Genomic DNA, 123,343 nt, shown 5'->3' on the forward strand with positions numbered 1-123,343 from the left:
ACACACTTGATTTAAATGTGAATTTTAACACCTGAACCCCACTACTTTAGTGCAATATCACTATTATCCGTTGTTTTTTTTAACTTTAAGGAAAACATAAATTCTTCAAACCAAGCATCTGATGGCATCCCTAAAAAAAAATTGTCATGTGTAAGATGTCAATTTGAGAAAAGGTTGGCAACATTGGGTAAGCAGAAACTTTAGTTTGTTGACTCGCACAATATCCTTTAGATTTCAGACTGGGATCCAAATTTTTAACAGTCACAACAGGAAAAAAAAACGTTGGAATGTTATAAGTTATTTCTTTTCAAGATTTTTCCTAGAAGCATAAAATTATTAAATCAATTCCTAAAGAAACAATGCACACAGATAAAAGGATAACATCCGAACATGTCAAGTTTGGTTGACTGTTGTACCCAATAGTTACATGTGCAGTACAAATGGACTACATGCTCATTTTGTAAAAAAACATGAAGAAAAATTGAATGAAGAAATATACATATGATTAGGAAAAATAATGTATGAATGGTTTTAATTGGGCTGGTAAAAGATTTTTATCTTTGGACGATGCTTTTAAACCCCTTTTCCTCCTTGGGATGTCCCACATTTATAAAGGTCACCAAATTCTGATAATTATTTCTGACAATTCTGATGTTTGGGTTTTTTCAGTAACATCTAATAAATGTTTATGCGACTAGAGCAGGCAACCAAAAGATGTTTTGTTTTTGATAAAATTGCATGCACTTCGAAAATATAACTTTTTGGTTTTTTTTCCATTGTGTCAAACTCTAAAGGTATGTATTCGTTTTAATTATTCCGTTTTCATTATTAGTTATCATTCTGCAGCTGAAAACCTCATAAACTATTCATAACACGATTTAATAATACATTTATTTTTTTGTGATTCACGCAGTTTTAAATAAAACGAAAAAAAACACCGGAAACGATGGTCCCATGACAGGAAGTTGAAAAAAAATAAGGAAGTGCTTTGTTTTTGTTTCACCGCAGCTGTGCTGTCAGCTGTACCTCTAGTCTGCAAACGTTTAAAATCTGTTTGTTGAACATCCAGAGGTCGAGGCAAACAAACACCGTGGGACCTGAGGTAGCTTTTATGAGTTTTGTTGCTGCGCTTGTCAGTTAAGCTTGCGAGCTAACGGTTAAACTAATGCTTGGCGGTCTGCTGACAGAGACCTCAGCTTGAAGTGATAATAAACTTGTATACATGAGGGTTTTTTTAATGCAATAGAGAAACTTCACTGTTGGAGTTGACTGCCCTCGTTGAAGATGATAAATATATTAACATGTAGAATCAAACTAGCAGTTAAAACACTGAATAAATGCCTGTTTTCAATAGTTTCATGGTTGAGCTTTCTTCATAGGCTCGTAGTTTCATGCTGATGTTGAGAATTTATCACGCCTGACAAATTTCTAAATGAATGTTTGTATTTTACAGCTTTCGCATCTTCATCTTTATCATGGTGGACCCCACAGCATCTGGCGTGTTCTGTAACAGGATGCTGAGCATGGTCAACTCTGAGGATGTTAACGCCATCATCCAGGCTCAGAGACACATGTGAGTGTCACGTTGTGATAGGTCTTTTTAGATTTATGCGGTATTATTATCTGAAATGGTTTTGTTTTTTGCTATAGTCTTTATCACTGCATGTTTGTGAGTCCTTTTTTTTGTAAACTGCGACAAAAAATAACCTTTGCTCTGCTAAATTAAAACAGGCTTGACCGCTTTGAGAAAACAAATGAAATGCTGATCAACTTCAATGGGCTGTCTAACGTGCGGCTGCAGCAGATGAACGAGCGCTTCCTGCTCCACACACGCACCCTTGTGGAAATGAAGAAAGATCTAGACAGTGTCTTCAGAAGGATACGGTTAGTCACCATTCCCCATGTGCTAACACGCACGCACGGACACACACATTGTCTAATTAGTGGTCTCCTCTGTCTACAGGACACTAAAAGGGAAGATTGCTAAGCAGTACCCAGAAGCTTTCAGCAGTGAGTTAGCATTTTTTTTCTACTCATCATTTAACAACAGCAGCCAACTTCCCTAAAATTACCTTGTCTTTTCTGGCAGTTATCCACGAGTCACCCAGCCTGGAGGACGATGACAACGAGTTTGACCCTGTTCTCCCCAGTGTTGCCACAACAGTTACAACAGTAAACTCCGAGCAGAGCACAGAGTCCTGTGACACGAGTCCAGATGTGATCTCACCCACTGTGAGCAGGTGCTCTGAAGATCTCTCTCAAGAGCCGCCGGACACGCCTACCTCTGATGTCCTAGAGACAGCCGTCCTCCAGGACGAGGGTCCTGACTCTGTACCTGCAGAATAGAGAGCAGGTTGTTTAGCAGGAGGCCATGTTGTACACATGTGTTTGCATTGGTGTCTACTATATTTACAGAAGCTTCCTGTCATTAATCTGTCTGTTGGGAAGAGCATCACAAACTGGATGTCAGCTATGAACTGTCTAAGAGGGACGCTTGACTTTTGTTTGCTTGCTTTTTTGTCCAATTCATGCACAGCACTAAAATAATACTTGAAGTTGTAAAGTGTCACACAATAGATGTACAGTTTATGTATGGTACTGACAGTGACTCTTTATGTGATTATACACATATTTATATGTTTGTTTGTTTGTTTGAGGAGCTGCTCACCAGACCTAAACTCATGATCTATGTTACCTAAGAGTTTGGGTTCTCCACCTGAATGATGGTATTTAGGGTTTGTGAGTAGTTAACACTGTCAGCATTGTTTTCTATAGAGCCTGTGTGTAGATGCATTAAGAATGTTATTAGCAGTATTTAATCTGATGCTTCATTGGTCACAGCAAAGAAACTATCTCTTTGTTTGCCTCACAGGGAAACCAGGGATTAGGATAATTGTCAGTAATCAGTGTTCCTGGAGCTGTCAGGGATTTATCAGACTATTCAAGGACACATTAGCAGGTCAGAGGCTCTTTGATACAAGAGCTGGAAAGAAGGCTTTGACTGAAGGATTCAAGCACTCCTTGATGCCCATTAAAGACGTTTTGTTGTAAAAGGGAAAGTCCAGCCTTAAATACACTTCATTTGTCATATTTACATCTCACTTTTATTTTTGGGTTTTATGTGGATTAGAAAAACTATCTAATTAAAAAGCTGAGAGACAGATTATTGGGATCAAATGTTGAAGCTGATCCATAGTAGGAGATTCATGATGCTATTGTCCGAAGTCATTGGAATAATATACATTCATTGTACAGTGGTCTCCCCTTTAAGTTAAAGTAAATGTGAGAACTGGGGTTTTGTCCTGAAATATGTTTTTTATCTAAAGTATATGAACAATATCTCAACATACTGTGTCCTTTGATTAAAACTAAAGTGGGAGTTACTGCTACGTTAATTCAACATGTGATAAACTGAATATGTTTCCTAGGTCCTTTTATTCAGTAGAAAACAAATTGAGATGAGCAGAGAAATTAATTCAACGTTTAAGTCTGAAGACCAGGTGTAGGCCTTCTCGAACATGTAGATATGAAGCAAACAAGGTTTTACCAGCATGTTAAATTATTAATATAAAACAGTAGATTCAGGGTTCAAATACCAAAAACACTTTTCTTTTAGCCCACGCCCGAAAAGCCCAAGGGTCACTGTGTGACAAGTGTTTTTAGATAAATTTAATCAATTGTAGCTTTGTTTAAGGATATGTGCTATTAAAGCAACATGCCAACTGTGTTGAAAAAGCATAAAGTCCTTTCTGAAAAAATATAGGAATAGATATGAGGTTGTCACAAGATAAAAATCACAGCATGACACCATCAAAGGAGGCAATTATCTGCTTTGGTTTTATGATGCATTTTAAGGTCATCTGGATATGATAAAAGGTTCTACTCTGCTTTATTACTATGCCAAGAGGACCATCATCCTATAATCCTTCCTTAGGGCCATGTGATATTCCCGAATATTTTACACAGTGAACAGACAGGGGGAGAAACTGGTAGTCAATAAGAACCACACAGCTCACTTTTGCCCCAGGGTCCCCTAGCAGGGTAATCTGACCAAGGCAGATTCTTCTTTAACAACTAATGTATTCACAAATATGTATTCTATATGAGCATAATATCATCTGAAATATTTAAGGATGTTAAACTACATTTTGACACAAGGACCCCCTCTACTAGAGAGCGTCTGGAAGGTAGGGGCTGCATCTCTGTGGTTATGATGGTTAATGACCAAACAAATTAGCACGAAGTGATTGCCCAATAATATGTATAATAAATGCCACTCAGACAAACCTACTGAGGGTCTTGGGCCAAGTGGCAGGTACATGCTCTAACCAGTTGGTAATCCAGTCTTGGTTGGATCAGAAGCAGTAGAAAAAAATGCTAACACCTAACTCTTTTTATATATTTAACAGTTTTAACTCATATTTAATATAATTCCTGTATATATTCCTATATCATTTTAAACTATGAAAGGAACATCTATCGAAGTAACTTGCCGGCATTTGGCCTTAGCTCCCACCAGAGGGCGCTACGTCCAAATAGAGGCCGTTTTTTAAGACAATGGGGTCAAATGACACGGTAGCTATTTAGTTCACAGCACACTTACCACAGATAGCATGTTTCTTGATGTTTGGCTGTGAAAACAGTAATTTCTTACGGTCGACTGAGCAGATGGTACAGTAATATTTCAGTCATTTAGTCCAGTCGCCCGTAATCATGTTTAAGCCGGCTAAGATAGCTCTTTAGCTGTCATTTACGTTAGCTCAGTTGCTAACAGCTGTCATGTTCGACGTCAGCACAGAGCAGAACTCCACGCGACTGAACGTTACACACTGCTCAACGGTCGTCACCCGAAACAACCGACGTTTACTAACCAGCCGCTAGAAAACATTAACTGTATGAGGAAGTCACCTGAAGCTAAGTCTCCGCTGCTCCTAAAATGAGGAGACTGACCAAAAAGAAGGCTCTAACTCTGGTGAAGGAGCTGGACGCTTTCCCCAAAGTGCCCGAGAGCTATGTGGAATCTTCAGCCAGCGGAGGGACAGGTATACAGACACCTCAAAGCCTCAAATTATAGCTCGCCATCAATTCCTACTCACGCCCTCCCCCTACGCAAAGGGAGTATATGTTATGTCACTGTGACTTATTTTGATACTCTCTCTACTAGTGTCTCTGCTAGCATTCACTCTCATGGCTATCCTTGCCTTCCTGGAATTCTTTGTGTACAGAGACACATGGATGAAGTATGAGTATGAGGTGGACAAAGACTTCAGCAGGTAAGAGCTACACAAAGAGGGGTGTTTGTTGTGCCTCAAACCTGTGCCCGTGTTTCCTAACTGCATCTGCTCTTCTCTCACAGTAAAATGAAGATAAATATTGACATCACAGTGGCCATGAGATGCAATCGTAAGTTCAAAAATGAACAATTCTCAGCTCTAGCATAAGCACGTATTCATGTGTTTGAGAAAGGTGTTTTAACTCTTATGTATGGTGTAATGCAGACATAGGTGCTGATGTCCTGGATCTTGCAGAGACTATGGTATTTACTGACAGCTTAACATATGAACCAGTGAGTATGAGCGACTTCATTCATTAATCTGTATTATGAAGAGAGAATTATGTAAATTGTTCATTTATGCTCAGCTGATCTGTGTTGTCTTATTTTCAGGTCAACTTTGATCTCACTCCACAACAAAGATTATGGCACATGTAAGAGTATAACTTGCATTACACCTCCTAACATGTAACACCTCTTAAAGGAGAATAGTGGCATTATGTGTCGACCAGTGCAGTGTCTAGCTTCGATATAGTTTATACAGGACAATCAGCAGATTATTGGTAGCATTGCAAGTAACTCTAAAGGACACCTAATGCTGTTTGCTTACTAAACCTTAACAGTAAATAAACTTGGGAATACTGGTTTTACCTGACTAGTTGTGCACCAACAAGCAGGTTGGTGTTCTTTACATGTTGTGAATGTAGATTAAATACCTAAAATTAAAATGTTGTTTTAGCTTATTGTGTGTTTTGTCTTATTGTTTGCTTAACATTTCTGTCCTTCCCTGTCAGGACACTTCTGCACATTCAGGACCGTCTGAGGGTGGAGCACGCTCTCCAGGATGTGCTCTTCAAGGCTGCAATCAATAGACCTCCTCCTGATCCGCCTCAAAGGTACCAGTGCCCTAAAATTAGGCCCTTTTATGCTTGGTTAAAAATGTTTGTAATCACAAAGGAGTGTTCCATCTAGCATATATTGTGATAAGATATTTCGCTTAACGTCTCATTGCTCCTTTTCCCCCTCGCAGTGAGGAGGAGAAAAGTTCACTTGGTGCCTGCAGGATATATGGACATATGTATGTCAACAAGGTGGCAGGAAATTTCCACATTACTGTTGGAAAGTATGTATCTACACGTTTTTTTGTTTTTTTTAAACCCATGTTCTAATAAGACAGATTTAATAGTTTTTCATCAATCAGAACACAACACAAGAATTACACCTGTGCATGTGATAACATTGTTATAAAACTAAATCATTGTAATGGTTGAGACACAGAACAGAAACTTTTCATCCCTGCACAGGTCCATCCCACATCCAAGAGGCCACGCACATCTGTCTGCTCTCATTAGCCATGACTGTAAGTGCATTATCTTGTACTTTAATTATACTTGATATAAAAATGTAGTAGCTTTGAAACATGAGATAATGCATTCTCATGGTGATGATTATTAATATGTGTTTGGTTGTGTCGCTGTGTTTCAGCATATAACTTTTCTCACCGGATCGACCACCTTTCCTTTGGAGAAGCGATTCCCGGGATCATCAGCCCTCTGGACGGCACGGAGAAAGTCACTCCTGTTTGTACGTCTGCGTACTTTAATCTTTTTTTTAATCTTAATTTTCATTGAAGTGCAGGTCTTTGTTTTTTTATATACCATTTAAATCTTGTACAGAAAATAGACAGATGACAAACATTTGTTGTTATCTTTAGCTGACCACATGTTTCAGTACTTCATCACCATCGTGCCCACCAAACTGAACACCCACAAGATCTCTGCAGACACACATCAGTACTCTGTCACTGAGCGGGTGAGTTTAGTCTTTGAAGAAGTTTGTGTTAGTGTAGTGTGCCATGTGTCAGTATGCTGAGCATGTTTGTATTCCTCTTGTCGTCCTGCAGGAACGAGTGATAAACCACGCTATAGGCAGCCACGGAATCTCAGGGATCTTCATGAAATACGACATCAGCTCACTGATGGTCAGAGTCACCGAGCAGCACATGCCGTTCTGGCAGTTTCTTGTCAGACTCTGTGGCATCATCGGAGGCATTTTCTCTACCACAGGTACAAAAACTCTGTCTGAGAAGCACTTTGAGCTGCTAATATGCTTCATTTAGTGTCGGGTACGTGTGTAAATGACTGCACACTGCAGCTTTATCATGTCTCAGCTCTGACTTTCAGTTCTGCAGTCATAATATAGCAGCAATTTTAGATGCTTTTCTGATCACTGGGCAGCTTTTGGGGTTGTTTTAATTTATTCTTTCAGTTACAGTTGTTATATGCAGTTCAGATCAGGCATTTATCACAGTATACATTTATTTATACATTTATTGAGCATTATTTTCTTTTAGACACATTTTATTTTTGCACAGTAATGCAGCTGTGAGCCAGGATTGTTTTGAAAACTCTGTCAGTGAAAGTGTTTGACAGCTGATGCCATAATGGTAGAAAAAAATGCCTTTGGAGGACGCTATCCGCTTTTCCAGTGGGCCCTGGAAAACCTCCGCCAGACTACGTAAAACGCGTCATCAGGCGGAGGACGCACGCCTCCGATGTCATGTGTCGTTCAAAGTCGTCAGGTTTGAAATGTAGGCTGCAGACCTGAAGAGTTTTTAGACAATCCACCGGTATATTCTCGTCGTATTTCAGATTCTGTTCCTTTCAGAGGGAGGGGCGCAATGCACCCTGGGTGTTGTAGGAATGAAGAATGGGCGAAACTACAAGCTGTTTGTACAACTTTCTCCACAGCTATGGCGCCAATTTCAAATATTATTGCTTCTATGGATTACAGAGAACACCAGCTTTGACTGACAGTGGCTTTTTCCAGGGGCGAATTGCTCCTGTAACACCTGCTTAAAATGCTGGAGGTAAAGGGTCAATACATGAGCTGGATGAGTTACACTGAGTGACAGAGGTGCAGGGCTGTTAGACATCTTCTGAGTGTCTTCAGTCATGTGAACAGAGGCTTGTGTGGGCTGACCTTCACTCTTATCTAAACATTCTTGTTTGGTTGTTGCGTCCCGCGGGCCTGATGGAGGTTTGCACCAAGTTTTCAGGATCCACTGATGTTTAGAGGAAGCACGCTTTAAACTGGATTTAAACATCTTAAAAAGGGAAAAAACTTCAATAATGTGTAAAAGATATTAGTGGCAGTATTTTAGCAGTGAAACAAAAAATAGAGAATATCAAATAACCTTAATCTACGAGCACCGATAGTCTTGATTTAACGACTGCATTAAAAAATGTTTAGTAAGAAAAACCCGTATGCAGACGGCAGGTTGACCTTTAATTTCTACCTGTCACAGGGGACTTTTATTTTCCATATGTTTCTTGTATTATGTGCTGAACATCGTCTCTGACATGAAAGCAACAGCTATTTAAATGAACAACTTTAACCAATTTGTTTTCACTTCACCTAAACCCTCCTGAGCTTCAGCTTCTACAGTCAGTTGGATTTTCTTTCTCACTTGTAGGCATGCTTCACGGCGCAGTGGGCTTCTTGGTTGATTGTATTTGCTGTCGTTTCCAAATGGGAATCTACAAACGTCTGAAGGTAAGCCGCCAACAACCCTGCAGGTGCCTTTCAGTCTGAATCGAAATTTATCTCCATCATTGTGTTGCTTTTTCTCAGGGGGATCCTCAGGAGGCTCCTCAAGAGGCTCCTGTGATCGAGCAGGTGAACAGCAACACCTCGGCTCCAACAGAAAACTTCAACCAATGATGAACTCTTGACTCACCATCTCGGCCCAACTCACCACGCAGCAAGGAGATGCTGGGAAAATGTTTACAAGTTGTTTTATTACGGAAATGTGTAAATATTTGTATACTTTTTTATAGGGTATGTGTGTGAGCTTCAGACACAACTGAAGGACTTTAATCAATGCATCCATCAACGATCGGTCACTTTACCTGGAGACATGAACCAGGACGACTGAACATCATTGTTGTAGATCAGACTTCATTAAACAGATCAGAGTGTCAGAGCTCTCACGGTTCACCCCACAGACTTATCCCGGGTTATTAGAGCTTTTCTCAGGCTTATGCATTTGATTGACATCCCCCTGACTCATCTGTTTCATTTTTTTATGATTCAGTCATGATGTCTGACGTCAGAAAACGTTCAGGTTTCCTCTGCTTAACTGTGAAGACATCTTACCAGCAACAATGAATAAACCTGTGTGGGTGAGCACGGCTTTTAAATTGTTCCTCAAGTGTTCTTATTTGTAAATAACTCTCACAAAAGGCTGATCTGTTAAATAATATCTAGGGATAGACCGATTATCGGCCGGGCCGATATATTGACGCATATCGGCATCTGCCTTTTTTTTTATCCGAAGGCTGATAAGAGATCAATTTAAAACAGGGTTAATTTTGGCTCTGATGCATATGCTTAAAGGCATTTAAACAAAGTTAAGTGTTGGAGTTTGTATTATTCAAAATTTTGACGCCAATATTTTCACTTTTACTGCAAATGAATATCAGCTTCAAATATCGGTTATCGACCTCCTTGACTACTAATAATCGGTATCGGCCCTGAAAAAAACATATCGGTCTATCTCTAATAATATCCACTTTCAACTTGTTTTAGATTCATCATTTATCAGCGTGGTCTGTGGTATAGCCTCACCAGGGCTTTAACTAACAATTGTTTTCAGAATTGATTAATATGTGTTATTTTTCTTTATTAATTAATCATTTGGTCCATAGCAATTGAAAAATGCCTGAATCAGATATTTCAGTAGGTTAGGTCTTCAAATATCTTGTGTTGCCCAACCAAGAATAATTTTAAACACTGAAACACAGCAAAGCTTCACTCTGAGAGTCTCTGTACCATCTCTGCCCGGGTTAACTGTAACAATACGCTGATGCAGAATAATTGTTTTCAAGTAAAACAGTCTCTACAAAAGAATATTTTACACCATGTCAAGAGTTTATTTGACAGTATTTCAGAATATCTTTCAGTAAACAAGTTTTTTGTTTTTTAGCAAAATGTTATATATCAGTACTGTCGCATTTCATAAAAATAGTTGTTCACGTCTTTGAAACTACAGTATCAATGATACAGTAAACCATATTTGTAGGAATACAGCTGTACAAGGTGAATAGTACACAATTAACACTACACAGTTATACTTGATCTCAATGGGGATTCATGAACGTGCCATCCTTCACAGGTTCAATAAAGCAGTTTTTTGTTTTTGAATACAAAATCACTCACAGCAGGCAGGGGGGCGGCCTGGACGGAGACAGAGGGCTGGATGATAAACTCGTTCAACCTGTTCTGAACTTTGACATTTGTACAAACAGTTTCTACAGCCTACGGCATGTTCCCGAGCTCCTCGCTAAAACGTTCATCACATGAACCACAGCTGAGAAACATCCAGACCATGTTCTACTGAGAACACACCAGGGGTCAAGATCCGTCTTGAAGCTGATTGATGCTCAGTGTCTCACTTTAGTACCAGTCTACCAGCAGGCCTGTCTTTTCATGCTGCAGTCAGTCGCACTGTGTTGTGATTATTTTTTAAAAGTCGCCTGATCCTCCAAAACTCAAAAGCACTGGTGATTAATTTCTATTGAGAGCTGTCGTCTTGTTGAGAGAAATAGATATCAACATGGAGAAATGCAAGAGTGACCGGTACCTCTCGGTTCAGCAGCAGCACGCCTCGACTCTGAAGAGGATCAAAACTGTGATCAAAGTCTGGGGTTAAGATTTAGCGAGCACTGGTTCTGCCTTCGATGCTGAGAACTCGACCTGTTTTCTTTACATTAAAGACAAATAAAGCTGAAATGAGACTCATCTGAAACAAGGGTTCTCCGCTCTCCCAGGAGAGGATGTAATGCTACAGGCTACATCTGATCCCCTTTCGGCACGAGGGGACGAGGGCAATCATTGACACTGATAAGCTGAGAGTGCATCGAGATAACTGTAAATACTGCTCGGTGTTAAGTCAGAAGGAAACAGTTTGCTGATATGTGTGCGTGGTCGCTAACATCTACTTTGCATTTAGTTCCCGAAACAAGCTCTGCATTAGTTTGAGTAAGGCACTCCGCCCCACCTCATAACCATCGGCCTCCTCTTGCTCACACCGATGCCCCTCTCCCACAGTGATGTGGTACACGTAGCACAGTAAAAGGCATAGAAATGGGAAATATAGACTGGACAAAAGTCTTCAGTTGAGCATTAAATGAAAACAACACATCTTATAATTCTGCACAATGTCTGCATGTTGTGATCAAGTGGTGTACGTAACTCAGAACAGTGTTATGAGTTCTTACTAAGCCGACTGTTTTCAGTCACTCGAAAGTTCAATTTGATGGAGAAAAAACCCTTTTTGTCTCGCATGAGTACCAACCTGTCAGCTCCGCAGAGGAAGTCCTCTCTATGTTCTACCTCTGAAAGACATGTGAGTCCCTGTGTAACAACATGGTGGTTTGTATCCATGCACACGACCACTGCCTCCCGTAGCGGTCTGCGTTTGGTGACTTGCACAGTCTTTGATATGTAGTTATACACGAGGCCATGGAAATATTCATCCTAAAATACTGTCCTGGTTTTTCTCTTTTCTTTACAATGTTTCTAACTACAACACGGCCTCAAAAACACCAACAGGTCTGCTTTTGAGATAACCAAATGTACATATTTGTCACATCTTTACATTTACAGTATATGATATATTGGTAGGCATGTGAGCTCTAACATATGTTGGGTTAACCAGGCTGTCACTAGGGTCAGTGCCATGTCCTCCAGGAGTTTCAGTGTCTGCCTCCCTCTGACAGATTTGTCGTCTCACTCTTCCTGCTGCACAGAGAAAATGGAGCAAAAGTAAATCTCTTAGATGAACATATGTCTCTGTCCTGCGAGGAACCTTGTTCCATCTGAGGTTACGCTGCGCTAACTAATCTGAGCAGACACGGTCGAGCAGTTAAAGGTACATGATGAAAGCACAGCTCCACTCTGAGGCAGGCGTCACCGCTCCATCTGTGATCGCGGCACTATCTGTCGCATCAAAGGGTCCAACATGCCGACATATTGAGTTTATGTTACAAGAGCTGTGAAAGTTCCTCTGTTTTTAAGGTGGTGGGTGTAGTAATTATCTCATCAGAACAAATGGAACATAAAGAATGATCTTAGGAGTACACAGAGGAGAAAACTGGAAAGAATGAGAGGGTGAAGGAGGTTTTAGGAGCCTGACAGTGTGATCCGGCCCAGACCAGCAAGATCCAATCTACCTGCTTACTGTGGAGGTCCAGGACCTCAGGGTGCCAGGCAGTTTGTCAGACCCGGGGACGTTCCAGGGTCCAGGGGAGGCTGCTGCGCTCCTCGTATGAGGGTCCTCCAGGGTTTTAGAGGGGCAGCAAAGCCCACTGTGACCGATGGCTCGCTCATCTTCTCTGGGGAACAGACCTCTGGACACCAGCCTCTCCTGGAGGCTGACATGTCCGTCTCCACCACCTGGAGCGGCTCCATTCAAACTCACATACTGGTCCCAGGGCCAGACAGTGCTCACCGCCTGAGAGTGCAGACCCTTTCTCTCACAGCAGGGGGAGCAAGTGTCCCTCTGCCTCTCTCTTCTTTCAACAGATCTCCCCAGGACGGCTTTAGGAGGCAAAGCCCGGGCCAGTCTGTCTCCTGGTCCACAGTCAACCTCTCCAGACCCCTGAGGGGTTCCCTGCCCCCTGATGATGCACTTCTGCTGGGTGGACCAGCCACCTGTAGCCCCTCTGATGGAGCTGTGGTCTGTCAGCTGTGGAGCTTTGTCTGCCATGCACACTGTGGCCTCTAGAGGGAGCTGATGAGGGGACTCTGGGGCTGAGGCTGGATGGGATGAGAGCGATGGATTTGGGCGGGGTTCTGGGGTCACTTCCTGCAGGGCAGAGTGGGCTGTAGAAAGGGAATCCCAGGGGCCGGCACAGTCTGTCAGGGAAGAAGAAAACAGGCTCAGGTGGACTGAACTGAAAGTGGCACAAAGCGGCATGCCCATGCATAGAGAGAAACAAAGGCGCACACAGTAACAATTAAACGCTGCATCCTTCTATAAAATAAGGCAAACCTGCATGCGACCATGTCGGCCTCTATGACACGTGACTAGTCAAGATTCGTTAATGAACATACTTCTGATTGTGTGACAGACTGATCCTGAGCAGATTGATTTCACACAGTCTACTTCACAGCCATCTTCAGGGTGATAATAGATCATCCGGAGGGTCACTTCTAACCATATTGCTCTCTAACTACGACACACACAAGCACACGCACACATGGCTGCTCTTTTCCCATGCGTAAACTCACGATCGTGCACACACGCATGCTTACCAAGAGCACAGCTACACTGCACAGATATTAATCACCAGTATGAAGAGAGACATGCAGTTTTTTTCACAAACCGTGTCTTTAGAGTGGCCCATTAGGAAGAAATAGGGGGAGCTTAGTGTGTCACCTTTCATGCACATGGAGAGGTTGGAAGGTACCATTCCTGAGGGAAGGCAAGTAAAAAGCCTATACCGATCATTAGAATTAGAGCAGAAGGGGGAAAGCACTGAAAAAGCAGGTTGTTATTCTTCACATATAGACAAGTTGTATTTCAGACAGAACAGAAGATGTAGAGTGAGGAGTAAAAATGCAGACGGATATTAATGCATGTTAAAATGCTAAAAGATAAAAGGCTTAGCAGGGAACAAAGGTTACAGTTACAGTAACAATGAATCTCAGGTTTGAAAGTGATAAAGAGATCATGTCAGAGACAAAAGAAGCGAGCACATTTAGAGACTTTACTTTGAGCCTTCCTGGAAAAACCCACCATATTCTGGCACCTGTCCCGTGCCTCGCTTTAGCAGCAGCCTGACCCGCCGGCCTCCCGCCTTGATGAGTTCGATGGCGCGGGCATGAGTCATGTCCCGAGTGCTGTCTCCGTTAATCTCTATGATCTGATCCCCTACCTGCAGGAGACACACACAGGACAGGGTCGATTTCTGTCAGCCTCTGTTTATCCACGCAAAGTTGACTTCTCTACACATCCAGTGAGAAGCTGGAGCAACGAGGGAATAAGTGCCATTAAGTGCCTTGTTCAAGTGCACCTTAACAGGAGTCGATGCTGAAAAGGGGGTTACCCAGTCAATGTTTCACACGCACTTATAAATACTCACTCTCTGCTTTCCTAAACTAGAAGCTAAATCTGCCCCATGATCTCTCAACAACCTCTCTCTGACAGTCGCTCCAGTCGTCTCCTTCAAAGCCTTTTAACTGTGTTATAGTTTTCATGATCTCATTCATGTCATCTCACCCTCATCCTTCCGTTACGTATGGCAGGACCGTCCTCGGCGAGCCGCAACACAAACAGGTCCATCTTGTACTCTCTGCCGCCGCGGATACTGAAGCCGAAACCCTTCGCACTTTTCTCCAGCTCCACCGTGAAGTAATCATAGTCCTGTGGGGGAAATGTAGACAACTTTTAAATGCACCATATCCACCAACGATTTAGAACAAAAAGGCCAAAACACCATCTACACAATCTGAACCGGCCGTTCTTGGTCGAGCTGTACCTGTGGTCTGAAGTCAGCAGGGATCCCCAGAGGGAACTGTGCAGCTGCAGGATGCTGCCTGAAGTCCAGCAGACCAGGAGGGTGTCTGTAGTCCAGCGTCGGGGGCTGCCGGTAATCAGTGACCGGTGGGTGACGATAGTCTACTGGAGGTTGCCTGTAATCAGTGAACGGAGGATGGCGGAAGTCAGGTTTGACGTCCTGTCTGGCTTTGACCTCTGACCTGTGAGGAATCATTGGAGAGGCTTATTCCATGATGGAGAGAGCATTGTAAAAAGCATTAAAGGAGGAGGGGTCCTACTGCATCACGTTTCCACATGTCTTCTCTTGTGACAGTGGACAGTGTCCCTGAAGTACGATTTGAGCTGAGTTAGTCGTTAGAATAAAGAGTGTAAAAATGAGTGTGTAGCACAGAAAGGATGGAGACTTTTCTGTAGTACAATGGGCATAAATCCTACGACAGTCTGAGACTCACTTGCACACACTCACTCATTCGTAGTTTTGACAAGGAAAGGGGCTGATCGCTCTGTTCCTGCATTATAGAGGAGATACCTTTAGGTAAATTATTCACTGACACTGTAGGAGCTAAGTGGTGTTACGCAAGAAAGCAGGAACCAGTCTGGGAGGAGGGTCTGACTGGGACGAAAGCTGTCAATGTACTGGCCTGCAGGGAGAGAATGGCACACCCTTATCCTCACACAAAGTTCTATATCTGTCACCTTTGATAAACGCTGCTCCATCTTCTTCCCGTCTCTCTCCGCGCAGCCACAAAGTCACACAACACTCCAGGAATGTTACAAAACGCTGCTGCTGAATCCAAACAAGAAACCGTGCCGCCTTACCTGCCATCATGGAGGTAGAGCTGCGGAGGGAGGCCGGAGGGCTGGGTGACCGGGCTATGCTGGCTTCCAGCTGCTGCAGACTGGGAGGCTGCTGGTGCAGGAGGGCCAGTCGCTGTTTGGCTCATCTGGGCTGGTATCTGGCCGGGCTGAGCAGGCGTTTGACCTGTCTGAGTGACCGTTTGGCCGGGCTGGGGGCCTCCTTGGCCAGGCTGCGCTACAGGGCTGGGCTGGGTCTGGGGGCTGTGTTTCTGGGTCATGGGGCTCTGCTTCTCTGAGCTGGGGCCAGAATGAGACCCTGCGACGGACAGAAAGAGAGAGAACATATTACCTGTCTGGAAAATGTTCATCTCCAGAGAGAGAAAAAAAACAAGACTGCAGCTCTGTTCTGTTCCCGACATGTATTTGACAACACGTCTGGATTATCTGCTATAAAACTTGAAGCGATGTTATAATGGTTATAATTAGAAGACTCTAAAAGATCTGTCTGAAAGCATAATGCCTTTTGTGTGCGACGCTTTCCTCTGTCTACAAAACTCGCATAAAAACAGGCAGCACTTACCCTCCTCTGGGATGATGTGCAGGGTGACCGTTAGCCCAGCATCTTTAATGAGCTTGACAATATCTGCGTGCGGCATGCTGATGATGGACTGTCCGTTCACAGCCAGGATCCTGTCGCCCACCTTCAGCTTCCCACAGCGGTCCGCGGGGCTGCCCTCGATGATTCGTCCTATTTTATGAGGCACAGCTGGAAACAGGCAATAACAAGGTGGCTGTCAAAGGCAATTCTGAAGAAGGATGTCAAAACAGAACTAACAAAACCAAGTAAAGACAGAATAACATTTAGAATTGTTGTACAACATGAGCCCGCCTTGGGAGGAAACAGTGCAGCCCCCTTTTAAAATCGCTGCACAGAAATTCATGCAACTTTCAATTCTTTACGATAGCACCCAAACAAAATGGTTCGTTTTGAGCTGACATGAAGTTTGACAAACACTTCTTAAAATGTATGTGAATGTTTTTTCAATTAAAGAAGATGTTCCCAAAAGCAGCATTGGGCCTTTGTGGAGATAAAAGTCGTATAAACATTTTCAGGCTGCGATCACACCACACTGAGTCAAGAATCAAACTTCTCTGCAAAGGAAACAACTTCCATTCAGGTTTTAAAGACTCCTTAAATTCTCCTTCTGTATGAAAGTAAGACCAAAATAAATAAAAACCTAAAAAACAAGTCAATTTCAGTATGACCCGAGCTGATGAAAGTTCTCAAACTACTGGATCAAACAAGAAAGAACAATCAGTATATTAATTGTTTGGGGACTTGAAGCCCACTGGTTATCAGGAAAGCAGATTTAATAGACATTTAACCTCTGACTGTGGACATGGAGCACCAGCACGACTGGCAGAATGTGGTGAAAAATGTGATTTCTTATAGATACATCTAAAATTATTATTAAAATTGTACTTAAACTAAAAACAGAAGCAACAACTCATAAACAATCACCACAGGACAGAGCCTTGCTCATCAGGATTCACAAATTACAGACAACCTTCAGGGCTCGAGACAGAAGCAACTCACTGATGACGGCGGCGTTTTCTGGTCTGTTCAGGGAGCTGATGATGACGAAGCCGAAGCCTTCGTTCTCCTTGCGGTGAATTACCACATCACTGGTTTGCAGGGCGGCTCCCTCTGGAGGAGAGGTGGCAGTGGGGATGGCGAGCGCCGCAGGGCCTGAAGCAGAGGCTGCGTCGCTACGTGGAGAGCTGTGTTGTGTCGACACAGAGCCAGGGCTGCGGCCGTTCACAGGACACAGTTCACCTGGAGGAGGGGGAACATGGGAGGAGATGTGGTGAATGAAAACAGGGTGACCGATTGACTGTCAGAGGCTTTTCTTTCTATAAAAGCTTGTCAATGTAAAGAGGCTTAAAACAGTCAAACGTGTCGCTCGCTGTGAAACTGCATGCTTTTAATCGCCTTGTCTGACCCGGTGTCAGCGGATACATGCATTAAAAATAACAACATAACAGTCAATCTTCTCGCTGATGGTCTCCTCGGCTTTTGTAGCATCAGTATTAATTTTAGTCTTTTCATAACCAGTTAAAAACTCCTCACAGGAGCTTTAAGAACATTTGCAGCCTGTATTATATGCAACAGTGCCTCTCTGGCTCCGGCAGGGATTCTCTGTCAAAGACAAATTTAGCTCGTCTGTTTGCACTCTTGTGTATGTATATGCCTTTTAAATTGCACTGCATTTCATCACAGACCACAGAGCCTGCTGCAGTGCTTTTAATGAGCAAAGCATGAATCAACAAAAAACAGAAATTTGTTCCTCTCACTATTTGTAACGGAGAGTCTCTTAATGCAAACAGGCAATCTTTTTAAGTGTTTAAGTGACTCCGAAGCGTACTGGACGGTCACTGAACTCCTCCTGCATGTCAACCATGTTTTTGTTTATTCTAATGTGTGTGTTTGTTATTTAAGGTTCTCCTGCAAACCCAGTCGGCCTCTCAGGAAGTCCTACTGAGGTAGCTGTCTCTTGGGATGGATGTATGCGTGATCTCCTATCACAGAAAAGATGCGTGGGTGAGAAGAAGCTGGTCTTGCACACAGATTGTGTCTTTAGTTTGATGCCAGTGAAGTGTGCAGCATGTTCCCCAGTGTTTAGTAAAGTGTGAAACAAACAAACAAACAAACAATACAAAAAAAGAACTAGTTAATAAGCCACGTCCTCACCAGGCATTTGCACTCTCCTTCTCACTGTCAAGCTGACTTGACCGTTGCGAGCAGCAGCGTGCATCAAGTCTATTACGTATTTGTGCGGTTTCCCAGCAACCACATTTTTATCCACAGAAATGAGCTCGTCTCCGGGTCGAAGCCGCCCATCGCGCTCAGCGGGAGTGTTCTCTATTATGGCGCCGATAACAATCTGTTCAAAGACAATCAATATTAGCAGCATAGATGAGGGTGGAGAGGATGGAAGGGCTTTACCCAGACTGTAAGCTGGTTTTGGGTCTTGGTAACTTTTTTTTCACCTTCTAAATATTCTGCTGCCAAATTCTCTCAGTATCACAGTTTGCATGCTGTTTGACACATGGACAGGTTAGCAAGGCGTTACTTCAGTATGGGAGGTACTGAGCAGTTAGAGCGTCAGGGCAGTGTGAGAAAGCCAAGGTGTGCTTGTATACAAGTGTGTGTTTGTGTGTGTGTGGAGGGGTATGTTTGTTGAATGTGTGCGACTGGATGAAGTGTGAGCTGAGGTTAAGTGCAGGTCAGACAAGCTTGCTGTGTATGAGGTTAAATATGTGTGTGGTCCAGCCCGTCCCATACGAGCCTTGTCACGGGCGTCCGGACTCACAGCCTGCACGGCCTCGTCTCCCCCCAGGATGCGGAAGCCAAACCCGGTCTTCTCCCTCAGCAGATGCACCTCCACCTCTTCATACTCTGGACCTGAGACACAGATGTAGACATCATAGGACGACTCTTTTCTTGATTTCAGATCACCCTGAAATGAGAAATTTAAAGCAACGTAATCCTCCATCTCTGATGATCTCACTCACGTCGGCTCTCGTAGATGGCCCTCGACTTCTCATAAAGGTCGTAGGGGTCGGGTTTGTTGAGATCGAAGCCTTCGGTGGAGTCCGGCACAGAAGTGCGGTGCTGGGGCTGGTTTGGGAAAGGTGTGCCAGGTGGCAAAACCGGGCCAGACAGGTTTGCCTGAGGGCTGCCGTGTGGGTCCCACTGGTCAGGCAACTAACAAGTAAAACACCAAACAGATTTTAAGCTTCTATTTGGCTATTTCCTGACCTGTGATTTCACTTTGCCTGTATATGTCTGTTATTTTGGTGTCCAAGGTGTACAGGTAGGAGGAGAGACACAACAAGTGGGCAGTTCATTCAATTGAGGCACTGCAAAGTGAGTTGTTGGTATTTTGGTTTGAGACTCTGCTTAGGCTTTCATGTTTCAGAACCACGTCGACTTCTGGCGTCAACCTGCAGCCAATGTGAACAAACAAACGCTGAAGCAAATGTGCAGCAATGAAGGAAAAAGCTCAGATAAATAAGATAAAAATGAAAGATTGATTTTAACCCAACCAGTAGTTTAACCTGCATTAAAACATGAGGTTCTTCATGCAGACATCTGAACGCAGCAGCACTGACATCTTGATTAATCTGCATCCTGCAGTTAAACGCAGCTGTACAGCGTGTTAAACTTTAAATCACCAGCAAACGTCACCAGGCAGCTACAAAATAACCACATACGTCTGCACGCGCATCAGAGGGCCGGCTATAACTCAGTATGCTGCCTGTTTGTGAGAGAAACATCAGATTAACAGAGATCATTAATCCTCTGCGTCAAAGCGACTTTCCAAATGAAAAACATTCAAAATGATTTCCTTAGAAATGTCTCTCCAATTTTCAAGCTGTCGTCTTCACGTGTCACTCGGATTGGCTCTTCTGTTTCTGGGCTTTAGGAACAGTGATGTGACTGGATGATGATGATGTAGCATTAATCACCACACCTTCTGATATAATTCAAGTGCTTTGAAGATGCAAACACTGTCCATGTGCCCACAATCCACTGGTTTGCACTCGTTACTCTGACGCCTTAAAAAAGAGGTCACACAGTGTTGTTTAGAGTTCAGTCTGATTTAATATATATTCTGAAACTGCACGCTGCCTGTGAATGTTTTTCTTTTTAAATATTTGGTTGACTCTAAAAGAAGAAACACATGAAAAACAATCTGTGTGTCTGATATGTTATTCCACAATAACCTAAATCTTCCTCCTCTCTTTAAAAAACAATAATCTATAAATATAACATAATTACAATATAATATGTAATATAATATAAATCATTTTCATTTCAAATGTTTAACTACCGGACAGTTTTTTCCTTGTTCACTGAAGTCCACTCTTACACATGTACGCCGCAGGCTTCAAGTTTCCTCATCACTGTTTTGTAAACTAAATTATTGGACTAAAAATGACTTCTAAGTATTTTAAGGGTTTAAAGTCGAGCTGAAACAGCATTTCGAGAGTATCTTGCTTCCGTATCGTGACATATTTCCGAGTGAAACAGGACGTGCAGGCGGGACATATCATAAGAGGGATTTGATTTGATCGTTGAGAAGTGGGCGTAGACAGACGTTCTCCACAGCGCAGAGCTAGCTAACTGACCGAGCGTTCTTGGTGCTCTGCGGCTTTAAATTTTTTTTTACAGGAAGAAAAAATGATCGAATTTTGATAGAAGAAAAATGGATTTTCTGTTTTTTTTTGTCCTATATTGTCAAATAGATGCACAATATTACCGGGGATGTGATCTAAAAAGATTAAAATGACATTTTTCATTTCACCTCGACTTTAAGGGATGAACACATGAAACACAGTCACAACATAAAGTCACTCTGCACAGTGGAGCTAAAACATCCAAGTGAAGTTTGGGACTTATGTTTAATACAGGCGTGTCAGACCTCTGTGACTGCTTAAGTTTCAACATGTAATTATTGGATGAATACTTGGAGCAGACTTCCTGTTGATGACTGATTGCTTTTATTATCTAAGGAAAGGGATTGTGTGTGAAAACAAAAAAAGTAACACTGAAAGAAACATATGCAATAAAAACAAGTCACAGACGTAGTTCACAAATGACAGACCCACAATGCTGGCAACAGCTTATGTGTTACTACACCACGCAGGCTGGAGTAAACAACACGGCAACAAACAGCAGATATACTGTACGGCCCTGACCTGCAGCACTCATCCAAATGTAAGATATAAGAACTTATATTACTGTGAGGAAGAAAACAGCACACAATAATGATATGAAGCAGCTGCTGTTGTGTCTATAAGACTACTTACCATTCAATGTGCAAACTAGAATTGGCAGAAAAGCCTGGACAAGGCAGTAAACAAATTATCGCCTAGCAGAAACTCTGCAGATAAAGGCTTCATGTTTACAGCCATTAAGCATCTCTATGGACGCTGTTTTCAAATGTCACTGAAATGAAGGCCGTGAAGTGAAATCGACATGTGCAGAAACACCAGAGAATAATGTTGAGAAACATGTTAATTATAATTACAAGCTTAGTTTACAATAAAGACAAACAGTGATTTGACCAAGCGTCCATGTGATACTAAACAGACATCAATATTCACACTTTGAACTAGAAGGAGATGAGATTCATCCTGTCTGATTCTGAATAAATATCATGAGTGAGTGCTGATTGTACAAGCAGCAGCAGGTGCAGTTAAAGTATAAATCTAAAGAGCTCTTCCCCAGCTGGTGAGGGGTGACATCAGATGTGAACGAACCAATGAGCAGGTCAGGACACGCTGGCTCATTTCACAATAAAGCAAAGCCGAGCCACGGTGACAAACTCTGATCCTGCACACTTTTGTCTTACCTCTCCGCTTCAACAAACAAATCTGCACACTTTACCCCCCGCCTGTCTGTTTTTTTTACCCAGTCAAACACACAAGCAGAGACACAGTGGGATTCAATCAGCGTACCTGTTTGGAGGCTTTCCATGGAGAGATGTGACCTGAGAGGAAAGAAGAAAAAAACACAGTTAGCTGAGAATCTGTCACAAAATACAGACAATTACAACCACACAGGCAAAACAACTATAAGTGAAGCTCTGTGCAAAGGTTCCTGTAAATGAGTTACTGTAACAAGTATTAAATCATTTACTCTTAACATGTGAAAAACTCTCAGAGTGCTGATTTCATATTCCTCAGTTTTGACTTTGTTTGTGTAACTCTTCCTAAACGAGTTTGGTTGTTGCATTTGTTTTCAACATAATTACATCATTAGCTGCAGGCAAAAGCACAGACCCCCTCCCCCAATACTCTCTCTCTCTCACACACACACACACACACACACACACACACACAGTTTTCTCTGTAAGTCATATATTATCTTCATGTAGGAAGCAGGGAGCACTCTACATCACAACAACAGTCTCATCAACAGAGCTCCCCTGTGACTCCACTGAATCAAAGACACGCAACACATTTCTGCTGCTGAGACCCAAATACATACATTTAACATGGTGGGATAACGTGCAGGGGCTGAATGGCCTGAACATGCAGCTCTAATCTTTACACATGTGTATAGAAACATAAAAACACACTCATCAAGCACAGTCGACTCCAGCAGCATCGATGATGAATCCTTGAACAGACGGGGGCGCTTGTAAAATATTCTTTTGAGAATCCCGATACATTAAATATTTATTCAGTTTATAAGATTCCCTGAGAAATGTCAAAGAGCACTGGGTGGATGATATTTATGGAGCTTCTCTCATACCATGTGTTTTCAGGCCAGAGCACTTAAGCAGCGGAGCAGAAAAGCAAATCTCTCTTTCAAAATCAGCGAACGAGGGAGGCTGTTTCAGGAATAGGAAACACAATCAATCACTTCCAGTCCATGTGCATAACAAACAAAAATTCAAATTCTCTTCTGCCTTTCCTCACACTTTTATCTTTTATTTTCCCACATTGTTTACATCCAGCACTCTCCATCATTTGGTCAATTATAGCCTCATTTCTGCATGGAAATCTTTTCCATTTTGAAAATGAATGTTCTCCGTCCCTGCTGTGTCTGTGAGCGAGGAGGATGACACCAAAAGATGAAAAAAAAAGAGAAATAAAAACCCCTCCTTCCATGGATGCCATAAACATGAAGGGAGGTTTGAGGAGAGCTGTCTGTGGTGCTGAAATGATTCAGCACAGCGGCAGCAGAGGGAGGGCTCTGTGGGAGGTTGGGACTAATAACCAGGTTCTGCAGGGAATACGAGCCTTTAGGGAAGCCTTTGAGGAATATTAAAAACTCACTCTGAGGAAACTTTCTTTTATGATCACTGAAGGAAACGAGTCGGAACTACAAGGAAATTGTCCACTCATATTAAAGAGAAGCCTCATATTCACAGATGCACTTAAGCTTGATTTAAATGCTAATACAATTCATCTGCAAATGTGCCGGATGTGTGGCGGATGAATGCTGATGAATTACAAATGAGCGACTAGAGAGGCTCTCCAACGAGTCAGCGGTCAGCCAGTCTGGCAGACCGGCCTCTCAGACTAGCCCGCTGAGTTCTGGATGGCCTTCAGATCAGCCTGATTGGCTTGTGTGGCCTGACACGCTTTTCTCCACAGCCATGGTCTGCATGCTCATTGGTGGAGCAAAATGTCTCTAGTCTGTGGTTGGCTCCGCTTCAAACCGGGATGTCAGGGGACGGAGCTGTGAACACGACCAGAACTCAGTGGAGCTGGCAGAGAGCCCACACTACCGCAGTCAGACACACACACACACACACACACACACACACAGACACAATCACACATGCAGGGGAAGCCTAACACCATGTCTGCGATACACAAAGAACCGATGCTCTCAGTCGCACATCTGAAATCATGTGTGGAAGCTAAATTCCTGAACCAGATTCCTACTTTGGTGGACACAAACATGCTTTAACATTCCTGACATTTCACACAACTGAGTCACAGTAAAGGACCTTGTCCTCTCTTTCACCCTGCACAGAGGAGAGACACACACACACACACACACACACACACACACACACACACACACACACACACAGAGGGTCCGGGTGTGTCAGGCTGATATTCCCTGTGGGGCTGTTGTCTTGAGTTGTTTGATAGAAACTGGTGAGGGTGAAGGACCAGATGCATCATGGGGGGAAGGGAGGTCATTTGCATTTAGCTCTGCATTTAAAATGATCTCTATTTTAAGTTGTGTGTATGTGTGCTAATCCAAATACACGTCTGTGTATGTGTGATGATACAGAGATGTGTTAAGCAGTCTCATTTGTATATTGAGTTTCAGCATCATTTTAAATGGGGCCTCTGACAGTGAAACGTGAGTGTGTCTTTACAAAGGTTAACCACCAGGTGGCAGATGTCGGCTCTGCATGGTCATAAGACGCTCGTCTGCTCAGCACCACAGCATTTTATCTCAGCTGCTCACGTACACATCTATGCATGGTGACGTGCAGTCACATACACACTGTCCAGAATCCTGCTGAAAACACCTGAATCACTGCTGCACATCACAGATAACACTGAATTTATTGTCTAACGTAATCAAATGAGTGTAATTCACTGAACAACATACAGTTCATGATCAATTCATTAGGACCATGCAACAGCTCTTCAATATCTCTCCAATAGTCGTCAGTAATGGACTGTAAGACTGTAAGCAGGTCTGGTTAAAAATCTGCAGACCTCCCAGCAGCACTAACATTACACAGTCTGCAGTCTGTGATTGCTTTTCAGGTCTGCAATAATAATTCTTGTCACACCTCAATTAATTAAACCTGAAACGCAGAAGATACTGATTGTTTTCCCCTCTTATTAAAACAATCCAAGAAAAAAAGAGAGCGTATCTATAATTCTTCTTTATTGTTCAGTTATCGTCTCAGAAACAATGCAAATTAACTCTCCACTCCGGGCAATTTATCACCAGAGAGACTGCAGACCTAACGACTATATGAGCTTAAAAATGTGAACTGCAAAGCTGCTGTATGACAGTTCGTCTTCTATCCAGGCTTTTAAACAAAGCTGTACACTTAATACTGGAGCTGGGCGATAAATCAATTTTAACACTAATCGAATTTATGCTTTAAGAAGATTTTAAAAAATGAAAAATCGACTTTCACTTAACTCGGGTGCACACGGCAGAGCACTGCCACAGCTCTGCAGAGCCTCTGAGCTCACGTAGTTCATAGTAACGTGTCCCTCAAGAGCTTACTTCAGACACAGGCAAAATGTCAACATGGGGGCATGCGCTGATAAAAGGGACGAGTTCGTCGAGAACTACCTCCTCGGTTGTTTGGAAGTGGTTCTGGTTTGCAGCGTTCGACAGCGAGGAAAAAAATTCCCCGCTGTAAAGTGTCGAAAGTCAGCGCCGACTAAAAGCAGCAGCACAACTAACTTATTTCAACGTCTCAAACTGAAGCATGCAGCCAAGTATGAGAATTGTTTGGTGCTACGAGCACAAGACGGCTGCAGTCCTGAAACACCTGCTATGAAGCAGGTAACATTAGCGGCATCATTCTCCTATCGTTTCCCACAGGACAAGAAGGGGCCGGCACAGAGGGGGTGGGGGGGAATTGTAACATGTCTCAAACCAGACGCAGTAAACAGGCTGGTGTTCCTTACCAAAAACTTGTAAATGAAAAGAAACTTTTGAAGACATAACAAGCAGAACCTCATTTACGTTTTTGTTATTTAGCATGCAAATAACATTTTGTTTTTGGATATGATCATTTATTTCAAAAGGCACATTTCATATTTTAAAAGGAAGTGAAGTTTGGTGAAAGTCTGTGCTTATGATGATTTATATATATATATATATATATATATATATATATATATATATATATATATATATATATATATATAATGTAAATATGTTTAATTTTGTTTGCAAAAGTGTTTTTTCCTTCAGGGATACATACATTGTTTTTAAGTGTCTCCTTTTTATTCATCATTTGATTTTGAGGTCATATTGGTCAGCCCTGCTTAATACATGTGGGTGAGTGTGCATATCTGTCTGTTGCCCAGGGGCTCAAGGGTACAGAATCTGTGCAAAAGCAGATGTCAAACAAATACAATTTTCACTGTGCAATTTAATTTCCTCACGAGTGGCCAATCTTTGACGTGGCCCTGCTCCATGTCAGTCTTCCACACTCTGAGGTCATGTGATCAAATCCTTCTTTCACTTCAGGAGGAGTGAATGTGTGCAAAGACTTAAATGAATCCTGTCTCAACACACAGACAGCAAAAAAAATCTGTCAAAATAAAGGTACATTTATGGTTGGGGAGGAAACATTGTGCTACTGTGAAGAAAACATAGTTTTCCAGACGGACACTCAGTCATGATTGGAGTTTTAAATTCTTTCAGCTTCTGACTTGCTTTATCTTAAACATTGTCTTGTCTTATATCCCCCCTGGTGGTTCTTCAGTCTGTTACAGTGGAAACATGGATCACAGTTCGGTGATGAAGCCACATTTGTGAAACACTGACAACACATGGTGTGACACACTCAACACTTACTATGACATCTGCTCACACTGTTTGTGATCTTAAATATATCTGCGCTCTCTCTGTGTGTGAGTCAGCGCATATGAATCACATTAAAGTAAATATTGTTTCATTTATATATTTTGTAGTTTGTTTCTCTGGTGATTAAAGTTTCCTCTGTTTGCTCCTAAAATTTCCCCAGGGGCACATTAGAGTTTCCTTTTTTTCAACCAACCTGATGAAGGTACTGGTTTGTAAAATAATCCTGTATTGTTACACTTTGAGTAGTATGAGATGTACAGAGTTTTGCACCAGGCAAAATTATTCTTCTCGCCTTTTAAGTATTTAATATTCCAAAAATAAAATCACCTCTAGAGACTTGAATAAAATCCAAACAGGCTCACTGTGATTTGAAAGTGTTTCAAAAATAGAACAGGTCTCAAAATGATCATAATCAAATCTCTTTAGCTCTTCCAGCTCTCACTGTCAACTCTACTTGACTCCTCTCTTGCAAAGCTGCAGCTGGGACTGAAGATGCACAGTAACATGGTATTTGTGCGTCTGAATCAGAAGCAAACTCACACATAGCTGGGCAGTTGCTCTCGCACTGGACCCTCTCTGTATTCTTGTTTAACTTATTTTGGTCTCTAAAACAAAAGCAACTTTTGATTCTAAAATACTACAATGATTCTTGTCAATTCTGCTGGCATGAATGGAAACAAGGACAATAAGTTGGTATTAAAGAGCTGAACATTTCTGACCTCGACTAGAAAACGTTATTGTCATTAAAGTATAATACAAATATAAACTTTAATTTGATGTCAATCTCTACTATATCTAGTTTAAATATGTATAATAAACATAATACAGTCTGTCTCTCACCTGTCGCTCCTCTCTGTATGAGGAGTGTGGCCTCGGCTCCCACAGGACACTCTTTGAGCATCTCCACCACTCGCCCATGTCCGGCTGCAGCCACCGGCTGCTGGTTCACCTCCAGGATCAGGTCTCCTTCTATCAGCCCCGACGCTCCCTGTGAGCCCGGCTCCAGCACCTGCACCACCACACGCAAACATCACCACCGTCACATAATTTAGCTGTGATTTGATGATGTGGTGTTTTCTTATCTCATGTAGACAGAACTTTTCTATTCATCATAATTAACACACTTGAGATTTAAAACCTGCACGTCTTTATATTAAATCTTCTTCCTGTCATCTATTGTTCTGAAAGTGTCTAACAAAAATCAGCCAGCGGGGTGTAATCAGTTCAGCTGCTTCGAAAACCACTTCAGGAAGTTTCTCGTGTTTAAAGGTTAACAGGGAACAGCCAATTGAGTGCACCTTTTTTTTTTAAAAACAATGGATATAAAAATCCACTGGGGGCAGCTGCAGTCACTTTATTCTACAGGCTGATTTAAGAATCTGTGTAAAGAAAAATTAATGTTGAAAGCTGAACATGAAACAAGGACAGATGTTTAGTTTTCTGTCGTGCAGATGTTTTGCTGCACCAATACAACAGGGATGATACAATAACATCTGTCACATCAGAACTCATCTTCTGCAATTTATCCATTCATTACAGGCAGGCTCCCGAGTTAGCAGGGAGGCATTTCTTATTCTGCTGTTTCTTTAGGACTCTATATTCTTCTCTTATTTCTATACACTTAGTAGATAGAAAATGCATCACTGTTGTTATCAGTGTAATGTATTTCTATTAAAAAGGGTTGAGCAAATTACTGACTCTTCATGTGACTGAGATTAAACCTCCTGAAATAAATACAGAAAACTACAAGCTAACTTTAAACCATGCCTGAACCCTCTCATTCATCACTGCTGGACTATTTATGGTCAGCTCAGTGAATGATGAAATGCAAAGATTACCATCATCACCTGTTTTACTCGCTGACCAGTGGGACTGTCTGCGATGGTGAACCCGAACCCCTCCGATCCTTTCACCATAGTAACCGTCAGAAGCTCTGCCGCTTGTGCTGTTACCCCCGCAACCCCTGCGGTCCCTGAGGAGGCCATGGACACGTTGTCGTCGTGAGGCGTGAGTGCTGATGCAGAACCAGGTGTGGTGGGCGGCAGGGAGGAGCCGTCCAGATGCGTGTCCCCGGGGTGAGAGGTCTGGGCCAGAGCTTGAGGGGGCAGCTGGGAGCTTAACGACAAATACTCCAGGTAAGGGTCATAACTGCCTCGGCCGTTCACCACCAGGGGGCGGTGCTCCAGGCCAATAGGCGTCATGGAGCTGCTCGCTGCACCGCTTGGGTCCTCGGGATCAAAGGGCAGAGGGTAGCCTCGGCAGAGCACGAGGGTGACGCTCTGACCGATCGGTACGGACTGGAAAAGCTTGACGACGTCGGCGTGTGTGGTGCCGAGCACGCAGATGTCGTTAATGTAGACGATGACATCACCTGAGGAGGAAGGAGACGGCAGCTTCAGTCACATGCACACTACAGAAAGTTACATGTTACACAGACCACATGATCCGGTCTCAGTGGTTCATGTGTAAACATACTGTGCTGCAAAAGTACAGCCTGTCACCGTCTGTTGCTATAAATCTCAGTGGTATGACAACATGCTGTAGACAGTCCTGCACACTGTCACATAGGAATAAGACATCAGCTCACTTCAACTGATCTACATGTGTTTGTGTGAAACAGAGAGGTGAGAGAGAGACAGGGTCAGTGTCTCTGTGTGCCTCTGTGAAAAAGATAATCATCTGGTGCACAATAGCATCCGCAGAGGCTCTTATTGTGAAAGTCTCAAATATGAAAAAGGTTGCTCAGTCATAGCTAGTTACAGGTTTGAGTCTTGGCTCATGCATGATGCTTTGTGATGTTGCATTATCCCCTGACTCTGGTGACTTGTGGGTAATGAAATGCCAGCGTGTAAACACTGTTTATGATGTCGTGTGCCAGAGGGGTTGTCATCATCAGGCCTGGCTGGCGGTTCCTATGCTTTCTCATTTGATCACATCCACCACTTTTATGCATGTTCACCATTCCAGGTTTGTCCATGACACTTTTCCTGAAAACCGATTATTAGAACGAGGTGAAACTACTTACAAATGCGACACTTTATACTCTGTGATCTCTGCTGTAGTTTGAACGTGCGGAAAGTTATGGATTTAAGCTTTAAAGTCACAGCCCCATGACAAATGCAGCTGCCTCAAATCCTCTATTTCACACTTCTGGAGGCACTCGCTGTCACACATGCATATACGCGCACGCTCCCGTGAGCATGTGCACGTACACAAACACATGCCGCACGTGTCACGTGCACAATCATACACAATCCCTAAGAGCAATGCCGCACAGCTCAAATAGGCCAGCTAATCTCAGGCAGGGAGTGCCTGTGTGTCACTCTGTGACCGTGTGCATGTGTGTGCGCGTGCATGTGTGTGAGCAGCTCCGGCAATGTCACAGAGCGGAGAGGAGCAAGTCGGGAAAGAGAACAGAGAGAGAGGAAAAGGATGAAAGACCAGGATAGAGGGATGAAGGGAGAAGAAAAAAGAGAGGTATGAAAAAAGGGGATGAAAATATACTGAGGCTGAAAGCAGAGGAGAAGTGTCAGATGACATGGTTAGATAAGGAAGCATAATAAAGGGTAAGTCAGAGAGACAAAGAGAGAGAGATGGAGATAAAATAGAGAGAGATGGATTCCAGATAAAAGAGAAACTGATAGGCAGAAGGAGAGACATAAAAGCAGAGAGTAGGAAGGAGGATTCCCAGCTCTGAAATGAGCTCTAAATGAGCAGTTTAGGCACCGACCGTGCCAGGCATGGGGCCAGCTCCAAGGTTCAAAGCAGAGCGGACAGAAAGCATCATACAGCAGTTCCTCCTCGGAGCCTGTGAATAAAGACCTCAGTGCTGTTCACTAAAATCAGCTCTTGAAGCTTCGGCCTAAACTAAGGTTTGTTTCTGTAAAAGATTTATCTTTGTAACCTCAGGGACGACTCCTCTGGTAAGGTCTACATGCATGTTTGTTGACTCAGTAGCTGACCCTCTTTTGCTCTGTACCCCTACAGCTCACATGAAGAGCGCCCCTTTATCAGCACCATCTGTTATGATTTAATTTGATGTATTTTAAACAGTATGTTCTCTAATCCTTCTCTGTTTTAATAATGTTTTCTTCATACACCCACAGTTACCCTGCAGTCATTAATGGTTCAACTTATCTTTTCTTTCAGAAGCCTGTTGGTACCCTCGTGGCTTTGAGTGGCAGAAGCTCCATGTTTCAACTATTATACATTTTTCTCTTTTTAAGCTCCTTAAACTCTTCGTAGTTTTAAGCACTCTCAGCACACAGTTTGGACACAGGTTGTGACTTTTAGATAAGTGGTGTTGTGATTTAAAGCACAAACACAAGTATGGCACCGGTGTAGGACTTATTTTAGATAATACTGTGACCACAGCTGCTTGTTTAGTTATGTTGCACCAGCAGTGCTGCAGTAATGGGGAGAAATGAATCTCCTAATGAAGTAGGTGTTGTGTGGGCTGGTGTCAGTTACGGCCAATCAAATCAGTCCCTCTCAATGCCATTAACAGCAGAACATTATAGAGCACTGACAGAGGACAGAGATTGTGCTGAGAGGAGTCTAAAGTCCTTGTCTGGGACACACTGTGCTGCAGGCACAAATGTAGGACACCCCCAATATGCCACCAAGGGCCAATGATGTCCCCTTTTAAGATATATTGTCGTGGGGTAGTTTGTGGGGACACGGAAAACTCTACCACTAAGTTATAAGGTTTCTTTTAGGGATGCACGATATTAGATTTTTTGCCGATATCCGATATACCAATATATCATATCACTCATTTAGCCAATTACCGATACCGATATTTTTTTCCCGCACACCTAATTGCAAAGATCATCAACTCTCTTCTGTATTGGAATTAGCACACCGTATAATGGTGATACTCTTATCACATTTGTTACAACTGTCAGGGTGACCTTGAGATGGTTAATCAAGTTTGTAGTGTTGAAAGACTTTGCCTTGGCTTCTTGCATCACTGAAGCTGAGCAGTCATTGCAAATAGCAGTTTTGCTTTCTATTTCGGACACTTTCGGAAACTTCCACACCACGGACATTTTGGCTTCTAACTCTCTCATGCTGCAGGTAGACACACGTGAGGTCATCACACTGCGCCGCGCAGGTCTTCTTCGCGCCGGGGACATTGCGCCGAGGTCGGGCATTTAATTAAGTATACAGCAGCCCATTATTTTATCGGTTAATTATATCGGCATATATCGGCGTGTTGGCCGATATCCGATAACGTGCCGATAATATTGTGCATCCCTAGTTTCTTTATTATCACTCAAATTATGTTCACACCATTGAAAACATTTATTTATTTCATCAACTCTGCTTTAGCACTCAAATAGCTAAAGACAAAATGCGAAAATGGACCATACGTTGAAAGAAAGAGGCTTTGGTCCTCACAAGGCAGAACCGGTGTACAGAAGTTAATAAAAAGAGCAATTTTTGTTCTACAGAGCAAGTTTAGTGCCTCCTTTTGAATGTTGTATATTGTCCACCTTGGTAGGTGAAGATTTAAGGGAACATTAGCCTGTGTTCTTCTTAATTTGAATTAAAACAGACATCTCTTTTGGTTGCATATTGACGTCAGGACCACAAAACATCAGCCGATGGTTTATTGATGCTTTGTCTGTCGGTCCCTAGAACCACAAAATCCAGATGAGGTGAAGCTGAGGCTGCAAAAACAAATGTGGACTACAGCAGGCAACGGGCTGAGACATCCATCAATCAGGAGAAGACCCGTCGAAAGAAACTTAAGTTAAGCCTTGATATCTTCTTAATGGAACAAAGATGCTTCAAGTTACCACAAGGGGTGTTAGAGTCGATTCAATACATCACTTAATTATTTATTATTAGTTTGATCATTACACACCTACCATGTTGGCAGCTAAAGCCATAAAACTAAGCTTGAATACAATTGAAACTCAGTAAAAGGTCTTGGTCTGCTTTGGCATTATGCTCCATAATGTGTCAGAGTTATGAGGCTGTGCTTTAGTATTTCTTTAAATATGGTATTACAGCAGTGACACTTGACATTTTAACCAGCTGTCAATATTCAGTGCTGCTGCACATAGTTACCTGTGTCCATCTTTCCATCCTGAGCGGCAGGTCCTTCAGGTATTACACTCTTCACCTGCAGGAACTCATCTGGCTCGTCGCCCCCTATGATCGTGAAACCAAATCCCATGTTGCTCTTCTGCAGGGCTGTCGACAGGAAGTTGCCCTTCAGCTGAGTTGGGTCCCTCGTAAACAATGGTTTCTCTGCGGGGCGAGAAGGTGAAGACATTTCAAATTTGATACTAAACCTCGTACATTTGGTTTATCACATTGTTTTGCTTAAAATTAAAGTCTGATGTGTTTTTTTCTCTGCTGAATGACCCTAATTTTATTTTTTTCTGAATAGAAAAAGCACCAATAAAGACATATTTGCCTTAATATCTGAGACGATGACTCATTAGGAATATGCAGTTTTCACTCGGCTGAAGCAGTACATTATGTACTGGTCTAGTTCGTCCTCATATGTGAGCCTGGATTAGCCCAATAGTTGCCTCGGGGTGAGCATGTTCTCTGTCCCCCGCACTGACAGTTATCTCTATTCGACCCTGTGCATTATGACATTGTGCATCTGCCCCGTCAGATACTCTACGAAATGAGCTAAGAAAACTATGAAAACTACACAGTCTTAAATATAAAAAGTCTGTACAGAAGGGAACAGCCAGGATAGGCTCCAGCCCCCCGCGACCCTGAACAGGATAAGCAGTATAAATAATGGATGGATGTACAGAAGGGATAAATTACTTTTTATTCAAAAGTCTATTGCAAGGGTTTCAGGGGCCCTTGATTCCCTGCAGACCAAGGCTGCACTGCTGTTCTGTAGTCCTTGTATCTCTATGTTTGTGCACCCTGAGAGTGCGTCATTATGTCTTGTATGTACTGCACATACTGTAGTAATCAGTGGGTACCTCTGTATATAGTGGGCAGTGGTAGAGCAGAGAGTCCCTGGCTCTGCATCTGCCTCTGCTGCTCCAGGCGTCTCTTTGCTTCCAGGACTGGATTCTCAAACTGAGTTCTTCGATTGATGTGACTGAAAAAACAATCATCACAAACCGTGTAAAAGGAGTAACTCAGGAGTTAATTCACAAATAATAATGGATTGTAGCCGCTGAAAGCACCATGAGTTGCCATCGCTATCTGCCACCATCTTAAGGTACAATGCACAAAAGATGTTGCGTTGAAGATATTCCAGACTGCTTGTAACAGTTATTCAGATGACTTCCTGACCCGTTAGGAGAAATTGTTACTAGTCGTACTGATCACACTGAGAATCAGCAGTCCAGTTCTCCAGCTCTCTCTAAGTTTCAGCTGCTTTGTTTCGATTTAATGTTGAGTCCCTTTAGCTCTCGCCTTGTACACTGTAAACTTATACAAAGCTGTAAATACTTGTAAATTGATACAAAGCTGCTGTGGCTCACACAGGCCAGGTCGACGCGAACTGATCAACATGAACTTGCACCTTAGATAAAGTTCAGGTGAAGAGTTATGACGATCTAGCGAGCTACAGACAACGATTCGTGATGCAATATTAGGCAGGCATAACATATTGATAAGTTGAATAAATACAGCGAGAGTGTTGCCGGGACCTCAACTATATGCTGCAAATTTAAAAGAACGCTGTGTTATATTTTATATTTTATATTTTATACTGCCCGCTAGTTTAATTCCGCAATATCACACTTGAGGTTGTGATGTTGTACTGAATATCATCACGGCTGTGATTCGGTCGTAGGTACAAGTCCACAGGCCGAGTGATGAAGATTATCACAGCCATGCTGATTTTCAGTGCAGCATCACGACCTCGAGTGTGATATTGTTTTTATACAACAGTTATACAAGCGGCAAATAGTAGTCAACAGTAATAATCAATAACAGATTATTTTTTGCTCCACCGACTCAACTAGCTCGACAACTTAACTGAAACTGAACTGTTGTTGCCAAGCAACCCAAACATTCTCCTGCACTCTGTGCCTACAAGTTACCACAGATCAGCTGTTTTTATCATGTGCATGTTTCTGCATGTTTTTAATTTATCATCAACCAGTGAAGTAAGAGTCTGCTGTGTGATTCAGAGGTACCAGCTTGATCAGTGTAAACATACACGGTCTGCTGTAATGTTAAGAACACGTGGCTGAGGCGGAGCGATACACAGAGTGAAACGTCCCACTGATGTTGTTCTCTATTTCACAACTCATGGAATGCCTCTTGTCCAATCAGATTACTTGGTCGGAAATGAACTGTTGTATAAATTACAGCAATACATCATATTTTAGGATTTTCCAATGTGTTAAAATGTTTTTCTTCCAAAAATGTTTTAACCACAATCAAATGTTATACGATATAAATTAATGTACATTTCATTTACACCCCAGTTAAATGTTTTTAGTGTCTAAATATGGACAGAGATGAACAGTTTTAATCAGCAGCATTCTCTGTATAGTCCATACAGACGAGCAATTTCACTGCAAAAGTTCTGTCAAATGAGCAGTAACACATAAAAATGTTGTCATTTATAATTTAAAATGAGGCAATGTGACCACAGAATTGCATTTCTCTGCTTTACAACAGAGCAGCTGAGATAACCAAGTCAGCAGGGAGACTTACTCTACATAGTAGCTGCCGTAGATGGGGTCATCTATCTTCTCCCAGCCATAGGGCAGCTCTGAGAGGAAGAAAAACACAGACAGGGGAAATGAAGTCAGTTTATGCTGAGAGCAGAAGAGGGAATGTACACACTAAATTGAACCACTGAGGGGAGACAACATGAATCTCGGAGCTCACAGCGAGATGCTCCCAAAGTGCTCCTTTAATAGACAGACAGCGCTTCGATCTGCAGCGATGGCTTCTTCATGGAGACACGAATCACAACACAGACATCAAAACAAAGCAGGGCGGGAAAGAAAAGAACCTTTAAAACCATCAAACATCTGGCCCTCAAGCTTTCGTTTTTAGCGTGCGTTAATCTCTCAAGGCCTACCTCTACCTTCACCACACTACTTTGTGTTTGTTTGCCCACCCACTCGTTTTCGCCTTGGATGGCTTCCATGGTTGTTGTGTTAATTGTCTCCCCCCTTCCCTCCTCTAGTTTTCTGTTCCCTTCTCACTTCATCCATCTCTTTGCTGATTTAGCTCTCCCCTCTCTCCATTGTAAAAGAACTGGGTCAGGGTACAGCTAAGTTTCTTGCACTCTATGTCCAATTTCCTCTATTTTACTTCTCCTAACTTTCACTGACACACACACACACACACACACACACACACACACACACACACACACACACACACACGCACACACAATATAGGGTGCACAATAATGAGCTCCCTCTACGAGTGGATGCAAAATTCAGGATGTTTTGAGCTTTGACATACAGCTTTCACGAAGGCATAAAGAAACAACAAGGGAATTGACCTCACACTATAAGGCTCAGCTTACATACAAATATACACACACCCACAGAATCAGCCCATCTGCACAATCTGTTCCCCTCCCACTCAGACATACACTAGAAATACTTCTGATTAGCATTCATCAGCAGGCGTTCCAGAAAGGTTGATCATCTCTCCTCATAATAATTCATCCTCATGTCTTATATTAAAGACTCTAATTCATGAAATTCATGACTAGGTCCGTGGGCGGGTATTTTCCACAGGGAAATACAGCAAACCTGACAAAAGTAGGAGAGTGCCGGTGTCACACATATTAGAAAAGATGACCCTGGGGTTGACCCTAAGCAATATAACTGATACACAAACACACACACATGCACACGTAAACACAAAGACACTGAATTCACAACTGGTAGAGAAGGAGATCTACGAGAGGAGAACACAAACAGGTCAGACAAAGGGGAAACAGAGTGTGTAAGGACGCGTTGATGTTGGATTTATATGGAGAGGTGTTTGGTGATGGCAGAGGAGGTGAGAGTTTGGAGAAGTTTAGGGTTTGTGCTTCATTTTCAATCCGCAAAAACTAGGAAATGCTACAAGCAATGCCAACTCTACAGGGAGAGGGGGAACCAAATTTTAATACCCGACCCAATAAGTTTGTAGCACTGGGTATCAAAAATGATCCAGTGCATGCAGTGTCTGCAACAAATTCTTGGTCAGATATATGGTCTGAGGCTTGTAGTCCGAGGAATATTGACCAATCGCGTACCAGCAGGCTGTGGCAGGAAAAACAGTCCGTGAGGAGAACAACAGCAGGGGGAACATAATGCGCTGTAATGCCATCCCGGCTCCCATCAGCGTCATCTGACAACGATTTAGCTTCTTATTAATCTCTATAAACAGACATCTGCAGGAACTTCAGCTAACAATCTGCTCTAGATCGAAAATTCAACTTGAGATTAATTCCCTTGACACTGTGTCACGAAAGCCGTTCAGCGTTCAGATTTCCCGACTTCCTTGAATGCGTCAGAAATGATTGATCCGACCTCCGTTCAACAAACGAGCATTTTAAAAGTACTTTTATTCTCCTCTTGAGGACAGACCTGACAACGCTTGTGTTTTTACTTTTTACAAATCTGCATCATGATGTTGGAATTTCAGCAAAGGTAAGACAGATTTCACGAGCACCATTAATGAGATATATTTGGACCATTTATTATTATAATACAATGTGAAACAAGTTTAATATGAGGATAATAATGATAAATGAAGATGGCTGCGGTGTGGGGAAGGCTTCGTTGGGGATAAGCTGCAGCTCCCGGGCTGGTGGACCCCCAAAAGCTTCCATAAGGATGGACATAAGACTGAGCTTTGCAAAGATCTTGCAGGTTGAGGCGGATGTAAAGCTGGTAAGCTTGAGTTAGACCAACAACCCATGGTCTTAATCATGTGGTCTGGGACACCTCGGCTGGAGGCTGTTCGGGCTGCTCCAACTCGGAAGGAGTGGCCAGAGAATAAGTTAGGGGAGAAACCAGATGAAGTTAGAACCTGTTTGAAGTGAGCCGGAAAACAAGACAGAGAGAGAGTCAGTGATGGCGTTGCGAAACCTTGAATATGTTTGATGGGAGAATAAATTGGTGGCAACTGATAGCCATGTGAGGGGGCGCATGAAAGGAATGACTGCAGAGAGTTGCTTCAACCTTATTGAGGATGACGACGACAGCAAGATTGCCAGATCAAACAAATTTTACGAACAGATAACGGTTCCGAAGAGATGGATTTTCTTGTCCACTCATGTCCCCACAGGAGGGTGGCGATAAAGACTGGATATATTTCGGAAATCGCAGATGATGGTTGAAGGGTTTTTGAACAAACTGCAGAAGCTCCGGTGAATGCTGTGCGGGTTAGAAAGACAGTCATCATATAAAAATGTGATGACGTTCCAGTTTGCTAGGACCTGCTGCCAGAGGCGTCGTTCAGTTCTGGATGGGCCGTCAAGGATAACTGCTTCGAGAAGCGACGGTGCTGCAAATGCGATTGATAGCAGGTGAGCAATAAACGACTGACCCTGGTGAATCATGCGCATGGCAAAGTTCAGGCAGCCCAGGAGAGAGAGCAGGATAGCGGGGTCTCCGGAGCGATCACCGCACCGAATCCCTCAGCGTCGTTCCGTAAGCCGACGTGCAAGGAGTCTGAGGCCGGGCTGAAGAGCTCTTCGTTGGACGGGGTGAGGGACAGGAGGTCCGCGTGGGAATGATAAATGGTAAGTCGAAATTCAAAAGTTTGCGTGAGCGAGTTCGATGTTCTGTGGCGTGCACGAGAAACGAGAAGGCAGTGATATGGGCATGTGACAGGAAATGAGTGATTGAGGTGTGGTCTTGCTCTTGAACCTCAGCTAAATCTCCATTAATTGAAGTAAATCACAAGAAAAACTTTTTCTTTCTTCTTTTTCTGTAAACAATGCAGCACGCGGAAAAGGAAGTCTTGACTGGAGGGTCGTTTATTGCTTACCGCTGGCTACACGCCTGGCATGTTCCCTGTTGTCCCCAGACGCTATATCGTTATAGCCGATGGGATCCGAGATTGGTGTTTAAATAACACTTCATATTTGAGAAGTACAACTTTTTCTTCTAAAAGATGAGAGGAGGAAAAAGGAGGAATGTAGAGGAAAAACAAGAGCGCCTTTAATTACAAAGCACCATTAACACCTAAATACTTAATTAGTGTAAGAAAATAAACCCATGACTATTCATTAGGCATTTATGCATGTTCACCTGACCTGCTGTGAACTGACTAACAGACTCCCTGGTGGCACCAGCAAATAATTTCATTTCATTAATTAGAAGTTTAGTGTCAGAACTATTTTACCTAAAGAAGCAAATTCCAGTTATTTCAAAGAAACTACTTATTAAGAATCTAAATGGGAAATTAAAAAGCCACAAAATAATGCAACACCAACATGTTTTAAGTCCCCGAGAGAGCTCCTGAAAATAACAGCATTGCTATCTGTACTGAAAAGTGGAGAAAACTTTAAAACACGACGCAGTCTGAAAAAACTTTCCAGCCCTCTAAAGACTTTTGAGATTCTCACACACACACACACACACACACACACACCCTCAGCTCTATTATTTTTACAATTATTTGGTCTGCGTGACACCGACACTGTGGCATCATCCCCTCACGCTGTAATGTAATTATGGACAGATTTGTGATCTTGATATCAATAATCCGTGTGCGAATGTCTGTGAATGTGTGCGTGCGTTTGTGTGTGTGTGTGTAGGGTGTCCTGGCTGCTGAGGCTGCTGACTGTGCAGCCCAAGGTGAAAGGGGTGCACGCTGCAATTATCTCAGCTCTGCTTTACTGTTTGCTTGAACCGGCTGTACCGCCATTACCTCACACGACCCTGCACAGCCGGCGGCGGCGAAGTCAGATGGATTCACACTTCAAACCACCTTAAATTCCCTCCCACCCTGTCCATGAGCCACCTTAAATGTCGGACTAACTCATCTACTAGACGCTTTCCCTCCCCCTAAAGTGAGAGGGAGACAGTTTCCATGGAAACCACCAGTGGAAGTCTTTTTTCTCTCTCGCCTGAGCTGAGGGCTCAGTCTTGTCTGTATTTTCTGCCGCTGAAATACGGAGGGAGTGTATTTGTGTGTGTGTTTTTATGCAATTAAATGAGTCTATATTTGTGTGCGTGTGTGTGTGTGTACTAGATGGCAGAAGTGTGTTTACATGTGTGTATTGCATTTGTGCTAACAAACCAAACACCTCATCGTGTGTCTATGTATAGTATGAGAGGTGAGGCTTACTTGTGCGTCAGCATGCTTGTTAATGTGAGTCTGTATTGGTGTCATGCTTGACATGAGTCTAATTATGATTTCTCTGCATTAGGTGACTCATCTTCCCTCTCACACAAAGACTCCCGGACCAACAGGCGGCAGATCCAACAACCTCATCTGACCCACAGAAAGAAGAAAAGGAGAAACCATGAACTCAAGGAACCTCAAATAAAAAAACAACTTCAATTTTTGAGAGAAAACTACTGAAGTGTTTTTATGTAGGGATGCAGCTGGTTATTATTCCCCTTTATATTAGTCATATATACAGTTTATATATTCATTAATATGTAATTAACCATTTGGTTTATAAATTGTCAGAAAAAAAAAAGATTATTCCAAAGCCCAGCTCCGTAACTTAAACATATTGCAACACATGATTTGTTGGTAAAAGTCTTCAACCAGGCCAGTGACTCTGAGTAGCCACAATATGTGCTAATGTTTAGCAGGTATGGTGTTTACCATTTTCCCTCTCCTAATTTAATGTCAGAATGCTCACATTTGCTAACTAGCACTAAAACACAGAACACCTAAAGTTTAATTTTTCATTAAAGTTGTAATCTCGAAGATCTCAGTTTCGTTCTCTTTGGCGGCACCTTTGGCGTGAACCCGTAATTGCGGGAACACACTTCCCCGATATCCAGACAGTGTTGCATGTGTGACGTCCACAGTTGGCTCCGACTGTAACTCTTGATTGTCCTCGCTGACGGTCGCTTTCTTTTTTAGACTGTTTGCCTTCATCTGAGCGTCAAATTTGTTTCTTTTTCTTTGGATTTTCACTTATTTTTGAAGTTGCTGGGTGATGGAAAATGCGTCACTAACTGGGCGCCACTTGTTATATTTTCCGCAAAAGTCGCACCAGACATCCAGTCCATAATAATACTATATACTGCAAATGCAAAGGATATTATCAGTGGCCATAGGCTCAATCATCATCGTGTTACCTCATTCAGTGATAGTGACTTAACAGACATTTATTAACATGAAAATCTTCGAGATTATTACTTTAACCCAAATTAAGATTTGAGCTAATGATAACATGTTAAAGAGAGAATGACCAAACCATCTTCCAGCTTAAAATGACCACAAATATTAATCCATGATCAAAATAATTTAAATTAATTTTCTCTCAATTGTCCAATCAGTTAATAGACTAATCGTTAGTAATACGGCAGCAACTCAGGGCTGTGTTTTCCTGTTTGCACTGCTAAAACACAAACTGATCTGGAGAGCAGAGACAGAAAACAGACAGAAACAAAGAGTCTAATCGAGGCTCTGAGAGAGAAAAGGAACATGGGAGTCAAAGTGTGAGAAAAACAGAGGCAGAGAAAAGACTCAAGTCCGGACATGAACGAGTGTTTTGATAGTGATGTAACTCAGAGGTAACATTTTAGCGCCAGTCCATCATGTCTGACAGTCGAGGCTGACGATTCAACTCTCCTCATATGCAAACGTCTCTCCGTCTCCACTTGTCTCTTCTCAAAAAGAAACACTGGCAGGCCGTCCCTCTGCCCATCATCATCACTTCCTCTGACTCCTTCATATTTCTTTTCTTTTCTCCTCCCAGTCTCGTCTGCTAAGTATCTCTCAAACATTCTCCATGTTGATTACAGATGTGGTTTCTACAACGTGACATCAGCCTCTGTGAGAATTTCTGCCTCTAAATGAGCATGAGCAAAATTTACTTCAGCCGCACAGAGAATCATTTCAGACTGGCATTGGGATTGAGGGCGTATCAAAGGCAGAATTGAAACCAACACTTGCTATGATTTAAAGCTTGTCCCGCTCTGTTCTTTCTTCCTCAGAGTACGAGACGAGATATGAGCTTGGGTAACGTAACAAAACACTCTCCTGACAAAAAGACTGCAAGCGAACCAGATCTGTGGTGACGAGCCTTTGAACTCAGGGAGGCAGCCTCAGCATATAGATACAATACAATGTACACAAAAGTTCGCGCATCACATCAACACAAACAAGCTTCCCCTCACATTCACCCAAAACACAGCATGGGCGCGAGGGGGAAAGGGAATAGTGAATGAGGATATGAAATGCTGAAGGGAAGCGTAGCAGAAAGACCACAGATGATAAGATGGAAGCAACAGAAACAGGAAAAGAAGGACAATGCAAAAACAGCACTGATTAATGGATGTCTGAGTGTTTGTCTCCTTCCTGTCTGACGCTGAGAGACTGTTGCAAATCCATCGGATGGATCAGCATTTCAAATCAGCGCCGCCTCTCCCTGCAGGTCCCTCCCAACATTTATTGTTTAGTCACTCTTCAAGCAGAATCTTATATTGTTTTATGAGTAGAAGAGAAAGTTGTACAAACAGCTCGTGGTTTCGCCCATTCTACATTCCTACAACACCCAGGGTGCATTGCGCCCCTCCATCTAAAAGGAACGGCCCAGCGAGTGACACTGGAGTGAAATACAACAGTTTTCCAGTCAAGGACATTGATCGCTGCAGACCGAAATACGACGAGAATATACCGGTGGATTGTCTAAAAATGTTCTGGCTGCAGTCTGCATTTCAAACCTGGCGATTTTGAACGAGACATGACATCGGAGGCGGGCGTCCTAGATTGAGGAAGTGTAGTTTAGTGAGTTCCCTGGCCTCCGCCAGATGGCACATTTTCAGTAGCCTGCCGGAGGTTTCCCAGGACCCATTGGAGAAGCGGATAGCGTCCTCCAAAGGCACAGAGCCAAATTGCATTTTTTTTCCTACCATAATGGCATTAGCTCCCCATAATAGCATGATAGGACTGAGGTTGAAAATCGGCGAACTGGCCCTTTAAGAACAAAAAAAAAACCCTCTTACCTACACGTTGACAAATGACAAAATAACTATTACTTATAACAAGCTAGAGAGCGGACTCTGGAGCATCCCAAGCCAGAGTGTACTTAGCATCAGTGGGGGAAGCAATTTGTATTGCTATCATGGTGTAGCTCTGTTCACGGATGTAAAAGTGAAAGAGGAGCTGGCAGGGTTGGAGTACAGTGCAAAATGCTATTTGTAGCTAATCCACTGTAAAAGTGTTGTCTGGTTGCTCAGAGCCATTTTGTTTGTCCTCAACTTACAGACCCAGAGATGTGTATAAACACCAGACTATTTTTCAGCACATAGAAAGAAAGGAGATCTAGCTGGCTTTCAGGTGATTGATGCTGAATTTGACTAAAAAGGGTGCTGGATTAGAATCTCACACTCCACATTTAAGTAAAGCAAAGAAGAGCAAGCATGCAAAAAGTATAAACATCAGAAAACTGGCAGTTCAACACAAACAAAAGAGCGCCAGGTCACCAGGGTGATCGATGAAGAAAACAATAACAAGATGGGTATTATGAAAAGCTGAATGCTGGGTTATATCCTGTCATCCATGTGGCTGCTGAGCTGATTATACTGAAAAGAACATTTCTGGCAACTAAAGCTGTCTCTGGAAGGCATTAATTCAAAGGTGCAGCAGGAGTATGTGATGTGTCATCCAGGACCTTCACAAACGTTCTGCTAACAGCCTTTGATTTAAATCCACTGCCAGTGGTGATCACTTCAGCATTAACTTTCTTTTACCGCTGCTTCCCCAAAGACAGAAACAGGCAGACCAAGAGAGAAAAAACCCAAATCAACTTTACAGAGAAGATAAACGGAAGACGAGCGGACAAAATAAGGAAAGAAAGAAGATGGAGGGCAGTAAATTAGCATTTCTGCTTCTTTCAGAAACATGGAAACAAACATGGAAGATACTAAATGTTTTAATATCACCAATTTCACAATACAGGTGTTGTTATATATGTCACTTTTATCAGAGAGAAAGACTAAGACAAATTAAAAGGTGAATTAAAAAAAAAAGTTTATTTATTTAATATTTCTGTTTATATCAGCCTTTATTCAACCCCAGCAGCAACCTCGGGTGTTGAAAAATGAAGCCAATGCGGAAGTGCAAAAAAAACGCAGTTCCTCGAGTGGCCACTTGAGGCTGGCTCCAGAAAACAAGAAATAACACTATGGCAGATGGAAAAATGCCCCAGTCAAGTCTGAGCTCCAGCTTTTCTGTGAGTTCAACTCTAGTATTATTGTATTGATATATTTTTAGCACTAAGTAGCAGGTATACTGTGCTCACCATAGCTGGCTTGTTAGCCTGTTCACTATTTATCAAACACCTATTTGATCATGGGCCAGTGCATAGGAGTCAGAAGTTGTTGGCTTTTCCCCGTAGAGATTACAGCGGACCGTAGTGATGAGAAGAGCGGTTATTTTAAGTTTCCCGGTACGTGTCGTTCACCCGCCGCTATCTCACTCAGTAAGTGAGCAGCAAGTCTTCTACTTCTTTAGTCTGATAAATAAACACCTGCTGTCAGTCACCACCACACACAGAATCTCCTCTGTGGGAAACACGAAGTTAAACCAGCTCTGTTTAGCTTTGATAACTTGGCGTTTTTCAACCACTCACTTTTCTGCAGCTCATCCAGATTCGGTCACTTCAGGCTCCAGTAAACCAACATGGCGGCAGCCATATTTCGGCTTTATTTTCAGAATCAAGAAACAAATGGACGACATCATGGTGGCTACGACCATCATTTATGCAGTCTATGATTCAACCCTTATTTTCCACAAGACCTTTGTGGTGTGAATGTCTGTCACAGTTACAGGTTGTCATTATTGATTTGTCATGGGGCGAAGTCATGATTCTAGCTTTTAACTAGCTCTCTGTGACCGCCCTGCTGTGGTTTGAAAAGCTACAGAAACTCAGAGGTGAAAGAGCCACAAACAGAAACAAAGTTACACCATTAAAGCACAAAATAAGTCATCACAGGGCCTTGCAGTGGACAGAAACTTGGCGTCTGAACATCACTGGCGTAAGGGAATTTGATTTTTGCCAAGGCGAGGCTGAAGTACGTCGGCCATGTTTGGCGATGAAAAGGGTTTGTGAATTGACAACAGTGCTGTGTGTGTGTGTGTGTGTGTGTGTGTGTGTGTGTAAAGAGAGTGAGAATCAGTTTGTGCAGAGCTGAGCAATGTTATTAGAATTCCTGTCACAGTTCGGCCCTTTACAGGGCGGAGGAAGAGAGAGGGAGAGACGTGGTAGAGAGGTGGGAGAGAAAAGAGAGAGAGAGAGAGAGAAGTGGGAAATAGACGAGCGGGAGATTGAAAGGGGAGCGAGAGGCAGACGTGAAGTGAAGGAATGCAGGGCAGGAATGGAGAAGAGAACTGAGGAGAGGTAGAGAACGTATTGATTCAGATCCTGCTCGGGTGAATCACATCACAACCTGATTCAATGACCACAGCCTGCGACTGCAGCAGAGATGAAAGATCAACTCATTGTTCCATACGGATCACAGTGAATCACCACAGGAAGTCACTGAACTTCTGTATTAATTTGATGTTCTTAATTATGAGTCTCTGAAATTTTGTTTTTGGTCATTCATTATTTTTTTTATTCTATTTTTCTACCTTAAAGAGCAAGAAAGGTGAAACTGTCTTTTCTTGTCAACAGATCCTCAAGGAAAATCAAATTGAACTGGTGCTACTAACAAGTACTGTTTGTGTATCCTGAGCTGACTCCTCTGTATCATAGCCGCCCTCATTGTCCATAAACAACCTCAAACACATACATGAGCCACTTGGTCCCTCAGACACTATCCTGATGATGTCCTTATAAACAGTATAACAAACGGGACCCTGCTACAGGGCCACCCAATTACTCTTATGAGATGATGAAAAGAGCAGAAACTATTCCTGCTAAAGCTCAAGAGCCTTTTTTCAGAATACTGCTCTGTTTTATTTTAGGTTTACCTCGGCAGGCATCTTCAATTATTCAAGTTAAACAACCTTAGAGAGGAAAATCAATCTTTGGTTCATCAGTTCAATGCTCATGCAAAGGAAAAATGAGAGCTCAAAAGAAGACAGTTTCATTTCAAAGCAACACAAATTAAAAAGGTTGTGAACCATGCACTGCAGCACCAAATGTGTTCATTCACAGCTGAAAATAGTCCCCAACAAAATAACTATTTTCTCCTGTTTAAGTAATGTAAAAACTACATTGTCACATTGCGTTAGGAAGTTAGCCTTTTGAAATTAACAATATATATCTGTGATTAGTCTCAATAGGACAAATGGGCTTGTTGTTAGAAAGTATTGAGACATTAAATTACACTGAGGATGTTTGTGTTTTTATGGGGTTTACTGACAACAATCCAAATATCTAAGGTTTTGTTCTAAAGTGACAAATTCAGCAGTTTAAGCAGGAGCTTTTTTAAGGCACAAAAACCAATTTTTGAATGAAAAGCATGTCAGAGTAAAAAGAGGGCAGTGAACAGTTATTCCAACACATAGACTTGGGCATATAATAAATATTTGCCGACCCATTTTTATTGTAATTTTCTATTTGTCAGAGAGTGTAAAATCGTGTGTTTGTTCTGCTGTTGAAAGAAAGGCTCTACTGACATTCACACATGCTCTGTAGAGAAACAGAGAGAGAGAGAGACGCTCTGGTACTACCTATCTCTTGTAAGTACACTAATTGTGCTGTGACCTCTCTGTTGACTAAAGGCCTACTTATATTGTTGTTTCTAAAAGCTTGTAAGTGCACCTGGTTTGTGCTGATGCATTCATTACCATGCGTGTTTTGATCGTTTCAGTACGCACCATCATTAACAACAAGCTCATAAGCAGCTCACCTGCTGTTGTGAAATGGAAACGTGCCAAAAAAAAGTCCAAAGAGCAAGTTGTGTTTTTTTGGGCAACTTGCAAAACATACTGCTGATGAAGAAGTTTAACAGAGCACACTTTCAGGGACAGAGAAACAGAAAGCTGGTGTGAGTGTGCAGTAAGAGACCATAGGTGAAGGTTTGTGTATGTGTCTGTCAATGACTGTATATATAGATGGAGGACGCGTCTCCATTTGCTCTCAATGTATGATATCGATGCCAAAATACCCCCCTGTGACAGGCCCTGCCATCTTGCGATTGTGACATCATTTAGAGCCAGAGTTGTGCAGTAGAGATTGTCGGCTCCACCACCAAAGCGGCCACATCCATCCAATATTTTTTGGTGGCTTTTTTCCTTTATTTAGAGGACAGTTGAAGAGACAGGAAGTGTGGGGAGTAGAGAGTGGGGGATTACATCCACCAAATGATCGGCGGACCAGGAGTGGAACCTGCGATCAGTGCGTTAAGGACTGTAGCCTCTGTACACGGGGTTGCCTGCTCCACCACCAGAGCTCCAGTGTTTAGTAATTTCTGACTAAGATTCTAATAAATAACTCAATTTTCATTAATTACTAGAATAATATTTGATCAATTGATTGCAATCCTCTCTGCACTTCTATCTATCTATCTATCTGCAAGATGAATAAAAGTTCAATCCTTTCCATTTTCTTAATGGTTATACAGGATATGTGTTTGTGTTTGACGCACCCAAGTGAACAATAAATATAAGGTAAAACAGGGCCTGAAAGTTTTGATCTTTAAAAACTTGACAGGAAAATGTGCGTACAGCAGGTAAGCAATCTCTGATCCCCCATAACTACTGACATCATAACTAGAAGCAATAATATTTGAAATTGGCGCCATAGCTGTGGAAATAGCTTGTGGTTTTGCCCATTCTACATTCCTACAACACCCAGCATGCATTGTGCCCCTCCCTCTGAAAGGAACCGCCCAGCAAGAGAGAGGCTGGAGTGAAATACTACCGTTTACGCTGCAGGCAGTGGCTCAGAGCGGTACAGAATCCGAAATACGACAAGAGTATACCGGTGGATCGACTAAAAAAACGACGGGACTTCGGTCTACATTTGGCTCTGCTCGGTGGTTTGGCTTGGGATAGTTTGGCTATGCTCTGCTCATTGACATGCATGCGCATAAATCACGGACACACGCACAGAAATACAGGCAGATCATGTCTGGATTTATTCTGTGAGGAGACTGCATCTAAGTTTTTAATACCGGAATACCAGCAGTGAGTAGTTTATAATCATGCAGCGCAGTTATGACACTGATCTGTGTGTGTTTCTCAGGCTCTGCCCCTGACTTAATAGGGTTGTGATTGGCCCCGTATTTCTGAGAAAACCCTTTATAAAGCATAAAAATCGTCTTCACACTCTGTGATTGAGATGAGCTGGAGGTGATCCACGCTTAGTTTATCAGTAAGTGTTATCATGCCGCCCGGGGAGGAGACAGACGTTTGGAGAGGAGCAGATATGACGCAGACCTGTGTGTGTTTTGCTGCTCATACCTGAATCAATAATGTTGCAATCTGTCCGTATTTTTGCGCCCAGTTAAAGTATAAACCTCGTCTCCAAAGGCTGTCATATGCCCGTATGCTGGGTAGTTCATACATTTCACTGATAAACACAGAGCTTTAGAGGGGCATCAGGCTTCATGATCAAAGTTTGACGGGATGCGAAGCCAGGGTTGTCAGGTTTGAGCTTTTTCCAGCTGAATTGGGCGACTTTTGCAGTGTCTTTAGAGGCGCGAGGCCCCGTGCGGTTGCACACTTCACACAGCCCATTCGATGGTTCTGACTGAGCGTATGTTTGGAATGTCACAGACATCTGGTGGGTTTTGCGGCGCGGTTGGGAACCCATGCTATAGATCATTTGACAGTAAAGAATTTAAATGTCAAGTTTCAACTTTCTGAATTTAAAAACCCTCCGCTACATGTGAGTACCCCTCCCAAATCCTGCAGAGAACAGTGAGACCAGCAGACTGAAACAGCTTATTGTGCTCTGTTCTCGAGGAGGGAAATGTGCTTGAACAGTGAGTCAGGAACGACAACACAGGTACACAAACCACAACAAATGCAGAGATGACACTCTCTTACAGACAGTGAAAAACGAACACAAAGTAAGGTTGACAGGTCGACCGAGAAAACAGGTCAACAGGTGGTTCGGACTCACCGTCTTCCCGGCATTCTTCTGGTGGTTTGGCTTTCTTTGCGAGCCGAGGATCCAGCCATGACGTAGTTTTGGTGTTGTGACTGGAGAAGAAGAGAGAGGCGTGTGGACGAAGGCAATAAGGAGAGGAAAGAGAGGTCAGAGAGAGTGACTGACAGAGATGATAATAGAAAGAGAAGAGTGCAAAACAGCAATAATGACGTATACTTTAGAGAGAGTGTGTGAGTGTGTGTGTGTGTGTGTGTGTCTGTGTGTGTGTGTACGAGAGCAAAGAGAAACAAGGGGATATCTGAGGTAAACTAAATGGCCATTTATCCACTAATTAGCCCTCAGCCATTAATTAGTAAGGGTGAGAGGATAGAGCGATAGTGCATGAGCCTGCATGTCTGTGTGTGAATAGAAGCGATAAGTTACATCAATTATTCAAAACAAAGGTAAGTGCAATAAAGTTTTCACAGTCTGCGGTACATAAAGCATGTCATGTTTAAAGAAGGCACACTTTTATGCAAGATCTTTGTGTCTTACTCTATGAAGTAGACCTCCCCCTTCTCAGTGTAGGCCATCTCCCAGTTGTCAGGCAGAGGGCCGAGCTCTTCTTCATCTGCATCTGGAACTTTAGCGGGGGATTCAGAGGGAGATTTTGGGGCCTCCTCTCCTTCTGTAGGAAGATCGGCAGAGGCGGGGGCTTGAATGGAGGCTTCAACAGCAACCTCCCCAGAGGCATCTGTGCTCTTGTCCTCATGTTCACTGGACTCTGTGGAGCAAACACACACGTACACACACAGTTATTCCCACATACACTCTGTGCACACATGCAGACCTGGATGCACACTACACACGCCATGCATGATGAGTCAGAGCCAAGCCACTGCAGAGCTATGAACCCCCAGGAGAGAGAGAGGGACAGTGAGGGAGAGGATGAGAGATGGGGTTTGAGGACAATAAACATGAGGAGAGAACACGCGGATGTCAGAAAAGGAGAAACAGGGAAAGACAGAGACTTTAGGGGTCACAGACTGAGTCAGAAACACAAGGAAAAGTTATTAGAGTGAAGGAGAAAAGCTGGTGGCATCCGAGTGAGCACGGGATGCCAAACTATGTAATCCTTTAGTATTCCACTTGGGACTTGAATTTTTGTTGTAATTGACAAAACAAGCAAGGGAAAACACAAAAAGGTCAAATTAACATATTTGCCTGTGACATCACAAAGACACAACAAGATGAAAGAAAGTCCTTGTTCTTACACACTCCTTATTTGGGCTTAGGGTCCATATCTTTAGCCACAAACCTAACAAAAATGGTCCCACAATCTTGCTTAACTTTCAACGAGAGCCAGTTCTATGGTTACACTTTCTGCATTTGTAGTAAGGAAGTCATTTTGTGAAGATAATGTTTCAAATCAGGCAAATTTCTTTTTTCTTGTGACTATCAGCATAAAAGCAAGAAGAAAATGAGAATATAGAAATATAGAAAATAATTTAAGGAGAACTGGGTTTTTTTCTGTTACAGTCCTAAACAAAACAAACATGATTGTAAGAGAATTAAGCAGAAACAAATTGAACGCTATGACATCACAGAGAGAAATGGCAAAAGGAAAAGGGCCGTAGAGACAAAGAAAAAGACAGAGGGGTCAGAAGGAAGAGGATAGTAGAGAGGGGAAAGAGAGAGGGAAGAGTCGGGGTATAAATAGAAACAAGGACAAAGGCCAGTGGCAGGAGAGCAACGACAGCAGAAGAGATGGAGGAATGAGAGGACAGAGAGACGAGAGCTGAAGCCAAAATGAGAGTCTGGACATTGATAATACAGGAGACATAAAGGTGCCCTTGTGCATTACGTTATACAAGGTTATAGAGAACGTATGCAGTTCACACTCATGAAAGTAGGTCTGTTAATGTCCATAATGAGTGTTCAGGGTACATTTTGTTGTCAGATCGGTAACAATCTGGAGGGGCAGGTCTGCATTAACTGCAGACATGAAGCGCGGACTGAAGGAAACACAGATTTATCCCTGAGGGTAAATAAAGGGAAAGATATTAACTCCTCCGACAACTGACTTATTTCTCTGGTTTTACTCAATCATATCAGAGAGACAGCAATAAATAACCCAGGGGACAGTCCAGGCCTTCAAGTCAGATTTAATCTTCACCTAAACACGATGTTATAAAGTGTCATCACGGTCACACGCAGGAAAAAAGATCATTTTTGAATCAGATTTTAGTCACAATCTGATGAAAAATGCGGTGGAAAAGCATAAAAACAGCAAATTGATATTTTTCTCTCATCTTTCATTACCTGGCGTGATGGCCACTCCGTTGCCATTGACAACCGGGCTCTCCTCTTCCTCCTCCTCAGGAGGCTCCAGGCTGGCGCGCTGCTCCATGTTGCTGACTGACTGGTTCCTCTTCCTCTTGCCCTGGGCGCTGGGCCGGGCTCCAGGCAGCAGGGCCTCACTTACATTCAGAGGAGGTGCTGCGGGGGACGGCTCCGCTGGAGGTTTCGGTGTGCCGTAGAAGTTGTCTGGTGGCACAGAGGGACATTTTGGTTAGAGGCCACATGTTTGACAAAAGTGAGAGGTCAGGTGATGTAACAGAGTGTGCAGCAGACAGAATGGAGGTGTACAGCTCAACAGAACAGTCGTCCAAAATGAGGGTCTAAGCTTTCTAAAAAGAGCTGCAATGTTGCATATTGAATCTTTGCCAATTAATTGATCATGTATCGGTTTGATACATTTTTTGAATAAATAATGTGAATATTTTCTGTTTTATTGACTCCTCTATCACAGTGAAGTGAACATATCTTTGTGTTGTAGACAAAACAAGCACTTGAGGACGTCATCTTGGATTTCTGGGAACATTTGTGGCATTTTCCTTTTCTGACATTTTATGGACCAAACAACTAATAATTATTATGAGATAAAATAACTGACAGATGCATCTGAAATAAACATAGTTGTTAGTTGAAGACGTGTGTTGAAGAAGTAGTGTTAGCAGTGTTAACAGTATCATCTATTTTCTTATGACTTGAAATGTTTATTTGAAAATACAATAATGACAGCAATGTTATAAATTGTGACCCCACAAACACAGAGACAAGAGGATGCAACCAAAAACACATTCTCATACAGGAAGAGAAAAAGAGTAATACATGTTGCTACAGTGACGGGAGAGAAAGAGCTCCCACACGTCATTGTGGTGCTTCCACCTCATACTTTCCTTTATGGAGTCTCTTCTCAGGCCGTTTTGCACCCGATATGACTGCAACACCATTTTGTTTTCCAGGGAAGTTTTTGGGTCAAATGCAACTTTGCACTGCTGCCATGTTTAATAAGCAGAGTTCACTGGCTCTTAAAGGCCAAACCAGTTGTTCTTAATTAAGCTGACTCTTCCTAAACTTTACCTTTGGATGGATATGGGAGTGTGGTTGAAGTAAGAATATTAGGGTTAGTGGAGGAATAACATTAGTTTAATTGCATCCTCAACAGCAGACAGTGCCCTTAATGACTGGAGAGTTTTAAGCTTCATGAGGGAAAAAAAACCTTTTCGCAGAGTCTGAAACAAACCCTGTCACTGTGCTTTCTCTGCTTAATGATGCACATAAACCTTTCTTAGTACTTAATGATGGCTGTGCAGTCGGGCAACAACGACAGCATATGAGGACAATATAGGAGTGCATTATTATGTATGTGTTGTCTAAAGCGTTTAAAGGCTGCATTAGGTTAGTCATACTGGGAAACATTTATATGTGAACAATAGAGTCAAACTAAACTAAAAAATACAGTGAGAAAAGCGACAGTATTTGTTTTCTCTCCCTGTAAATATCCCACCTACATGACCAACAGTTTGATATTGTTTTGTATAAGAAATTACATTTGTATTTTCAGCTAAAGACAATGTCCCCAATCCTTTCATGGAACTCAGTGGGAACAGTATCTGTAGGAGGCAGACTTTATTAGGCTTTAGTACCTGCATGGATAAGCTTAGCAGGTAGCAACAGGTGCAATTTTATGATAAAGCAGATACCAAAACTGGACTGAACCACCTGATATGTCTAAACACAAAAATGAAGAAAAATAACTGCCTCATTTTATCAATGTTGTTCAGTCACTTCAACCCCAGTGTAATGTTTTGCTGGTGAAAAAATATTAGAGATCGTCTGAAGTCACATGAGTGAAGAAAAAGCATCATACATGATGGCCGTTTGGTATCTTTCTGTGGATAGAAACATATTTAATACGCAAAAGTATATTTCTCTTGTTTTGACACTAAAGCTCCAGCGACATCATGGTTTTCATTATTTCAGATTGTCAGTACTGTGCTATATTTATATGCATGTTGTTTTTGCACAATTCTTTCCACATGATGTGTGCTCTTAAAGCTCTACTTCTATTTCAAACTTATAGTCCTCACTGTCGGAGAAATACATTTTGCGATTAAAAATTGAATGTGAGTGAGAGGCAGAGATGTCTCATTTCATAATCCCTCAAAGTGGAGAGGAGTGGGGCTTTCAAAAAGAGGAGGATATGAGAGGACATGGGCAATGGGAGGAGGACAACAGCCGAGCAAAGAAGAGGGAAGGAGGCAGTAATAAAGGACAAAAGGAGGATCAGCAGTAAAGAGTCCACAGACATCAGTTTACTTTCATCCCAGCAGGAGGCTGCGAGATATTAGGAGGCTCTATTACAGCCAACGCTTCCTCAATAGGAGCACTTACCCCGCTGCTCGCCTAACAGAATTGTCACACCAGGATGAAAAACACAAATGTGCACACACAGGCACATGTAAATAAAGACATGGGTATTAAAATACATAGGCCGCTAGCACCAGCGATTGAAAGCCATAAAGAAAACCAGCAGAGATGCTTTGCAGAACATAAAGCATGCTGAAATAGGTTTAAGACAGAGATCCTCCTCATGCACCAAACTGCTTTTATAAAATGCCATGTTCCCCTCATCCTGCATGCTCCTGGTTTAGCCTGAAGGCATCTCGGCTTTATGCACAGTTCAACATCCACCTTCAGCTGTGACTCATCCCACATCATCATATAGGCTCTTACGTGCACCAAGCCTTGTACACACATCCTACAATTACCTTGAAGAGTTTCCTCATGTTCCCTTATGTCCAATTTCAGCCTCCCTCACTGCCTTGTAAATCGCACTCCCTCTTTCTGCCGTCTTACCTTCTGCCTCTCTCATTCGTTCTTCTCCTTTCTTCTATTTAATGTGCATTACAAAATGAGTTGCAACACTCCAGTGAAGCCACGCAGAAAGAGACAGCTTGCCCCAGTGGGCATAAGTCAGATGTGTAATAATGGAAACATACACTGTGCACGCAAAGACACACAAAGAGAGAACGCCTAAAAAATATATAAAAACTCATACACAAGCGTACATGTGCCCGTACACTCAACACACACATTCACACACATAATCTGTGTGAGAGTGTTCAGCCGCACATGCTCATGAAAACTGCTACTGGGCAAATGAACCAGCAAATCCCCCATCTGTAGATGTATCCCTGACAGTGTACCAAAGCAGATGCACAGACTTGACATGACTTGGAAATGGCATTAATCCAGCTAACACACTCACACGCACACACACACACACTGAGGAAGTCAACCAACTGTTCAACAACCACCAGAGGAAGCATTAATACATGACTCAGTGCGTAAGACTCATTTTGTTTACTTAAGCTTTGTGTAAGAGCATCACCTGACACACCTGATCCATCAAGTGAAGATATGTACACAGCAGCACTACACGGCACATTACGTTTAAAAATAGCAAAATAGCTCTTCTGAAACATATGTTCCCATTTTTGCTCCCCAAGCGCCTGTGCTCGTCTCGCAGATGGAGAATGTTTTTCTGCACAGCGCTCCCAACACTCACCTTCATAGGTTCCACTCTCTAGCAGGGCCCCACTTTGCTCCAGTTCCATAAAACGCTCCACACTCACAAAGTTGTAGTCCACCCCTGGCACCTCCCCCTCCTTAGGCTGCCTGGTGGTACCTGCAGGCGGAGAGAGAGAGAGAGAGAGAGAGGATGAGAGAGGAAGAGAAAGAGATGAGGGAGAGGTCAACAGAGCCAAATGGGGCACTTGAGAAGAAAAGGCAGGAAGGCAGAGAAGGAGCCAAGAAAAAGGGCCGGACAGAAAAAGACGGCAGATTAGGGGCTACAAAGTGTATCAGAGGAAGTGGGAGGGGAGAGGAAATGGAACAGAAGAGGCTGAGTGAGGAGTCATCACTTGTGATAGCCAAATCCATTCACACAATTGTGCGTGAGTGACAGTGAGAGACAGAGAGCGACGGAGAGAGACAGCAATAGAGGAGCAGGAAAAGCATGCTCAAACAGCACACTGCCATCATTCAGTCCCTACAAGCCGATCCGGTGCTGTTTTAGAAATGAGTGAATCAATACGGCACTTCTGCAAGGCATAACTCAAACCTCCTCACACAGCACACAACACTGTGCCGATTGGATTATTGTTGAAACAGCAGGAATGCAGAGGCACCACATTACCATGCAGCAATTAGAGCCTTCCTACATCAACGCTCTGGAGATCTCCATCAGTGCTGCAGCGTCGAGGCCCAGGCTGTGTGATGGCAGCCATGGGAGTTTCAAGTTTAATGAGGTGCCGTGTTTGTGTCTCTGCCAAGTGGACTTTAAGCTTAGGCTCAGTGAAGTCCTGAAGCTGGGGTTGATTCCTGCTCTCTATTGATCATGGCTGAAAACAGTCATTGGCCAGGCATGGAGAGGGAGTCCACTCACAGAGCGTTTTTTCCCAGGACTCGCATGGTGAACGCTAAGTCGTATGGATCTGGCTGTAGCTTCAACAAGATCTGACATTTCTGGACATGCCTTTCCCAGAATGTTAGATCCGAGTGTAGTGTAAGATTTGTGTTTGACAATCAAAGTGTACAGGCCTGAAAAGGCAATCAGCAGTTCCAACAAGGTAGAGCAAAGCCAAAAAAAAAGCCCTTCATGTGCTCAGATTTGAATAGTGGGTATGAACCACTTGCTTGTATCATAATTGAAGTTTGAGCTGATGGAGATTAAAACAGCAGGCGGTGAATGTGTTGGAGACAAAAACACACGAGTGCACACGCTCAAACACTGTGTGAATGAGGGGTTAGTCATCTTGAGGAGTGCAGGATCCCCCAGCTCTCCCGAGTGTGATATCTTAATCAGCAGATCTCTATTGATCGTCTGTCACCACTTTGCCTGTGTAGTGCATCTACTGAACGCTCTCCCTGTATTCACTTCACCACTGGGAGCAGAGATGGCAGCTCAGCGTCACCTAATGAGCGAGGAAGTGAAGCTCTAGCCAAAGTTCAGTCAGGAAGACTATATTTTTCACGTTAGCTCTATTGTTCATATCTCATAGCATGCAGGTCACACTCCTGTCACACGTGCTCACTCTTATTTTCCTGCACTGATCAGCTGTTCTCATCTGTCCAATTGGACAGCAACACATCCTCACTGTTAGCTTATCATGTTGCTGCTATCTTTTTTAATATGGCTTTTGTCTACCTCAAGTTCATTCATGCCATTATTATGTGCAACCCTCCACCTCTCCATCACAGCCCTGTCTTCATCATCAGCTGCATCATCTCATCAGCCACAGACGAGGTCATAATAAGTCATTACCACATCATCATTTATCCTTACTTCATTTGTCTCTCCTGATTGAAGTGATACAAGTCCACCAGACAAATATACCTCATCTATAGGGATGTACAAAACTACCAAAGTACAACAACAAGGGCTAAAGCGTTTTAACTAGCTAAAAGCAAAAAAGACGACGATAATGTGCTGTGCAAGATGTGTTGTGTCAAACTTGTATATCATAGAAATACTAGTTTGATGCTTAACCACATACACTTAAATCACAAGGAGACCCCAGCTAGCCCTGTTAGCACACGTCGTTGTAATGATACCATAGAGAAGAAGATGCTACTAACGAAAATGGTGACTGGCAATATGCTCCCATTAAGTTTTGTGGAAGGAGAAGGCTTCTGTGAGCTGATGCCGTTTGTTGAGCTGGAGAACAGCTAAGAGAGTGGAAAGAATGTATGAGGAAAGCGTTAGTTTGCTCAGTAAGCAGGTTTTTATTATTATCATCATCATTAAATTGAACGTATTATTCACGGCTCATAATTGCTCGATGTTATTTATTTTATTTTTCAAGGGAAACTGCTGCTAAAACTGCCGTAAATTAAGGTCATTTAATATTTATTTTGACTTGGATTGTATGACTAGGTGGAGTGTGGAGTTTGCATGTTCTCCTCGTGCATGCGTGGGTTCTCTCCGGGGTCTCCGGCTTCCTCCCACAGTCCAAAGACATGCTTGTAAGGTTAATTGGTGACTCTAAATTGCCCATAGGTGTGGGTGTGAGTGTGAAAGGTTGTCTGTCTATATGTGTTGGCCCTGTGATTGACTGGTGACCAGTCCAGGGTGTAACCCCGCCCTTCGCCCAATGACAGCTGGGATAGGCTCCAGCCCCCCGCGACCCTGAACAGGATAAGCGGTATAGATAATGGATGGATGGATGTATGACTAGGCTGTTGATTTAGAGCTCGGTGTTAAGCAACACAGAATGTGAGTCCATACAGTCCGCTCCCGCTGTGACGTTTGACAACAGAATGTTACAACAACGTAAATTGAAGGGCCTGTTCAGGTTGTTCACTAAATGCATTTGAAATTACACTTGCTTTCCATTGTTGGCTATTTATTTACATTTATGTAAAAGTGTTAAGACAGTAAAGGTCCGTGTCTGACGTATGTTTTTTTAACGTTAAAAAATTATATAATTCTAATTTACGAGTACTCGATTACTCATTCATAAGTTCATTAGATTACTGGAATATTGAGATTACTGGAAGTGCCCAATCCATCACTACTATGTTCACAGTTGTGTCTGTTTGTAATAACCTCTTTAAGTGTGTGTGTACTTGACCGTGTGTGTCTTTGTGACTCTAAATGGTGGTGAAGTACCCACTGTGCCAACAGTAATCCCATCTCAGTGATCACAGCCCAGTTGGACACCATAAATCCACAACACCACAGGTGTGAGAGAGAGTGTGTGAGTGTGTCTCGGAGTGTGTGAGAACATCATCATTGTTTGATGTGCTACAACCCTGATCAACGTCGAGACAGTTTCCTATTTTGGGAATGGCTACATGATTCATGAAGGGCTATATATACACCATACTACATGACCACACTGTTGATTTAATAGTTTCACAGTTCAAACTGCTGTCAGACAAGTGGGAGATGTGACTGTGTGATGTTCCATGTGATAACAGGATGGGTTATTATTTTAGTATTTCTAGTGGCCTATTCAGGAACAGCTGACGTTGGTTTTGTACATGTACACAAACAGTGAAAAATAATGCTACAATTATTCATGTTCATGTTTCGCAACTGTGACGGTTTGCTGCCTCCTCAGTACATAGTAGTTTCTTTAGTATAGCAGCAAACTTTACATGACTGTATTTATGAGTCTGGGTGGCACAAGCTCATCATTTGAAATAAAATACAAGCTTGTGTTCAGTCGTTCACGCTGTTGTTGGCGTGTTGATATATTGGATTGCATTATATCATAAGGAGAAATAAATATCTTCCTCACCCCCTGAGTTGACTCATCACTTCTGTGACTCAGCCCATACGAAAATTTTACATTATAAGCTCCACAAAGATGGTGTATATTGGGTATGATGGGCTCTCTTATCCACTTAAAGAAACACCACTGTGAAGAAGCTTCACAGACCAGCACAATGAGGCCCACTCCATGAGCTATACTGAATATTAAACTAAAAAATGTATCTTGAAGAGGACCATCCATCGAATGTGTAGTGCCTCTCTGAATACCGCAGCAGCTCAGCCAGTCAGGCGGGGCTGGTCGCCTTCCACTGAGTACAGCTATTGATCTGTAAGATCAGAATGAAATTATTCTGCTGCCCACACCGGAGTAGGCAGAGCCTGCTGGAATACTGATGACCTGCCAATGGCCTTCTCCCACAGCTTCCTCCACTGGACAACAGAGCAGAGAGGACGGGAGAGAGAGAGCATCTTGTTGGATCTGAGCTGGGAATATTGATCGACTATCTGGAGAGATAGGCAGATAGTCTGATTGTACCTCTTTTCCTTTTTCCTTCCTTTTCACATATTTCTGCTCAGAGCAGCGAAGCACATTACCTGTTTTTCTCCCCCGCTCTCTGCTCGTACTCCTCCCTACCCTTAGCAACACCCACTAAATAACTGTGAAGTAGACCTTTTTATTAAAACGAACACTGTCCCCAGAAAAATCCATACTCTGCTCCTGCTGCCCGCATTGCTACCTTTCTCTCTCCTTCATCTATCTTTAATTTCGCCAACTTCTTTCTTATCCTGAAAACCAGGTAGAGAGCAAAAATGATAAAAATACTATCTATAATTTATGGCTCCTTGTGGATGAGGGCTGAAATGTCTTCAGTTCAGTTCAGTTCAGCGCTATTCATTTTTATGTATTTTGTACATTGCCACAAAAACTCCAAAGCAGAGCTTTAATAAATGAGCAGAACAAAGCAGGACAAGTTGCACAGGTGCTCAAATTAAAAAGTGGCAGCAGACTGGAGTGAGACAAGGCAGCGACGCCTCCCCTGAGCCAACAGCACCACTGCTGTTGACTATTGATTGGATGTCGTGCTCCTGCTAATAAAGGATAAAGCCAACCGTGAGCCAAAAATGGTCTTTGCATTGCAATCAGCCAGTGTAGCCGAACCTCTCAGAGGTGAAGCTGCAAGTAGGAGTATGAGCACCACAGAGATTTATGGCTTAAATGACTTAAATCTATAATAGCACAGAAAAGCTGCATAGCTGCCACTTTAGGGGGTGAAGACATTCTCTGCCTCAAACCATGACGACTGAGCGCTACAGAAAAATTTCACATTGGTGGGAGTGTGAGTGTGAGAAAAAAAAGGAAAAGAGATTACGCAGAAACATAACAAGGAAATTCCATTTGGAGGCAAAGCTAAAATAGCTGATATACAGAAATAACTCAGCTGGGTGTCAGACGATAAGAGGACAAAGACCTTTGCTAAATAATAGAGTGGCAGAAGAGTGGCAAGCAGAGAAAAACATAGAGAAAGACAACCAGTCGTGCTTTTCCTCCCCTTGCTGTCTCCTTTCTTTTGCTAACCTCGCTGAGCATCCACAGCAGCAGCCTGCGAGTGAGTTTAAGAATGTGCACGTGTAGTCATACGCATGTTTGTATAATTAGACAGGAAGTCACCGAGTGGGAGAAGCAGAGCGGGGGATTCAGAGCTAAAAATAGACTATCGATGAACTGATTATCATAATAAAGGGTGGGGGGAGGTGGTCAAATGATACAGTCTCAGCGTGAGAATGCGTGGGAACGAGGAGGTGTGTGTTTCATATTAATAACTAATACTTTAAGCTGTAGACTCAGAGCTATAGGAAACATTTTCTCCCCAAGAGTGCTGTATAAAAATGATTCCCACAGTACGTGTAGTTGTAATACATGAACAACTGTACATTAATTTGAGCAACTGAGCAACTAACCCAGATGAGAGAAACTGGATACACATGGTCCCAGCTGAGCTCTCGGCTCTGTGCCTCTGTGTGCACATACGCTATATGTATGATGTTTGTCTCTTAAAGCCCTCCTGGTTTCAGTGGATCATCCATCAGAGCCATCAGGCTGCTGTGGGAGTTAGAGGGAATATGTTACAGATACAGAGATAACACCTTATCTTACAGTAACTTAAATATTTTCTAAAAGCTGAACAGGTGTGACACTTTTTTACCAATATCCCCAGGTAATCTGCATGAGGAGGAATGGAACATGCAGGTACAGATTTGATAGCCCACCTGCCCTCTGGTGTGTCCAATCTCACCTAAAAATGCTGCACATGGTTGAAAGAGACCTGTTTATTTTCATCATGCTTTTATTCTAAATAGAGACATTTTGCAGTTTGTTTGACCTCTTTAACCATGCTGGATGTTTTAGTAGGTCCATCACTACATGTGCATGATGCACAGCTGAGCACAACCCTTTCCTAGACTCCACTGAAAATCCCAAGGGTTTAACATATGTCCAATATGTTAAACTCAAATATATATACAATAAAAAACTCTGCAGAAACGATCTGCAAGAGATTATTATGTTTCCTTTCAATCTAATTCTGAAGCCAAAAAATTCTGAATCTATCCAAGAGGGAATATAAAGGGAAAATTGGTTTTCGAGACACACTCCTGCAGCCACAGACAAAAAAATACAGAGAATACACTGTCCTCAAAACCATCGAACTTGTTTACCCAGAATCCTTTTCAGAGCAGAGCAAGCAGAGCGCCACGACAGCAAGAGAGCAGAGAGGAATGTGAGGACTGTCTGTGTTTGTTTCTCGCACATACACTCAACACTGCTGCTTTTTATTTATTTCATATAATTATCTATTTATTTATCTGTCCATCCATCCATCTATCATCTTGCCTTCTAAAATTGCCCTCCTCCATTATCCTCTTTTTCTCTTGTTTCTCTTGTTTCCACTTTACCTCATTGCTCTTCCATCCCTTCTTCTCTTTTGGTGCTCTCTGTCCCCATTACTCCCTTTCTGTCTTTTTTTAAAAAAACCTGCTCCCTCCTCCCTCGTTATGCTCCTCTCTTCTTTTGTCGCTCCTTAATGCTCCGTCTCGCACTTTGGTCTCATGTCTCATTCACTCTCACGGTTCACCCCACTTCCTTCTTTTCCTCCTTCCCTGTTGGCAGACGTGAAGTGTGACAGAAAGTCTATAAGAGAGGTATGATCGAGCGCACACACACAGGCAACCTTATTTACACTACAAAGCCCCGGCTACAGAAACAGCGACGCAACACGGCAACACTCTGACAGGAGCATCTGCTACCCAAACAACACGTCAGTGCCTGGCAATGCAGCCTCACCATGGTAACAAGAGGCAACATCTTCATTAACTGGATAAAAATAAGATTTATGTCAGATACGACACTGGGAGGTTTTGCATACACAGCCATTTCATCAAGTTAGTCTTAGAGGACCTCAGCTTGAGTCCTTTTGCTCTGCAGAGCTGCAGGTCTGCGCTTCTTGCTTCCTTGCACTTCATCCATCACTTCCTGTCACAGCCGGGCCACTGAGAGTCACACCTGGTTTTTCAGAGTAATTCAGCTGGTGTTTAAACGGACAGGTTTGACTGTGATGGGGGCTGCGGGCTGGGAAGAATGAAGGACTAGGATGTCACCTCTCCAGTATACTGTACATCACTCTGGGGGCAGGAGGACGCTCTGCCCCCACAGCTTCAGTCTTGTCGCAGTCAGCAGCGACATAGTGTGTGGGACACACGTGAAATCGGGCCACTCGCTCAGTTACACTTACATCAAGCTTAAGGCTGCTAACACGTTGCCACTGATTTCCTCTGGAAGGAGCGCTGCCGCCTACCTTGGCGTGGTACACACTCACAACTGCTGCCAAGAGCTGTGCTCAAAATTTTAAATATTGCAACCTTGACCTCAGTAGCCTCTGACCTTTTAAATAACCAATGAGATGACATCTGTATGTGATGTAACCAGAAGCTATGCATGCAAGCAGGGGAGGTTTTTGCAGAGAAACTCCTACTATATCTATATATATATGAGTTCCCTAAACTCTATAACACAGCATTAAAAACAAGAATCATTATGTGACTGCTACTGTCAAGATACAAGGAAAATATCTTCCTGGCACATTTTTATGGTACACAACAGCACTGTGATTGGACTCTGCAGGTGGCACAATGCTCTGCACACTTTACCTCGCAATGAGCCAAATACTATGGTGAGAGCATGTGAACTTAAGAGTTAAAGGCCGGTGTTGTAATACACACTTTTTTACAGTGTACTTATATTCAGAGAGTTTTCAAGCTTTAAAGGTTGTTTGAGCCAAAATAAAGACCCAGTGCAGACATTTGTTTATTTGTTTAATTGTTTAAGTCAGTAAAACAGGTCAGTGTACAAAGTTAAAGTCCATTATATTTGCTTGTTAAGGGATAGTTTAGGGAAATATACTTATTTGTTTCTTGCTAAGAGTTAAATTATCTGTGTTTTTAATCTATAAATCATTTAAGTGAAAACGCTGCATATTGTGGTGTTACAGGGGGTTATCTGCAAGACTACTGCTTTGCTAGGAGCAGTTGCCAGGCAACCAGAGGAGACTCCTGGAAGTGTCTAGTATCTACCGAGAAAAAGCCTGTAAAACAGCAAAATTGTTGTTTCAAATGTTGTTGTTTTGTCCAGAATAAAAAAAGCTCTTATTAATAACTGAGAGGTGCTGGTGTATTTTTTTAACACAGGGCGACTTCTTTTTTTACCAGACAGACATGAGATTTGAATCATTACCTCATAACTCTATACGTAAGAAAATACAGTTTTTACCCAAAATATCACACAATTCTTTCAAGTCCAAGGAATGGTGCAGCATCATTAGTTATTTAATTGTGTTGGGTTGTGTAGCATATAGAATAAACCGTCTGCTGCACCATGCACTGTTAGCTGTGAAGTAGTCTTTATTATTATTTAATCAAATGTCATTTTTTAAAATTAGAATAGTTAAACATTTGTAAAAACTGAAGAAGTTATTTTTTCAAGGGAACACTCATTCAACTTAAACTTGAGAAGCACAGAGTAAAAACAGCTGCATCAAGTCTTAAGTGCCTTCAATAAAGTGTCTGTCTGTCAGGTTCACTAGTAGCTGTAAAGACAACTGTGTTGCTCAGTGGATCTGCGTCTGGCAGAGCTGGTGCCTAGGTGACATTGAGAAATTACCCCTGTACTCAGGTGTGTCCTGTGGTAATGGAAATCAGCACTGATAGGCTGAAAAGCACCTTTATTAGTCTGCAGAGCTGACGGACGCAGGAGGACAGTGGGGGTCATGGTGATGCACGCACACAGTGCTGGCGTGCAGTGTTTGGTATGCAGTGTGTGCAGCTGTGTGCGTGTGTTTGTGTTGGAGAGGTATAGATTGACCAGAGTAAACAGTCGAGCCGTCTGGGGTGTCTGCGCTCACTGACCATCACAGAAAACACCGGGCTCATCACTGTGCATTACTCTGATCTTAGAGGTAGCACAGACAGAAAGACGGGATGAGGGGGGTGAGGAGGTGGAGAGGTGAAAACTAAAGACAGGAACACAAACATAAAAAGCTTCAGAAGACCCTCATGTTGTGACTAGCTGCTGAGTGAGAGCATCATACTGAGGAGGGAAAAAGAGATGAGATGACACCTGTCCAGAGCTTAACACGCAAAGCACTTTGCAAACATAACCAATTCATTAATCACGTTCAATATTTGCTATTTTCATTTCATGAAATTCATATCATTCCCTTGCAGTTTCTTTCATCTGTGGAACAACATTAATCCAGCGTGCCAATCAAACTGCAGGGAGCACAGAGCCACATCAAAGCATGTCAGGCAGCCCTTTAACAAGAGCAAGCCAGCAGGCAAATCACCCCTTTAAGGAGAGAGTCCCTGGGGGATGATGATGGAGCGCTCTCTCTCTCTCACACACACACACACATATAGGCAAGCACACACCATCAATACAGAACGTTGTGTGCAATACATTCACTCTTTATCAGCTAAGCCTATTATATCTAAACACAGTTTACAAGAAAACACACATTTACAGGTGTGTGTCTTTCTGCCTACACAAAGATACACACAAAAAATGTATCTATTCCTCCATCTACTCCTCCAACTTCATCATCATCAATACAAACATCCTCAAATAACTGTAATCACTCATCTTACTCCCCCATCATCATCAGTCACAGTGCTAAATAAGGGTTAGAGCCCACTTAGATCTGCAATCTATCACCTGGAACATTATATAAACCTGCTAAAACTATAAAGTCATCAAAAAGCTCATCCTACAATCTTGGATTCACATTTTTTTCTTCAGCCATTAAAATAGAAAAGGCTCAAATACAGATGGAGGTGGGAGAGTGTGGTAGGTACCTGCAGTGACGACTCTGTATGGTGGAGAAATCATCAGTAATGAATGGAGTGAATGTCCGTGTGGAGGTGTAGATCTTTTAGTAAGTGTCTGTGTGATTGCACAATGCCAACAGCATCATCACTAGAGTCTAACTTTACTACAACAACAGCAAAAAGTCATGTAAGTGCAAATTCACTGATGAATGTGATGAGAGCAGAAAAAAAAAGTACAAGGCTTTAACATAGGAACGACACATTGACCGATGGTACTGTGTTTCTTTACTTAAAACAACTGACCTTTAATGATCGAATCATGAGGGATTTTTTAAATGGTAAATGGACTGTACTCATACAGCGCTTTTCTAGTCTTTGCGACCGCTCAAAGCTGCTTTTACACTACATGTCACATTCACACATTCACACACTGATGGCAGAGGCTGCTACGTAAAGTGCCAACTATCAATCAGATATCACAGCCACCGGGAGCAATTTGGGGTTCAGTGTCTTGCCCAAGGACACTTCGACACGTAGCCTGAGGGAGCTGGGGATCGAACCTCCGACCTTCCGATTGAAAGGCGACCGCTCCATTAAAACCAATAACTCACTGAGAAATATTTTTTCAGTTTATATGAACTAAAGCCCAAACACTTTATCTGCGTAGTTCTGTGGTGATGAAGGTAATAAGCTCAACCCTGTATCAGGCATGGTCAGTCAGGCTTCAGCCCTAGTGGGGCAGTGTTTTTGTGTTCGTTGTTTCCTTTTTACCGTTTAAGTAACAATCTCGAACTTTTTCATTTAAATAAATGTCTTTTGAGTCACTGTCGATCACTGAATGAGGTAACGCAATGGTGATTGAGCCTATGGCACACTGATGAAAGCCTTTGCATTTGCAATATAGTATTTTTATGGAATGGGTGTCTGTGGCGACATTTCCGGAAAAAATCACAAGCTGCGCCCAGTTAGTGACACGTTTTCCATCAGCCAGCAGTGGTTGGTCTGACAGAGAGGGTAGGCGGAGCTAAGCGGCTGCTTTTCTAGTCTCTGCAAGTGATTGCGAGGAAACAGTAATCTACTATGGCTGAACAAACAAAGAAAAGTAGATGACTACAGATCTACAGTCTACAAAGGAAAGCGAGGAAAATCAAGAGTTAGAATCATGACAAAAGGAGCCAGCCAGAGACGTCTGGTTAAATTGGGAAGAGTGCTCTTATAATAACCGACTATTGCCAGTGGAAGGCGCTGAAGAACACAAAAATTAAAATCTTTAGATTGTATCTTTAATGTAAAAACAAGTATTTTTTTAATACAGGACGATAGTCGAATAATCTATTTGATTTTAACTATTTGAAGACTATTCCAAAATATAAAATCCAATTCAGTATGTAAACCTGTTGATAAAAAATGTTACTTTAGGTTGTGATATTGTTGGAAAGACATAACTTCACATGTTGACAATGTTATTTTTTGATCAGTTGGGACACGAGAAGCACTGTTTGGTGAAGCTGTATGGTGAGCATCAAGCTGTATGAAGCATTTTGCAAAGGATAACTAAAAACATTTTACAACATTAATAGCACAAATGCATAAATGAACTGCATAAATATTGCATTTACAGGACTGCATAAAAATCATGTATGCATCGAGGTTAAAAGGTGTCATTCTCATCAGATTTCCTCACATCATCTTGATAAAAATCTACGTTATCAGCGGTGTCGGTCAGCCTATCACCATCCTCAGCATCTTGGTCATGTTCCTCGTCAACATCTTAATCTGTTCCTCCTCTGCAGTCTCCAGAGGAGGATTCCCTGTCGGAGGCTGTGAGGCTGCGGGGCAGAATGCGTCCAGAGCAGTGGATGTGAAGTGACAGAAGCTGCATGTATTTATAGGCTATCTGAGTAAAGGAACGTGCCGCGTACTGTTGAAGCTATTTATAGAGCCTTTTACTGATGCCTCTGAGAAGAGTAGAGGGGAGATGATGGTTCTCCAGGGAATAACTTACGAGGCTCCCTCATATCTCCCTCTACCCCCATTCAGGGCACGTCCGCCCTTTTACTCCCCACACCCCTGCTCTGCTCATCCCTCCATCTTTTTCCCATTCTCTCCCACTGACTCTCGCCTCCTCAATTTCCATCCTCTGTCCACTCTTGTCTTCCCTTCCCTGCTGATCTCCTTCTCTTTACCACCTCTTCATCAGTCCACTCCCCTTGTTCCATCTTCTTGTAGAGCCTCTTTGCTCATGTCCACATCCATCACCTTCCCTCCCCCTTGCTCTCTCTGTTTACTGTCCCCCCCTCCTCCCTGCTTCTCCCTATATATCTTCTAACTCCTTTAGCCCCATTTCATAGTCCTACTCTCTCAGCTCCGCTCACATCAAAGAAGCACTCACACTGTTTGTATGCAAAGAGCAGAGCCGTCCAAGACTCTTCTCTACTTTTCTCAACATCAGGCGCACTGGCAGAAGCTCCGGCTCATTTTCTGAAGTGGTCAAGTGATCCCTGTGAATGACGTGAAATGGTGCCAGAAAATTGCTAATCTCAAAGGCTTGAGAAGTTAGACAGAATATCAAACAGTGATAATCATATCTGTTGATACAAACTGCATAATGTGATGCCCATCTGAAGTCTTATTCCTCTCAAATCTTTCCAAAATGCTTTCTTTGCATTTTTGTTGTATTGATTCAATCTTTAAGAATCTGCCTAACCGCTTGTATTTGAGGATCTCTTAAGTCTGAAATTAGCATCAGTCCCTGTTGTACAAAAAATTGGTGTGCTTTCAAATGGGAGTCCTACTAGTTTTTGGCATTTGGCCTGTTAAAGAGTGAACGCATCTGAAACAGAAACCTGCACATAAGGAAAAACTCACACACAAACACACACACAGCAGGCAGTCTGGAGGCAACAATACCACACGTGAATAAAGTTATTAATAATAATCAAATTATCACATTCAATTCATTATTTTAGGGGGGAGAACGGCCGATCCTTGAGCCAAGTGATGTAACAGGATGCAGGAGTTGATGTCAACATGTGAGCCTTCTGGCTGCATGAACAAACACACAGACACACATACACGCGCACACAAAACTCAGACACACACTTCCTCCCACGTCCTTCAGTGTGACAGCATGTTGTGATGCAGAGTGGCGTCTGCTTGTCAAGCTGACAGACTCGCACTGACAGCATGGTCAGAGCGCTGCAGACGAGGGAAAAAAACACTGATTTTACAACGCTCCAAACCACAACAACAAACAGCCTGCCGGGCACGAGCAGCGCAGCACTGAGGACCATCATCCCTGTTTTTTAGCCGTCTGATGCTGTGTCACTCTGATGGTTGAGCAACGCTCGCCTTTGTGTGTCTCTGAATGCCAGGAAGTCATGCAGAGAATGTTTTTGTGGCATCCTCAGCCAACTATGCTGAATTTTGTGCGACATAGTTGGCCTGCTGACCAAAGGCAAATTAAATCTGGGACGTGGGATTACAACAAAAAGTGTAATCTCTGTAATATCACGTGTAAGTTAATGTTACTCAAATATTCAGAGTATGATTCAAAGCTGCCGAGCAGGAGGTCCATGAGTTTGAATTTCTATAATCTTCATTACACTGGATCAGCTTTGTTAAGTGATAGACAGCTAATTATGGGGATGTCATTACCACTCACACATCACACAGAGTGACTGTCTCTCCATTCTCATGAAGGCCTGACGGAAGCTATTATTGAAACATGGGGACAAAACTATGGTTTGTGTTACCAAAAGGGGCCTGTGCCATTCATCGGCCTTGACAGGCCTGAAGTATGTGAGGACCTGCAGTGTTGAACCTCAGCCAGTCCATATCACCTCAGTCGTCACCCTGTCAGTCTGCCTTCACTGCACTATTACACAGCAAACAGGCTGTCAAAGGTAAAAAAAAAGAGAGAGAGAGAGAGAGAGAGAGGAGGAGAGTCAGCTGTTTGGACCTAAAATTAAAAGGGAGAGAAACTCTGATAGAGTGAGGTGGCGACTGTAAGAAATAACAGGGAGAGAAGAAGGGAGTCGGGGGGGACTTGAGGGAAAGCGATGAGTGAAAGCAAAGAGATGAAGACGACAGGAGTGAGAGAGGGAGTGAGGAGAGGGAAAAGAGGGAGAGAGAGGCTGAGGAACTGTGCAGCTGTGAGAGCGTATTTAACAATCACTTCTGTGTCAGCGGCCCAACACACCGGCAGAGGACATCTAGTGTAGTAGAAGCTATCAGCCGAGAGAAAACATCGATAAATGACGTCAAACCCGAGCTTTACGTTTTTAACGGTTCTCTATCAGAATCTGTCCACAAAAAGGCCGTTTCATTCAGCTCAACCACCTTTGCCTGCTAAACACAGAGACAGCACGACTGATTATTTACAGAGGATACTGAAGAAATGACAAGTACAAAGCCCGTCAACAAACATCAAATCACTGCGCACTGATCCACATACATGACCCTCCTTTCATACATGGATGAAAGGAGTCTCATGTAGTCTACAGCTCCAGTCTCCAGAGAAGCTGATTCATGATCCGCTCGGTGTATTGACAGCAGGCGGATGCTGCTGGGGATGGCATCCCCTCAATGTCAATCGCAGCAATGACATCGTCCCTCAACAAGCTGCGTGCACACACATTGGTGACACAATGTAAGCACATATGCACACGTCCACATAAAACCAACATGACGATGTTTCAGTGTGAAGACGTCCAGCATTAGGAAACATCCTTCCTAATCTATCCCAGCGATTGACGTGTTATTATCTTTGTATATCTGTGTGTGTGTGTTGTGCGTGTGCAGCGTGTGCTGAAGGGGGTAGGGCGTCAAGGCAACGCAAGCCTCGAGACAAGAGGCTGGTTGCCGTGGAAACCTCAGGCTGAGAGCTCAGCAGCCGGACGATTGAGAGAAGAGAGGGAGCCGTAGACGTGAGAGACCGAGAGAAAAGAGCGTGTGTGATGAAAATGTACGAGGGCAAAGTCCCGAGGGCGAGGAGGGAGAACTAAAACAGAGAAAGGAATAAAGGGAGAGGAGGAGGGACGGGAAAATGATGTCTAAGAAAGACGACGAAAAAGACAATGAAAGACCCACAGTGAGGCAGAGGAGATTGAGGGAGTGATGGAGGCCAGAAGGAGGGAGCGATAGAGGCGGAGTGATGTGAACTCACAGGGAACGGTGCGGAGGTAGAGGTTGTCTCTGATGATCTGCTGGTGGTCGTGGTCCACTGAACCCTTGGAGAAGCGCAGGTTGAGGTAGTGTCGCAAATCCTTGTCAACCACCCCCCCTGAACACAAACACAGGGAGAGAGAGTTAGTGTTCGCTCTTATTTGATCACATGCAGTACAGACAAACCTGTAAAGGGAAATCTTGCTGGATTTATCTGCAGAAATCTTTTGTTTTAAGATATTTAAGGTTGGCCATAGAGACAACCATAGAAAAAAATACAAGGATTTCACCACACTGGAAGAACAAGCAACCTGTGATGAAGTCCAGACAATACACACTCCAGCAGAGCAGCCACACATCCTTCAAACTCACAAAACTTTCCAAAGATATCAAATATTTCTGGCTGAATTTTGGGGTATTGTAAATAAAATGATGCACATGACAGCTAGAATATTTCAGTTCAATGGGATCTTTCATGTTGAGTTTAAATAATTGTCTCTGTGAAAACATTGTTGAGCGTCAGCAAACAGTGCAGCAGGCTGATACAGAATGCAGCTCGTCAGTGAAGATGAAAGAAAACTGAACAATATTAATCCTCCTGAAAAAGGAGTAAAGGAGTTAAATATATGTGATGGGCATGAAAAAACAAGCTTTTGTGGTTCAATATGAGGCAAAATGGCTTCATCAAGATAGCATGAAGGAGCCGGTTTTCACACCAAAGCAAAACAGCAGAGGTTACAACACGCACACACACACACACACACACACACACACACAGAGATCATGGTAATTGTGTAAACCAGTGATCCCCTTGGGGCTAAATGTGCGGTGTCAGCGGGTTGGGTGAAAAAGGCCCACAGAGGACAGTAGCTCACACCACCTCATCTCTCTCTCTCTCTCCGTCTCTGCTAATTATTCGCTGCACAAACCGTCTTCCTTCTCATTAAGTCCACAAACTGAAGCACAGTAAAACGAATGACTAACATAAGTGCAGGCAGAAGACTTAGAGCAGACCAGCATATCTGTGCTGAACACACACTGTATGATAATGTCCATGAATGGTTTCTCCTCCCTTCATCCCAAAGCAAAGAAGCCCGAGAGGATGAGAGGAGGAGAACTTATTCTCCACACAACATTCGGTATGCAAGACTATCACAATCGACAGCAGGAGGTATGAGGTTACATGCCATGCATTTACAAATGAAAAACATGTCTTCTCACTCATGCATACTCTAGCGACCTCCTGCTGAATTGCCTTGACAGGTTTCGGCCTACCGGTTGAGATGAATGCAGCTCAAACCCGTCAAAGAGAAAATACAGCATACAGCCAGAGAGGAAATTCTTTAAACAGGGGCACACTGCATGGACACTTCCCGACACCTGCATGTATGATGCTGACACAGGAGACTATTTTTTTCTGCAATAATGAATCTTTTTGGAATAACATCTTATGTAAACTGACACCATTTTAGCGAGGCTGTGAAGCACAGTGAATTGCTTCACAAACAGCAAAGCTCGAGGAGAGGAGAGAGCAGGAAAACAAAGGAAGACAGGATGAAATCTTCATTAACATTTTTAGGCCTGTCGCAGTTTTCAAATGGGTAAACATCACATCATGCAGCTATGTAATCAGACATAGGCCATTTATTTGACATGCAACGCACACATATTTATACATGCACACCGCCACACACAGATGTATGTACAGAGAGGGATGGAGAGACAGACGGTGACGTGAAAGGAAGTGCAGACCAGACACCTCATCAGTAGCGAGCCCAGATGTTGACAAAAGCGGTCCTTTCTCTACAGGTATATATCCACAGACAGCCTGTCCTCCCAGGCGTCCTCTAGCCTTGTAACCAAGTGCCGCACATCTTCTGCCGTCTCGGTGAAACCTCAGTGTCCTCCCTGCTGCCTCTGCTTCTCAACAGCTGCTCCAGCACACACACACAAGCAGCACCTGGCTGCAGCCAATTTTAATCCCAGAGAAAAGGACGAGGACGAGGGGGAAGGGAGATGCAGAGAGCTGCAGAGAGATGGAGGGAGACGACGACCGTCGGGAGAAAAGAGAGGAGAAGGAGATGTGCCAGTGGGAAGCCGGGCTCCTAACAACCAGCCATTGGATTGGCTAAAGAGCTCCTACAGTCCTGCAGCAGCCCCTATCTGCTGCTGCTGTTACTGCACTGGAGTGTTTATTCTTTTGTATGGTTAGTGTTTGTGTGTGTGTGCAAAAGCCTGAAAGACAGAGACACTCTGCAAGAGTATAAAATAAATAGTGTGTTTGAATGTATTTGTAGATGTGTGTCTGTATTTCTGAGTCTCTGTGTGTGTGAGTGCACCCAGATGCTCCCTGACAACCTCAAATACTGTGTGCCTTACCCAACAGATGCTCTCCCTGTTTGACCTTGTGTAGACGTCACTGACTGGAGAGAAATGCTGTGAAATGCAGCAGCATATGTCACACTGAGGTTACACACACATAAGCACACGGAGGGCTGATGAGCTCACAGCTGCAGACACCAGTGAAGATGCCTTGAGCCACGTCTCGGGCAGGATCGGTCTGAATACAAGGAATAAACAAACACCAACACAGAAACACACGCTCATGATATGATTACTCAGCTCAGTGTGGAGGAGGATCCGTGTCTTTAATTAAGCTTTATTGGCAAAGCTCTTCAAATAAGCAAATTTAGCAACCTCAGAGTTAAACTTGATGCTGGAAACATCACTGTGAAGTTGTTTTGTCGCCGGCTGTTTCAACAAGGTGGAAAAGATTCTAAGGAACATTTCCAAGAGCTGTGGCGCACAGAGGGGGAAAAGTTGATAGCAATGTAAATCACAAACTCATCAAGAAGACAGCAATCTTTGCAGCTTCTGTGCAGTGAAGCATTATGTTAGTCCATGCAGGTCACATAGTCTCCTGCCTACCTACTGACCGCAAGCTGACCCCCCCCACCCCCAAGAAAAAACCCTTCCAGCATGCTCCACATCCCTGCAGCAGCTGCTAAACAAATACTGCTGTTACTCCCTCCATCACAGCAGCCTCCACATTGATCAGCACACTGCAATGGTAGAGTGTGTCTCTAGTGGCCTGTGTGTTAAATTTGTATGTTAAATATCTCGTAGTGTGTCCGCTCAGTTGCTGCTGGGTGAGTTAACTGTGCTCTGAGTGTTAAGCATGCTGCTGGGATCCGAATGAGGGGAAATCAGAGGCTGTACAATACAAGCAACTGTGTAAGCATTTTGGCAGAAATCCCAGGAATCAACAAAAAGAATTCACAATATAATCCAATGCTCTCTTGGGCAAAACTGTTTTTGTGTTTCAAAGTAAATTACTCCATTCTAATAGATACCATAACTGTGAGTAAAACAATGTGTACATCAAAATGCCAATACACTAAACTCAAGGGGACACAATTCTGCCCTTGATTTAAAGTATAGTTAAGAGACCGACAGGAAATGCAGAAAAAAAGAGAAAGGGTTACCACTGCAGGACATTGCAGTTTTTGTGATATGGACTTTAGCCCGTACGCCACAGCAATGCCCCTACATCAGCAGATTTCTTAGTGTGGTGTTGATGGACATTTTTGTCCTACACTGCAATGTGCAACAGAAAGGCAAGACATACTCCTATAAACTTACAAAAGCAACTCTGCCGTTTTAAATGAGAGCACAGAAACCAGAACAAAATCCACAGCTCTTTGTTAGAGTTTTTAAATGCAAAAACTGACATTACACCGTTCCTAAACAACGGGGCCATGCTGACCGGCATCCACTGTATGTAGTATCTCATACTTATCTCATACAACACCACTTCACACAAACCGAACTATCCCTTTATAGGATTCAAAAATCATAAGAGCCTATTTTGACATCAATAGTCATCTGAACTGAACAATTGAACATTAATCAAATCCAATGAAAATCAAAATATCTTACCATAATCCTAAAACCAAACCAAACGAATGCCTAAAAAATAGTGTGGATTAGATATCGTACTTATTTTTTTTCTTTACATGTTTAAATAATACACCTTAGGGTGTGTTGTTCACCTTTCCATCTTAGTGAAAACATTTATGAGGATGAAACTACAGTCAAAGCAGGAATGTTAAAGCTGAAAATATAGCAGACCTGGTTGTAATACAACTTTTCTGCCAGAGGTAGATAAATAAATTGTTAATCTTCCCCCGAACGCCCTCAGCAGGTCAGGAACACACTCCAACACCTGTCACTTATCTTGATAAGCTGTCTTCTTCAAAACAGCATGTAGCCCGAGGCTGAGCTAACCGGCATGCGAAACACGTTCAGAAGATGAGACGCTCATATTCTTTAATCATAACAGAAACATGGTTCACCAGTCTCACCTGCCACACATGTATCCCTGCTCTCTTTCCATGTTAAAGTCGAGCTGAAACAGGACGTGCAGGCGGGACATATCATTAGAGGGATTTGATTTGATCGTTGAGAAGTGGGCGTAGGCAGACGTTCTCCATAGCGCAGTAGCTAGCTAACTGACTGAGCGTTCTTGGTGCTCTGCGGCTAAATGTTGCAGATTGATTGGTTGAAATTGTGTGGTGCTAACTTACATAAGCATGCGTGAAATTTAGATAGGGGACTTAACCTCTTATGTGAATGATGGGTTGGTATATTTGCTCTTTTTAACAGAAAACATTTTAAAATGTGATACTTAGATGCATCTTTAATGCTGACGAGATATTCTTTAATCCACACAGAAAAAAGATTGAGCTGCCAAACATTTAACTCTGCTCTTCTTTCTATTTCAAATCCTTCAGTTCTCCCCACAGAATGAGTGTTACACTGACCAAACCGACATTATCTTTTCTTTTTCTGCTATGTGCCTGTTATTCCTTTAGACATAAGGCCCAAAGCCATACAAAAGCATACTTTTCTTGAAAGGCTATTCACAAGAGTATGTCGTGGAATAATGGGGGCTGGTAGTTTGTTCAAAATCAAGTTGTTGAATTTGAAATGACACACTAAATGGATCAATTACAATGAGGTCAGGGCTCTGTGCAGGCAAACCAAGTTCCTCCACACCAAACCCTTACCCTATATGAACATTGTTTTTAGGGGTACAGTCAAGCTGAGACAGCAGCTTGACTGTACCTCCGCTTTTTGTGAGGTTGTATAAGATACATATCCTCCATGAGTGTACGTTCAGAAGCCGGCCAGTGTGCGCAATATTCTTTTAATATTTTCACGGCTTCACCTTGCATCAGACAGCCCTTTCCGTCAGCACTAGGTTGAATATACAGATGATGGACACAGAAGTTTGCAGCAATGTGTCTCAGGAGTCCACTTATGTTTGGATGACCAGAAGCGTTTTAAAACCAAGTGTAAACAGGATTGACGTTGCTTCCAGAGGCATTCTGGAACTAGTAGTGAGTGATGCAACAGATGATAGGCATTTTCATGCTACAGCCTTCAGCTGTCCTCGGCCCCTGCTTTGTGAATTCGCCAATTTGTGGATGAGCTGTTGTTGCTCCAAGGCTCTTTCATTTCACAATAAAGTTGACTGGGACAGAAATTTCAAGAACTGACTCGTTGCAAAGATGGCATCATATGACAGTGCCACAGCTAAAGCCATTGAACTTATTGACACTTTCTAAATCCCACGTTTTTCTATGGTGATTTTAGACAAAGATTTCAAAGCAGACTGAGGTTTCAAGATGTGCTGTTCAACCCCTTTTGAAGAAGCACAAAGAAATGGGCAACGTTGAGGATCGTAGACGCAGTGGTCAGCAAAGGAAACGTGGTGCAGCAGATATAAAAGTCATCAAGCTTATTTCTCTTCAAAATCGGAAGATGTCCAGCAGTGCCATCAGCTCAGAACTGGCAGAAACCAGTGGGACCCAGGTACACTCATCGACTATCCAGAGATATCTGGCCAGAAGTGGTCTTCATGCAAGAGTTGCAGCCAAAAAGCCATACCTCCGACATGGAAACAAGGCCAAGCGACTCAACCATGCACGAAAACATAGGAACTGGGGTGCAGAAAAATGGCAGCAAGTGCTCTGGACTGATGAGTCAAAATTTGAAATATTTGGCTTTAGCAGAAGGCAGTTTGTTCGCTGAAGGGCTGGAGAGCGGTGCAATAATGAGTGTCTGCAGGCAACAGTGAAGCATGGTGGAGGTTCCTTGCAAGTTTGGGGCTGCATTTCTGCAAATGGAGTTGGAGATGTGGTCAGGATTAATGGTGTCCTCAATGCTGAGAAATACAGGCAGATACTTCTCCATCATGCAATACCATCAGGGAGGCGTATGATTGGCCCCAAATGTATTCTGCAGCAGGACAACGACCTCAAACGTACAGCCAATGTCATTAAGAACTATCTTCAGCGTAAAAAAGAACAAGAAGTCCTGGAAGTGATAATATGGCCCCCACAGAGACCTGATCTTGACATCATCGAGTCTGTCTGGAATTACATGAAGAGAACAGTAATCTACTATGGCTGAACAAACAAAGAAAGGATTGATGACTACAGATACAACATCAAAAAAAAGTTAAAATCCAAAGAAAAAGAAACAAATTCTACGCTCAGATGAAGTCAAACAGTCTAAAAAGGAAAGTGACATTAGTGAGGAAAATCAAGAGTTATTACTGTGACAAAGGTCTGGTTCAATTGGGAAGTGTCCTCCCACAATTACCGTTTATCGCCAAGAGAACGAAAACTGAAATCTTCGAGATTTTCAGTTTAAAATACAATGCTTTTCAACTTTCAACATGTAAAACAAGGATGATTATTTTAACATGAGAAGTATTTTTATTTTTATTATATTTAAACTGAACATGGACTGAACACAACCGCATCTTACTAAGTAATAACGTAATCAATCATGAATCAAGCATTACATCAACAGTAGTAAACACTGCACATCCCATGACTATAATCAAAGCATCATACTATCGGCCTGTCATATTTGGATATTTGTTAACGAAGTTTAAATGTAGATATTTCATTTCTCTGCTGACACCCATGACATGCCAATATTATCACGAATCCCAAATGTTGATCTAGTTTCAATTAAAAATAAATATATAAAGAAAATGGTTTGATATAGGCTCAGAGACATGTTGCATGCTAAATTGCATTTTTTGTATGTACACCAACTTGAGGGTTGGGGGAGGAGCAGATATATGTAAACTAACAGGAGCCATTTGGTTAGATTTGGGAAGGCATAATTAGGTCTGACAAGCCCACTCTCCCAAGAGGCTGAGAGAGGAGGGAGGCACAGTTGTGCCACAATGATTCTCTAAGTTTCTCTCCTCACAAAGTTTTACTGCTAAACTGTAAGTGTATACAACCCTGCAGTCACGTTTCAGGGACGCATGCAAACTAAGACTCTTACTATAATTGAGCACACAAACACACCAACATGTTTACACTTACATGAAAATGATCAGAAGAACACTAAAGAGACAATGAGATGCAAACATGGTCCAAACATCTTTTCGAAGTTTGCTTAACACTGAATTCTCCCCTGCATACAAGCCTTGTTTGTGCATGCTTTCTCCTTTTACCAACCTCAACCACAGAAAAAAAAACACACACACACACAACTACAATGAAACTAAGGGGCTGTATGGCTGGTTGAAGGCTGGACTGAGCTGATGGTCAGGAGAGTTTAGGGAGAGCTGAGGTGAAGAGGTGTCGTACCCAACAACACTCAGAGAGAGTTATTGATAGCTTGCCTGCACTACCACAAGAGGTCACACAGGCTACAGAGAAGTACAAAACTGCAGGGCAGAAGACAGCATATACTGTACACGACTGCACCTCTGAAACACAAACAAGCAAAAGATTTTATCTATGCCTGCATCCTCATCCATATTCTGCTCATGCTACTCATGAACAGTATCTCTCACCCTTCTTGCCTTTCTGAACAAACACAGGAGCATCTTCGGCAAATACCAACAAGTTCAACCACTGAACACACTGCTGGACATTGACTCACAAATATCCACTATTAGAATAAATATTATCATTATAATAATGGCCATTTTTTATTATTACATATGACCTGGGGGGAATGTGGAAATAAGAAAATTTCAGACACAAGTGTAACTAATTCTACTCTGAATAACTGCTGGAGCCATCAACCAGTGTTTTTAGTTGCACCTGTGGTGACATTTCAATATGGCGGCAGTGCAAAAGCTGGTTGATATGACAACGATTGAAAGTCGTTAGCAAGCTGTAGCCTACTTGTAAGCAAAAAACACAAAGGAAGAAAATAAAAACTGTTAACGTTAATGCTCATCATTTATGCACGTGACCCAGATGAAAGAATGTTCGGAGCTAGCTTAAACAGAAAAGTAACACAACCGTTAACTTAAGCTACATTACTTGGCTAAAAACTACACAAACAAACTTACCGTTAACTAAAAACACTTACAACTTACTTATACGTACCTTCTCCTCACTCTCACAGCTAAACTAGTAATATATCTAGACATAGCAAATTATTGCAAATCTCGTTAACCTCCGAGATTCATTGCACCTAACGGTAGCCACAGTGAATTTCCGATAGTGTCGGATAACTTTCAAAATAAGAGTATAACAAAATAAAATAAATGAAGGCCATTAAAAATAGTCTTAAGAGCATGAACTTCGCACCTATGTCATGGAACCAACCATGGCTATCATTTAGAAATATTAATTAAACCACTAGTGGAGAGTTTATTTACTTAACCCTGCATATTCATTAATGCTTTGTCCTTTGCACTTCCTGCCATTCTTTTTCTATGTTATATCCCTTTCTTAGATTGTAGGAATAACGTTTTTTTCTTATCTCATTGCATTTTTAAAAAGATTTTTTTAGACCTGGAGATGACCCTTATGTTTTATTCTCTTAAGAAGTTATTTATAATTAATTTCCTACGGCATTTCCCTCTACCCACTCATTTTATTTCTTTGGTCCTGACCCTATTCCTCCTCTCTGTACCTGCTTTGTCACATTTGACATTTAAGTTGGACAGTTTCTCTCCGTTTGTCTCTTCATCCACCTCTCCAGCTGTCCTGTTAAGACTATCCTGATCTGACCTTGTCTATTTTTCTTGCTTTACAACAGGTAGTTGAGCTGGCCTCAGAACGCTTGGTGTGTTTGTGTGTGTATGTGTGTGTGTGTGTGTGTGTGTCTGTGTGTGTGCGTGTGTGTGTGTGTGTGTGTGTGTGTGTCAGTCAGTAACTGAGAGAGTGTGTCTGTGCGCTTGTGTGTGTGTGTGTGTGTGTGTCTGTGTGTGTGAATTACACCGTGTATGTACAGATTTTCTACTTGTGGGTGTATTGTGAAAGCCATTTAGCTGTAAATGAAGTATCTCTTTCCAGTACTCCTAATGGCATTATTACAGCAGGCGGCAGGGCCCATTATTAATAGTAAATGACGGAGCCTCTCTCCTTAAGGTCTTTGTATTGATCCCCCCATCCTCAGACTAGTCTTAATGATGATGTTCCCCCATGTCTTCCTCTACAATCAAGGCCAGACTCACATTTACAACCTCTGAGTGACTATAAAGAGAAACAAGCGCACACTACAAATGAGACATCACGACTAAAAGACGGAGGTTATAGGAGTTGCCAGCCCTAATATTCCTTGTACCGTCTTCCTCCTACCGCAGCAAGCAAATGAATTCCTCATCTCAGCTCACCTCGCACGTCTATGCTGATGAGATAAACACTGATGGACACGAAGGGGTGCGTGTTTTTGTGCGTGCAGTGGCTCCTATTTTAAATGTGGCTTTATGGAGATGTTTGTCACTCCTGATTGCAGTCTCCAGTTCAAGCAGCGCACCTCACACTCTATCAGGAACAACAAGAAGGATGCATTATAATGAGAACAGACTGAGAGATGCAGAAGAAGTGGAGGAGGATGGAGAAGGGAATAAATTTGTGGAGGAAGGACGAAGGTGTGTGCAGGCTCCTTCGTTCTGTAAGTTGAGGAACAGTAATGGGGAGAAAACAGAGAGAGAGGGAGATATAGGAGCGCCTTGGAGGAAACAGGGAGGGATAAAACTTCAGTGGTTTCAGGCTCAGTGGTTCATAACATGAGGGGTTAAAACCAGCAGGGGGGTATTCCCAGTCAATACAAAGAATTCTTAATTGTGTATGTGTCTGAGAGAAGGCCGCCCTCTGAGCATCGTAATGAATCCTTTCTCCAGTGCTCCATTTGGCTGCTATGGTCTGATAGTCTAATAAAGCCTGTCTCGAACACTGCAGGGGCCCGTTAGGCTCCTGGATCCAAACCAAAATGAGTTGGCTCAACTGTATTGACCTGACTGCACCCTCACTTCATCATTGCATATCAGGATAAACTATGTGAACAGGAATTTTATACACACCAAGCACATAAAGGTGTTTTTGAAAGGTGGCATCATCCTGACAGGTCAGGGGGAAGCACTTTACAAAGTGTCATTTTGCATAAGTCATTTCATTATGGTGTAAGCAGCTTAATAATATAAATATCTGGATGTGACAGCAGTGACAAAGTACTAATGAGAACACTGTAATTTAATAACATACCTGACAAAACATACCAAACCTTCACAACTCCATCCCTCAAACGTATGGAGGCACATTGCCAGAAAAATAACAAACATCTTGGCTAAATCCAAATTGTCAGCAAAAGTTAGCCGCATTAGGAGGTGCAATTCTTCTATCATGGTGTAGGTCTGTTCCTCTTGGCCCAATAGAAGGAGGAGGACGAGGTCACAGTGCAGTGCATGAACACCACCTGTTGCAGTTGGGCTGGAATCTTGTTGTGGGTATCGCTCATTGTTTTTACTCCCATGAAAAGAGCCAGGGCTGTTGCTTTAGTTCAAATATGCAACAACATTGCAGAGAGGCTGAACACAGAAATGATGCTCTGGTCACCAGTCTGCAGTTTTTTCCAGCGTATGGAGAACTTTAGCACTATAGACAACAAAAACTAAAGAGAAAATGTCTTCACAATACTTCACAATAAAGATGTGAAATATTGGGCAGTTAAATAATCAGCATCACTTCTGAAGTTCAAACTTAATACGACTATAAGATATTGGTTAGGATGTCAGTGATAGAAGCTGCTTCAGAGCGTCTTAAGGCAGCTGATTAAGCAGCTACTGCCCTCTGCTGGTAGGAAGTATAAACTACAGTGATGAAATTATCCTGAATGCAAATGAAGCACTTAAACACATCAGCTGAGATTTATTCCAGTAAGACAGGATGCTGCCTGCTGCTGCAATGAACACGATTATATCAGCAGTGCAATTTAGGTTCACATCTAAACAGTCTAGACATTCTCGCTTTCATAAGCTCATGAATTACCACTGTATTATAGGAGGTACTGTGGCAAGGTAAATTCAGGTTAAACACATAATTTCTTGTTTTTCCTGACACATTATATAAATAAAAGTTGGCATATAGATAAAAAGAAGCAGGAATTAGAGGATTTTACATGTATGAATAGGAGCTTTAATATTGTGTCGTGTTTTGTATATTCACTGGGAATAATATTGTGTATATGATTTGGCTCCAGTTCAAGATATTGAGCTCAGGAATGATGGTGAGCCTCTGTACAAAGTCAGAACATTGTTGGGAGCCGTCCACCAGTTTCAGCGCTGCAGCTGGCTCCAGCTTTTATAATCCTTCTCATTCAGATCTGAAGCCCACAGCAAAGCTATCAGATTAGCGCTGCTGGCTAATCTACACCATGTCAATGAATGAAAACCATCCGCTGCCTTCTGTGCTGCCATGCCTGAGTGAAAAAGATATGACTCTGTGAGGGTGGAGGGGCGGGGGGACTCCCAGTAACATGCAGAAATGTTCGCTACATATCATTTTTAAGAGACACCTTCTGTCTTATTGTGTGATTTTTCTCACACAGGAAACACAGATGCAGACTAAAAAACGTTCGATACATGCTGATGCAGCGGCTGGGATGAGCCAGATGTCCCGGCTGCCTCTGTCTCTGGAGGTGAGGGATGGTTGTGTCTCGCAGCTACAGCGACCTCACTGAACCCTCCACCCTGCAGAGTAACGGAGGCCAGGAGGAGGACACAGGCACGGTGCCAGGACCTCGTATGGGAAGGAAATGTTACTAAACACATACAGGCAAGTATACTGTACTTAAGGTACTTGTACTTTACTTGAGGGCATTTCATGCCACTTTATATTGTCATTTTTACTAGACTCAATTTTTATCAGTTACTTTGGAAATTAACCCCTAAAATATCCAATAAATATATAATGGGCTTATAAAATAAGATTCAATGAACACATAAATCAGTGCTACATAGTTAGCTAACTAGCCCCAACCACACAAAGTACATTAGTAAAGTGCAGCTTGTGCATAAAAGCATCAGGAGTATCAATCAAACAACTCTTTAAACTGTACAATGACAGGGGCCATATTTCTGCAGCGAGCCATTTTACCTTTGATATTTTAAGTGCCACCTTTACTTAAGTAAATTTATTTGAATCAAGTATTTCTATGATGTTTTATAGCCAGTTTCGCCTGAGTAGAGGATCGACTATTACCCCTTTCCCACCTAAATTTAGCGTGTTGAAGCTGGTTTTTCAGACCCGGGAAGACCCCCTTTAGATGCAGATTGTCTCTTTTCCCATCGCCAGTGGAGTATACTCCTGTCTTTCTCTTTTCTGCTGTGTCAGCGTCTGACGTCACAAAGGAGACAGGGTTAGTAAACAGTGAAGATGTTGCAGTGGTTAGGTCTTTATTGTATCTATTACTCATTCAGTCTGTTTGTCAAACTAGGGCACTGACAAATCTGGACGGAGACGCTAGGAGACAGGTGGAATTTGTAGCTGAGATGAGTCGCAGAAGTTACAGATGGAACATAGCATCGCACCTGCAAGGGGGCGGAGATTAGCTTGTCAACCTGGGTTTTGTGTTCCCATCAATGTCAATCGGCACCGAGGCAATAATTAACCGGGTCTGATTGCCGGTTGTAACCTTTCTCATTTAAGCAAAAAAGCCGGGTGTTAACAGGTTTTTTGACCAATGGGAAAGCGGCTTATGAAGCTATTTTGCTATAAAGCCATAAAGGAGTTTCTGCTGTATATGATTTGTTCACATCTACAGTTTGTTCATTAATAAAAGTCAGATATATTTCATAGCTGAGAGAATTGCTCCCGCCTCTTTTTAAATGACTAAAATGTGCCACACAACTACAAATCCACAAGCAGCACATGATCACCTGATTGTGTTGCTTTTCTTAAACAAGTCTCAAATGCTCCACCAAGTGGTTGGACGTGTAAATATAAATAAACACAAAAACACATGAGGAAAAATTGCTTCCAACACATATGCACTTTAAAAACGTATTTCCAAGGGTAAATATAAATATCAGCTGTTACATGATGTGCTCTAAACGGAGTCAGAAAGACTCAAATATAAGCACAATCGGCACAGAGCTGAGAGGTGGCAAAAAGAGTCTATACAAAAGACTTTCATAGGATGTGGTTTATATACAAGAAAACTGAAGGCGCATCAACAACATTACCATTTCTCTCCCTCTCTCTCTCTCCCGCGCACACACTCACAAACATCATGAATAATCATAAGAATATGGTGTTTTATCTCAGCCAGATGAACTGCTTTAATTTAAACATCCCATTTGTCTGAAAAACAGCCTATTTTTCAAAACACAACCACACACAGCATCATACAGTCTCATCACCATGGTGATCCATCACTAAGAAGTATGTGCTGTTACTCAGGAAAACCTGCCGTGTTTCTTCAGTCAACCTGTTGGCCTGTTACTGAGGCCCAAATCTCCTGAATGAGCACAAACCAAGTCAACCCATCATGTGTCAGGGTTACTATAGGAAGTAAATGTATCAGATGGACGGTTCCTCCTTTTAACACCACTTACATCTCCACTTAACGAACTCATGCAGCCGCACAGATCGTCCCACTCAGTGCGTCTGGGCTGAGGAGAATCACATTGACCTAATTCACTTAACTGGACCAGTCAGATCTCTGGTCATTGGCGGGCTGAGCTGGAGTTTGATCCTCTGAGCCGAGCTCCAGCAGCTTCTAGCCTCAATAAAATCCTCCTCCGCCTCTGACAGAACTCATCTCTTGGTGAGTTATTAATACCAACTGAGCGGACAGGATGTTATGCACTGATTCTTCAAGCTTCTCATCAACAAAGCGACATGAGAGGAGTAGAAGGTCGCCCTCTTCTCCCTCTGCTCCATCTGTCTTTCAATACTGCACCCACATTAAGAGGACTGGCAGGACTGGGACGGCACAGTCAGGAAACTTTGAGCAATCCTTAAACGTGTCTAGAAACATGCAAATTGTACCCCAATTACTTCACGCTGCAACATTACCGTGGCGTATTTCTCAAAGATACAGGCAGTTTGTGATGACATTGACCCATTCTGTTAAACTCCTCCTCCAATCAGCCCTTATCCAATCACAGCTCATCACAGTAACTAGGCCTAACAAGCTTTGCATTTCTTTACATATTGAATCTTTCTTTTCTTCCTTTCGCCTTTCCATCCATAAAAACAAAAGATAGGAATAGAGTAAACATGGTTTTTATCTGCTCTACACATAAGCTACATTCGTTAGCATCCCCCGCTAACTGGATAACTTGGTAGACTTACTAAAAAACAGGAACTTGGCCACTATATCAGAGTTTAGATTAAAGATAGCAGCTCTGTTCTGCACTTTTTTATTTGGTTTGAGGAGGCTTACTCTCCAGCATCTCCCGCCAAACATGGTGTTAGATAACGTTACATTTGCCAAACTCATCAATAATTCCTCCTCCTCAAATCCTATAAAAAGTAGGGCAAACATTATAAGCATGAATGTGACCACTGTCCTGCTCGCACAAAAATGTTCAAGGATACAAACATTTTGAAGTTTCTGATAAAATGATTTACATTTGAATGATATAACACCTTTTTTCAGGTCTTTGTTTTGAACATTAAAAGCATTAAAAAGTCAGACGGAGACAGTTCTTAACCAACTTGCAGGATTTTAGCATTAGCATTAGCTTACTTTAGCAAGCTACTGCTGATAATCTGGGCTAGTTCAAACCATCATTTAATCCTGCAGCACCAACGGTTACTAGTTACAAATAAAGGCCTACTTTTGTTTTACCTTTGTCTGAAATCAAACCTGTTAAAATTCACGATAAATATTGTGTAAATCTGCCATGTGCCATGCTAGAATGACAAACCTGACAGGTGCTGCAACACTAATAAGGGGGATCTGTGTTTCACAAAGCTATCATTACAATAAACTGAGGTTACAGATTTAGAAATAATTTGTAAACTGGCATAAAGTGGTTATATTCACCTGCCTAATCTCTGTTTACTGTTTCATTAGGACACAAAGAGCTCCCTGTGTGCCCTATATATGGTGTGTGTCCGAGCTGCTGCTGCTGCACAGTGTGACACAGGCTGGCTCGGCTCCACTCACATGTTCGAGGGCATGTTAACAGTCTGAACTCGTGTTGTTTTTCCTCAGAAAGCAGCACCACATATTGTTCTCTTAAACCCAAGAGGCAGAGATGTCCCGAGGTCTTTCTTATTCACCCCGCCTGTATTTCAAACAGGAAACACGAGCAAACACTGACATATATCCAGCTTTACGTCTGCATGTTTCCAGAGCTGTAAGAACCTGCAGGTAGGAAAAACAGCATTTCTGTTTCCTGTTTATTCTAATAAACATTTGTTGTCGAGTCTGGGGTGATGGACTTAAGATAATCTGTGCCAAAAATAGCTGACATTAATATTATTTATATCACTGTATTTGGGCCATAGCTATTTATGACAAAAGATTTACGCCAATTAAAGACAACTTAAAAGAGAGCTGGGTTTTTAGAGGTGGATACATATTCATTTTAATGAATATCCTTTCACTTTAAGGTTGTTGCTTTTTTAAATAACAGCACAGAAATGTAATTAAGAAAACTAAAAATGTTGAAATTATGAAACTATTTTGGCACAATGTCTTAATAAACTGAAATCTAGAGCCATTTTTCTTCATTAAGGAGAAAGCAAAGACAAAAAAAGGCTATTACAGTTAGATTTTTATCCACTGCTCTTTAGTCATTATGACACGTCAGCACAACACAGATAAGTCATAATTAAAGAAATAACAAATATATTTATTTTGGTTTTTAAAAATTAAAAATCAACCAGAAATAGACTGAAAAAAAAATCACACAACGGAATCTTCTGTTTCCCAAAGTGTGCGTTTTTACACCTTCACCATACTCTTCTCCTAAGACTCCACCTCTCTTTCTCACTTACATATCCACCCGCACGCACACACACACACGCACACACACACACACACGCACACACACACACACGCTCATTCACACCTCTCTCCTCTCCATACTGTTCTAACACCTCTAGGCGGTTATGATCTTTATGCCACTTTTAAGAATCTGCCTCAGTGAGCCGAGCAGCCGGTGGCTCTTCACTCGTGCTCGGAGCTGCAGGGAGACGAACACGAGAGAGAGAGATGTTTATCAGATAATGACGTGCAGAAGGACGCAGCCAATCACTCATTTTAAAAAGAATGAAAATCTTCAACTATATGTATTTTTAAATGACTAATGCATCTGGAAGATTTCTTCAAAACAATCCATTTAACAGAGCATGCACGTAAGAGAAATGATGGCATTTATTGCTGCAGTGGGCCTTTAAAACAGGGTTACAGTGAGCCAGCATGAGCAACACCAGGAGACTTAAGCTGAAGCAGCTAAATGGAACTCAGCCATCATTCATTGTATCAATTACACGTGTGTTTTACTCCTGTGACAGGTCTAAATGTCTTCAGGGAGACGGCTGAGTGGAATATTATAAACATAAATGTAAAAATCGTTCTATTTGTTTTGTTTTTCTGGTGACGTTCGGTGTTGTTATGTTGTCATGGAACCATTAGTTCAGATTTATTTACAGCTCATCCATTTACCGGTACATGACAGAAAACTGAGACCTTTGAAGCTGTTAGACACACACACACACACACACACACACACACACACAGACACAGCAGGAGAATAAATAACAGCTCTCTCGAGACGTTTCTTTTGGCATCTTTCACGTTTACCTCATTTATCTGCAAAACGAAACACTCTGCCTCGATTGACTGACTGATCCGTTTAATAACTGGTGATCGAGCCCAAGATGTCTGTGAACATTATTAAAGGGTGACTCCATGCAAACTCACAACAGCTTACACCTGCATGCTGTGATGTGCAAGAAAAGTTGTGAGCACAGGACTTGTGAAAAAGGAAATCGTATGTGCTCATGGCTCAGTCTATAAACTGAAGCAGCACAAATAACACAGTGAAAGGTGTGTGATATTCCTGTGAAGCAGAGTCCTGCTCTGTGTATTAGGATGTGCTTTGTTTCCTGAAATCTGTGGTGAGTGTAGATTTGTGAGAGGAGGTCAGGGCAGGCCTCGCTCTTTCTGAAATAGTCTGTTAAAATGTGTAAGTGTGTGTGCATGATCGCACGGCCAGTCAGACACGAGTGCATGCCCAGACAGGACATCCATCTCTGATCTGGCCGTGTTTGTGTGGCCTCTGTCTGAGCAGAGCGACTGGACTGCTTCTAGCCGATTCCTCTGCAGGCCACGAGTGTGTCAGCTGCGACTGTCTGCATGCACACAGCCATAAATACACTCCGGTCTGCACTGCATGGAAGTCAAACAGTAATATGACAGCAGAGAGAGAGACAGAAGAAAAACTATACAGTGAAGGAGACAACAAGCTGTGCACAAACAGCAGAGTGCTGGAGGACGTTGTAAGCTAAGACCACATTGTGAGTTGAACAAACAGACAGACTCATGTTTAAATGGATAAGAGAGGGAGGGAGGGGGAGAATAGACCTGTCTGAGATACACACATATTAGCATTTAACCCCTCACACATCACACGACCGTGCTCTTACACTGTCAGCAGCTATAACTCAATAATCAATCACGTTGACGCAACCCATGGAAACTCTGAGAGCGAGCGGGGTGAAGACAAATCCTCTGTGAGCAAACTCGGCAAAGTCCAAAAATAAAAAATGTGATTTCTGCTCCACTCATGTCCCAGAAAACAAGCCGCTGTAATGCTCATTTCATGGCTGAGGACGCAGCCACTTATTAGGACTTAAAGCAAAGCCTCAGAGGGTGTGATGATAACCATCTCCTCCGCTCTTCCTTCAATCCAATGTTCTGCTCGTATACGGACCCTGTGTGCTTTTACACTGGCTGACAGAAGCAGGTCACTCAGTCAACACTGTTGCAGTAAATCCACCGCTGTGCTCAGAAACATTCAAACAAGCCTTGAAGCATCGGAGGCCACGGAAATTACACAAAACACTGCACCGGCTCTCAATAACAAAACACTCAATGGCTCCTCAGAGCATGACTGCAAAAGAAATGCATGATTATTTTCCACTTCTGAACTCAGGAGCATTTCATAAACAAAATATGTGTGTGTGTGTGTGTGTGTGTGTGTGTGTGTGTGTGTGTGTGTGTGTGTGTTTGAAATTTAAGAGGCGGGATTTAAAGCATGTAGACTTCACAGCTGATCAATATGAACAAGAACTCAGCAGTAATTGGGCTACAGAGGTTTCATTTTTCACCAGTGTGTAATTACACTGTAATAACAGTCTGCACTGGCAGCCAGCAGACTGAGTGTGTGTGTGTGTGTGTGTGTGTGTGTGTGTGTGTGTGTGTGTGTGTGTGTGTGTGTGTGCCTGCTCACACTCTACAGCAGCAAAGAGAAAAACAGTTGATCCACGGCGCAGGCCTGGTGGAGACATGAGCCCTGTCCTCGACCAGAATAAGGAGCAAACCGCAGCCTGTGGCATGACGCCTAAAAGGACACACCCCCTCCAGGTTGTGGCATCGAACCAGCGACACTGTGATAAACAAACGGCGGCTGATCCCGGCTGCAAAATAACCATTATAGTTACTGATCCTGGTGGACTGAACCCATCATTACGGCTCGTAATTACGATTGAGCAGCACACAGGCCTGAGCACGGGTTTGTGCTGTGTCCACTTACACACACGGCTTCTCCCTGTAGTGCAGACTGACATATGACTGTATAATTGACAGCATAATCAAACCAGCTACACACACACAACACAACACACACACTCCTCCCTGTCTCTTAAACCCGCGCGGCGCTGCGCTCCTGGCCGCTCTCGTGCTCGTCATATCTCACCTTGTTTGACACATTTGAGGCGGACCGGGTCTTTGCAGTGTTTAATCACGGCCAGCACGTCCCGGGTGGTGAGCCCGGCCACCGGCATGTTGTTGACCTCCAGCAGCAGCTCATCCTGGGCCAGTTTGCCGCTCTGGATCAGTCCCTTCCCCTGCTTCACCTCGCCGAAGTAGGGGAACTGGCCGATCTCCGCGCCCCCCTTCAGTTCGAACCCCAGCTCCCCTTCTTTCCCGCGGGTTATCACCGCTTCGTGGACTTTGTTGGTCCAGTGGTTTTTCTTCTTGAGGCTCTTAGACATCGTTAGGGCGAGTTAATCACCGCGGGCTGGCCCATAGAAAAGCCTCCTACCGTCTCATCCCTGCCTTTGTGCGACCGGCTGCAGCTCCAACATCAGCGGTGCACGCCAGGCGCAGTGTCCGCTCGGCGAGCCGCGTAGTCGGGCAGAGGGCTGCAGTACAGCGCGGCGGCGGCGGATGAAATAATTATTACTCTGTCAGACACACAGACGCAAGAGACAGATACTGGCGGATGACCCGGATGTGAAGCCTGAAGGAGGGGAGAGATGAATGGTTCTGGTTCGGCGTAAAAGGATGGAGAGGAGGGGAAATAACACAGGAGGCGCTTCACTCCCGCTACAGTGCCAGGGGCGCTTCCTCAGGCTCACTGTGATCCAACACATGACATGTACGAGGAACGCTACATTATACACACACCTCAGCCTATATGATTTACCTGAAAACATGCTGGATTCATAAAATAGCTTTGAGGTTGACTTTTTGTTTAGTTTTTTCGCTTTAAGTCCAGGAATGCAGTATCCTATCAAACATATAAGAAAATATGCGTCTATTATATTCACTAAAGACTTTATGGGAGTCTTATTTATCTGATAATATGCACCTGAATGCAGATATGTATGTACACAAACTGGCCTAAATTAATCCAGACCCTCAGGGGGGTCGAGGGGCCCCAGGGCAGGTTCACCATGTGTTACTAAGTTTGTGATAATTTGTTGTAAATTAATATTATATACGTTTGTAAATGCTCTGGACGAATAAGGCACATAATGAATAAAAGGAAATGAATTAAACTTGGTGCCTGAAGGCAAAATCAATATTAGCTACTACCTTTTTCACTGCAGCCTCAAAAGTAATGGAGGACATCCGACCTCCAATGTCAACGGCATAAAAAAAAAACTGGATATCTACAAAATCTGCCAATTATAACTATGGTGTAGTAAAGTTTGGGAAAGGTCACTGTCACTGTGGTTAGTGCAATGTTAAACTAAAACTAAAATGTTATACTTCTGTCCTCTGTTTTGAAATCATAAAAACGTAAAGAAAATAATAAATTGTTATCATTTCACTGCTTCTAGATTCACCAAAAACTCTGATAGGAAAAATCTGTCCATATTTAACTCAGTGGCTACCGACGTTGAAGTCACGGCGGCTAGCATTAGCAATCCCCAAAATTTTAGCTAACATTACTTTTGACAAACTTACATTAGCGTTAGCTAGCTAACATTACTGTTCAACTATAATCTAAGCCTTACCTTTTGTATCCTGTAACACTTTCAAACGTAAGCTAGGAAGTGGCTAAATGCTAACGCTAGCTGTTGTCTAACTGTATCTAATGTGCAATTAAATATGTAATTTTAGCATGAAATATGGCCCAATGAGCCTCCAGATTTTCACAATTCAATGTCATTACACTGTTTGATGAATCAGTGAGCCATCACTTGATCGCTTTTTGTCTGAAGCTAAAATGCTTTAGCTTAACATTATAGCAGCATTTTAGCTTCCCTACCTTAGCATTACATCTAAGGAAAATGGTCACATTGTAAATATGGTGGATTGTCAATCATGGGACAAAATACAAAGGAATGCAGGGCTCCATAGAGAGTGGAGGACATGGGGTCCATAGGGCCCCACAGCACATCTTTGCCCGGAGGCCTCCATAGCTGTATGCACTTCTGCTTTCTGGGTCTTTCTCTATGTCTTGTTTAATAGCACATGCAGCACTACCAGCACTATCTGTCCTATTTACAGCCGAAATGAATGTGTACTTACATGCGCGGCAAGCCCCTGAAACCCTAATGGTTAACTCACCTTTACTCCCACGTGTTTACAGATCACTGGTGTGTTAGAAATGTAACTCAATTCAGTATTTCACTTCAACATTTAACAGGTTTACTGTAAGAGCAGTTAGCATGTGAAGAAAAGTGCCGCTCCCAGTTGTAAAGTGAAAAAAGGAACAAACAGCCTCTGCAGTTGTGGTTTTAAATTCACCCTGTTTCAGCTGGTCACCGTTACATAATTGCTCTGATGACATAAATCCAGGTCCGTCAGAAAATGACAAATCCTTTTGTTGCCATTACTTTTTCATGAGTGCACGGGTCTCCGAAGCGGGGTGAAGTAAAGTTTCATTCAATATTTAACACATAAGTCAAGAGCTGCTCCTCCAATTCTACTGAGGATGACAGTCCCTCTCACTGCCACTCTAAGCCTGTGTGTGTGTGTGAGTGTGTGTGTGTGTGTGTGTGTGTTTTGAGGACATGCATCTGCTCCTGTAATGTGAGTATCCTCCCTACAAAACAACTTTACTGTACACAGCCCCCTGTGCATTTGCACGCAGTAAATAATCCATGATGTGCGCTGGATACACTTTGACTGTCACTTTACTTACTTCAGCATCTTAGTATTAAGGTCACACTGTTTGTTCTGGTTACAGCAGATGCTTCTGACACTCACTCAAGCGGATCATGATGAGAGTTTATAGAAGCCTAACAACCAGTACATAAACAGCACTGGTAAAATCCAGAAAACTAGCTGGATTAAGAGATTAAGTCTTTTTTGTGCCTCTGCTGGTGGATGTCAGAGCTGCAGCTTCAAGAGGCCTGAAGTCTGGACTGAAAAGCAGCAATTATACACTTTTGCAGGACTCATGCAGGTTTTTACTCCAACACGAGCTCATGTAAGGTTACAGATGTACTGAAGCATGAAATCAGCTGATGCTGCCTTCAAGCAGAACAGAAATCAGGCACGTTGTAGCTTTTTTTGACACATAAGTTGTATTTTTTGTGTACATGACATGAGATTTTGTGTCCCGTGCTTATCTTTCTATATCTGGATCAGAGGACTTTACTATTTTGGACCTCCTTTGTGAATAGAAGTGTGATAGAAGAACAAAACGAAAAGCCATCAGCTGTCGAAGCTTTGAGCTGGAGCGACTAAATTTGGAGTCACTTCAAGCATCTCATCGCCTCTCTGATTTTCTCTCCTGACAGTGTGGAGTACAGCAGTCGCTCTCAGGGTCTGTGTGGACACTCGCACATGGACGAGAGGTGTGCTCGCACGAGGGTGGTGGTGATGATCTGTAACAACTACATCAAATGTTTCACTTTCTGCAGGATGGAATATTTCAAACTAAGGGTTGCATTATGTGTGAAGAAGCATCCTTCTCAGACTGTGTGTAAACATCTCTGTGAGAGTGTTTGTGCACACCAGGTGGGGAGGGAAGATGAAAGAAAAGGATATTACTTTATATCATCGTTATAGACAGAAAGTAATGAGCATCCTAAAGCAGACTGCCAACAACAGAAGGCAAAAATACAATAACACGAGGCAGTCTGCGCGCTCAGAGGGGGAATTTCAATAGAGCTTATATGGATTTAGCTCGCTGCCTCCCTCATTGACTCTCTGCTTTGTGCATTTGCTGTTCGGGAAGAAATGCACACTAAGTTGTTTTTATTGCTCGGCAGAGACAGGAGGGGAGTGGAGTCACCTTCACACAGACACAACGATGGGGGGGGACACACTCCTCCCATATTCATCATCTTTATTTTACCCACTGATGTTGCACAAGCTTAAAAAGAAAACAGAGTGCAGACAAACATATTAACCGTCATCTAATGTCCACAGAGACTGCGCTAATGTTGGAAGACATTTTCAAATTCAAAATGAAATAGCAGCACAGAGGCATCAGAGAGGATGCCAGGAATGTGCTGGACGGGAGCAGCAGCATGCGCCCACCCACCACACGCACGCACGCACGCACACACACACACACACACACACACACACGCGCCACACTCAAAGAGAGAATAAGTTAATTAGACTAAATGGCTTTAGGGAATTGGCAACTAAATCATGTTGGCTTTTTCTCCAAGCTCACAATGAAATTTAATTAGGTAGTGAAACTTGTGATGGCTGAGTTCACCTGTACAAAGTCCAGACTGTCACTGATATCGGCTGATATAAGCTTACCACACGCACAGTATACCAGTATCAGTGTATGTCTGCCAAAAACAGACAAGAAATTGAAATGCAGAAGATATGTTACAATTACAAACACTGAAAGCATCACTGTGCCCACCAGTGAGAGCTGACATGTTTAAACGTTGTGCTCAGTATCTTAGTAACACAATGAAAAAAACATTAACCAGTACTCAGTAAGGATTAAAGTTCTCTCCACAAACAATATTAAGTGAAACAATATTCCTTTTTTTGTGCAATTCATTAATTCTTTGAAATGTGAAAAGGGTCACTCCAAAGGAAAAACCGCCGGCCTATATTACCTTCAATTCTGGGATCTTTCAGGTCATAAATGTGGCCCACAAATTTAGCTTAACCTCACAGCTCTCATCAAAACATTTCCAGTCACAGCAGGCAGCAAAAAAAGCTCTGACAGACTCCCTGTGCACCTCCTACAGCACCAAACTGCACACAGACAGAGTTAGCGACTAGCTGGTGAGCATAGAGCTTAAAGCACCAATAGCAGAGCTAAAAGCAGGATGCTAATGTTGCTCCATATATGCTGGGTTGTGTAAGTAAGCAACTTTCGTCACCATAACAAATCAAATTGTGATTGTCTCGCTCCAGGTGACCAAAAAACTCAGTACACTCAGGTTTAAAAGATAACACTCTCGTGTTCATGGTAAATACAGAGCTCCTACAAGCAGCTGCTTAGCAGTTAGCCTAGCTCTATCAAACTTCAAAGGATCTTCTTACATGTTTGTGTTTAAATTAAGAATATGGACTAATCTATTTTATTAGAGTTTTTTAACGGCCAAAATATTAGCCTCAAATCAGTCTATAATCCTGGCACAATGACACGTTATTATGTAATATATAATATCACACTTATAAATTCTGTCTCTTCTAGTGTCTCTAGATGTTAACCCTTTTAAGTGGTAATTGTCTATCAATATATATATTGAAGAGCTGGTTATTTCATGTAGTTTTCAAAGGGTTTCTTCAGATGAGATTTATGGTTTGCTTTGCCTCTGGTCAGCTGCAGCCTGAGATGATGTGCTGTTTGATCGCCGTCATTAGCTTCATCATCCTCTTCTCTTTCCTCAGCTGCACCTTCATCTGAAGAAGCTTTCTATCCACACTGTTTGATCTCCCTGGGAGGGCTTTGGGGATTAGCTAAATGACTCTGCAGTTAGCTTTTAAATCACACAATGGCTCCCAAAAATAGTGTCCCTCAGCTAATGCCTAATCATTGTGCTTGAGCAGTGATAGCTTAAGTCTGTAAGACAGGAGTGGCACTGCTGTGACCCGGGTTAGCTGCCATCATCTGGGTGTTTATGAAATATAAATAAATAAAAAATTAGCGTAATTTGACAGTTGTTCTGGTAATCCCATCAATCCTCCTAAACTAATTCCTTTAAGGGCTGATTGGCTCAGGGATATCTGAAAACCTTCTGGACCATATTCTGGATATTAGCTTAAATCATCAGCTCTGTAGAAAATCACTCTTTCAGGTCAGGATCACTTAGTCCTGATCTTTGGTTGTTTTTCATGGAGAATTTTTTTTTATAAAAGACAACAGATTTTTTTATAAAAGTAAATTTTTAAAGAGCGATTTTCATTCTGTATAAATAGCACCCATAGTGATAAGATTTCCCTTATTACTTTCCTCTCTAACCACCAAGCAACCATCAGCCTTGATCGTCACATGCAGCTGCACATTGTGACCACTAGAGGGAACTATTTACTGCTGCACAGTGGTGGCAGACGCAGTAAAATCCTCCTCGAGCATTCACCTTTAGTTTATATAATTTTTTAAAAGTCCTCCTCAATGCAAAACTTTTTTTTGCTTTTAAATATTCGTTGGGTGAAGGGAAGGTTTCTCAGTGCTCAACTTGAATCTTTGAGGACATGTGAGCCGGATTTTGTCCCATCTAGATTGGAAATGGTCCAAAATACGATTTGCATACTTGATGTTGAAATTTAAAACTTGCATAACTCGTACACTTACAAATGCACCTCTAAGTGGAAACATAAAACATCTTGTGTCCTGCAGATAAACCATTGATGTAAAATATATTTGCATATTGATAGATTTTGCAGAGAAAAGGGGGTCGTTTTTTGATTGAAAGAATGCGTTAAAAGTTTATTTTATTTACATAATAATGTATTTAAGGCCATACAAATGATACAGATATCTGATATAAATCAGAGCATTTGTGTTTGTCTCTGAAGATGGCACAGGAGACTTCTTCTACCTGTCTATGAATGTCTTTATAACCTGGTCTAAACAATTTGGTTTCAGTGATACAAAAATATGTCTGTGGTAGTTTCAGACTTTCTGATGTTCACTGAACCAAAAACTAAGACAAAGCCTCAAGGCTGTCTGTTCTGGACCTAAACTGGGACATTTGCTGTCTCAAGCTGTTTAATATTTCACTGTTTTTACACAAACTGCTCTGTTTTATTTGTAGGTCACATTGCTTCTAATCTTTTTAATCATCATCAATTATTAGACAATGAAATATAAATAAATTCTATTTTGTGATTTAAGGGGAAGCTACTTTCTTGTACGGCTGCAAAGATGAATTAAAATCCAACTTTTCTTTTCTTCCATTTGTTTTATAAAATTATCTATTGGTGAAAAATGTATTAACTTGAAGCTGAACATGAGGTTCAAATGTCATGTTTCGTTCAACCAACTGTTCATACAGACATTTTTACATCTACCATTACACAAAACAAAAAACCTTCACATTCTCACATTAAAGCGGGACCTTAACCCACATTAAACCTTTTCCCTGTACACTGAACATAGTTGGCATTAAATCGACAGGTGGATTGATTTAAAAACATTTCAATGTTTCAGCTCTACTTCTGTCGTCTGTGATGACTCCCTCCCTCCCTGTTTCTCCCTCCAAGTGTTAGAAAACACACAATCATTCACACAGACAATAAACAAGACAGGAGAAAAAGGGTGTATTGCATAAGTTACTGTGGTTTTACCACAGCAGCTCTTTTATTAGCAAAATCATGGAGATTAGTCCACTAATGTGCCCATCCAATGGAAACAGAGGGTTGGGGTTTCAGGGGGGATATGTAACTTGAAACCGTCACAGATCATGATCAGTAACAGTGCACTGGTACCCAGCCACCTGTCCGTCTGTCTGCGCACTGAACACAGATCTACATGTGGTCCTACTGTCTGCTACAAGGCCAATGTTGGCATCCTCTGTTCAAAGCTTCTCTTTAATTCTCGGTTCAATCAGAGATGTTACAGTTTGTGGCCGTGCACAAACAACGTGCACTCATTAATTAGAGAGTAGCTTCTTTTTGGTCGCTTAGAAAAATACAACTTTGAAAGAGGATGACAAGTAGAGGAATAAAGTCCCTTTGTTTTATATTCTCTCTATCCCACGCACACGCATACATACATTAACACACACACACACACACACACACACACACACACACACACACACACACACACTCACTCACTCTGGCTTTTGGCCTCGATCAAAACAAAACTCCCACTTGCAGCACGCATGCAAAGCACGCATTCAAAAAGGTTTACACGCAGCTCTCACAGTTTGTCAGAGTCAGAGTGAATTGGTCTACAGAGTGACTTGGTCTTTCTTGGTTTGTCCAAGGAGGCAAAAATGATGCCACAATGAAATAATTAGAACAAAAGAGATAATATGGACTTGGGGGGCTTTGGAGGAGTTCAATGGCAACATCTACATAAACCTAACATCTACTTCAACAAAAAGAAAACACTGCAACTAAGGCATGCAAGGCACAAGCACCTAGAAACAAAAGACAAAAAGTGTTCATTCATGGACAAAAAAAAAGTCAAGGCCCCCCCTCTGATATAAAAATTTAAAATAATGATATTAAGGTAAAACAAGCACATTTTAAAAACGGTGAAAAATCCCCAGCCATAGACAGTTGTACAAATACTTTACACAAAATGTTTTTTCTACACACCGTCTTTAAAACTTTTAGAGATGAACATAAGTTAATAAGAGGTTAAAAGTGACATTCTCAGCAGGGTGCATGAAGTTCCCTCCAGTCAGAGTCCCCTTGAATAAAGTCACTTGGTAGCCGGCCACCGATCTGCCTGAACGGAAAGAAGATAAACCATAATTAGAGGAGAAAAATATCACCAGCTTTACTACCGGTTCGTCCTAAAAGCCGCAGGTGTTACCTTTAGAAAAGGCCGCAGTCCTTCAGGTTGTTCTTGATGATGACGTCAGTGACGGCATCAAACACAAACTGCACGTTCTTGGTGTCGGTGGCACAAGTGAAGTGGGTGTAGATCTCCTTGGTGTCCTTTCTCTTGTTCAGGTCCTCAAACTGGCACTGAATGTAAGCCGCTGCCTCCTCGTAGGTGTTGGAGCCTGAAGGAGGAGGAGGAGGAGAGGACACATTTAGGAAGAAAAAAACAACAGCAGTGTTTAAGAGTTCCTTCTAAAAACCTTTGAACCTTTTAATGTTAAACAAAAGTGGACAAGTATGAGACCTTTATGTCTGAAGAAAGCAACGTGTACATACGATAACTCTAAGTGCATATATGCGTAGATGCATATATTGATGTATGACCTATTGGTGTGCCTGGGTATTGTGTGTCCCTCTTCTTTTCTTTCCTTGTGAGTGCTTCCATATCACCCCTGTATCATTCCTATTTTTGTTCTTATATGTAGTCAGTATAAAATAAATAAAAATTTGAATGACAAAAAAAATATGTCCAACTAATAAAGTTGATATCTATATATATGTCATCAACACACATTAGGGTGCTTGGCTGTACCAAGAGCGAGGTGTTCGCCGGCTGAACCTAGCTTCATCAACCTGAGGCTAAGCTAACACTGACTCTGTTTGCCATGAATGTCCCTCCTCATCATCGTCGTCGTCACCTCCAGTGTTCTGCCTTTGCAAAAAACTGTCCAAAGCTTTTTAGCTTTACCGTTCCTCCCTGACATTATCCTTAAAAGGATCTATGTATCTACGGTTCTGACTGGCTAGCAAGCTACAGTTTGTAGAAAGCTTTAGCTTGTGATAGTTGAAAGAGTCTAGTGTTGAATGTCACTTTATGTACACAGAGGGTTGTGAACGTTCTCACCATAATATCAGACTATCCAACCGAGCCGGCCCACTGTAATTGTTGTTTATAAAAGCTCTTAAAAATAGAAAAACTACAATGACGCCTTATGGTCGCATGCCTCAGCCAACCAGCCAGGTTGCATTTATCAGTGTTTCTCAATGAGTCACAGTGTAACCTTGGCCCAGATGGGAGACGGGGTTTTATTATTATATCGTCAACATTTGAAAGAATACATTATCCTGAAAACAAACTATGGTAAATGCAAGGCTACATTGAACAGGAGAGGTTGAACCACACTTTATAGGAGGCACATAAAACCAGATGCCTCTCCCTCCCTGTGTGTGTGTTTCTCTGCAGAGCATGTGACTGTCAGTAGACAGGACACGCCTATTACCTTCTCAGAGGCATAAAAAAAATCCCCAATGCATGAGGGCAAAACATCCTTCGATATAATGCACTCCTGTAATAATAACCACAAATTCATCACACTTTGAGTGTGTCAACACAACTGAAACTTTATAAGCTTCATATAAGGACACGGCACAGATGTTATATTGGATTGCTTTAAACTGACACCTAATAAATTGACTACTGACCTAAAAAGTGTGGGTGTGTTGTGTTTACCCTGAATGCACACTTTGTTGCTACAGTATCAGTTTGACCTGCATGCTACAGAGCAGCTTTACTGAACTGCCTTTGCTCTGTTTCATCTGACAATGGAGAGATTTGTTACCGGGGAATAACTAAAGGGAAAGGTTCGACTCTTACATAACTCTGAACTGAATCACATGGAAGGTCTGATGGTTGCGGGGAAACATTGCTATACAGAAGTGAAATGGGTAGACTCCAGATACGGAGAGCTTGTACAGAATTAGTGTCCCATCAGGTTAAGATTACAGGGATATGGATGCATAACTTAAATGTATCAATAACTATCGGTAAACCTGACATGGACACATTGTTGTCAGCTAGAGCAGCCCACACAGTTCCAAGAGCAGAGCAGAGAGGAGAGGAGAATAAAGGCTTATCTTTGTGTGGTCTCTGCAGAGACTGCCGCGCCTTCATGGTGCAACCAGGAGGCTGACAGACCGAGCGTTTATAAAATGAACGACTGAATGAAAGCGAGTGTGTTCTGAACCAGGATAAAGACACTAAGCATGAGTTAAAAACTGTTATAAAGTCGGGTTTTTAGCGTGCGTAAAATCATTAAGTTCACGTGGAATAACTCTTTAAAACAATTTATTATTCAAACTACCTTTTTGGTCCATTCCTAAAACCTTTACAGGCCTTGAGATACAACTGAGGACAAGATTCAGGACCTGCCAACAGACTTTCTAATTGATTAAATACTGCCACTCCTGTCCAAGAACAGTATTTGCAAGTACAACACAGCTGCTGTACATACAAGTGCTTCTGCATGAGTGTCTCACCTGCATATTCTGGGTAGCAGATTGTGAGAGGGCTCTTTTTGATCTTTTCCTCAAACAGGTCTTTCTTGTTGAGGAAGAGGATGATGGAGGTGTCTGTGAACCACTTGTTGTTGCAGATGGAGTCGAACAGCTTCATGCTCTCATGCATTCGATTCTGAACGAGAGTAGAGAAACATATAATTGTGAAAAACCAGAGTGGCCCACACAAGCTGAATTTTACAGAGGAAGAGCTCAGGACAAAAGAACAATTGAGGGTAAGTGTTTTTTTTACCATCTCCTCATCCTCAGCCAGAACCAGGTCATAGTCGCTCAGAGCCACGCAGAAGATGATGGCGGTGACTCCCTCGAAACAATGGATCCACTTCTTCCTCTCTGATCTCTGTCCGCCTACATCAAACATTCTGTGGATCACAGACACACACTGTTAAATAATATACAAACACATGCTCACTCGTGAGGACACAGAAAAGAGGACATTTATTTTAACATATAAACAACTAATGTGCCCAAATCAACACACTTCTAAACGTCTTTTACATGAATTTAACTAATTAGCTTTGTAGGAAAATGACCTCCCCGTTCTTAACTCCGCCTACTACACTCTCACACTCTTACTCTGATTGGTAAACTGTCGCTCCAGCCCTCTGAAACAGCCAATCAGAAAGACAGCACACCTATTTGAATGACTGGCTAAATCTGAGGTGTGGGTAGAAATTCAGATGTGTAGACAAACTAAAGGAGAGCAGCACCTGTCATCATGTAAATACAGTGAAATGACGGGACAGGCTGTGCTGCTTGTACTCACTTGAAGTGCAGGTCCTTGAAGGTGAAGTGCGTCTCCACAATACCGGTAGTTTTGACTCTGGTCCTCAGCACATCCTGTTGGGTTGGCACATAAGCCCCGTTGGATATCCTGTCCAAGTCATTCAGGTAGCTTTGGGAAAAGAAAAGTTGTCAGAATACGAGGAAAGACTTACACCAGGTTAAATAAAGGTCGGCAGTGCTGATAATTTCACTTCTTATGCCCCTGTGTACGTGAAACCAACTCACTATGCTGCAGAGTCGTTGAGCTGGTACTCTCTGGAGCGGCTGAAGCAGGCCTGAACCCCTCCGTCCTTCCACAGCCGCTGGATGACCCCGGCCAGCTCGCCTGTCATGAAGCCTTCTTCTGCTGATCCTGCCAGGACGAACAGCTGCCGCGCATCATCCTACAGAGACAAAGCCCCCCCCCCGGTTAAATCACAATCAACAGTTCTTTCACATTAATAGCTGCCAGTTTTGCTTGGGGAGTGTGTGTAATTTCCAGTTTGTAGAGTTGTTTACAGAAGTTGAAACTCTGCAGAGGAATACTGGTTAAAGTGCATCTAATGTCAAAATAAACAAACATTTATGAGCAATGTTTTGTACCTTGTATCATGGAAAATTACATTTGGATTTTATCTATGCATAAAACTACATTTCATAACCTGCATGGTGACTGTAGGAAAGTTATCAAAACCTGAAATCTGCAAAAGCATACTTTCAAGAGAACAGCCATGGGTGTAAAACTGCCAGGTCAGTCACAATGAGGAAATGAGTGGCCCTCTTGTTATGACAGGACAATGACAGATTTACAAAATGCAAAAGGAATCTGTTTAGGGAAAAGAGTGAAAGGGAAATACCCATCTGCACGGCATTTATTTGTGGCATGTGATGCAAATTTGTCCAGTGATTTTGCCAAAATCAACTAAATAGAAATGTTGCGGATTATTACTGTGAAATTATTCTTGTTGATAGACAGATCTTCTGTCCATTTCCGATAACTTCAACATGTTCTGATCCAGAAACTGAACGACCTGCAGACAGTTCTCGTGTCAGTAAGCCTCCTCTGTAATGAAGTGTTTTGAATGTGATACGAAACCACCACCAGCTCTGTTTGACCTGCTGCAGAGGAGGAAGTGAGAAGAGAAATGCCCAGTAGGAAAGGCTGACATATGACTAAGTAAGCTGTTGCCCTCGAAGCACTGAGCTTTATATTTGCAAAGAAATACAACCTGTAATGTGCCAAGACCAGCGTAAATGCCAGCTTTGTTTTCCTTCACTCACCGCTCTGGCTGCATCTGCAAAGTCAATCTTCAGGCGTCCCATGGCTCTGATGATGGCAATAATGGACTGGATGGTGTTGCTGTAGACGACCGCCTTGTACTGCTTACACTCCTCCTCTGAGTAGCCCGCTTCGTGGATGATCCTGGCACACAGAGAGAGGACCGTTAATAATAATAAAGACTCAAATTTTAACCGTTTTCTGAATGTTGAAATTTAAGAATAACTATTTGAAATCATCGGTCAATAAGAGACTTCAACTGATATGATATGTGATATTCAAGCATTATTTTCCAACTATACCCAGTAAGACTGAGACTAAAAACAATTCATAAAATAAATTGGTTATGTATACCATGTTCACTTCTCTTTCCTAGAGCGCAATAAAGTAGTTCACCTTTAAAAGACGACAGACAATAACAACTATTCCACATGAAACTCATGATGCCGATAATTAAGTGCCTGAAAACCTATCTCGTGCTTACATAGGTAAGTGTGTCATTTGCTCTCTTTGCAATCTGACGTCAGTCAAAGGGACTTAAACACGGCTGCGTGCCGCAGATGATCCTCTGAACAAACAGTATTTGAAGTTTAACTGCCATGACGGATGTGATCTTAAACGTGACATTGAACATCCACACTTACTTCATCTGTTTAACAATCGTACTTTTCCCAGATTCTCCAGCACCTGAAACAAACAAAACACTCAGTTATAGTTTATAATGTTAGTTGAGCACAAATAACAGAAATGTACTGCTGTATTCCCAACAACACCCTATAGATTATCACTAGCTAACTGCTGACTACATCTTCTAGCATTAAACCTCATTTATATTTATGGTATTAAAATACCTTCTAAGTCTGGTTTAAGTTTGATCCAGTTGTAAAGGTCTATGTTGATATGAAAAGTTTTGTCCACACAAAGATATTCAGTTTGCTGCCATAGAGGCATAAAGAAAATATTCCAAATAAGAAGGTTCCACCAGAAAATATAGATTTTTTAAATTAAAATTATTATTCAAAACAGTTAAATGGTTGGCCATCTATTTAATAGTTGAGAAGTCGATTAAGGAGATTAACCGTTGCAGCTTAAAAAAATAATCCATCAAAACAATTAAGTTTACCACTAATCCATGTTTTAGGAGATAATCTTTGTTTGTTTGGACTACAGGTACTGCAAGCTACATTGGTTGAATTTTAAGGGTTATTTTTCAAAGTTGAAAGGACTCTGAAATTGTCTACTGCACTAATATTACAGTGGACATTCCTTGCCATTTAACCTCGAAGAATTAAAAACTGCATCTAATCAATAGTGGCCCTCCTGCTAGAGCTGAACGATTTAGAAAAAATATCCAATTGCGATTATTTTGAGTTACATTGCAATTTCGATATGATTTGCGATATTAAAGGGAATGGTCATTTTTACATCATTATTCTCATTTTCATTGAAAAACATTTTAAAATTATAATGGTGCGATTTTTGCGGGGATCGGTACCAAACAAAGATATTTGATACTTATGTCTGTGTATGATGTGTTTGCCAGAACATCTCAGCAGCACAGTATTAAAATGGTATTTTGACACACATTTCACATTTAACAAAAATTGCGCCTCCTGCGATTTGAAAATTGCAGTAGACCATATTGCGATTTCAATTAAATTTTAGATTCATTGGTTAGCCCTACTTCCTGCCCAACAGTCAAAACAAAACTATGATGTGTAAAATGTTGAAACAATGCTTTACAATGGCATCTTAAATCTGACACCCAAAACAAAAATCAACAAGTCTCTGCCAAAAAAATTAAACAGTTACGTTTAACCTGTAGCGATTAAGAAGATACACTGTGACATAATACAGTGAGGAAGTGTGTGAGGCCTAATTGAGCCAGGTCACAGTGCAATTGGATTAATCAACAGGATCCTCCCGGCAATGAGATTATACACAGCTTATACATCCCTGGGTTAGAAACTCATGCTGCATCACACTCGCTTGCTGTAGTCAGAGCTGTCAGATGCATCTCATGTACGATTTGATTTGTGGGAGACTAACATACAACGCCAAGTTAGGCAGTATGACATCCTTGCAGCCCTTAAGTTAAAGGTTTAGAAATATAAAACCATGGTGTTGATCTGAGATCCATTTGAACTAGCCAAAGAAGTACTTAATCTTTTGGGTCTCCAGTTCCCTCTGAGATGCAGGCGTGTTTTCTGCTGAGCACACAACATTTTAATTACCCTACCTGTGCAGGGACTATCAGCTCCCCAGTGAGGAGAACTGTTCACCAATTCATCGTCCCACATGATAAACAGCCACGCACACCAGACCCAGAGCTCATAACTGCAAACATCATAACACACAAATTTGAGGGCTGAATGAATTTACTATGATGGCAAAAGAGGAAGAAGTGCAATGGTTCAGGTTGGTTAGTGAGCACGGATGTTTGATTGTGCTTCACTTGCTGGACCAGAGAACACACATTTCCCTCAGGCCATATGAGATGTGGATATCTCTGCAGAAAACAATAAACACTGTGCCTGCCTCTCTCCCCTGTGCTGCCTTTGATGTTACTGTACATGAAAATGCCGCTACACAAGAACAAAAGATCAATGTTTATGATTTGCATTTGTTTTTGTTCTTCAGTCTTTATTCGAGGCAGTCCACCCACTCAAAACACTCTTCTCAAGAGCATGTCATTCGCAGATTACTGCATTAATGCATTAATGCAAACACCCCTGGTGGGATGCCTGATAGAGCGGCAAACTGTAATAAACACTTATGGTATGGCCACATCTCTGTGTCTCTCTCAGGAACACAAACAGTATTAAGACATTCAATGTCACGGATGTAGAAGCAAAATTCATCCATGTGTTCAAAGCCCTATGGTAATTTCCCCATCAGACAATAAATCCACAAACCAATCCAGACATCTAATGCAGGTGCTTGAGGGAACCGTGACAGGAGAAAAAAAAACAACCATGAAAATTCAAATCAGGTCCTTCTCAAATGACGCACAAACATACAAGAGGCAACTGGTGCAGCTGAGCAATGTTCAGAGTCTGTGATTGTGGTGAAGTCACGTGTTTGAAAACAAACCTGTGACACACAGCCCTCACTGTGCAGAGATTACTTTAAACGTGTCAAATACTGTTGCATTTTCAAAACAGCTTGTAGACTCCATGGTCTGGGCAAACATCCAGTTAGCATGCTCTAGCTGTTATGTGTATACAGTTGCCACAGATGATTATTGCGGTCAGCAAGGCTGAATAGGTTGCTATGCAACCTCCTGCCTGTCTTCTCCTGACTGAGGCAGCCAGCAGTGGTCATCAGCTGCCAGTGATATGAAGGATTGAGAAACAGAGAGCCAGGTTTCCTTTTTAGTGATGAAACAGGGCGAAATGTCTCCATTATAGGTAAATTATATAATTATCGGGTCTTATTTGCCTATTCTTCCTGGCTGAATAGGGAGTGCATGCCACTGCCAGCTTGGCCACCATATTCAAATGACCATATCAATATATTTCCCTCAGACAGGGTGTCTGGGGAGAAACAACTAACCTCAATTTGAATAGAATACAGCATAATAATAAGTTGAAGTCACACACGGGATATCACTACATTATTAAAAAAGGTAATGATTTTAAATTATTGTGTATAATTCCCGTTTTTTCTCCTCGTGTCTCCAGTTAACAGAAACATTAAAGTTTAGCAGCACGGGCGGACTGCCTCTAAATTCAAAATAGCATGTATTAAATTCTAACAAATACCAAATTTTACGTCGTATGGACGAACATTTATTTAAAATCTGTTAAAATACTGAGCTCACGGCTTTGGCACATATGTAAACTGAAGCGTTAGCAACAGAGTGAACCGGCCTAAAGTACGTTAACGTGAGTGTTTGTCCTGAGTGAAGAAACAGGAAGATAAAGAGCTAACCCTAATTAAAATTATAATAATGAAGGTGTGACAATGCGGCAACACTACACACATTTAGGACAGACAAAGCAGTTAAAAGTTAACCTCTCAGACATCTTTAAGCTTTCTGTGAGCTAGTTGACTAACGTTAATCCAGGCTAGCGCTGGTTCGCTAACTGAGCTAAGCAGCTAATTGCTAATAGCTAAATTAGCTTACTGTGGTTCTGCTGGGAAATAGCGGGTGGGGACAAAACTGATCACATCTTGAACTGATAACTAATTTAAAGACTGAGCCGAGTTTAATTTGCTTAGATTAAAAAAATTAACTCGAGCGGCCCCAACTTTTTTAGCTAACTGCAGCAGCCCCGTGTCTTTTATGTAAAACCCGAAATGTCTCAAACTCCCACCACTTCTTCAAAGTTTACTCCGTCACGTTACTTGACGCCAACGCAGCCTAAACATTTAGCTAATACATCTATGTTTTTTAAGTAATAAGAAACAGCTGGCTATAGTTTTTCAAGAGACGAGGTCCCTCTCCAGCAAATAGACCGAGACCTCCGTCCCTCTGTCCATCCATCTTTCTCTCACCGAGCAGCAGCAGCTTGACCTCCCGGGCAGCCTTCTCTCCGTCGTCCCGCAGATTCCTGTCGATCATCTTGCTCCTCTCCTGCGCCGCCTTGTCGTCCGTGCTCAGAGTACATCCCATCTTCTTCTTAACTGACCTCCGAATAAGTTAAAAAATGCAGACTAAAACAAAAACTTCAAAACTCGGTGTGCAACGACATGCAAAAGCTACCGAGCTAGCATCCAGTGAGGAGGAGGAGGAGGCAGTGTGTCTCTCCAACACTAAATTCAAACACGCCCTGGCCTCGCACCCAAACTCCAGATTTAACTGCCAAGACGTCAAAATTGTACGTTTACCACAAAACGCAACTTTCAAGATGGCTGGGTTTGCGCTAGCGTTTCAACTACGCTATAGAGTGGATCACAGCCTGTATCATTCACAGAAAGAAGGGAGTTGACGGTAGCATCTGCGTCGGTCGGAGGAGTCTGAAATTGTTCGCTTCCTGTTCTTCTTCGCACATACTTGTGAACTGCGCATGCGTGATACAGCAACAAGCTTATTTCAAAAATAAGTTTCTTTCTTATTTGACCAACTATCTGCTGTGATAACAGTAAAAATATGTACTCTAAGAAACGGCAAAGAATATAGTTAGGCATGAAAAATACTTAAAGGAAGTAAACATTTCAGACTTTGTCAAAATTACATTTGGTTTTGCACCACATCCTTTTTTCATTTGGTAGGCCCAGAGTGATGGTACTAATTGACTTTAGTTTATCACTTTGTATTAATTAAGTTTGACTATCCATCATAAGCAGCACATATGTATGGCATAAATCAAATAAATATTATATTTAAAGCTCCAATGAGGAGTTTTTTTGCTGCTTATGAAACAAACAAAAATTTATTGTAATGTCTCTACATGACCTACAAAAGCAAACCAGACCATCAGATTGATTATTTCCATATAGTTTTTTAAGGCCTGAAACTGCTGGCTGGGGGTAGCTGTCTTTGTTTACATTTTTCAGGGCAGAAATTTAAAGCGACGTACGACTGTTAAAGAAAGCAGAATGAGATTTTTTCATAAAAAACGCCACTTAAGCATGAACAGGACAAAATCAGCTGAGAGATAAGAGGTACAGCTTTGTTCACAGGGGGCGCCAAAATTTACACGAACCAAAAGTTCCTCACAGGGGCTTTACATTTTTGTTAACTGTATTTTAATGCTGTGCTTCTTATTTAATGAAAGGTCCCTCAATAACAAGTCCCCTGATCACACACCCATTTCATTTTTTTTCTTTGTATGTTCTAACAAATGTTATAGAAATCTACAGTGGTTGTAGTTTTCACAGACATTTCGCAATTGTCTGCAGTTGCAAATTCTATTTCTAATCCCAAACTAGACACACCTAGGAATTGAAAACTACAACAATTTACATTCACTTTGCAGCCTTAAATAAGCGGGCTATAATGGCAGCATAAATCTCACAGCCAAAACCAAATTATTTATTTTGAGTTAGTATCTCATTTTTCCTAGCTTCCATAGATTTATGTCTTTTATTGACAAGTTCTTGATACCATATCCATGTTATACATATTGGAGTTTCAGGGTTTTCCTATTCTAAAACCTCACTGTGACACATGTTTATTTAGTGTGAGTATTCCACACATGGATGTGCGAGAATTCAGTTTGTGGCATAGTTCACCTGCGCTGTCAGTGCTGATTTGCATTGCAATCCTTTGACATAAGATGTTTGCATGCACTGCTCATACAGACACGCACACCTCTAGTGTTGAAAGGTTCAGCTATTTCAGTCTAATCATTGTGTATACAGTATATCTGGATTTGCATCTTTCCATTAATCGACTTATATTTATAGCACATACTAGTAACTTTTTGTTATTTCAGACATTGTGTAAATTTACTTTCCAACTTAAGGACATTCTTTAATTTTATATATACATATGTCTGAAGTAGCGCTTTAGATATTTTAACTCCTTCCCACTTTGGGAATTTTCTTTGGGATAAATACAGTTCTTCTTTATCTGATGCCTTGAAGTCATAAATTGCATATTGTAGAAGAGGTGAAAGGTTTCGATTTTCCTTCTTCACAACTTTTCACATGATCTATTTCTTACATTTGTTTCAAATCTAAATTGACAAGTTTAATTGCAAAATAGGAAAAAGTTTATTTGTCATTCAACCTATACGAATATACACCTGAAATGAAGTATTGCTAAAACAATAAATGATCCTCAGTGTGTGAGTGCACTGGTCCAAAATAAGTTTCATAATCAAGACAGAATTTGCATATCATGAAAAAATGGTGGAGTCCAGAACAAACACGTACAAAACATTACTGAATTAATCATACATCCCATGCATGTATTTAAACAACATTTTAAAGAGTTGTCGTTCTTTTCAGGGAGGGCCTGCTGTCCCTCATTGTTAAGCATCCACACCAGGCAATGAGAGGACACACACGAGGGCTACACCCTGTGGTTAACCTTCTCCATGACCACATCCAGGAATTCAAATGGCCGGCGGATGGCTGTGTGATTCAGCATTCAGAGCTCTGTGACCAAAACGCAGAAAACCTGCACAACTGAAATTAGTCAAACATTAATGTCCTAATGACTTGAGTGCAGATCAAATGTTTTAAGTAGTTAAAATCGATATGTGAGATTCTTATGATAAGGCCACATAACTATCTGACTATCATGCATGTACATGGACACTTTTTGTATAAATGTTGGGAAATATTGAATTAAAATCAGTTTGTTTTCATTTCCTGTTGTAATGATCAGAGTTAGTGCGACCTCAGTTGACCCCTCATGTATGGTTTATGTATTAAAGGGATGGGAAAGGGTTGACATGTGGTTGGAATTCATCTCCTTACTTTACATATGATTTCCATTGCAGATGGTCACTGCATCATGCAAACTAAAGCCATAATTTTTTTTCCACTAAGTGAACATGGAAAGATTTTCCTGCTTGTAAAAGGAGGAGCAGCCCTCAGGTCAACAGTACAGAACCCTTTTATCTGATAATAACCAACAAATGATACAACAGAGGAGCCAGGTTTCCAAAGGAGGATGTCTTATTATTTTTTTCTGGGAGGAGAGGGATGTGTGTTACTGTTACCATGACAATATCATGCCCCCCATCCCCCCACCCCCCACCCCCACGCAACAGGAAATCTTTTGACTCTTTTAAGTGATGGAGCCTCATGAGTGTGAAACCAAAGAGCAGCTTGCTGATGCTTGTTATGATCCACAGAGATCAGGGCCTCCAAATGGGACCAATTACGTTTCGTGCGTTTGTGTGTGTGTGTGTGTGTGTGTGTGTGTGTGTTATACAGGTCTTTGTTCTGCTGCAGTGATAGGTGGTAGTGATGTATGTCATCCTCACCTGGGCTGAGGTCAAATCCAGGTAAAGGAAGAGTCCGCAGTCATGGAGGATATTTAATATATTGATGACCATTGATGAGCCCCCCTCCCCTCGCACATATATTAATTTAGCCCCATACTCAGGTCACATGATAATGCAACAGCCATCTCTGTGACAACTAAGCCTCAGCTCCATCAGCTGATGAAGAGAGATGCAGAGCTGGAAAATGTCTGTCTTAAGTTATGACTTTATGTGATTACCTTTTAAAGATGAAAAACAAAGATTAGATCACTTTATTCAAAATGACATAAAATGAAAGACTTTCAGGTTTATTTCCTTGAAGCCGCCCTCACATGTTTGGTAAGTCACATTTTAAAGCGGATGTAGGTTTTGATCACTTCCACTTTCAAGTTTTTGTTAGTTTCAGTTTTCAGAGTAAAAATCTATTCAGTTACATGCAATGTTTGTCTCTCTTTTACTTTGCCAAATGAACTCTAAATACCTTCTTCACTCGATATGAACACAATGTGTAAAGCGCACTCTACATCGAAGTTGTACGTATGAAGGCCGGTGAGAATACAGGAAGCTGCATGACGAGCTGCTTGACAGATGAAGGGCAGACATCCGTCCTCAAGATGGCAGCAGAGGCATGAAGGAACAAATAGGCGGCAGACAGAAACATGAGTGGTTGTGAACAGGCACTCTTACAGTGATGGGACCTTTATGTATAAGTCACCGGCTGTTAACAGACATTTTTTATTTTACCTCGATTACAGAGAAACAGTTCAAAAGGTGTTTTCAATGGATCAAAACAAGTCCTTGAGTCGGTGTCAGGGGACCTTCAGGAAGGTGAAAGTTGTCACAAAAACCTTAAAAGGGGCACTTCATCTACTTTACATGAAGTTTGTTTATTGGTCATGACTCGGCCTGATGCATATTGCTTTAATCTTCATGGTATCTCAGCTTGGGTGTCAAGGGTACAATTACTCAGGTAAAGGGCTGTTGCTCAGACTCAGGCATGGTGATCATATTTTTATTCTGTTGTACTTCATATTAGGTTTGGTTCAAAGAAGCGGCACTTAGGAGGCTCTTATATGCTGTCGGGTTGCATTATCAGAAATGTAAGCCTCAGCGTTTTCATAGCTTGACCCACCCGAGACTAAAAGTTAGGACATCTTGGCCTTGACCATTTTGAGTTGGGGTTTTTTGTGAGTACCTAAGTTAATAACTATGACTATATTGCTGGCGCAGTTTCTGTTTTTGTTATCTTTGTTTCATTCATAGACAGCATAGAAACAGTGTAGTTTAGGTTATGTGTTGAGTTGGAATAATTTAGGAGATCAGCCGAAAAAAAGCAAAAACCCCAAGTGTAGATTCAGATGAGAAACTTGTACAAACAACAGGCTTGCTTTTATACCTTCTTGGTGTCAAAACATCATGTTTTGTTGCCTAGTTACCCGGCACACATTGTCAGAATCTTACAATACAGACACAAGCTTTGGCATATCAGCACTACTCAGAGGAGGTCCACTGCTTCCCGTAATTCCGTCCTCAGAGTATTGACCTCAGTCCTTGGATGAACTCCAGTACATTAAACATTCTCTACCATCTTTCCTAATATCTGTTATCAAATCAACAAAGCTTCCTTTCCCACTTGATCTTTAAGAGCAGAATTCACCAAACACAGCAAGCTCAGCACATAAGCAAAACACTCACGATATAATTTCACAGTAGTGTTAGGGGATCTTGAATAGAGGTGATGAAATACATGCAGGAAAACACAACATAGTGTCCTTTCCCCATGAAAAGCCACAGCTTATCTATGCAGTACTGCCTGGTAACTCTTATTCCAGGCATACTTAGCTGTAGTCCCAGTTTATGAATCCTCAAAGACTTTGTAACAATCATTAAAATATATTTTGACCACTGTACAAAAAATAGTTGTACTTCCTGTTAGCTCAGGACATGTTACCAAAAGACAGTAGCCCGAGTCACTGTCAAAAGTAAAAGTAAATAGGCCCTCCTTTATACATATAATTGAATACAACTCATGTCAATCAAATGAGTAAACAGTGAGTGAGTGGAAACCATGAAATCTTTGTTCATGACCAAAAAAGGACAGCTTGTGTGGTGTTCAAAACCCAGCCGAATGTTGACAGAAGCAGCCCAAAATTCAACTACCAGCCCAACGCTAGTTTCCCCAGCCATCAATCAATCAAAAGAATCAAAAGAAACCCACCCAGTCTGGCAACACGGGAATCAATGTGTTCAAGTTGGATATTCTTCTGCCTTAATGATACTTTTCTTAAAAAAGAAACTTTTATTATAATCTTTGATATTTTTTCATGTCCTACAAAAGAAGCAAGGACAAGAACATCTTTTAACACCGAGCAGCAGAGGAAATATTTTTCAGCGTAATGATTAGAAGAGTCCAGCTGAGCAAAAACTTTCAAAGATCGCCGGTTATCTATTTTTCAGAAACACTGATGTACAGCTCCGTGACTACGACCGGCATGAAACCCACTGACTTGGGCTAATTTATCTACAAGTGATATCAGTGCCAGTAGTTGTTGACCAGCGTCCAGGTCCTGAACACAAAGATGAATTACAGCCCGTCTTTGATGAATCATCAGAAGAGAGATTAAAACGTCACGATTCGCTCCGGGCCCTGAGAAGACTTACGGGTAATGTCATCAGCGTTAGCCTATTAGCACATGATGGGTTACAATTATGTGGGCAAAGAAAAAGCAGTGAGACTTTGAACTTTTATCTCCCCTCCTTCCGTTACATGTTTTCTGAATGCTCCAGCTTTTGTTGACGGCTGAACGCACCAGTAAATTCCAGAAAATGTGAGGCTGTCTTGTCAGAAATGTTACATAGAGGGCTGCTATTGTGTGTGGCCCCTCTTCCATTCAAACATCTGCTTGGGCTCCGACTGGATGACCTCTTTTCCCTGCAGCCTTGGGCCTTCGCTTCATATTGAAGAGGAGAGAGCTTCATTGTAAGCTTTATTCCTCGCACTCATAAAATGCTGGATGGTGACTTTTCACTGAGGGTCTTTCTGTGGGATGTAAATCATGCTTTTAGGACTAACCGTGACTGTTGTGCATACATGGGCAAGAGACAGAGAAAGTTAGCCTATGTGTGAAAATAAGACAAAAGGGACTGATGAGAGAGCTGATTTATTGTGAAAGGGCAGTGCATGTATGTGCATGGGGTGATGGCTTTTATCACTCATGGTGCTTTGCAATAATACACATCGTATGCCCTGCAGCAGTGCATCCTTTATGGTGTTCGACTGTCCTCCTTTCAACCCTCAACACTTTTATTTCAGCCCTTGAATGTATTTTAAAACGTAGGTCAGTGCGAGAAAGCCTTCGTATGAACCATATAAAGCAGTCGCCGCAGCCAGCAAGTACAAGAAACAACTGTATGACCTTTTTGAATGATACATTCAGTGTTAAGCGTTTAAAACAGTAGGTAAGTAACATATTATATCTCAGGGCGTTTAAAGATGACATGTTGGGTTTGCAGTGGTTAGCGCTGTCACCTCACAGCTAGAACATTCCTGGTTCAAATCCAAGTTTGGACACAGTGGGCCTTTCTGTGTTTAGTTTGCTTGTTCCCCACATGCATGGGGGGGTTTCCCCGGGTACTCCGGCTTCCTCCCACAGTCCAAAGACGATTCATTGTTGACTCTAAAATTGCCCATAGGTGTGAGTGTGAAAGGTTGTCTGTGTCAACTATGTCAGCCCTGTGATTGACTGGCAATCAGTTCAAGGTGTACGCCACCCTCTCGCCCAATAACATGCCCCCCTGGACCCTGAACAGGATAAGTGGTATAGATAATGGATGGATGGATGTTGGGGATTTAAAAGGGTGTTATGTGTATATCGGAAATCACTCCCTATTCAGTGCACTAAATTTATAGCCTAAACCAATTCACAAAAGAGAATATGAATGTAATTCTTGGTTAATCTTAAATTATCAAAGGGTGCAGACAAATCAGGGTAATAAAATGTGTGACAAAGGGTAGGCTGCTTGGCTAGGTAGCTAGATCAAACGTCAACTTAATATGGCTATTTCCACATAAGTTGTTTGGCAAGAATAACAATTACCATATTCTTAATGTAAACCATCCAGTTATTCAAATACTGATGCTGTTGCTGATTCAGAATGTTTTACATCAATAATAGCCATTTTGATTGTCTAAAAAACACTTCAATTGACCGTATTCATGGCAGCCATTTTTCTCCAATGTAACGCTCAGGGTGGGACGCTCAAATGCTTGTATGATGTCATGCTCTGTTTCAGGCTGCAAATAATATAAACACAGGGATAAGACAAATCGTTATTATTTTATTACTTCCTAGTTGAACAGTAGCTGGAAATACAAGGGACATCTGGAGGGACATCGGGCCTCAAGATAAAACATTGTTCCTAACCAACAGAAAACAGCTTACGTTAGCATTCAACCACTTCCTAGCTAACATTACGATTCGTAGAGCTAGATAATACAAGAGGGAAGGCCTAAATCCATTGCTAAAGGTGATGTTAGCTTGGAATTTACGTTTTTCCTACTGTCCAGCTTTGGGGGAAGGTAAATTGTTGGGATAGCTTACTGAGTTATCACACGCTAACCCTGAGTTAGCTAAGGGTAATGTTAGCTAGGAATTTAGCCCTAATGTGTCATGTAACACCATCTAATAGCAATCTAAGCTAGGAAGTGGTTGATGTAAACATCAGCTGATGCCTGACGAATATGTTTCAGTTTTCACGTGAAACATGGCCTGATGTCCCTCCAGATTTCAAAATGCATTGTCTTTTCAGTAGCTTATCAAAAGGTGAGTGGTTCAATGATAACTATTTGTCAGATTCACTACAATTGTACTGCTAGAAACCTGGAACACAGCTGCATGAGATTGCACATGAGAGGATAATGTGGGTATGGTTAAAGGTGCTCCTATGTACAGTCAGTTCAAATTATATATAGGCGTATTAATGAAAAGTTGGTATAGGCCTAACTGGCTGCAGGTTGTAGTACATATTAATCAAACACAAAAGTGGGGTCAATCTTCTCATCTCACTCTGCGAAATAAAATATCTAATATAATATAACTACTCCATAAACCAGCCTAATTTAACATTCATACATTACTTTAATCTTTGTTGAGAGCCTGCTTTCACCTCTATTGTAAGGTTTGTTCAATCATACGCCATCAGGGTAAGTAATGTTGCAAACACTATTTATCGTTTTAAATATTTGGAATTGGTACCATCAATAAATCCTGTCAGAGTGTCTTGGAAATTGGAAAAAGGAGGCTCTAGTAGACAGGAAACCAGAGACACGCATGAAGCGGAGACACAAAGTAAAGCCTCTTATTGATTTGTGTTCATGACAAATGGTCAAACAGCTGAAGGAAGCTCATCGGCATGGACGCACCAGTTTTCTGAGATAATAAATCACAGTCAGTACACAGAAGATAAAGTAAGCAGAAGTCCTACATACAGTTCACATTATATCCACGTAAATCAACAAACAGACCAGTGCTGATGTGATCAGTGTGCCATAAGTCCGCGCCAGGACCAGCACAATAAATCACGTCATATTTTCTCATATCAAATCATGTTTACATGTCGGCTCGTGCCTGTTTGATGGCTCGCTTCTCGTTTCATTTGCAATATTGTTTCATGGAGAGGGACCATTTTTCTCCGTGGTAATTCCATCAAAGGAAGGTCATCCACCAGCTGGGGCAAACTGCGTCACAGGTTTGGTTAAAAGGTCAAAACAACAGAGTTTTAAAGGTTAAAGTCCTGCAGCAAAAGAATAACAGTACGGTCCTTTCCTCTTGTCCTCTTTTTAATACTGCTTTTTATTGCATGCCACATCCACTCAAACTTCTCTCCACATAATTGCCTACAGCTCTGTAACGCAGGGGAATATGATGGGTTTGTGGTGACGAGGCCAGAGCTTTCCATGGTCCTGAAACTAAAATCTCTCTCTGCCGTCTCCAGCTCTTGTTTATTCAAAAACTGCAATCCTAGCTTAAGGGATTCAACACAACAGCCACTAATAGCCCCCATAACCCCTCCCTGCTCTGTTTGCCCGTCTCTCTTTCTGTTTCTCAAACACACACACACATAAAACACACACACACACACATGCTCACACATACTGGCTCTTGTCAGAGGAGGAGCGACATCCACGTAGGGTTACTTTCTGCTCCACTCTCTGCTCCAGTGTGTCGACAGAGGTGAGAGTATCATGGACGAAACATGTCATTCCCAGCAGACGAGGTAAGATAACATTTCTCTGTGGATTTCTACCAAACTGCTGCAGGTAAGCACACTTTTAAAAAATATTATCCTAACTCACGAGGCAGCTGATTGAAAGACATTTTAATATCTGTCAGCTGAGGGATCAGTGGAGCCAAGAACATTTCAGCACCTAAAAAGTGAGAAAATCTTTTCCTTAATTTGGGTGTGATGCTTTTTTAAACAGTAAGATGTGACAAATCTTTTGAGTCAGATATTTGAATATTTAAAACTATAAAGAACATCAACAGGAACATTAAAATATTGATGAATATGATTGTCACTACATGAATTGACAGAAACACCAGATTCCAGGAATATGATGTGACATCTTGTACAGCGCATTGATTGAAATTAACCTTTCACAGGAAGTTTAGAGTATCGTATAGCAGAGCTGGGTGTTATTGTTCCCATGAGGCTGTTCTACAAATGTTTATCTTCATTTCCATCCTGAGCTGAAAGGTTTAAATAAGACTCTCGCTCTGGACTGTGGATTCCCCAGTCTCCCTGCTCCCGAGGAATCCCCCTGGTTACTCTGGGGCTGTGTTCAAGACTGAAATTAGATTTCAAACAGGCGGCTCCTCCCTTGGTATCATAGGCCTACAATGAGATGAAATCAAGTTACATTTTTTAATCTTCGCTCATTAACCCTCCTACCCCAGAGTCCTGACATGGACCGCCTCCAACTGTAGGCCACTGCAGTCGCCTTTCTTTTAAAAACACCCCCAGTTTTAAGAAAGTGTCATGTTTGTGTGCCATCTGCTTTCTTATAATTTCAGCCACATTCTGACATCCTTTACCCAGAGTTATTTGTGCTTTCTTCTGTACTCTGCATTTTTTATTTGTTGGCTCCACTGCAGAGCTGAATTAGACATTCGTTGGTTTTTCTCTTCTCTTCGTTACACCGGTGTGCGAGGCCAAAGCTCAGGTCGATGTGAAATTTCCCACTCTTCAGATTCAGGACACACTTTCTAACAGTATGATTCAAAATACTGCATTGAAAAACCATTTCAAATTAGTAAAATGTTACAAATAAAAAACTTTTGACCTGGAACAATGCCTGAAAACAAGTGTTTGTGCTGCACTTCTCATGTTGTGTATGAACCTATTTTGCAGTTGCCGGTTGAGTTAAAATCCCATCTGTACAAACATGGAAAATGATGTTACAGATTTCCAGTTAGAACCATGTGTATCCTAAATATATAAATTACATTTAAGAGATAAATATCTATTTTTAAATGAAATGATTAACTGCAACACTTTGATCCCTGTAGTCGTTTAATCTTCCTTTTGATGAAGCCGTGTACTCTCTCTGTCTCTGCAAACAAGCCCCTCATCTTCCAGTACCTCTGCAGCTGACTGGCAGCTGTCGTATCGTTCATTATATCAAACACAGACTTTTTAAAGGCGAGATCACCCTGCGACATGAGTATACAGTACTATATCCTAGAAGCATATTACCGGTACAGCTGTTGCAGGCATCGTCTGCTGGATCTAATTACCATGTTTCTGTGCCTGTCAAAGAAATGCTGTTTGCCTCTGTGACTCTCTCCAGTAGCCCTGCATAACAATTAGGGAGGTCCAGTAATGTAGGTCTTATTAGTGTGAATGTAGGGAAGACGTTAGGACAGGCTTGTGAGCAGGAAGTGATCTCCCGCTTTGTACCAAACAATTCCACATCCCATGGGAACATCCGCACACAATCTTATTAGACAGCTTTTTAATGTACGTATATGGTGCAAATTTACTTGGCGACTAATAAGACAACAAAAATGTATTTACGCAACAGCTTTCAAGGAAGTGCAAAGTGCACCATATATAAGAAACAGTGAAGGACAATATAAAGAGACATTTAAATAAATCTAAACACGATTGTTTTTCTAAATTACTTTTACCTTCACCTTAAAAACTGTTGAAAAAAGTTTCACAGGTCAAAGAAATTGTTTTCATTTTGGCCAAGAGAGGTTGAAGTGTACAATTTACCCACACAGGTCTGAAGGCTTGTTTTGTTCTCAGATGTTTTAAAGACCCCCTCCAGTGAGAATCAAGTGTTTAACCTTGTAAACATCATGTGGTGTTCTTCATGTGCTACAAGACATATCAGGGACAACATAAGCAGTCATCTCCATGGCTGGGCCTGTCTGCTTTTAAACTGCAGTGTACCAAGGACAGGCTGAACAACACGTTTTCAGATTGGCAGGTTTGAGATGTCACAAACCTAAGGAGCCAATCCCGTTAATGGATGGGGTGAGGCTATGCATATTATTATGTGCAACCTATGGCAACCACTTCAGCGATGTGCAAACCAGCTGTAACCGTCAACATAATTTTGCAAACTCACTACTGATTACTAACGTTAATGTAACTAATACTAATTACTACATTTCAAGTTTCAACAAGTTGCCACTTAACGACAGCAGAGACGAGGCGGTTGGACATTTGCATAGTGGGCGGGGACTATGCAGATTTGGGAATTTATAATGAGGGAGAAGGAGGAGATGCCTTGGGAAGATTTTACAAGGTAATTAAAAAACATATCAGACATAAGTTATTATTTCAAGCAGAGCATTTTATGTGTCCTAAAACGGGACTGGAGCTGGTCTTCTAGTATATTGAGTTTTAACACACTTTGTCAAATGTGATGCCTTTTTTTGACAAGAAATGTATTTTAATCACATTAAACTGACAAGGGAGAAAATGTTGATGAGTTAAATAATGCCAAATATTTGTAACAGACATTTTGGTTATAATTAACTCCTGTTTACTTAAAACAAGTAAAGTAAGAGGCACGAGTAAGGATCAAGACAGGCGGGAACAACGTAAGTAAGTAAAAAAAAAACAGCTTCAAGTTCAATCTGACACAGGAGCCGACTGGCAGTGCACAGAGACATTGCACAGGGAGTATACAAGCAGATTTTTTATTTATTTATTTTGTATAACTTTAATCATCATCATCTTTGGCATTTTGTTGCCATTTTGTGAGCCTTTTTTTAGGATTGTGAATCACAAACCACAATTAGTATTTCAAAAATGTTACTGAACTTCAGCCTCTAGTGACTGAAATTAACCTGAAATAAAAGAGAAATTTAAAAAATTACCTTTTTTACCTGATTTCAGTCGAACTCAGACTTCTTTGCTGGTATACGTAGAAAACACTGAGGAATTGATTGCATCAGTTAACTACAGTTGCCATCAACAAAGATGTAACTTGCCGATTGCTTGAAACATGGCAAAAATTCCCTCTGGGTCAAAATGTTGACACATCCAGTCTCTGATTTTTTTGATACACCTGCAAAGTGCTCATGCAGAACCATATAGTCACATGTTGTTATATGAATCTCTGCATCATCTGTATAATTATAGAAAGACATTTTGTTGTTTTCTGTTATCTGAGCCAGTAGAAGCATGAAGATGTCGAACATAAGAGGCTCGAGAATAGAGCCTTGGGGGACTCCAAATGTCATTTTTGTACTCTCAGATGTGTAATTACTGTCAACACAAAGTCGAGTATGTTCTTCAAATAGGATTTTAAATCAGTTTAGCACTGTGCCAGAAAGTCCCACCCAGTTTTCCAGTCTGTCCATTAATATGTTGTGGTTTACTGAATGCATCACTGAGATCTAATAATGCCAAGACTGGGACTTTTCCACTGTCCGTGTTTAAGTGGATGTCATTCAAGACTTAACAAGAACACTCTCTGTGGTGTGGTCCAAATTCTGACTGGAAAACATCAGAACTGTTGTTTGGGGTGCTGCTGAATGACAGCCTTTTCAATTAATCTTCCTAAAGAATTTCAAAATAAGGACCATTCATTCTTCTTCTTCTTACATTTTACAAATGGTGTCGGAGAAGAAGGACTGTCTTGCATCTCTCAGTTCCAAATCATGGATGCAAAGTCTCTCTTAAATATCAAAATAAGCTGAACCATTTATTTTTTTTTAATCTTTGGGGGGTAGTTGCATTTTTCTTTTTTGTGACTTTTTACAAATGATCTCCAAGATCACTTACTGACACCCAAAGTGGGTGAAAGAGTGAGCCTGAACACACATTTCATTGGTGTCTTTAGCTCACTGGTGATTGAACAGCTATGTGCAGTGAGATACTTGTCCACTTATTGAGAAGTCTTGAGTTGTCTTGAGTTGTTGTGATATATGGGGCAATGTCAACATGAATGTTAAATTAATATTTTAATATTTAATATTTAGTTTTCCTGTGGATGTTTTAGAATCTAGTTGTACTGGAGAAGTATAAATGAAGATCAACACACTCAAAAGAAGCAAAATTTAAATAAGACATGAGAGAATTATGTGTTTGATAATATAAAATCCAGAACATGAGCCTGAGAGAGAGGAGCCAGACTGGAGGTAGAAGAAGAAAGGACCTGTCACAAGCAAATTTCCCTGTCAGCGCTGATGACAGGCAGATTCCCCTGGTGTTGATTTGAATGATGATGATTTGAGATGCACAGTGCAGCTTAGCGGGAACCAATTATTTATGGTTGGTTAAAGATATTTTAAAGAGGGGATGTGTGGGGAGACTGATGAAGCAAACTTGTAGGCCTTGATCAGTCTGAGAGCTGTTCTCTCTTTTTGGGGTTTCAGGATCTACAGACTGAAGTTGCTCTTATATACTGTAGTTCATTTTGAAAGTGCAGGTTGTAGTCAGTGATGAGAGTGTGCTGAGCCTGTTGATTGATCTATTGAGAGTTGGCAGTTAGATTTGAGATGTTTTTCCCGTTTTTGATTTAGATGTACAAAACTATCTTCTCTAAAGGTGATGTGTGTATCTGCCTTTGGCTGTCAACCAGATCTCCAGATCTCCAGATCTCTGTGTAACTGAATCCGCGGTCAGTCTGAGTCCAGTCCTGCACTAATCTTTTAGTATCCAACAAGAAGAAATCACATTGCACATGATTAAAGAGTTGTCCATTCATATCTTGTTGAGCTGCGTTTTGATGGCCTGACCACTCTGATGACATTAGCAGAGTGTCGTGTTGTTCTTCTGAACTCAACTGTTATCGGAAACTCCTCAAAGGTTTTGTACCATAAGACAGGTTGGAAAAAGAACAAAAATGTGGCAAAGATTACAGCAAAGCTCTTGAGGAGTGACGGTAGCAAATTGTCTGTAAAATAGGAGGTATCAAGTAAAGTCAATGAAACAGCTACATTCAATCAAATATAACTGCCTTTATGTCCATAAATGATAAAACCAGGAGCATAGAGTACAACTGTAGGTACTGGTAAATTGACACATCATATACATGAGGTGTTAACTTTTGTGACCTTTTAAAAAAGTAGTCACCTGATAAAGCATTGCACTCAGTGTCGGACTTGTCACTAACTTGTAGCCCAAACTGACTCAGGTGACATCACTTGAGGCAATCAATCAGGCTTCAGGCAGCACCCTCTAGGGCTACAAAATGAATTATACAACTAATTTCACATCGGCAGTAATACTCTCCAAGACTTGAAAAAATGTGTGGAGTTTAATGCTTAAAGCATCAACTGTTTCTTTGCTGTAGCACTTAAAGGGCCAGTTTGCCGATTTTCAACTCCAGTCCTATCATGCTATTATGAGGAGCTAATGCCATTGTGGGAGAAAAAAAATGCAATTTGGCTCTGTGCCTTTGGAGACGCTATCCGGTTCTCCAATGGGCACTGGAAAACAAATGAAGCATTTTACGTAGTCTGGGCCAGGGAGCTCGCTAAACTACACTTCCTCAATCTAAGACGCACGCCTCCGATGTCATGTCTCGTTCAAAATCGTCAGGTTTGAAATGTAGACAGCAGACCTGAAGATGTTTTAGACAATCCACCGGTATATTCTTGTTGTATTTCGGATTCTGTACCGCTCTGAGCCATTGCCTGCAGCGATCAATGTTCTTGACTGGAAAACGGTAGTATTTCACTCCATGATGGGCCGTTCCTTTCAGAGGGAGGGGCGCAATGCACGCTGGGTGTTGTAGGAATGTAGAACGGGCGAAACCATGAGCATGAACTTTCTCCACAGCTGTGGCGCCAATTTCAAATATTATTGCTTCTATTGATTACAGAAAACACCAGCTTTGACTGACAGTGGCTTTTTCCCAGGGGAGAATTGCTCCTTTAACGAGGAAGTAAAATGAGGTCTGCCTCAACCGCCTACAACACGGATACTCTGAAAGTACCTGTACGACAGAATGAGTAGCTTGTTTAACTTTTGATCCTGTTAAGACATTAAATTGACTCACTTTAATTCCATTAATTCCTCAAAGACTCAGAGACCCATCGTAAAAAACATTACTGCTACGTGCTCCAAAATATGACATGTACAAAAATGGCCCTTTAATTTATAAAGCAAGAATGTACCGGTAATACTTTACCATATGGTGACCTGCCTTCGTCCCTAAATGAAAGGTGATTGCTGTCAACACAAAGTGCCTTAAATTACAACAAATCTTACATTAAATCCTCTGTGAGAACAAAAAAGTCCTCACAACATTAACCCAGGAATCTGTCAAGACAAGGACTGAGAGTTATATCTTAACCGTCACACACACGTAGAGACAAGGAGAGAGAGAAAGAGACACCAGCTCCTTCTCATCTGCGACAGAAAAAGCCCAGAATGGGTCTTTGATGAGTGAGTGATAGAGTTAGAGATGCTATAATGAAGTTTGATCTGGTTGTAAGAGCAGGAAGGAAACATCTTTCAGGTACAGTACGATGTTATCGTGTGGCCTAATGGAGTCACTTACAGGATTTCAGCAGTGTGCAACAAGCCCCGTGGTCTCAACTAAGTGTCTTTACATTGATTTTCTGATCACAATACATCAGTTAATCACATTGTTATGTTGTGTATACTGTAGCTTTAGTCGTGATGTTTATAGTTTTACAGATCATTGTGACTGTAGTGAGTCTTTTCCTCGGGCTACTTCTTTTTTGCTGGCTTGGGGCCATTATAAAAACAAACCCATTATTACTACAAACAAGCAGCTATCTCCTTGAACATATCATGTGTTGTTTAGTGGATGCTTTTATCCAAAGCACCTAACA

General features: G+C 42.0%; 4 protein-coding genes across 7 annotated transcripts; 2 read left to right on the forward strand and 2 right to left on the reverse strand.

Moving 5' to 3' along the window:
* The first annotated feature begins 1,002 nt into the window (after positions 1–1,002).
* Positions 1,003–3,449, forward strand: kxd1 (KxDL motif containing 1). Its single transcript, XM_069686547.1, has 5 exons — positions 1,003–1,102; positions 1,454–1,573; positions 1,732–1,884; positions 1,964–2,010; positions 2,090–3,449. The coding sequence occupies exons 2-5, from the start codon at positions 1,476–1,478 to the stop codon at positions 2,344–2,346; spliced, it is 555 nt and encodes a 184-aa protein (XP_069542648.1). The 5' UTR covers positions 1,003–1,102; positions 1,454–1,475; the 3' UTR covers positions 2,347–3,449.
* A 1,138-nt stretch (positions 3,450–4,587) lies between these two features.
* On the forward strand, positions 4,588–9,474 carry LOC138612989 (endoplasmic reticulum-Golgi intermediate compartment protein 2-like). The gene is made up of 13 exons (XM_069686542.1): positions 4,588–5,042; positions 5,165–5,273; positions 5,357–5,403; positions 5,499–5,566; positions 5,666–5,706; positions 6,067–6,168; positions 6,303–6,395; positions 6,577–6,632; positions 6,758–6,856; positions 6,987–7,084; positions 7,176–7,338; positions 8,748–8,827; positions 8,906–9,474. Exons 1-13 carry the CDS (start codon positions 4,937–4,939, stop codon positions 8,993–8,995), a joined length of 1,152 nt encoding a protein of 383 aa, XP_069542643.1. The 5' UTR covers positions 4,588–4,936; the 3' UTR covers positions 8,996–9,474.
* Positions 9,475–10,195: 721 nt separating this feature from the next.
* Positions 10,196–89,699, reverse strand: magi2b (membrane associated guanylate kinase, WW and PDZ domain containing 2b). 4 transcript variants are annotated; one of them, XM_069686534.1, is made up of 23 exons: positions 89,266–89,699; positions 70,057–70,173; positions 54,801–54,920; positions 51,206–51,430; positions 49,439–49,667; positions 48,917–48,996; positions 35,401–35,458; positions 33,705–33,826; positions 32,821–33,003; positions 28,590–29,113; positions 27,583–27,751; positions 22,164–22,195; positions 19,212–19,404; positions 19,010–19,101; positions 18,388–18,580; positions 17,233–17,472; positions 16,216–16,401; positions 15,657–15,951; positions 14,818–15,037; positions 14,559–14,702; positions 14,076–14,214; positions 13,663–13,751; positions 13,063–13,192 (listed from the first exon to the last, which is right to left on the reverse strand). In XM_069686534.1, exons 1-23 carry the CDS (start codon positions 89,561–89,563, stop codon positions 13,136–13,138), a joined length of 4,005 nt encoding a protein of 1,334 aa, XP_069542635.1. In that variant the 5' UTR covers positions 89,564–89,699; the 3' UTR covers positions 13,063–13,135. The 4 variants fall into 4 exon arrangements, 3 of the variants coding, with proteins under 3 accessions (XP_069542633.1, XP_069542634.1, XP_069542635.1); XR_011309718.1 differs by having other exon boundaries at positions 13,105–13,192; positions 13,663–13,774; XM_069686532.1 differs by lacking the exon at positions 13,663–13,751 and having other exon boundaries at positions 10,196–13,192.
* A 6,794-nt stretch (positions 89,700–96,493) lies between these two features.
* On the reverse strand, positions 96,494–107,119 carry LOC138613468 (guanine nucleotide-binding protein G(i) subunit alpha-1). The gene is made up of 9 exons (XM_069687152.1): positions 106,633–107,119; positions 102,777–102,819; positions 102,135–102,276; positions 101,100–101,257; positions 100,855–100,983; positions 100,321–100,450; positions 100,050–100,203; positions 97,723–97,915; positions 96,494–97,635 (listed from the first exon to the last, which is right to left on the reverse strand). The coding sequence occupies exons 1-8, from the start codon at positions 106,748–106,750 to the stop codon at positions 97,725–97,727; spliced, it is 1,065 nt and encodes a 354-aa protein (XP_069543253.1). The 5' UTR covers positions 106,751–107,119; the 3' UTR covers positions 96,494–97,635; positions 97,723–97,724.
* Between the last annotated feature and the right edge of the window lie 16,224 nt (positions 107,120–123,343).

The sequence above is a fragment of the Semicossyphus pulcher genome, unplaced genomic scaffold, assembly GCF_022749685.1.
Source record: "Semicossyphus pulcher isolate SPU_LCO1_2020_fin unplaced genomic scaffold, fSemPul1.0.p SCAF_8, whole genome shotgun sequence".
Taxonomy (NCBI): Eukaryota; Metazoa; Chordata; class Actinopteri; order Labriformes; family Labridae; genus Semicossyphus; species Semicossyphus pulcher.

Bases quoted from the DNA above. Each gene is read 5' to 3' on its own strand.
- kxd1 (XM_069686547.1), top strand. From the start codon at position 1,476: ATGGTGGACCCCACAGCATCTGGCGTGTTCTGTAACAGGATGCTGAGC. The intron at 1,574-1,731 runs GTGAGTGTCACG...AAATTAAAACAG, and splicing joins ATCCAGGCTCAGAGACACAT to GCTTGACCGCTTTGAGAAAA. The intron at 1,885-1,963 runs GTTAGTCACCAT...CTCTGTCTACAG, and splicing joins AGTGTCTTCAGAAGGATACG to GACACTAAAAGGGAAGATTG.
- LOC138612989 (XM_069686542.1), top strand. From the start codon at position 4,937: ATGAGGAGACTGACCAAAAAGAAGGCTCTAACTCTGGTGAAGGAGCTG. The intron at 5,404-5,498 runs GTAAGTTCAAAA...GGTGTAATGCAG, and splicing joins AGTGGCCATGAGATGCAATC to ACATAGGTGCTGATGTCCTG. The intron at 6,633-6,757 runs GTAAGTGCATTA...GCTGTGTTTCAG, and splicing joins TGCTCTCATTAGCCATGACT to CATATAACTTTTCTCACCGG.
- magi2b (XM_069686532.1), bottom strand. From the start codon at position 89,563: ATGTCTAAGAGCCTCAAGAAGAAAAACCACTGGACCAACAAAGTCCAC. The intron at 29,114-32,820 runs GTAACTATGTGC...CTTCCTCCTCAG, and splicing joins GGATGGAAAGATGGACACAG to GTGATGTCATCGTCTACATT. The intron at 19,102-19,211 runs GTGAGTGAGATC...TCTGTGTCTCAG, and splicing joins GGCCATCTACGAGAGCCGAC to GTCCAGAGTATGAAGAGGTG.
- LOC138613468 (XM_069687152.1), bottom strand. From the start codon at position 106,750: ATGGGATGTACTCTGAGCACGGACGACAAGGCGGCGCAGGAGAGGAGC. The intron at 100,984-101,099 runs GTGAGTTGGTTT...CTTTTCCCAAAG, and splicing joins CTCAACGACTCTGCAGCATA to CTACCTGAATGACTTGGACA. The intron at 100,204-100,320 runs GTAAAAAAAACA...ACTCTCGTTCAG, and splicing joins TGGCTGAGGATGAGGAGATG to AATCGAATGCATGAGAGCAT.